The sequence below is a fragment of the Xiphias gladius genome, chromosome 7 (genome assembly GCF_016859285.1).
Source record: "Xiphias gladius isolate SHS-SW01 ecotype Sanya breed wild chromosome 7, ASM1685928v1, whole genome shotgun sequence".
In the NCBI taxonomy this organism is placed as follows: domain Eukaryota; kingdom Metazoa; phylum Chordata; class Actinopteri; order Istiophoriformes; family Xiphiidae; genus Xiphias; species Xiphias gladius.
This window is the reverse complement of record NC_053406.1, coordinates 7,391,893-7,494,920: the sequence shown is the minus strand read 5'-3', so window position 1 is coordinate 7,494,920 and position 103,028 is coordinate 7,391,893. Positions and strand designations below refer to the sequence as shown.

The 103,028-nt window shown below is 41.4% G+C and overlaps 3 protein-coding genes across 8 annotated transcripts; 2 read left to right on the top strand and 1 right to left on the bottom strand.

Annotated features, from left to right (window-relative positions):
• Nucleotides 1-478: 478 nt before the first annotated feature.
• On the top strand, nt 479-33,267 carry ssh2a (slingshot protein phosphatase 2a). Of its 2 annotated transcripts, XM_040131026.1 has the most exons (15): nt 479-658; nt 3,378-3,421; nt 20,838-20,950; nt 21,627-21,691; nt 22,307-22,428; nt 22,753-22,818; nt 23,002-23,067; nt 23,743-23,937; nt 26,618-26,711; nt 26,897-27,025; nt 27,268-27,314; nt 27,931-28,077; nt 28,184-28,384; nt 28,478-29,423; nt 30,222-33,267. In XM_040131026.1, the coding sequence occupies exons 1-15, from the start codon at nt 596-598 to the stop codon at nt 31,887-31,889; spliced, it is 3,966 nt and encodes a 1,321-aa protein (XP_039986960.1). In that variant the 5' UTR covers nt 479-595; the 3' UTR covers nt 31,890-33,267. The 2 variants fall into 2 exon arrangements, with proteins under 2 accessions (XP_039986960.1, XP_039986959.1); XM_040131025.1 differs by lacking the exons at nt 479-658; nt 3,378-3,421 and adding an exon at nt 12,626-13,205 and having other exon boundaries at nt 30,222-33,266.
• Nucleotides 33,268-36,542: 3,275 nt separating this feature from the next.
• On the bottom strand, nt 36,543-78,558 carry ankrd13b (ankyrin repeat domain 13B). Its single transcript, XM_040131033.1, has 16 exons — nt 78,438-78,558; nt 76,757-76,899; nt 59,998-60,133; nt 57,642-57,766; nt 56,509-56,554; nt 55,918-56,061; nt 54,181-54,421; nt 50,787-50,853; nt 49,159-49,240; nt 47,103-47,167; nt 45,668-45,807; nt 44,360-44,517; nt 43,858-44,046; nt 43,060-43,223; nt 39,536-39,612; nt 36,543-36,760 (listed from the first exon to the last, which is right to left on the bottom strand). Exons 2-16 carry the CDS (start codon nt 76,862-76,864, stop codon nt 36,559-36,561), a joined length of 1,944 nt encoding a protein of 647 aa, XP_039986967.1. The 5' UTR covers nt 76,865-76,899; nt 78,438-78,558; the 3' UTR covers nt 36,543-36,558.
• A 117-nt stretch (nt 78,559-78,675) lies between these two features.
• Nucleotides 78,676-102,410, top strand: git1 (G protein-coupled receptor kinase interacting ArfGAP 1). 5 transcript variants are annotated; one of them, XM_040131028.1, is made up of 21 exons: nt 78,676-78,830; nt 84,671-84,804; nt 85,150-85,262; nt 86,429-86,534; nt 87,020-87,106; nt 87,214-87,344; nt 87,499-87,593; nt 87,701-87,743; nt 88,488-88,514; nt 89,303-89,351; nt 89,914-89,986; nt 90,693-90,790; nt 91,841-91,952; nt 92,510-92,634; nt 93,754-93,906; nt 95,030-95,386; nt 96,733-96,813; nt 97,337-97,413; nt 97,546-97,728; nt 98,191-98,254; nt 98,410-102,410. In XM_040131028.1, the coding sequence occupies exons 1-21, from the start codon at nt 78,779-78,781 to the stop codon at nt 98,623-98,625; spliced, it is 2,376 nt and encodes a 791-aa protein (XP_039986962.1). In that variant the 5' UTR covers nt 78,676-78,778; the 3' UTR covers nt 98,626-102,410. The 5 variants fall into 5 exon arrangements, with proteins under 5 accessions (XP_039986962.1, XP_039986966.1, XP_039986965.1 ...); XM_040131029.1 differs by having other exon boundaries at nt 78,728-78,830; nt 97,337-97,425; XM_040131032.1 differs by lacking the exon at nt 95,030-95,386.
• Nucleotides 102,411-103,028: the final 618 nt, after the last annotated feature.

Genomic DNA, 103,028 nt, shown 5'->3' with positions numbered 1-103,028 from the left:
GTGATCCGTATCAATTTCTCAGTTTCATTGGTCGATTGGTAGTGATCTCTGGATGAATGGGAGTGAGAATATTCATCAAGCGGCCAACGAGCCCGTTTGACAGTTGGTCGCCAGAGCGCAAGCGCTCGACTCCGGCAAGGCAGCCCCAGTGCTGTCAAGCCCACCGGAGTTAGGAAAAGCCGAGAGCGGAGCTTCTGAATTTACCTACCAAAATAAAAGCACAGGACTGTCCGCGTTAAACAAGACGGCATGAATGATCGGTTAAGAGGGTCTCCAAACCGACAAAAATACCAGATTAGTTATTGATAACGTTTGTAAATAATCACTGAAATCTAAGCTGTCGAATAGATTTTTTAAATAAGATATTGTTTTAGCTAAATCAACATATCCTGAATGCAATTTGTATTTAAAAAAAAAGTAAAGATCGGATATACTCAATGACTCTGTTTAACTTGACACTAGCAGCGGCCACTAAGCAACGACCAGAGAAATAACCTCAGGAGCCCGGTGTACTGTAGTTTCTGTCTAAAATAATGTCTGGAGTCCCTGCGCTTCGCTCCCCGAGGTGACCGAGGTCTGAGCAGGAACAGCCGGGATGGCGCTGGTCACCGTCCAGCGGTCGCCGACGCCGAGCACTACCTCCAGCCCCTGTGTGTCGGTAAGTGTCCCTGAACTGGTTTGACGTTTAGGTTCAATTTCGTTAAGGCTGTCACAGCCAGACTACCGTTGACGCTAGCCCGGCTCTCACCACTCAGGGCAAATGCCTATGGGGTGGCTAACCTCGCTGCTAGCATCAAACTACATCCTGAGAGTGGCCGCTCACAGTCCGGCAGGGGGGTGCGGGTTGTCTTCCAAGTTGTTCAGCTTGGTGCAAAGTTAGCTGGCTCCGCAACCTAACTCCAATTTAGCTAGATGATGTTAGCCGTTAGAGCTCGTGTTTGCTAACTCAGTAACTCCCCGTGAACCCAGAGTCGCTTCAGAGCAGCCGCCTGACAAACTGAAACATTATTTAAGCCGCTGCTTGAATTGGCAGTAAAAGTCGTTATTGGTCATGTTTATTCTATGGTTATCAAACATGACAGGCTCCCCCCAGTCGTGTTGGCACCGCAACTGCAAACTGACTTCCGTTACCACTGGTCAGTGGAGTGACAGTGCAGGGAGAGAAGCTGCCTGGAAAGCAGGTTAGTGTGACAGGCCTGTCAGACCGTGTTGGTCGCAGTGGGACAGTCCCCTTATCCCCTCCGACACTTTGAGGCTTCCCATGTCAGGTTTCGAGCCCTTGACGCAGGCAGGGGTTGTTGTGGTGGTGGTGGTGGTGGTGGTGGTGATGGTGGCGTGGCTGCCTTAGATAAGACCTATGCTGTAATAATGATTTTTGACTGAAGATCCCGACCTCGGGTTAACAAGGCATGGTGCAGCTCCATCTATCCACAGTGCAGTGACTGACTGTATTCCGGCCATTGCCCTGTCTGATCGAGAATTCACACGAGGAAAGCCATGCAAATTATGGTGAATAGATTAGGAAAATCCCCAGCAGAGAGATGGGCGACAGGCGTCAAACTCATATAATGGCTGGTAGTGGTTGTAGAACTATGCTGGCGGTGGGTAAATTTGAGAAAAACAGAAAGCAGCATGAATGGAGTCATTTACATCACACAAAAACATCCTTACAGGGCCATTATGTTTCTCGATGGCATTACAGCTCAGAGCTCTCATTTGAATTTGGCTTTTGGCCACATTCGAATGCACGTGCATTAAAATCTTGACCAGCACACATTAGTTATGATTTAAGGTGAATTCATAAGTCTGAGACCCAGCAGTGAGGGTTTTGTAGCTTTGAGACACTGAGAGGATCCCATGCTGAGGTTACCAGCTGCTTGTCATGAGACCCATTCCTGATGGGAAGCAGCCATGTGAGCGCTCTTGTGAGATGTCTGGTGCTGGGGGGGGGCAAGGGGCAGAAACCTGGGAAAGGGACAGAAGAACAGAGTGGTATGTGGAGGCAAGAGTTGAGAATGAGATCCTAAAAGAAAGTTCAACAGTCATGAGAGGCAAAGCTGGAATTCCATTGCCACTTGAGAATATCTGTGATAGGCTTTCTCAAGTATGCTGCCTCCTAAGCATTTGATCAGCTCTTTTGCAAATTAAACAGATTAATCGACCCATTGATAAACGCAGCTTCCATTATTTGCCTTCAGCACAGTGGGGAAAAGACACCCTGCAGTCTTAGTGTACAGTAATCTGCTTAGCAGCACACCACATCTCCTGTTCTCATTGGCTATAAAACAAATCCCTACACATCCATACGATGGCATGGTAACCATGGAGATCAGCTTGTACATTACACTCTAACAAAGGATAGGCTTATTATAGTGTGTTGTTTTAATCACATATTGGAAGTGTACGCCACATTGCATCAGTAATGTGTGTGAGTGCTTTGCAGAGGTGTAATTGTATACTGGTATCACACTTGTCTTTGAAATCTGCTGAGCTAGGCATTTTGTCAGGTGTGTGTGTGTGAGTGTGTGTGGGTTTGTGCGCATGCACAGGGAGGGTTTGAGTCCATGCGTGGACTCCTATTTCTTCAGTGTCACCATATTTTGTCTTGAAGGCAGGCTGTTGGGCTGATGATGCAGGGAGTCTCTTTCAGCCAGCTGCCTCTCCAAAGCCTAATCACATCTGTGGTAGCGGGCGCAGGAATAGATGAACTCTATCCTTCCTTCTCAGGCTTCTGCTCCTCCTGACTTACTGCATCCAGCTCTCAGCCTAATCTTCCTCATCCATCATCATCTTATATCAGCATTCATCAGCATTCCTGGCCAATACACACACACACACACACACACACATTGGCCAGGATAGACAGATTGATGCCAAAGAGAAAGTTCCATGAGTTTTGTGAGGGATTACTGAAGCAGGCTGGGATTAAAATTGTCTGTGTGTGAGTGTGTGTGTGGTGAACTGCGCTGGTTGCAGTAGTGGGGGAGGATGATGATTGCATTTTGGAAAAAGAGAGACAGAGAGGGGAAGGCACGGACAGGCAGTCTGTTTCAACCTTATCCCTGGTCCCTGCTCTGAGCCTCAGTTAAAATATCACGCCGGCCCGGCCTTGTGACTGAAGTCGCAGATGAAAGGCTTGATGTAGCCGGCCTAGCTGCCAGCCAATTTAACACTCTTTTAATGCAAGGTTAATTGAGTGTGACTCAGCACGTGGTGCAAATAGACACCCAAGTCTCTTTGGTCAAAGTGATACAGTGTGTTCTTTCTGAAATGCTAGCTGCTGGTACCAAGGCTGATGTGAAGTGATGCAGGTATTGAATATTAATTTCTGCTTTTTGATGATTTTTTTCCCCCCAATCCTCTGTCTGTCGCACTAGGAGTCGGGCAGTGGTGAGGATGACCGCCGCTCCCAACCCAGGAGGTGAGACCACTTCCTGTTTTGTCATACTCTGTCTCCAGTTTCCTGGAATATCTCTGTTCTTTCACACGCTTCAATTGCGTAGCCTAGAAAATGTAAGTTGAGACTCAGGCCACTAGGGGGAGGCTGTACGTCAGATTTTCAGTGTTTCCTCAATTACTGAATACATTAATGTTCTTAAAACTTTAATGCAATTGTTGCATTAATTTTATACAGAGCAGCACAACACATCATTTGATCTGCAAAAGGTCAATTTATGTGTCAAAATAAAAAACTGTTCTCTCAATGCAACCAAAATGAAAATTCTCTTAATCTTCCCTAAACAAGACTGTAACAAGTAAAAGGAATTGTGTCAGTCCACTGAAATTGTGTTTTCCACTAGTAAAGTTAAGTTTCCTTTACAGCTGTGTAATATGCATTAAAACTCCTATCACACAAACAAAGTTGTCAACAAAAAGCCTATATTCAACAGATTATCACTGTCATTTTGTACTGTTTCTACTATGTGTCGTGTTCAACAAGCACCTTACTACAGAAGGAGTGTCAAAGAGAAAATACAAAATGTCAAAGCTATTGTACCCACTGGTGGAATTTAACTACGTACATTTGCTCAACTACTATACTTATATACAAATTTCAGGTACTTTTACTTGACTTGAGTATTTTCCTTTCATGCCACTTTACACTTCTACTCCACTGCATTTCAGAAGGAAATATTGTATTTTTTACTGCATTACATTTATCTGACAGCTGGAGTTACTAGTTACTTTAGAAATGGAGATTTGCAGTAAAATTCACACAGTGTCATCTGAGGATTGTGCCAAAGCAATTTAAAAACTGTTAATAATATTTTTTTTTTGGGAATAGCTTTTCATGCTGTAAACAAATAGTGTCTTTGTAAGTACTTTTGTCAATATTATGCCGGTCCACTGATCTTTATGGCACGGTTCTCCCTGATGGTTGTGGTGAGTAGATGATTTACTTTTGAGAAGTGCATTTGTATCTTCATAAAAGACAAGGACGTCACCACTTATTGTCCTTTTGCTTAGATGACTCAGGTTGCTTTGTCATTGTACTGGATCCTGGGCCAAGACAGAATTTGAATGGATTTCACATACTTTACAGAGGACAAGCTGAACACAGGCTTTATGTTTGTGTGTGTGTGTGTGTGTGTGCGTCTGACTTACTTTATGCCTATAACCAGTTACTATTGAACATGGAAATTATGTCTTCGCTGTGCTGAAGGCTCACACAGAGTCTCTATTACTTTAAATGTTATCCCTAAACTACAGTCTGTCTGTGCAGACAGTAGCACACAATCATTAGATAGGGAGTGGAACATCAAAGCCTGAACAGCCTTTCCATCTTTAATGGACTTTGTAACGGGCTTTTCTTGACTAATCTAAGCTTTGAAGTGCAATCCAAATAGTTGGGCTTTTTCATTTGATTTTCTGTGTTAAGCTTTTAATGTATGTTATTAGTAATAATATTTTTAAGTTACAACTTGTTATTACTGTTGGTACTGTCTAATTCCGAAGGTAATGAGAAACCACAGCAAGACTTGACAGATGCACTCCCACTGTGTTCAGCTGAGCCTAAGACAGTTTGATATCTTTCCCTGTGAGGCCACTGTAGACTGAAGGACTGGCCTGAGTGAATTGTTGCCGTCCTGTTAGGAGGCTGTGGACATCAGATATAGGGTAAAGCTGAATGATTGTGAGGAACCATGAGATATTTGTCAGAAACCCTGTACATAACAATAGATAATGACATATTTCAATCAGAGTCCAGACTCTAAAAGAGCTACCTGCCAGTCTTGTACCAAGGTTGTCTCATCTTTGAATGTTGGTGCTAAGAAGTAGTGCTGAGTTCTTCCCTGTGAAGTTGAGATTGAACTTCTCTACTGTGTCAATTTCCAGGATTGCTCTCAGATTTCGTTCATGCGTGTCATGGACCCCCTCACACTACATGGGGCCAGCGAGATCTTGCCTGGCAAAATCAAACACATCTGAAAAAAAGCTGCTCAGGCTCCTACTGGTTTGCAGTCGTTAGGAGGGTCAAAGTCTGCAGTCCTGAGCTCATTCACACAGCAGGGTATCATGCACTAACTGTCAGGCCCAAGAATTTTTTATTCTGCACACATACATTGGCTTATAAAGCCATAATATTAGCAAGGAGGAAAGGAGATTGCATCTACAACTAATTTTCTACTAAATTTAATTGGTATTCATTTCCACATTTTTTGAGATTTCCTGCTCTCCAAAATGTGGGAAAACTGGGTTGAAAACATGACTTCATTTGCGGCAGTAATAATTGAAAACCTATACAACAATATGATAATAATTTCAGTTTATGATTCCAACTGGTCCAAGATCAGTCAACTGCCTCACGTTGAGCACCTATAGAGCATGAAACTTTTACAGTAAGAAAGTTGAGTGGAACCTGCCAGAAAAGATTTGGGGCTGTGCCACGCACACTGTAATTGATAATTGAAACATGGTGACATCACTCCTGCAAGCCTTTACCACACCCCAATATTGCCTAGAAGGACATGTGGTCCCAATTATCTGTTAGGTAATACAGCAAAGCAACAGCAGCTAGTGGAGTCATGTCCATGGATATATGCGCGTACACACACAAACACACAAACACACACACACACACACACACACACACACACACACACACACACACACACACAGAGCTTATTCCCCATATGCCTAATGTCATTATAGTCCTGTTTTACCATTTGGCTCAGTTACCTAGCTCACCATTTGCTCAAAACCACGCACACTCGCAGAGATGTGCAAGATGCAGCAAAGGGCAGTGCTGTGTGACTTGTAATGTGTGTTACATAAGAGCAGAGGTCCAATTAACTGTGTCCTCCCCACCCTACATATGTATTCAAATAGCAGTACAGGCCAATATATCGTATTGGCTCCTATATCATAGGGGCCACTGAGACTGAAGGGAGCTTTGGTGTTTGCAGCATTGCAGTAATATTTTCACTCTGACTTGATTTTTCGCTCTTCTCCCATGTCAAGTAAACTACTCACTGACTCACACTCTGTATCTGTCTCTTATTCTCTCTCTCTCTGTTAACATCTCTTTCACACAGACACACACAAACAGCTGTCTGTACCCGCTGCACCACACCAATGAAGTATACTGTTACTGCAATGCAATAATGAATCTCTGCCACACACTGCTGCCTCAGGACTGACACTGTCAAGGACAGTTTTAGATAAACTTTTTTTTTTCTGTCCAGGGCTATAAAACCTACATTTCAAGGTTTTATTCTAGTGTAAATCTTAAAATGATTGGGAAAATGGTGAGAGGGGATGATTAGTTTCGTTCTGCTGTGGCTGCTACATAAAAGAGGTGATTCCTACCCCCACTGGTGACTGTCTGCAGGGCTATCAGGTGACATGGTACAGCTGTCAAAGGTAGCAAAATCACAGGAACATACAGTTTGTATGGTCAAATTTGTTTTTATTTTCTGATAATACACCTTTCTTACACTTAATCATGGAATATTTATTCACTTTAAGTCCTCTACACAAGAGTATCTTCCGTTTGGCGATGACATGAAATAGCAAAAACAAAAGGCATAAGATATACTGTAGAACTGAAACATAAAGCAGAAATTAGAAATGAGAAGTTCCTGTGAGAAAGCAAGGCTAAAATGTAGGCCACGAGTTTATGGATCCTTGTGGTCTCTCAGGGTCCACTTTTTGCAATGATGTTCAGCTTGCATGTTTCTCAGATCACTAAACTAGTTTCTATGCAGGAGTTCTCAGTCTTGCACCTGTTACTCAAAGTACAGAGGTGTGGAAAACACCTACTGTTTTAAAAGGTGTTCATGCTGTTAAACAGCATCAGTATTGTTAAAGCACATACTATAATGGCCCATTTGAAATGTCAGTGACAGTACTTGCTTCAGTTATCTTCTCTGTTTGGTTTGCAGTTCATAGAGTGCCCATATGAAGGAAAAATTACTGCTAAGTCGGGCCTGTGTCAGTGTATTGTACCTACTGTAGTCAAACTAGGCCGTGGAGGAGAAAAGGCCGAGAGAACAAAGAAGAGTGGTGTTTAGTTGTTCTCTCTCTGACCGTATCTTTCCATTGTCTACCCTACTGTACAGCATACCTAACAACAGCACGCTAAACGAATACATTCTGACTGTAGATGGGTCAAACTCATTTGCTCTGCAAGTTTCTTTTCACACTGTTTAATATCCATTATACAGTATGGACTCATTCATCATTTGTGACCCAAATCCACACAAACAGAGCAGGTTCGTCAGGCCAAGAACTTAACGGGTGCCGCCATTAGAACAAGAAGGGAAAGTTGCAGTAATGCCCACCAGGCCGAGGGCAAACTGTTTGAGCACCTGCTCTTTATGTGGAGACATGCCTCTCTAGGTTTATAGGCTGTTCCTCTGTCATTTACACCCAGCACTAGATACCACACCTGCCTTCTGTCTTCCCACACCTGCTGTTGAAACATGGAGTACTCCCTGTCTTAGATTAGTGCCTACATGGGTGTATATATCAGTTTCCCACCACTGAAAAGAGAGATTGGATATGGGGTACGAAGTTATACATGCTGCATTTCACACACAAAATGTAGGTTACGGGGCACAAAAGGACATTGTGTGTGCAAAATGTGATGCAGTATTTTTTCCTGCAGAATTCATGAAATGCTCACTAAGTGTATCTCATGTTACAATTTAGAATGGTAAGCATATAATAATTATAATTAATCTACTGTATATTCATTGTCTTTATTCTGTGGTATAAAAAGTGAATTTTGCCATTATGCACCAAATAAGGGACGTGCACATGCTACAGACCACAGAATATTCATTTCAAAATGCAATATATGTCACTCAATAGTATGGAAATAGGATCATCCTACCAAAATCAGCCAACACAAAAATGTATTTTTGCAAAGTATTTGACCCAGGACTGGGAAGATTACTCTATAGGGTCTCTAAACTAGTGCTTCCTAGCTGCAGTGCATGTTTGGTTACTGTACAGAGGCTACTTTTGCTAACAGATCTGTCTTTGTCTTATCTGCCATTTAAGACGGCTCCCTGTTTCTCCAAGGTTAAGTGCTCCTATCGCAGCTGAGTGGGCTGGGTAGTCAGCAAACATTTGAACCTAAGGCATTGTAACCTAGGTTGCTTGTTGCTTTGTTTTCAATCTTGAAAATTATTTTTAAGTTGTTTGTTTGGAGGTTTTGTGGCTAGGTGTTTTTAGCCACTACTTTAACTCCATCACACTTTTTTCCTCAGAAGTGGTTGGCATTTTAGGATGGAAGATGAGTGTTTGTTTTTCAAAGTACAGTAAATTATTATGCAGGTTAGATCTGCTGTGAGTGTGGTAAAAGTAGCCCATTTCGGGGCTCAGTACATGGTAATCATCTGGCTTTATATACTGAGCAAGGACGCGGTCAGATGGTGGGCTCACTCTAGGAGGACTCCCATTCACACACAAACACACACACACTTTTAAATATACTCCGCTCCCTAACAACAGCATCGCTGACCTGCATGTTTCTGCCCATTCCCATCAAGTGGCAGAGAAAGACATGTATTGGGAGAAGATTGTGCAATGTGTCCAGGGCCCAGCTAATCACCACAACAGACTCTCATGTTACCAGCACGCAGAAAAATAAGTTCCTACTGAGTGCCGGTAAATTTGACAACACTAAACAGAACCATGTGACAAGAGCACTGGAGCAGCTGCATGCATGTGGGTTATATGGTTACAGTTGCTGGCAGAGCTCATTGGACAGTTTGCCCTGTGATGCAAAAGTTCTCATTAGGAAGGTGTGATTAAGCAAAGTGTAGTGTGATGGCAGGAGTACAGCTGATGGTGTGCTTGTTTCATATGTGATGTAATTGGCAGAACACATGTGGAGTCTAGTGTTAAACATATGCAGTCACCTGCTGCATGTCCATTGTCTTCTTGAAAATGTCCAGCGAAGAAGGAAAAGCCCCCTGAAATGGTACAACATTAATTATTTAGGAAAATATTTATAGTATATCTTAAAATGTATTTAAAATTTTTAAAGTTTTGTAGAATTGCTAAATAAACTGAAAATATCTGTGTAAGGTTACTGTAGTGTGTAATGTGTTGACTGACTTAAAATGAGTAATGCATGGATTGTTTTTGTTAAGTTGAGACATGTAAACAAATGAAAATAATTATAGTTTCAAGCAGTAATAAGTTCCCCAGGTTCCTGTCTCGCAGTTAAGTCATGAAAAAAACTAATACTAGAGCTAAACTGATATCAGCCTGTATGTATAAAGAAATTCCAGTACTGAAATGCCAAAGTATGTTTGAGGTAATTTAGAAACAGTATCAAGACACTACAGGCAAAAATAACATGACTTATTTCAGACTAGTGAAAATAAAAAAACAGCAGGAACACAAATGTAGGTGTTTATTTCACTACACTTTGTGTTTTTGCATCTGTTGATTTCTCCTAAATTCACCAGAAGTTAGCATTCTAACGCAACATGCGATCGTTCTCTGCGCAATGTAATCACAGGTATCGTTGTAAAGCTCTCTCTCTCTCTCCTGCACAATGTTACCAGATCTAAACATGGTCATTTGCTTTATATCGTCCACAATATCGTTAGATATCGTGTCTGTTTATAGTGGTTTCCGATAAAAATATATGGAATTTTACAATCTTTAAAGGCCATTTTCTCAAAATGAGTTTTTTCTCATACACTGAGGCCGAAATCTCTACTTCAGTAGCACTTGCCTACACCAAACTTTCCAGTTTTATTCTTATCTATATTCTTAAGGTTTATACAGAGGAGTTTTTTCAAATATCATTCATATCTTATATAACATTTATTACTAAAAACATGGCGAAAATTGATTTTAAAAAAAAATTTTTTTTCTTTTTATGGCTGCTGACTGTATTTTCTTATTTATAGAGTGATAAAAGGAGATATCCCCTCTGTCATACTGTATGTCAACAAAAAGGAAACAAGAATTTTGAACCTGGCTTTCTCCAATGTTCAGATTTCTGTTCTGGAAATTCATGCCATTTAGCTAGTTAGATAACGACTTAATTGCGTATTTAATCATCAAATTCCAGAAAAATTGTAATACAAAAAATAATGTAAGAAATCAACTGGGGACGTTTCATGGTGATATCTATCAGATAAAATTTTTACCCTACTCACCTGTAGTGTCTTGCCTAAAATGTCCCATTCAGTAAGTATCAGAGGATTGGACAATATAATAACATTTACTTTATGGAGGCGGCGGAATCCTACAGCTGACCAAAGTGTGTGTCTGTGGGCTGCATACGTAAATATAAAAAGTCTTGTGTAAAACACTATATTTGACATGGTGCGTGCAAATTGGTTAAGATACATTAGCTAGGAATGATTCATCTGATCCATCATACACTCTGGTCAGGCTGGGATCAGTAGCACTCCAGCTTCCTCACAGCCTCACAGCTCAGGAGTGCTCTGAGACCTACAACACAAGCATAATGTGCAGATATCAGTGAATAATAATGGGCTGGAAAGTTTTTGAACTCTTCAAATGTGTGTTGTATAACAGCATATTTAATAGTGCCCTCTTTCTCAGTCATACTCCCTGTTGATAACTGCTCTGCTCTGGAAAACAGCCAAAACATAAAGCAGACCTTACATAAACATTGTTATAAAGCTTAGCTGCACTGCACGGAGGTCATTTTTCTACAGATGTTTTAGTTTAGAATTTGCACTTGCTGGTAGGAATATGATGAGGGGGCTTTTAGTTTTACAGTGTTTTTCAAATTGTTGTCAGCTTACGTAGGGCCCTATATGTTGGCATGCCAGTAGAATATAAAATGTAAAATGTAATAAGCTATAAAAGAGCCAAAACACATCTCCATCCTAGGACTGTAGGCCAAAGTGCATTGAGTGCACTCTACCTGGTGGCCTTATTAGCCTGAATGAATTACAAATAGACATAAAACGCTAGTATTTGCAGCATATTAAATCATTTTAACCTAGTTATTTTATACTGAAATGATAACAATAGACTCAGAGCTGACCACCTGCCCATATTCATATGATTTCTGAAAATAAAACTATATCAACTGTTGATCCCAGCACAAAAACTAGTGAGGGATATACACTCAAAGCCTCAAGCGTTACACAACGAAAGCCGACAGAGCATCCTAACGCAGACATGTTACCCTACCCTTTTTATATGACGTGCCGTGTTGGTTGTTGAGTGTGTCACCCCCCAACCCCCCCCTCGGTTTCATGGGTAGTCTGTCCCTCCACTGCTGAGATAAAGGATTAATCCTGGAAAGCTATTGATGTAGCACTTTGCTCCTTATGACGGTAACACCGGTGACTGTCCGACCAGTGAGAACTTGGTCGGAGGGGAGCATATCGACCAACCAATCGACGAGTGGACCTGAAGACTAACGCCCTAGTGCATCTTACGGCATGGAGTATGTCAGCTGATCCTTGATATCCACTGACTCGCATAATGTGAAGGGTGATCTCTCCTCCAGACCTTCTAGACAAGACAGGCTCCGGTGTATCTCCACTGCCGCAGCACAGTCTGGATATCCTCAGCCTGTTTCTCATTTGCTCTCGCTCCTTATGTAACCCAGCCACAAACTTTGTGGCAGAACAGGGTGGAGAGGAGACAAGTGAAATCTCCTCAGTGACCTGACCGCCAAACCAAAAGCCCATGTGGGTTTCATTGACTGTTACTTTGGCATAATGAGCACATCCCCTGTTGACCTTGTTGAACCAGGACACTCAGTCAGCTGTTGGACAGCAGTTTCTTCTAACAATATAAACAAATTATTAGCATTACTAAAACGTATTATCCTGACCTACAGTGTTACAGTATAATCTGTCATGGATGGGCGACCATGGGCCATGTAGTACCAAGAGTGTGCCGCTTTCAACCAAACACTACAGGCAGCGAGTCTACTGATACGCGCTCCCCCTTATCAGGAGGGACGAATTTACAGGTCTGTTCAGCCGCTGGAGTAAACACCTGTACGGCGCGCGGTCGCCGGCGCTTTGTATACAAACTGTTTTGTTTTCTTTTCTTCAGCGACTGTAGCTGCGGGGTGCTGGCAGTGTGGGCGGTCGTACTCCCCTGTTGTGCTCATTGGCCCCTCGCTTTTCCCAAAAACACGTGTCTCCTCCCTCCTATGACTTTCTTCGGTAGAGACCCGAAGTCATGTGGCTCAGTACTGTACATGGCAAAGGGTACTGTCGCTAGTAGCGGGGATAAATAGCGTTTTGAGAACGGTGCGGAGAGTTGTTGAAAATGCGACTCGCTTTCTCTTTATTAGGACATTCTGGGGAGCCAGGCGTTGCCGTCGGGAGCAGCAACACAATGTGCGAAATTTAGTTGCCCTGCTTAATTAATTGCAACAGAATTCCGGTTTGGAAACTTCTCTTTTTTTTTTTTTTTTTTTTTTTGTTGCGGTCGCTGTCTGGTCATTTTCTACTGTATTACGGCCGTGAAAACCCGAATGAAGACAGCTGTTTGCCTCCTCGCCATGCCGGAGCACATGACTGCGGGAGAGGAGTAAAAGTTCTCTCTCGCACCAAGAACACCTGATACCCTCCTCCTCCTCCTCCTCCCCCCCCCCCCCCGGCCGGCATGACCCTCGGCGCCGTGTCCGGCTCCGACAGCTCGTCGGCGGTCGGCTTCTGCTCCTGCTGCGGGGCCAAGATGGTGCCCTACTTCAGCGACGACGCGGTGGTGTCAAAAAATCAGATCAACCAGCTGTAAGTTTCTAACAGGGCGGCAAGTTGTGGAGGGTAGATGCCCTCTGGAGTACGCGGCGGTTTGAGAACGTTTTATACATTAACGCATAGTAGTCGATGGGAGTGCATGAGACGGAGGTACAGTAAAGGTGCCATGGAGTAAAAGGGTCTCCATTCAGACTAGAGACAACCAGGGCACCTGACGACAACATGAGCACAACTCCGCTGCCAAGCGAGAGATTAAGCTGTGAATTCACCCTCTGTTTTTGAAATTGATTTGCTGTATTATGGATAGTCAAGACTGTAAACGCGTTATTCAAGTGAGGCCCAAACGCTAGTCGACATAGTTGGAGGTGGTAGGAATAACGTGACAAAACTCCCAACATTGTCGGTAACACTGTGAGTAAGCGGACGCACTTGTAACAGTTTTGCAACATCGGTGTCCGTCGTATTTCCTGGTGACGTAGCAGGCTCGTGGTCATGTCGGTGCCGCTTCAGACCGCACTGAGACGTGATGGCTCCGCAGGTAGGGTGAATCATCCGGTCTGTTTCAAAGGTCCAGACGGCAGCCACATCACCACCGATTTCCCTGAGACAAACATGCATCACCTGAGCACCATGTCAAAGAGTTTTTATGAGGCACTTTCGTCCCTCCCTTCTTGTTTGCCCAAGGTTGGGACAGGGTTTGTTTGAACATCCGAGCGTTTGGAGTGATGAAGATAGTCGTTATTAAGTTGGATTAAGAACTTTGAATGAAGTCTTGTATACATACTCAGAAAATATCCTATATAAGCCTGAAGAAGAAGACTGTTTTCAAAACTTTGTATATTTTTGTTTGAAATGTGGTCTTTATCCATAAACTAATAACTCCCACTAATGTCTGAGGTCTCTGACTCATCGCAAGACAATGTTTTTTAGTGACACACAAATTGGCATGCATCCACTTTGTTCCTGACACACAGTTTATGAAACCGAGAAACATGACATTTTTGTTCTATTGCTTAGCGATTACGCCAGTAGATTTCCTTGTAACACGGTACTAGGCTGCACTGGGAATCCTTACGCGATTGGCCACTGATCAGATAGCATTTTGTGATCTGAAAACGCAAGGCATCTGCAGTGAATTTTAGTCCTCTGTCCCACAGGTCGGTCGACTGAACTAATTATTATACATGTTCTGGATTTATTAAGACTAATGGAGATATCGTCCTTGTCGAGATGTAAGGGAGTTGCGGTTAATGTATCTTGCAGAGATCTTATCTGTCGTCCACAGTGTCTGCAGACATCAAGGCAAAGTGAGGCAAAGGCTTCTTTTTGCTTTTGAAATGTGAAATGATTTAGTTCACTTATCCATGTGGTGGAGACAAGTCTGCCCTTCAGGACAGATCAAAGGATGGTCTGTTCCACTGTTTCCAAACTCTCTCATGGAGCTTGCTCAGATAAGCTTAGCAAATGTTGGTGGGGGAAATCAATGCATAAATTACTGTAACTGGATTAGAAAGTGATGAAATCAACATTACCCAATTTTCTACAAAATCAGTTAATTTAGTTCTAGTGTCTGTGTTTGGCTGTTGTTTTGTAACATTTTCATGCAGTCAGTAATTGGTTGTGCCCTGCGTGAGAATTGGCCTTCTGTGGGGTTTTCTGGAAAGTCAAAGACGGCCTATATCTGCAAATTGAACATTTAGTCCTCATTAGGACTGCACCTAGTTTTGAAGGAAATGTTTTTGTTTTGTTTTTTTAAATGTGAGTTTGCACAAGGCACACACACAGTACATACTGGCAGGCGTGTGTGTCTACTAAATAGCAGCAGATGTGGGAATAATCTGGCTTCCTGGTTGCATTGGCCACATTGCATGATGCTTGTTGGTTGTTTTTATTACCACTCCTTTGTAATGCTCAGGATAGACAAGGGCGCTCATCACAACACAGGGGATTTTAGCATTCTTTTATGTATAGCGCCGAGTGTGTACGTGTGTGTCAGCATGTTTGTGTGCATATGTCTGTTTGTTAATAGTGTGAGTTCCTATATTCGCCAAAATGTCAGCAGGACTCTAATGTTTAACCAGGGTTTGAATGAGTAATTACAAGCCTTGAGGCTGTTGATGGAGTTAAGTGTTACTTTGGGTAAATGGCATCTAAGACACCATTGTTATCCTACCAATTTTAGAAATACCGGTAAACCCCTCTCTTCCGCTCGGCTTGTGTGTTTGTGTTGCGTACCTGTTTTCCAAAGAAAACATATAAGACTGAAAAGTGACAAAGTAAAGTGTAGATTTGAGTGTTTGTGTAGGGGAATTCAGCAGCTGAGCAGGGATGTGGGCAGCTGGATATAGGTCAGTCCTTATGCATGTGTGTCCGTGTCTGTGTGCATGTATTGCATCTGAATTCAAATAACCTAAATAACTTGGTGTAATTTTGTATGATAAGCTTCAGTAAAATGAATATCACACCAACTGTAGACCTACCTAGTGTATCACAGCTAGGCCTATTTGTTGCCAGGCATCTGATAGTATTGGTAAATGGATGTGTGTCTTGGAAGTCCCATGTATTATAAAGTACACTGCACAAAAGTTATTCATTTTTTTTTATCACAAGCTTTCAAAGTGGGAATGGAACACCTTATTCAGCCACTGTTGCACTACCAACTGAGCTAAATTTGGCCTCATTTAACCAACTTTTAATAATGTTTTACTGAGCCTCTTCACTTCTCTTTTCTCTGCGTGTATCTTTCTAAACTGTAAATTGAAATTAGGGTTGAACCTGAAGCTTCAGTGAGAATTACCTGCGAATAGTCGAAGCTTCGAGGGGGGAGGGGCACAGTAAGATGAGGACAGAAATCAGTCTTCAACATAATACCTTGTTAATATTCAGGTTGCACTTACATCAGCCATATGCTGTTCATTACAATTTTCAGGTGATTTGCCAAACTCATAGATTTGTGATATGCCAGTTTCCTTTGGCATATCTGGCACTCGAGTTTTAGGGGGTAATCTTTGCAAATTTAGACGTTATTCCAGACGCTTGACTTTTTCAACATCTTTCTCCCGTAGCTGTAACTTGTAAATCTGTCACATGCTACCGTTTCAGAGTCAGCGCTGGTAATGTAAAATGAGATTTGTGACTAACACACAAGATTAAGATTAATTAAATGCCCTTGTCTTGATGTTGATGCATAAAAATGTTGGATTATTATTTCTCACTTCATGGGCTATTTGGGATTTTTGTGGTAAAGCATTTATAATAATAATAATAATAATAATATGATGATGATGATGATAATTAAAATAAAAACGCAGTGTTTGAATACTGATTTTGACAGCAGTTACCATGGCAACGGCAGAAGCTTTGAGGCAATCGTGTCAGCGCTAGTCAAAACGTAACTTGAATCCGTCTCAGAATAACGCTGCATGCCTAAGTCAGGTATGTTTAGTTCACTAAGGTAGCAGTCGCTTGCACCATTGCCTGCACACTGGGTTACCAAGGAAACTGGAACAAGACTGTAGCAAAATTTGAGGTCCTCACTCACACTCATACAAAAGACTGGGCCTTATGTCAACTGCTGTCTGTGCCAGTTGATGAAAGTCTATCTTTAGTGTGACCTGGTACCCCTTTCTCTTTATCTGTCCTGACCCTCTTCTGCTCTGACTGCCCTCATCTGCTCCTTTCTTGTGTCTCCAGCTTTGCCCGACAATCTGTTCTTCAACTTTTTTTTTTTTTTTTTTGTGGAAATTTACCTTTTATTGGACTGATTGACAGTAGAGCGTGACAAGGAGAGAGAGATGACGTGCGACAAAGATCCCCAGCCAGACTCGAATGAGGACATTCTAGATAGAGGTTACTATATGTACCTCCACTGGGCCCTCCTTGACACTCCACGAACTTGACTTTTCTCTGTGCGCATCCATCTGTCAGTATCTTCTGCTTGTGACGCATTTTCCATGTCTGTGCCTCCAAGCTGCAGGGCCAAATGTGCACCTGTGGACCTGTGGACACACACACCACCTAACTCCCTGTCTTTCCCATGGGCTGCATCTGTCTTGGGTACAAACTCATAAGGCCTTAGCAGGGCCTGCCCTGTATAGAGCCAGGCCCTATATTTATCCCACTCTCCTCTTGAGAGTGACTAATATGGGCACAGATTGGGGGAGGGGGTCACCCAGTTATGTGCCCACTGTGTGGAGTGGTCCTTACATAGTGATGATTGTGTCTGTGACTGTTGCCCTAACAAGTACCTACCGCTTCACTTCAGCCTAAAGCCTGGGATGGCTGAATGCCAAAAGATGACCCACCCCACTCTCTGCTGCACACTCTTACTGAGTCTTCTTTCTTTACCACCCATCCTTCATAGCCCACCCCTCATTCACAGACTTTGTAGAGTCAAATTCAGTTGAACTCGATGCCCCCTTTCCATTTTCCCCCTTGCTTTATCCTTCTGAGTGCATACTTTTGCAGTTAAATCAGTTAGTCTGATTGAACTGGCAACTTTCCAGATGTCTTGACAATTTTTTGTAACTTTTCTTGTAAGAACATAAAATTAAGCCCAACATTCATAATGTAGTTAATCTGCGTGCATTTCCAACAGACTGGTTAAGGTTGTCAGTCTCTCATGGTGCATTGCAGCATTACAGATTTATCACTTTAAATCAGTTCAGTTTACAGGCAGCTGTATTACGTAAGTTGACAGTGCTAATACCATGACAGCATCTCACTGATGCTGAGATTTGCAGAATGGGTTCACTAGGTCTGAAAACATAGGGTTTGTGCGTGGAATAGACTGGATAGCAACAATTATTTGCTTTACTGATTAATTTGGCAGTTATTTCCAAGATTAATTGATGAAGCATTTTGTCTGTAAGATGCCAAAAAATAGTTAAAACTGATAGATAACTTGTTTTATCAAACCAATACTCCAAAAACCCAAAGATACTCAGGTTAGTGTCATGTATGGCAAAGAAAAGCATAAAATCCTTACAATTTAGCGGCTGGAATCAGTGAATGTGTGACATTTTAGCATCAAGAATTATTCAAACAAAAATCAATGATCAAAAACCAAATTCTGATGAATTTTCTGACAGTCAACTAATCAATTAATTGACTAATCATTGCAGCTCTAGTGTGGAATCAGGGGGTGGGGTTGTGTGTTTTGTGTGTCAGGGTATGTTTTGTGTCTACTTAGTCATACCCCTATGTATGCCTGTGCTAAACCAGCCTAAAACCAGTCACAGTAAACAGAGCACATGCAGGCCTCAGTATTAAACCTCTGCCCTGAGCTATTCCTGCCATCGCAAAGAGAAGCCCCTATGTACAGTAAGTTGACCGTTCTCTTTTGAATCCAGTCTGTTAATAGCTTAAACTTTTAAAGGACTACTGTATTTTTAGAAACTGTATTTGAGAGTCATTCACAGCCAACCACCTCTCCAACTATCAGGCTTAGATTCCACTTTCTCAGTGTGTGCCTGCGCAAGCGTAAAGGGTCATGTTTGCGTGCATGCACGTGCATGAGTACGAGTGTTATATTACAGATGACATTGTACAGTAGCACTGCTATACATGGCCATTGCCAAGTGCAGTACATTAGTCTGTGTGTGTGAGCTCAGTAGGACATGATACAGCAGGAATTGAGGAGAGTAACAGAAATGAAAACTTGGACGAGAGCCAAAGTTGTGAAAAATGCAGAAAAGAGGAAGCGAGAAAAGGAAGAGTGAGAGGAAACAGCTGGGTCAAGGGTGGGTGGGTTATGGGAAATAAGCTCAGCACAAGGCTGCGCTTTTGTTTTTTTTTTCTCTCTTGTCTCTGTTGTCTGTGTCTCCTCATCCTGTACATCCATGGTCTCAGCAAAATTCAGGAAGGACAGTTGGATGGCTGAGAGGATGGAGAAATAAAGTTACAGAGCCATGAGTTTGTAACTGAAGAACTGTAGAGGTTGGGTTCATTGAGTGTAGAGCTGCAGCCTGCTGCCAAGGGTGAGATAGATTATCTAACACAGTGGTTTACCATCAAAATAAGTACATCCACCAATTGCTTGCATGAAATCAAAAGATATACATTACATAGCTTTGATGTTATCACCTCCCCTTGATTGATCCCACTGATCTTCAGTGTGTGTGTGTTTGTGCAGTTGTCAATTCCTTTTTCTTAGGTTCTGGCCCCAGAGGCTACAAAACCGACCTTATTCAAGTTTGGCAAAACAGGTTGGCCATCCCCCTGGATCAGTGTTACCTATAGTAACACTTTGTATCTGTAATATTTGTTTCATTTTATTGTGGACAAACTGCAGTGAGCTGTAACTTTCACTGACATTTACTGCATTTGACCTTATTAAAAATCATATTAGCTAAAGCCTAATGTTCTCTATAAAGTATTAAACACTAATAAACTACAGCTGGACATATTCAATTCAACAGATAATTAAAAATATAGTGGAACTTCTATAAAAGTAGCAAAAATGTATTTCTCTAGAAATCTAAGACCGGGGTTTAACACCCAGGTTTGGCTTATTGTCAAGGTTGTGGCCGCACATTTTTCTGTTTCTAGTTAGACTAAGTTTCTGCCAGCTTGACTTGTGGTGCCTATTTTGGTAAAACCTGCTGATACACCCAGTATGCTTTTGTTAATATAATGGATTCTGCATGTGCTACTTCAGACTCAATTTTAAACTTTTAAAATGCTTTTCTTTTTTTTTCTCACAGAAGTACTTTTTGTGCTCTTTGCATCCACTAAATACATGCTGGAATGCTGTTGCCAAAGTGCCCGCTGTCCAAGTGGCAGACCTCGTGCCCAGCATCATTAGGGTTATGGTTTACTGGTCCCATGGCTTTCATTTGACACGGTCATAGGCAGCTGCAGCACTATGTCTTCCAACCTGTTTTATTGGCATCTTGTGTGACTTTGGTTAGTGTGTCACTGTGAGAATCTAAACAAAAACCTAGTCATTAACACATGCAAGCACACCAGAGGTGCTCACACACACACACTCGCTGTTTGGTATCCAGTTGAAACACAGTTTATAATGTGTCCGCCTCCTCGATGCAGTGACCTCAGTCACAGATAATAAGATTAAGTGTTCCAGAGAGGAACAGAACCCCATTTAATATGACCTGCTTGTGTGTGCAGTGCTGTGTGCTGGCCAGCTCTTATCTCTGCTCAAAGACTGTGGAGGGGGGGATTCGCTCAGTCTTCCCTGTCGGACCCCCGCTCTCCTCCCAATCCTCCTGTCCCTCCCTACTGGCAGCTGTTAGTGCGAGTAAGTGTGTGTGTGTGTGTGTGTGTGTGTGTGTGTGTGTGTGTGTGTGTGTGTAATCCAGCTGTGTGGAGGAGCAGAGAACATTGTGTTCTGAGTTCACATTGGGGCTTGGATCTTGTTTTGCTTGCATCGGCTGTCAGCTCTGATTTGGGGAGCCTGCAGACCAGAGGCCAGCTGAATGGAGCATTGTGACACTGACATAAGCCCATGACAACACCAGTCTGTTCCTTGCCCCCATCTTGTGCTTATTTTGAGAAGTCGGGGTCAGCGTGGGCAAGAATGTGATTACAAATAAAGTACATTTTTATAATTACATTAGTTACACAAAGGAAATAAATAGGATTAGATAACTTGTTTGAAGCTTCTATTCATGTCTTTTTTTTTTTTTTTTTCCTCCTTCCTCGCAGTATCAGTGAGAGCTTCCTCACAGTAAAAGGTGCAGCCCTGTTCCTTCCCAGGGGTAACAGCCCCACGCCTAATTCTGCACCTCGGATCAGCCAGAGCAGGAACAAGCACACAGGTAAAGACTTGTTCATACTGTACGCACACACATGACAGCTGCATCATCTCCCAGCATTTCCTTCCTCATATTTGACCCTCAGCCCCAGAAATGAATTCCACTGGAGAGCTTGAGATTAAATAGCAGAGAGGGTTTCCATATGGACATTCCTGTACAGCATCATGGCTAGCAGCTGGTGCTAACTTCGCTGAAACTGTTTCACAGCAAGGCAGATAAGTCAGTTTTCTGCTGTATTTAATGTGGTGGACACCTTGTTTGTTGGATATTAAAAAAAAAAAATAAAACCCCAAAACTCCTAAAGCTTAAAATAGCTTGACATTTTTGGATAATGAAAATGAAGTAGGGAAATCATAGATACCAGAATGATCTGTTGCTGCTTGTGGAAAAGGAAGCCTCTGAAGACCCTTGTGTTGTGAAATGGGCTGATTACTATAAAAAGCACCAGCATCTGTGCTTGTTTCACAAAAAGGGCTTCTTTTTTTTTGTGGATTTCTTCAGATTTGAGTTCAGATGTATGCCCAGGTGAAAGTGACTCCCATGTGAATGCACTGGAAACTTGCCACAGGGGAAATGATACACTATCTTGGGTGTTATGTCAACTTTAAATGCCAAGAATGTGATTGTTGTCCAAAATAAACTGAAACTGAATGTGGATGTGGAAATTCTGTCCGTCCAGGTGACCTCCAGAAACATCTTCAGACCATGTTCACTGTGCTGCGGCCAGAGGACACCATCAGACTGGTCAGTAACGCACATACACACACAGAAGCGAGGGTCAGGAACCAAGTGGCATTGTTATTAGGGAGATTATAGGCCAAACAAAGGGGCTGTTTTCACTTCTTTGATAGCAAATGTAAAGGACAGATGCTTGTTGGATTTAAAAAACAAAGGTTGTGTAGTTAAGCATTCCTGCAATTCCCTAAAGGTCCCTGCAGCATCTTTGATAAATGGACACTCCGGCAATTTAATATTGCACTTCTATAAGTCAGAGAACTTGTGAGTAACAGATTTAAAAAGAAGACCGGTCAATGAATCCTTAGTATGGAGCAAGCTCCAAAAAATTTGACCTGCAGTGCGCCTCAGTAGTGTGTTTTATTAGACCCTCCCTTCCCAGTTAACACCCACATATTTCAAACTCAGCCCCATTTTGTAACATCAACTTTGTGTTAAAAATTTGAAGTCTCCGAAAAAAAAATCCCTGATTACATATGAGGAGTTATTTTCTCAGGCTTTAAAAAGCTACTCCAGAGCCAAAGAAGACATTATACAATTGTTTTCACAGTCTGCCTCTCCTCTGTTTGCCCGTTTCTCCTTTTCTCGCCTTCCTTCATCTCTACTTTCTGTCTTTTCTTGCAGGCTGTGCGTCTGGAGAGCGCCTACCCTCAGGTAACCCGCTACATGGTGGTGGTCTCCACAAATGGTAGACAGGACACGGAGGAGAGCATTGTGCTCGGCATGGACTTTGTCTCTTCTGATAGGTCAGTGCCATGGCAATGGTATACTACTCTGTCTTTTAGTGTTATATTAACTCTCATTAAATCCCCCACTTGTGACAACAACTTAGAAGAGATGGCATGTTACCCCTGTTTTTAACTTTGCAGTAGTATTAACATTGTTGTTTTATTCTTGTATTTGCAAGAAAAAATCCATTTTAAGCCTCTAACTGTAACATACTTAGATATCATGATGTAGCCAGCAACTAAATATAAAGTAAGCATGATTGTGTGACTCCTGTACTATTCTGTTTTATTTCAAACCTTGTGTTGTTGTGCTGTTGTTTAACATGTTTATCTTCCTGCCAGCTGCTGTACGGTGGGTCTGGTACTACCTCTGTGGAGTGACACTCTGATCCACTTGGATGGAGATGGGTAAGACACCGTATATACGTCCTGCTTCCTCTTACTGCTCCTAGGGGGAACTGGCTGACTGCTCTGATGCCTAGTTTACATGTTGGTCTTATTTAGCTGTTTTGTTGTTGTTGTAAGACGGCTATAAACTAGTACTGGGCATCCCATTTCTAATCTCTCTCTCCCTTCTCTCTGTCTCCACAGTGGTTTTAGTGTGTCGACAGTGAACAGGGTTCATGTCTTCAAGCCAGTTTCTGTCCAGGCCATGTGGTGAGTATCCTTTTATTTTTTTCCAACAAATGACAGCTACTGTATGTGAAGTTGCATTTGGAATTAGGGTTAGGGTTACAGCCCTAAAAAGACTGTATCCATTGGACTCCCCGTTTGACTTTGACCTCTAGCCTTTCATCTTAGTCAGTGTTCTTATCTTCTCTCTCTCCTGCTTCTTTTCTCATTATCTTTCTGTTTCCAGTCCCTTCTTTATCTCTCCGTGTCTCACATGCCCGTGCTGCCACTTCATTTCTGTACTCATTGTCTTAATTTCCTTTTTTTTTTTTTTTGTCCCTTTGTTACTTTGCTCTTCTTCTGGCCTCCCTCTCCCTTCAACATTCTCTGATACCTTCATTTATCTGCAGTTATATCTCTGCATTATGTCTCTTCTCTGTATTCATGTTCTCCTCTTATCTCTGTTTTTCGCTCATTTTTATCACTAATTATTCCACTAATCTCCTTTATTATATTTCTCATATAAGCTATTACTCATTCCTCTTTTCTCTCTTTGTCACTTTTGTAATTTCTCCATCTCGCGTAATTCCTCCCTTACATATATAAAGAACACAGTTCTGCTCACTCCAAACTTCACTCCATTTTTTTAAAAGAAATTTTTAATACTTTCAAGACAACCTCTCAAGTGTGAATCCTCTTCCCTCTCACTTTCTGCCGCAGGTCAGCCCTCCAGTCACTCCACAAAGCGTGCGAGGTGGCTCGCTGCCATAACTACTACCCAGGCAGCCTGTTTCTGACCTGGATCAGCTACTACCAGAGCAGGATCTCCTCGAGCCAGTTTTGTATCAACGAGTGGAACGCCATGCAGGACGTCGAGTCGCACCGTGCAAACTCACCTGTTCTCTTCACAGACCTGTGAGTAAAGGACAAGGATGGCTATATGAATATACACACACATTACACAAATCCACATTTCTCACTGATGATGGAATATCTGGAATATTGTGTGGTTTGTGGTACATTCCAGACATAGTCATTTTCACAAGTTTTCATTTTGTATGACAGAGCAGCACAGCCCCCGTTGATGTGTGGTGTGAAATTCCTGTGGAGTGAATACACTGCGCTGAATAATTTCAATACAGAGGATAGTTGAATGGTTACCCACAAGAAACCCTATTACCCTGCATGCTGCAACTAGTACGTAGTAATTAAAGTAGTAGTAATGTGTGAAAATTCACAAAATTGTTTGAATCCATTGCAGAGGTTGCTTTCTTGAAAACTTTTGTAAAAAGTAACTAAAAGCCAAGAGGGTTAAGAATTCTTCATACGCACATGTAAAGTATATCATAAGCTAGTGATCTGAGTTGAATGTACTGAAATGATAAACCAAAAAGGAATTTGTTCCTTTGTGCAGATGGAACTGGGGCTAATATTATAATGTAGAGTCTTCGCATGCATATGCATTTCAGCAGGGTGTGACACGGGTTGGGTGTGGGAAAAACATTAATGCAAATGTGATCAAACATGTGTAACCAGAAGTGCACAACAGGGGAGACCTGAACATTTCTTACAGTACTTTCATCACAGATTGGGAGAAAGCCAAAGGCGTTTCTCGGTAGCTGTATTTAGGCAAGAACAGAAATAAGATGTGCTCAGTCGCATCTTAATGGGTGTATTGCCTAACCCCTCTTCACGTGCCGACAGTGTTGCTACATCCCTACAGCAGACCACTGCAGGCCATCAGTCTTCAGAGCCCTGGACTCTGGAACTGGGGTCACATGCTGTCTGTAACTTCTCAGGGTAAAAAAGAAGCAACACGGAGAGGCACAAAAAAAAACAACCCCAAAGGCACACATGCAGGCACGGCCGAACTGTATAGGCATAGGCTCATGATCATTCATACATACAGAACTTTGTAATCTGTGACACAGAGTTGTCAACAGATTCACATGAGAGCATAGAAAGGGAATGACACAGCTGGATTTATGTCTTTACTAATACCAGGGAAATTCCCCTTCCTGTTGCTTAGTCACGTGCCTCTCTCTCTCTCTCTCTCTCTCGCTCTCTTGCACACACACAAACACGGACACAGTTCAGAGATCCTCGTGTGTCCAGAATAGCTGAGGCTTTGGCCGGCTTGATTTACATTTGGAAAAAAACGGAGTCCAGAAAGGCAAATAGGTAGACCAGCACAGGGACGGACAGACGCAGGTGGCAGGCAAAGAGAAGGAGGTAGAAGATAGAGGGGGGGATTAAGCAAGATATTTTGCTGCTGCATGCACCTGATGCCCCTGGATGGAAAAAAATAAAAAGCAAAAGAGAGAGCAAGTTCCACTTTAAACTTGACAGTCAAGAGACACCCCCATTTACTGTCTGCCTGGAAACAGAAATACCTCACACTCTCTCTTTGCAGGAGCTGTGTTTGCCCTCCAATGCACTTATCACCAAGATTACCACCCACACTCTATGAGCTCCAGTACACACATCCAAACACACAGACTGTCGGTCATAAAGTCCGTGTTTGCCTTCCCGTACAGCGTGACTGCCAAAGCTGCATGACCAGCTAGTGTTTGTTGACATGGCAGCTTGTTTCCCTGTATAACCACTGAACAAATGGTTGAGACAGCAGGAAGTTGTTTGATTGTTGGCACGTTTTCGTGTTAGTTAAATTATGGTACTTACTGTGAATTTCGGTAGGCTACTTCTCTATCACACATTCAACTACGTGACAGAATTCCCGTACCTCAGTTAATCATTAGCACCATTCTTCCTGTCGTCATACACTCGTCACATGTGTACTTTTTTTTTGTTTTCTTTTTTTTTTCCTGACCAGCCATCCCTCCGTCAGGCTGTCTGCAGGCAAGTCAAGGCTCATTGGGCGGTTAAAGTGTTACTGGATGTCGGTAACTAACCTGCATTTGTTGGCAAGGGTGAAAAGGTCTCCCTTCTCTTAACTCTGTCTGTCTCAATCTGTTGGGGTCAGTAAGACATTCAACACTGGGATAAACAAGCTGACTGTTTCCATTGTTCCAACAAAGATAAGACACTTTTAAGTCTGCAGTCGCACACCTGTGGCCATCACCCTGCACACTTTGTGACTGCTGGCCCACACTGCTGTGTACTATTACACAGTGAATCAGTTAGAAGCAAAACAAGAGAAAATTGGACAACGTAAGAAGGAGAGGGTTGGAGACAAACTGAGCTCTTCTCTCCTGAGAGGTAATTAGGCCACTCGTTGGTATCATCAGCATGGTGTCCAAAGGCTAAATGCGTCCCCCAGCAGAGTGGTTAGAAACAGAGCCAGGCACAACAACAGGCATATTCTACAGGGGGACTTTGTTGTGGATCGCCGATGGGCCACGCTCTCAGATTTTCTGTTCCCTCTGCAGTTTCTGAGAATCAGACAAAGTGGCAATTCTTTTGTGGAACAAGTAATCTCATTGAGACTAAAGTGAAAATGAATCAATGAACAGAAGGCAACGGTCGTTACTGTGACTGTGAGGGTAGTTCTTTGTGTCCAAACTTGTTTTTTTTAGGCTAAGAGAGAATGTGTTAAAGGTGTTTTTGATAAAGGTGTTTGTGTCTGTATCTACAGGCCCACAGAGAGGGAGCGTACAGAGAGGCTGATCAAGATGCGCCTCCGAGAGATCATGATGCAGAAAGACCTGGAGAACGTCACCTGTAAGGAGGTGAGAGACACATAGATGAATGGAGTGATGTTTACATTTAGGTTTAACATAAATCCTGGTCAGCACTTTATTAGTTTAGATATTCGAGTGCAAATTCTCACCATTGTATTAGTGAAACATTTTTCCTTTCCACTCTGGCATAAACAAGTTGAATTTCTCAGTTCAGACTTGTCCTCCTTTCCCAGATCCGAACAGAACTGGAGATGCAGATGGTGTGTAACCTGAGGGAGTTTAAGGAGTTCATAGACAATGAGATGATAGTCATCCTGGGACAGATGGACAGCCCCACGGAAATCTTTGAACACGTCTATCTGGTAAGAACCAGGAGCCCTGTGGTCTCGTAACCATGGAACTTATTGTTTTCGACTACACTGATAAGAAATAAGATATTAGCAGATCTACATCTCTTGGTCATTAGTCAATGTAGTAATGTACAGTTGGTTGTGTCAAAGTTGAGGTTAAATCACAGTATAGATTTATAACTTGCACTCTGTTGTCTTTCTCTTGAATAAATTTGTGTACACATTGATACTGACTGGACCTGTGTTGCCTCCAGGGCTCTGAGTGGAACGCCTCTAACCTGGAGGAGCTGCAGAACAGTGGGTAAGAGACCAGTTATTACAATACTCCTGTGTCACGTAACTTACCCTACGAACCACACATAGACACATTCATCAATCTCACTATCTGAATTTTAATACATGGAAGGATTACAGTTCATGTATTAAATGTTTTTGTGGAAATGAGAAAAACCATTAATGCTGCATCAAAGCATTATTGTGCAAAAGTTCGTGCCCCGGATTTAATCTCTCAGTAGTCCATGAATTGGTTATTCATGATAAACTATATAGATTTTTGACAAAATAATCTTCGGTCCTCTTGCTTGCTTTTTTGGGAGCTTTCATCACTTTGGGGTGATCTTTAAATTTCTGTTTTACAAGTGTATCAAATCCACAATTAAAATATACATTTTCACAATATCAACAGTAACCGACCTGAGGATAGTTTCTTTTTTTTTTTTTTAAGTTATTTCAAGCCTCCCGTTTGCTTACATTGAATTCCAAAATAATTTACAGCAATGTTCGACCTGTGTTGTATAAGCTAAGCATTCATCATCCGACTAACCTGCATTGAAAATGAATTGATGACAGTTATTTCTGACAAGTATTGACATTAAAAGGTCAGCAAGTCAGCCTGCCTCTTCCTGTGTCTTATGTAGAGTGCGATATATCCTGAATGTGACCAGGGAAATAGACAACTTCTTCCCCGGGATGTTTGAGTACCACAACATCAGAGTGTACGATGAGGAGGCCACCAACCTGCTGGAGTACTGGAACGACACCTACAAATTCATCACCAAAGCCAAGTAGGCTTAAACACACACACACACACACACACACAAAGCTTAAGTTCTCCTTGGGTTCTCAGTGTAGTCCAACACAAGCTCTCTTTTCTGTCTATGTCTCTATTAGGAAAGCCGGTGCTAAGTGTCTGGTTCACTGTAAGATGGGCGTGAGTCGCTCTGCCTCCACAGTGATCGCCTATGCCATGAAGGAGTACGGTTGGGACCTGGACACTGCCTTCGACTACGTGAAAGAGAGACGGGCGGTCACCAAACCAAACCCTTCCTTCATGAAACAGCTGGAGGAGTATCAGGGAATTCTGCTGGCCAGGTGAGCTTTCATAAAGAACCATCTGTAGAGTATACACATTTGTTTGGGTGTATTTAGGTGGTAAAACAGTATTGTTTTTCTTTTCTTCCACAGCAAACAAAGGCATAATAAGCTATGGCGCTCCCACTCTGACAGTGACCTGTCAGATCGCCCAGAGTGGATGTGTAAACCCTCCACGCACTCTCTGAGCCACTCCGACTCTCACAACAACAACAACGCCTCCTCCCCCTCCTTACATCACTTCTTGGGCGTGGCTATACTGCAGGCGCTTGGTGCTCGACCCGAAGACTCTGCCAAGTCAAACACCGCACACAGCTCTGACTCGCACACACACAACAATGGTGTGTGTGACTCACCGGTTCAGGAGGAGGTCGGATCAGATTGTGAAGACCCCCCCCTGCTTCCCCTCCCCAGCCCACGAGCAGCCACTGTAGTCCCAGAGGAAAGACTGGACAATTCAGCGAGCGTGGCTGTCACTGTGCCTGTTGCTGTACCCCACCCGCCACCATCGCTCCACATCCTACCTCCTACTCCTGAACTGCAGCGTGCTCACCAGGGTCCTCCCACACATCTGTCTATTTCAGTGCCCAAAAACAACCCAGCGGAACTGTACCTCAATTTGCCTGAGCGAAGCAGCTCAGAAGAAATCTCTCCTCTCACTCTGGGATCCACGGACTCAGACTTAATAGAACAATCATTATTATCTGATTTAACAAGTGACAAACACAGCCCCCTCAGCCCTGCAAACACCAGCCCTCTCCCACTGGTTCTTCCCCTTGCCCCCAGTGACGACAACAACAATCCCAGCGAGTTACAGATAGGCAGTGCCTTCTACAGCCGCGGCGAGGCCGATGGGTCGTCAAACCACAGCACAGACAGCATCGACTTCTTCAGTGCCAGGGAAAAGTTTCTGGGCCTGGCCCAAGATGGCAGAACTCGGACACTTTCAGAGCAGGCACAACAGAGGACGCCGCTGTCGCACGAGGAAAACGGAGAAACGGAGGCTGACGAGGAAGAGGAGCAGGGGAATGGGAGTCAGGTACAGGCTCATTCTGATTCTGCAATCTGTTCTAACTTTTATGAAAGCAAGCATGAATCATCATCTAACCTGCAGATCATTTTCCCAGATAATTGACTGGTTTATAAAATGTCCCAACATGATGTCATCAAAAGTTTTGCTGTGTCTGATCAGTTCTACAACACCTAAAATATTGTTCATCATAAGACAAAGAAAAGCAATCGTGTGTGTACTAAACAGCATTTATCTGTCTGTTCATATTCTCAACAGAACATAAACTAAGCTAACTAAGTTGACTAGTGCTGTTGGTCACTTTGTGGTGGTCAACGTCAAATTCGGGCCCATTTTTATTGCACTATTTCGTTCACATAGAGTTCTACCAACACATTGGTCTGGGTTCAGTAAGCAGCAGTTAGGTCATGTGTATTAGTGAGGCTGGAAACTGGAATCCGACTGGACCAGAGTTTGCCTACAGGGACTAAAAGGCAGCAAATAGACTTAACTAAAACAGACTACACAGTAAATCTGCATAAATTATAGTGACACCTGCTGGAGAATGAAAGAAGAGTCAAAAGGGTTTAACACTTATTTGCCTCTTCTAATTTTTATAAATTTGTTTCGAGTTTTCCTGGCAGTGGTATTGTATGTAGATTAAGAGGTAATAAATTAATTTATGGTAAAAAATGACAAAACGGTCGTGATGAAATATTAAATCATTGGCTGTATTAAAAGGAAGACTGTCCCTGTTTGGAGGAACAGCATGAGCCTATGACTAATACAGTCTGTGTGTTTCTCTCGCTCTCTGTTTCTTCGTCTCAGGCATCTCCTCAGTGTGAAGACAGTCTTGACAAAGCCAGCCCTGACCGAACTCATCACCCTCACCATGACAACGGAATATCAGTCCGCCATATTGTCACTGAGATCGAAGCCATATGCCACCCTGCGCCTTGCCTTCCTCCTAGCCCCTCCTCTTCGTCGCTCCCTCCTTCCCCCCACAGCCCTCAGCTCGTCCGACCAGAACCTCAGGAGGAGGCAGAGGGTTCTGAAATCACGCACGGGTCTTTAACTCCACCTTCACACCCGCCGTCTCCCTCCATGCTGCCGTGTGACTGGCCGGCGGGCTCAGTGCGGCGGGCGACCGAGCAGCTGGAGCAGAAGCTGAGGCAGGAAATGGAGATGGCGGTGTCTCAGCGATCCCCGCTGCATTCCCCCAGCACTGAAAGCCCTCCCGTCAGACTGCCTCTGTGCTCCCCGAGCGCTGAGCATCCTCCCCTTCGCTCCCCTCATCACTCCACAGAACAACGGATCACTCAGGGAGAGATCACGGCCGTATCTGCTAAGTCCAAAGACAGAGAGAAGCATACAGGGTCACAACACGAGCTTCAAAGACTCAACTCCTCAGGCATGTGCAAACTCCTGGACCCTTCCTGCTCCCCTAACTCAAATATCAGCCAAGTCTCTGGTGCTATACCTGTCACTGTGCACACATCCATCGATAGCCATATGCTGACTTCATCACTGGCCTCTGCTAGTCAGTCAGTAGAATCATCTCTAAATACCTCAGCCCAGTCCCAAGGACACAGCCAGCTCCACAGCCAAAACCAGCAGTGTCAGACCCTGCCCCAGGCCTGTCCAAATCAAATGACTCTCGATGGGGTGACAGTGCAGGAGTCAGACACAGATGAGAGGCTGGAGTCCAGGTCCCAGAGCAGGCGGGGGGGCTGTGGCCCCGGCTGTGATGCCCAGAGCAGGCTGGCTCGTGGCAGCCAGGAGCTGGAGAGGATTCAGCAGACGCTCAGAGAGCTGCAGGCTTTCCTCCACGAGGGCGTCAGCCTGGAGACGACGGACAGTGAAGTACAGGAGCTGGAGCAGACTCGGGGGCTGAGAGATGCTATGGACACAGAGCCAGGACCTTGTAAAAGGGCGAGTTCCGAACAGACCCCTCCAGGCCTGGAAGTAGGGCAGTGGCTCCGAAAGAGACGAGAGGGGAAGAGTTTCCTAGAGCTGACAGGGTGGCACAGAGCCACGGAACTCGAGGCTCGCATCCGCCAGGCAGGCCTCACCCCGCCTTCTCTCATGAAGAGGTCAGCCTCCTTGGCTAAGCTGGATTGTCTGGAGCTGTCCGCCAACGACCTCAGCGACTTGGACCTGAGGCCACACAGCAGGACGACATCAGCACACTCCCAGGACTCTTTCTCCACGTTCCCATCTTATCCTGATGACACCTGGAAGAAGCAAAAAGTGTTGGCTCGAAAGACAGTTTGGTCCCGGGATGACTCCTCTCCACCCCGGTCCCTCGCCCTCTCCCCCACCCCGCACTGTTGTCCGAAAGAAGAGACGGGAGAGAGGGAGGACCCGGATGGCAGCGGGAGCAGCGTGGTCACTACATCACGTCAGCAGGGGAGGGGCCACTCGTCAAGACGTTCTCGCAAAGCGTCCGCGGAGAAAAAGCAGCGAACCCTCGCCGTGCTATACAATACAATGTGACCTCAGTGCAATGGACTGGAACGGACACGACTGGAGCTGTGTACGCGTGAGAGAGGCTGCATGATGTGTATGAATGTGTAGCAGGTAAAACTGACCTCGTGTAACCTCCGATGTATGTACAGTGTGTCAGAGTTGAATGATGAACATATGTTTGCATGTAAACCACTGGATGTGTTGTTTCAACTGGAGTTCAGGTTTGTATTAACAGTAATGAAATATGAATGTCCAAACGAAGACTGAACCTGTGCATACTGTATGCGCTCCACTATGTCCTATGTCTGTCCTTTTTTTTTTTTTTTTTTTTTAAAAAGAAGCATTTGTTTTCAGTGTGTGACCCTCCTTGTCTGTTGAGTTTCTAAAGCAACAGCGAGAGGGGCTTTTTCTCAAAACATGCACTTTACTGTTTAGATGATTTTCTTTTAATTTGAAGTCTGTTTCTTACCCTGGAGGAGGATTTTGTTTGCACTGATCTCAGTAGACTTGTTTCTGTATGAGTGTTTCTGTTTTCAAAGTGGACAGACGTGTCTTTATTCAGATTTTTAATTGAACCAGGACAAAGCTGATATGTTTTTTTATTCAGTGCTTTAGCAGTAAATAAATATAGTGAGTTTGTTTTGACTGCAGTGACATTTTTCTTGTTTTCAGTCTGACTGCTTCCTCTCAGACACGTCCCTGTTTGAGAAGAGGAAAGGAGATGACTGTTACAGACTGAAATGTAACCAAATGTATCGTTGACTTTACTGTCACCTGCGGGCCAGGCTGAGAACTACAGTTTTAAGCGCCTCCTAAGGCAAAAGAGAAGGTTGTTACAAGAGTTATATTCTTGAAAGTAAACCCTTGACTGTGGTCAAATTTGACCACCGTTAATGGGTGAAGGTCAACCCCATAACCTTGAAGTTAATAGAAATACATTCTACTTATCATTTTTAACTAAAAGAAACTGTGTCATTGAACAAGTCCGTTCCGTGTCCTCGGGGAAATGATTTCCATCAGCACTCGGTGCAGCTTATTTCAGGCTGACATTTTACCTACTGTTTCGTGTGGGTAATTAAACAGAGAGATGTAGGCCATCGGGAGCCTGCTGTGACACACACACACACACACACACAAATTACATAGCAGCACTGACCAGGAAAGAATGACAAAGGATTTGACCAGACTTAAAAAAAAACAAAAAAAAACCTAGGCAATTAAAAAAAGACATCAAACTCACAAGCTTCATATTGTCTAATTTTCTGTGTCTGAGTGCAGGTTTTTTCTAGTTTATCAAAAGGAAAGCTAAGATCCCTCGATGATTTCACCAATTAAATCCACTTCAGTAGACAGAGCAGACGGGTTAAAGAAGGACTGTTTTTTTGTTGTTTTTTTTATACACAGCGCGGGTCCCAAATTAAACTGTCATGAAAAGAGAAATAGTTGAAACAGTGAGGAATAAAATCAGTGGAGCAGAGAAGAGAGGGTTAGAGCGAGTGTTTTGTCTGCCTGGGTGAAACGGCTGAGATATGCATCCTTCCTCTTTGCATACTGATGCTCCTCTTCTCTCTCTCTCTCTCTCTCTCTCTGACACACACACACACACATAAACCATGTTTTATGTCTGTGGCTCTTATAGAGATTCCCTTCACACACGCTTGCAGCGTCCTAATGTTATTTTTACAATGTCGGGCTGAGTCAGAGCAAGGGGAGATGTTGCGGCTGCACTCTGCTGATTCACATAGAAAATGATTTCATTTTTGCCTATTCTCTCTCTCACCCACCATGAAATACTGAGTGGTATTTCTTCGAGGGTTGAGAGTCTCTAAGCTGTCTTTTTCCTCCCTGTCAAGCCTAAAATAACTACAGGCAAGAACCCTCTTGGGTCTGACTCAGACACTGGGAATCCATGTCACAGGGAGGGTGATGGAGGTGGAAGCTGCTAAAAACAGACCAGCCCTCTCTGGTGCTAACTGACGCTGCAGCTTTCCATATCTCGTGAGAAATTAATTGCTTTTGTCACCGTCCTTCACTGGAGAGGACCAGTAAAATGAAAGAGTAGAAAGCCGCAGCCCGAACTCAGGGTGGGAGGGGGAGTCAAGTGAATTTAAAGCATGTGAAAGCTGTCTGTAATTTGAAAAAGGATAAAGTTTAAAAAAAGCCCAGTCGAACGTTGCTGCCCCAAAAGATGTTTCTTTATTTTAATCGTCTGTGTTCACTTCCCAGCATACACCATGAAAACATTCGGCCACATCTCTTTTCTGCAACATTTTTTAAAAAGTAAAAAAATTAATATTTTTCTTATCAACCAGGCAAGCCTAACTATGAAATATGGAGGAGAGAGAGGTGGTTCCTCTCAGTTTGTGCTGATACTGGAGTGTCAAAGTTTTACATTTCTTTCAAAGGAATAAAATAAAAAGAAACAAAAAAACAAGCTGGTCCTCTCTTCCCCTGTCTCTTGCAACAAAACGTCTCTCAGTGTTTAGCTAGCCCTGAGCCCTGCAATATTCGAAGTTTCTAACAATGATCAGAGCTAGGATTTGGAACAATCTTTCTAATTTATGATTTTTTTTTTTTTTTTTTTTGGGGGTTGGGGGGGTGGTGGTTTTACATTTTGTGTTTTCAGCATGTTGTGGTGAGGAGCTAAGCTGCTCTTAGGGTGCAATAAAACCTAACATTGCTGCTGATAGCCTCTGCAGTGACACCTCCCGGGTTACGTATTCCCTCAGCGAGCGTCCCGTGATATTGCAGGTCTCCAGCCTGGACTCAAGTCGGACAAAAACGAACCTCGCACGGGTGCAGACCATGCTGAAAAGTCGTACGCACACTGTACTGTGACAACACAGAAAACACAGAAATCATCCGCTCATGAAAGGTGAGAAGATGCAAATATACAGAAAACCACTTTCGGTTACATTTCTACTCCACATTCCACTTACAAACCACAAGCGTTGTCTCTTTATCGTTTGGATTACACACAGGCCTGCCACAAACTCATTCACGGTCACGTACAGTACAGTTGGTACGCCAAGTGCTCATCTGGTAGTATCATCATATCTGTGCTCCGCAGGTCTAACGTCAGGCTCGAACTAGAGCTGGCCTGAGTTTACTTTGTGCTCAAACTCCTCATCTACAATCCCTTAACAGTCATATATGTGATCCAACCAAAAAACGAAGTACAGTACATCTGGATTTTGTGCAAATCAAAAAAAAAAAAAATGTACCAGTCTGTTCTTTTCTTTTTGTTGTTTTTTTTTGTTTTGTATGATTTTTTTTTTTTTTTGGGGGTTGGGGGGGTGGTGGTTTTACATTTTGTGTTTTCAGCATGTTGTGGTGAGGAGCTAAGCTGCTCTTAGGGTGCAATAAAACCTAACATTGCTGCTGATAGCCTCTGCAGTGACACCTCCCGGGTTACGTATTCCCTCAGCGAGCGTCCCGTGATATTGCAGGTCTCCAGCCTGGACTCAAGTCGGACAAAAACGAACCTCGCACGGGTGCAGACCATGCTGAAAAGTCGTACGCACACTGTACTGTGACAACACAGAAAACACAGAAATCATCCGCTCATGAAAGGTGAGAAGATGCAAATATACAGAAAACCACTTTCGGTTACATTTCTACTCCACATTCCACTTACAAACCACAAGCGTTGTCTCTTTATCGTTTGGATTACACACAGGCCTGCCACAAACTCATTCACGGTCACGTACAGTACAGTTGGTACGCCAAGTGCTCATCTGGTAGTATCATCATATCTGTGCTCCCGCAGGTCTAACGTCAGGCTCGAACTAGAGCTGGCCTGAGTTTACTTTGTGCTCAAACTCCTCATCTACAATCCCTTAACAGTCATATATGTGATCCAACCAAAAAACGAAGTACAGTACATCTGGATTTTGTGCAAATCAAAAAAAAAAAAAATGTACCAGTCTGTTCTTTTCTTTTTGTTGTTTTTTTTTGTTTTGTATGTTTTTTTTTTTTTTTTAATGTTTCTCATTAAAAACTGAGGAGGTCAGATGGTTTGTCGACATTCAACTTAACTTGACCAACCTTTAATGAAGAGGGTTACAGTATTACACCACCGGTCCTGACTCGTCGCTGCTCCCCCCACACAATCACAGTTAAGACTGAAAACCACACAGCTCGGTGGCAAAAGGACTCAGTGAGCGCGTGGTGTTAGTGCTGGAGCGGAGAGTTGGCCTATCAAACCATGTTTACAGGACAGGAGGTGACCTGTTGACCGCTGTGCGGTGAGCTGGTTTTGAAACACACACACAGACACACACACACACACACACACACACACACACACCTTCAAACAGACAGAAATCACTCATCCAAGGAGGCATTCTAAACATGTTGTATTGGATGTATTGTTGGTTGTAAACTGGCACTGGTCAAGAAAAGTACCATGTGGCACCAGAGAGAGGAATGCTGGCGTCCCTCTCAGGTTGTCTGAGGCCCGGACTGCCGCCTCACTGTATGGCTTCATGGGAGTGGTCTGGCTAAGGCGATGGGAGAGAAGGGAGAAGGCGATTTCATTGCGTGAAACCACTAAGATGATTATTTCCAGCCACATACAGAGTGTGCTTAAAGTTTTAAAGTAGCCTATACTGCCGATTTCTCCCATGTGTCCTTGGTCCAGACCCCTCCCTTCAGACACCCCCCCCCACTACACCACCGCTGGGCCACTCATCTCTCATTTCTCCATGAGTGACAGCCGGATGATGCGCTGTAGCTCCTCTTCCTCTTGCCGCCGCCGCAGCTCCGCCTCTTCCTGCTCTCGGGCCGAGATCTCCATGGCGATGCGCAGCTGCTCGTCGTAACTGCAGGGGGTTGGCTGCTTCTTGGAGGGGGTGGAGCAGAGGCTGGAGGGGGGGTGGGGCTTGTGCTGGGGGGTCCTGGGGTCGGGAAAAGTGAGGGAGGAAAAAGGAAAGAAGAACACGGGATGAAACACCTGCTCTATGACTGACCATGCAGAGGTCTTAAGTCAGGGTTACAATAGGTACAGTATTTCCATTAGATTCAGTTTTATGATAGCACATTAAAAAATCACACCTCAGAAAGGGTTTATAATTTATAATCAGTGGTTAATAAATCATTTACTATGTGTTTTTTAAATTAATTTACAACTGGAGACTTGGTGGGTTGTTTTTAAACAGCCCTTTAGTAATGATTTATTAATTCATTTGTAGCTGCAGAATTAGTAGCTCACAGAAAGTCAGACCCAAACGCAGTCATAAAAGGCGTCACGGTAACATTGAGGAGGATATATAAGAAAGAGGCAGATAGTGGACACACTTTATAATACAGCCTAGAATTTCGGGTTTAATCTTGTTCCTACTGGTACAGTGGATGAAAACAAGACTATGGGGAACAAGGCAGTGATTTTTGTAAGAACTGGGTACCAACGGGGGAACAAAACTGAAGTTTGGGAGAAACGGTGTTAACAGTCTTTTTCTTCCTCTGTTATTAAAGTATCAAAAGGAGGAGAACAGCCCACATATCTTATTCTTACTGTGTAATTAAGAGATTTAAAATAAAAAATTACTAGGTTCCTTATTAAACATTAAGGATTAACCATGTTTGACTCTCCTACATCTATATGTTACGTTATTACATTATTTTATCATGTTATAGTTTGTCCTCCTTGGCTGTTCGCTTGAGAAAGGGGCGTCCGTTTTCTACTCCACTGTACCTGACACGAGCTGCTGCAGCGCTAGACGAACAAGCCAGGTAGGAGAAAAATTTCAAAAGTATAGTCCCATTCCTCAACTCGTCTTTATTTCAAATCATACAATAAGGCAGAAGCCATAAATATGACCTAAATAAAACTCTGGAGTGCAGCTGTAGCTATCGGCGAAGGTATACTTTTTTATATTGTGTTTTCTCCTACATGTTGCTATAATGTTTATTAATATGTGATACTAAAATCTGTATTTTACATTACACAGTATATATAAGGTATGTGGTCAATATGATGTGTGGCCTTTCTCCCTTTATTACTCTTTAATTACACCATAAGAAAAATGCTGTTAGACCCTCTTTTCCTAAACTTTACCTACACTGCAGGTACCCAGTATTCACAAAGATACTTAAAATTGATTTTATTTCCCCTTGCCGAAAAAAAGCCCAACTGTCACTCCCTTGTTCCCCATAGTCATGTTTATGTTTTCTTCCACTGTACCTACATTTAAGTACCGGACGGAGACAGCCAGTGTTTAATGGTACCTGATTCATACTTTGACAAAAGTTTTGCTTGCAGGCAGCAAAAAAGCCACAACAAGAAACTGGCGTAAAGCTGATCCTCCAGGGAAAGAGCATGGCTCGATATTATTTTGGAAATTTATATTCAGTGGAAAAAGGGACCTGTTTTGTAAAAATTAATAACAAAAAAATGGGAATTTTTAAAAATCTTTTACATTGCATGAGATGCCGAACATGTCACGCAACTGTTTGATTATGGACAAACGTGACATAAGAATGATAAACTATTATTCTGAAGCTATTTTTTGTATTTGTGCTACATTAACATATCGTTATTCCTAATCTGAAAAGCCCAAAAAAATAAAAATAAAAATTAAAGTTTAAAAATTAATAACTTAATAATAAATAAATTATTTATTTAGACCCACTGCCCTTTATTAATACTTAACACCATTCAGATGTTATGCTCACTACAGAGACAAAGCAATGGTCATGCTGGTGGAGAGATTTTTCACAACATCACAAGCCAGAAGTTGGCTATTAGTAACAACTCATAAACCCCTTGTCACTAAGTGGGCAAGTTAAAATAACTTGAGTGAAAAGAGTCAAGGATTGCACCACAGGACGCCACATAAACGATTTCAGTATAATTTTGTATGAGTTTACTACAATTTACTGTCAAAGTAAATGAGCTAGGTTTCCTCTAACATTATAACTTTGGTGTAAGTAAACACTGCAGTGGCAAGATTGTGTCAAAAAAAAAAAAAAACGGAAAAAGACAACAATGTCTGTGTATCCATCCACTCATCTACAAATAGGGACGACAGAGAGAGAAAACACTGTCTGAAGATAACAAGCTAAAGTCAACAGCAGCACTGTCGACTGTGAAAGCAGGAAACTCTCTCATCCTCCAGTCTCCCCCTCTCTCTCTACAAACACACACACACACTCAGTAGTGAGCAGTAGATAGGAGATGAGAGGAGAATGGCAGAATGGGTAAGAGAATAGAGCAGGGTAGGACAGGACAGGAATACAGGATGTGAGTCAGGGATGGAAGGAAAAAACTGCGGGATGGAAAAAAAACAATGGAAGAGTGCAAGACACTGAAGAATAACAATACATAACAGAAGTGAGAGGAAGGCAGAGACAATATGGGTGAAAGAATGGCAGGATATATCTCTTTTGTCCGGACAGTCATGGAGATTTAGGCTTGTTTTGTTTTTGTTTTTTTGAGGATTGCAGGTCTTTTCAAGATAAACGTCCCATTTATCTTAAACAATTGGCTCTTTCATCCAACTTCACCGACAGTCCCTGGTTGATTTACTGGTCACAGAGGGGTTAGTTTTTGGACGGAGGAGGGGGAGATGATGAACGGTTGTATAGTTTACAGAACAGGGCGGATGAAAATGAAACACAGCAGAAGACGACAAGGTGAATGTCATAAAACAAGAAGCTGTTTTAAGTCCAACCTCTCCAGACGACTTGGGTCACAGGACAGGGGGTGCGTTCCTGGCTTGCTGTTGGTCAGTGCCTCCCAGATGGTCACCTAGAACCAAAAAAGGAGACCGCACAGGAAGTCAGAGAGCGAGCACAGGAAGTGGACAGACAGAAGAATAGAAAGAGAGAAATGGTGAGGCATGTAAAACAAGAACATCCTCCCTCCCCACAGGCTTTTTCCTGTTAATGTATGCTAAAGTACAGTGGTTCTCAGGCACACACAGCTCAGAGACAGCCAGCTATGACTGTGAGTTATGAACTGACTGAAAGTTAACTAGATTACGCCTGGCTCTGGTTCTTTATTACACACACCCAGTATGATATTATAAAAACAAGCTTAACATACCTACACTGGTAATGTAATGTAAATTATTAGTGTTAGAACTTTGGTGGTTTTGCATGATTTCACTTAGAATATTACTACGGATCATTTGCATACATTGTGTTTTTAGATTTATTTCCTGCCCAAGACTGGATGATCAACTGGTCAAAGACGGCAACTGCGCAAGGGCCCCAGAACCCTCAGTGGCCCCAGATACACCAGGGTTGTTTGTGTCACAATTACTTTGTGGTAATTTAATTAATTACAAATTTATTTGGTACAATATTGGTACAAGAAATGGTAGGAGCCCTAAGGCAGCTCCTGCATATTTTCCAATCTTGAGCCCCTGTCTGATAATCTAGTTTTAATAAATTTAATATCTTTAATATTCCAGTTAATGTTTTGCTCACATGACGCAAACGCAAACTTCACTGACATACAGCAAACATCAGGCAGGGTAGTATTCCAGTGTAGAAACATTGGTTGGTTTCTGGGACAAAATGGGTTGGGGGAATGTATGTTTGCGTGGCTCAGTTTGAGCCTACAGCTCATTTTTACCCTGGGGCCCCCAAGTGGGTGAATCTGGCCCTGCTCCGCAACTTCTATCCAGTCCTTAGTTATCAGCACCCTATGAAAATCAAGTCAGAGAGACTTGAAGTTTTGTTGAGATAAGGTGACATATCCGGTAATAAAGGAAATAATACCTTTATTACTGGATTACCACGATAATCCGATGCAAACTCAGGCTATGATGAAAGCACACATTTTGGTGCGTTCAAGTGATGGCAGGAACTCCGACATCCAAGTCATGAGAGTGAAACTCAGCAATTACAAGACAACCATTTTGAAACAAGAAATTACTAAAATCGCAAAATCCTTCTAATAAAATGGATGTTTCCTCATTGTCTGTCAAAGAAAACAGAGGGATAAGGGTTGAAATGTGGTCAAATAAAAAAAGAATGATCAAAATTGAAGCGGAGGCTGAGATATTTTCAGAATTTTAGACCCTGCAGAAAACACTGGATCCTCTGTTTCCAAATTTTTCTCCTATTTTGATTCTTCCCCAGGCTTTTATTTTGCAGTAATGACCTACTTTTTTCTTTGGCAAGGCTGCAAAATCAGAGGTCAAAAATTGGCTTTTTCTTACATTTTTCTTACATTTAATTAGCAAGCTAAATCTAACTGCACAACCTATCAAAATAAATGCATTTGCAAGGACCCACACCAGTCTGTCTCATTCTAAACTGAATAGAAAGGTTCATAGATTAAAGAGAGGTGGATACCTGATTATGTTTTCATGGACATTATATGCCTGTTTTCCGTCTCATCAGCAAGAAGAAAGCTTTTTGCCCGGGAATACAATCTCAAGCAGCAATACTCGGGTAAACATGAAGGACAGTAAGGAGGGAGAGGAAGGGCAAAGAATAGCTGTTAAGCTTCAGCGTGTAGAGCTTGAAAAAACACGTACACTGGAGTTTTTTTTCAAGCGGCTTGGTCAAGGAGAGAACAACACGGCCAGTGGGCCTGCGTGTGACCCTTGCACCAGACCCTCTCCGCCTGGTAAACATCCATGTCCTTCAAACTCCACAACTCCAGTCTGTAACGCAGGTTTTTCTACAGCACGTAATTTTTTTGCAATACTCAATGCGTGGACCACCTCTCTGTCTCCTTTGTGTGCTGCTTTTGTCCTCCACCTGTATCAAAGTAGAACACTATCCACCTTCTCTCCTTATTACCAGCAGGTTTTGAATGCAATTTTTTGTGACAGTCGACTATCAAACATTAGATGTCGTCTATCAACGCACAAACAAATGCAAGACCAATGCAAACTTTCATGACACTGCAAGTTAGGTTTTATACATTGTAAAATGAAAGCAGACTACGAATGAAAGGTCAGACATTACAACCAAGAAGTACAACCAAGAATTAGAGCTGTAAATAACAGTGTCATCACCTTTTTCACCCCTGTTTGACGCGGCAGTACAACAGTTCAGGACAGCAGCCTGCTAGGGATGATTGTACAAGCCACGGCACAAATCCTCAGCTGCAACCTTGCCCCTATCTCCGCTACATTCTTCTCCTGTATCCAAGCCAAGAAAACTCAGATGATGTTCTCCGACCTGTCTCACTGAGCCTATTTATACTTCTCTTTCTGTTCCTTTGGAAGAAGGCTAAGGACTATCAGGACCAGGATCTCTGGGACTCCAAAACGGCACCTATCCTGAAGTAGTGCTGAATATAATGGGTCTGGGTTTTACACATCACAGGCAATTTATTCTACCTATTGATTTTACTTCAGAATTAATTGTTTCTATTTTGAAACTGGTCGCTTATTTCCTACTTCACTGTATCTATTTGTCTGGTCTTGCTTGACCTATTGGTAAATTTATTGCTGGAATTTGAACTGGGTATTTCATAGGGGTAATACTGTGCACCTTGTGAATCTTGAATCCTGAAAACTTAAAGTAAATCTTTTGCAATCTGAGCTCATTTAGCACTGTACAAGGAGACACATACGAGCCTATATTCATGTAGAAAGTGCTCGAGCTGAACTACTGCACACAATCAAAGGTGAGATAATTGATTATTGTCAAGATCCCTCCCTGAACAGCCATTTTCCAATCATACTTTGGCAACCGTAACCAAGCGTGGCAAGTCAGGCACTGGATTCCTCCACATGCTGCGCTCCACATGGAGCTGTAGTAAGAGCGATACTCGGCCTTCAAACCTGCAGTAACTATTTTTTTCTCTGAAAAGAGCTGCCTGCTGTGGATGAAAACGATGCCATGAGAGCCTCGAGAGTGAACCAAAATAGTATGTGCTGGACAGCTAAACAATGAGCTGAAAATCACTATGAAACCCTTGTAAAGCTGAGAGGAGCTGCAGATTCAGCTAATGCAGGTTCATCACCACAAGGGGACCACTTTCATTTTGTAACAAAAAAAAACAAAACAAAAATCACTATGGATTTCGAGTGGTAGCCTTACATCTGCCACCATCATCATTGCAGACTAAAATTGTGCCATGTGAGAACGGAGAATTTGACCGGCATAACAACAGTAACTACGGCGGGTGAGGCTTAGTGAACTGTCCATTAAACAAAATCTTGTTTTAAGCTGTCTGACTTGTGTTTCTTTAATTTCAGAGCGGAGGATAATCTCACAGTCAACCCACCTGATCGTATTCGGAGCCTGCCTCCAGCAGACTCTGCTGTATGGCAAACTGCAGCAGGTCCTCCTCCTCCTCCCTCATGCTGTCTCTCTGTTTGCCACCTAGCATGGTGTATCCAGTCGGGGGCTCAAACACACATGGGGGAATCTCTCCGGCTCGACACGACACTACAGCACACCGGGAGAGGGCAAAGGGCAAGAGATGGGTGGGAGTGTTGTCTAACAGTTAAGACTAAAGGAGAAGTGTAGAAAAGGAAAAGGGTAAGAGCAGTTTCTGAGTGAAAGGGAAATCCAAACTAAAATAAGCTGTAATGGGTCCTTTCCCTCCACACTATTGTTGGCATAGTAAATCCACTACTCAGCTCTGTATATAACTCAAGGTAGGGCACTTGTGCACAATAACATCAAGGATTTCTACAGATGTTCCTTCTGAGTGATCACACAGTAAATGATGACTCCACTCCGTATGGCTGCAGATTGAAACAAGTGATAGGAAGATGAAAGTAAGCCATAATCTCACAAAGACAAAGAACATAACCTTGCATTCGAAGCCAGTGATAAATACTCCTCATAGCTCTTATCAAGCATCTGTAAACTCACACTTATCTGAAGTATGCTCGAGGTTATGCAGTAAATGTTAGTGAAGATTTATACAAGAGCTTGTTGGGAAAAAAAAAAAAAATCAACAGACTATAAATTTGTACAACTGAGACTAAAATTCAGCTGAAGAAGAAGATGTAAGAAAAGATGACACTATAATACAACAGGAAACACTGTAGCGTGTAAGGGTGTGTGCTCTCACTGGTGGAGCTGGAGCTGGAGACACTGGAGGAGTCACTGCCGGGAGATGGGGTGTCTGTTCTGGGCGTGTCTCTCTGTCCGTCCCCCTCCACCCCGACGTCACTGTCAGCACGGACGCCCGTCCCCTCCTCACAGCCGTTCAGGTTGCTGAAGGTGATCCTAGCATTTAGGATGTGGTAGAGAGGGATCTCTGCCGAGAGTGGAGAGAAACAGAGGAGGAATATGGCATTTTTATTGCAGTTATCTGTTAACTTTGTCTTTTTTTTTATCAACCCCATCATCCAGTTAACCATGCATGTCCTTATTTTACTTCTTTTATTGTTAGTGATCAAATTTGCAATCTGTTGTGTCCTTTTCACTCCCTTTCTCTGTTTGTCTTAATTTCTTTCCATCCATCTTTGTATCTATGTATTACCCTCACATCATCCCTTTTACTTAACCAGCCATCATTTCAACCTCCCTCCCTTCATCCTTCCATCCATCTCCCTTTTCCCAGTGCTCACCAATCTTAACAGGGAAGCCAGGCGGCAAGCGCAGAGTGATGAAGTCGCGCAGCTTGGCGAACAGGGCGTTCGAGATCGCCATGAGATCGATGATAGGCACCACTTGTTCTGCCAGCGACAGAGGATGGGACTCACACAACCACAACTTAGCTTTAAACCTTGGAACAAACAAACAAACAAACAAGCACACACACACGCACGCACACACACACACACACACACACACACACACACACACACACACACACACACACACACACACACACACACACACACACACACACACACACACACACACTCTCTGTGAACACACTGGTAAGCTGGCTAGTAACACAGGAAGAGTTTGTTGGTGAATATTACCAAATACAATTCTGACTTATATATAATTGAAGCAATGTATTCCCTCATTCAAGCAATTAGTTCCAGGGGTACACAAAGACACTGATTACGTCAGCTAACAAAGACTGTCCGCACGCTGCTGAGTCATGTTCAAATGAAGGTCAAGCAATGCTTGTTTTTGAACTTGTCCGATAATGAACACAGGAATGAGAGGCAGCTCTGCAACCTCAAAGACTTCATTCTCGTGATGTTCTGTCGCTTTTTATTATGTGCCGAAGAACAAGGAAACTGACAACTGAAAATGACAGACAGGCCAATAGTCACTTTGAGGAAAACAGGGCAGATGACTGAACAGCAGGTTGGCAGGTGGAAGAGAGAGATTGTTACTGGCTACGTCCATGAGAGTGAGTCTGAAAATGTGATTAATGGGAACGACATTGAAAGCCAATAGAATTAGCTATATTACAAAAAATAACATTAAAACCAAATGCTTCAATAGATCCTCTCATTCGATTTTAAGAATCCAGGCATTTTCACACGTTTTTTTGCCTTTTCCTGACAGTCTCTAAGGGACACTGCAGTGTTCCTTCATTTTAATTTGTTGTTTTGTGTCTTTTGGTAAAAATCATTAAATAAAAGATGATTTGTCATGAGTCATCAAGCCCGAGCTGTGTGATAGACTGCAGAGACAGACTAAATGTCTGACTCTCCGCCAGCTTTGTAAAAATCTGCTGCTGAATAGTGTGAATATGTGTGTGTGTGTGTGTTTATCGCCCACTCTCAATGACTTTCACCTCAGGATCTAGGTGGTCAGCTGTCATGGACGGCTGATTTTACTCTGCCTGTATGTGTGTGCGTCTGTCTATTCTCTATTCTCAGTTTCTCAGCTCCGTCACTTGGCAGTGAGTTAGGAGGGCAACGTCACTGAATGCATGGCTGCTTGTCTGTTTTCCTGTCAGCCTGTGTCACCTCTGGGTCTTGGTGGTGAGCTGGCACGGGTGGCCGATGTCCCTCTGAGTCGGGGACAAGCTGGGGTTGAAGTATTCCTCGGCCGTCAGTGCTGCGGGGTTGGTCACCGCAGGACTCGACATCTGGGTCACCAGGGCCTGCTGACCGTAAATAATGAATAGAATGAATTTTAAAAATTCCTGATATAGCCGCATGTTGACAAAGACAATAAGGCTTTTCCTCATTCATAATAAAATCCGCAGGGGAAAGGATTGTCAGTACCAGTGACTTAAAGATTACTTTACAAAGTGCAAAAATTTCTGGCTTTTAAAACTCACTTTCTCTGTTATGCTATGCTGTGTAACAAAAAAACTCACCACCTACTGGAATTTCAAGGCTTTCCTATAACCTCCTGACATTTTCAACAGCTCAGTGAAAGAGAAAGCTTTGCTCTCAAGCCCAAACTTGAGAACAAATGACAAAGCAGTTTTTTTTAACTCCATTATACATTTTCCTTCATTACCGTGCATGCATCTGTTGGGTGGCTGTGCTAATTAGTCACTCACTTGTCAACTGTTGAGGGTGACTTTAATAAATCTGTCAAGGGTAGGCCACCATTACTGGAAGAGGTAATGGCTGCCAAAGACTTTTTTTCCTCTGGTTGCGGATAATCATAGTCAATGCCCCTTTAAAATTCAAGGTTTGGCAAATTCAAAACCAAACTACATAACAGCTTTACACTTGCACAAAATATCCGCGGAGCAATCTTCAATCTGCAAAAAGCTTCTGCTGAGCAAACATTGGTGTGGAGCGAGAAGACAGAGACACAGAGAGCTGAAAAGAGCAGAGGCAATGATGAGGGGGAACCGAGTGAAAAGAATACAGAAAGAGGAGTAGGAGGAGGGTATGAGTAATAGATGCTCTCCAGCAGAAACAAATATAAAAACATAATCAATATTTGAGAGCAGGTTGGAGCCCCTGAGTGATTGTTTTACTCTGCAGGCATGCTCTCCTGTTGACACAGTGGACTCAACAGGCAGGATTCATACACTCACTGTCCATCTAAGGAGGGGAGGTGATGGTTAGGATGCCAGTAATGAAGATGATAATTCACCCACAAGAGCAATGCTCATGGTGCTATTTCTGATTACTATCATCACTGTGATGGCTATGCACAAGGTGATTATAATGATATCTACAAATACTGCACCTCTCCAGTCCAATTACAATGTCAGCAGTTTTCAGGTGAAATGCTCGTACCTCCAAAACAGATTAACCACAAGTTGTTATTTTTTGTAATTTATCAAATCAGTTTTTAAATAGTTTTATGACATTGCCTCAGCCCCTGGAAAAAATGCAACCCCTTTAATTTAAAGACAATAGACTGTGTAAAAATCCCCGAAATTGAAATCACAACCATTTCAAGTGATGGCATCTAAATAAACTTTTGACTCACTGCATTGTTAGGCCCCATGTGTTGCTCCGCAATACCGAGGAAGTTCTGCAATGGAGTCTTCCCACCTGCTCAGAGAAACACAGCAGTAAGGAGTTAGACTGAGAGAACGCAGTTACACAACCACAATGTAAAAACTCAGTCCCATTACTATGACTTTTCCAAATCCACGAGTTTAGGTACACTACAGATGACTTAAAACCCAGAAGGTGGGCGCCCATTTATCAAGAGATGATGAGGCATGGGCTCATTTATCTCCACCACAACTGTCTGCTGTGTGATTTTGCTCTACAGTGTTTTGTTCAAGATAACTTATTGCATCATATCAAGCTTTTGTGTTGTGGTCTCATCATTTGCTAAGAAACTAAGCTGAAACAAACAAAGCCACACTGTACTAAACTAAACTGAAATGAACTAAACTCACGGGAATTATGCTTTTATGCAGGAATAACTTGTGAGAAAAGTAAAAATATTTCCTGGTATACATTACATTGTACCTCTGGACTCCATATTTCTCTTGCAACAACTAAAGTTAAAATCCACAGTGTCTGAGTATACACAAAATTAAAAAGCTGAATGTAGGAAAACGGCAAGGTAATGTCACAATTAGACTGTATGTATATGCTTATAATAACCAGAAAGCTCAATGAAAAGCTATAGAGTTCAGGGTTTGTTAAACAAGCAACAACTATGTGACTATTCATGCTCTGAAAATGATCTTTATCAAAGGAACTGATTTTAAAAAAACGTTTATGAAACCCTTAATGTTTTCGGGAGTGTCAAGCTATCTTCTTTGGATCCTAGAGTCCCTGAAAACTTGGCTTGAAATCCTAAGTACTTCTCTATAACATTAAATATTCACATGTAAATAAGCAACGACAACAACAACAACAAAACAAAAAAATCTAGGTATAATTCATTAAGTGTTTAACATCACAAAACTCATCTTATCAGGTTCATCAGGACAGTGTTTGTGTAGTTTGATCAGATTTGATTGACTGTGATCAAATGACCCACAAACAATGACCAGATGCTGATTCCAGTGTCGAATATGAAAATAATAAATTCAAATGGAAAATATTCAGAACTGTTTTAGTTTGGGAGAAAACAGTGTGTTCATGTTCATGTCAGAAGCTGACTGGGGAAAATAGGATTTCAGTATCTATGAAACTACGATGACGGAACCCCATTTCCCATTTTCAAGTGCATGGGAATACCAAAACCTGAGGCTCATTTAGATACGAGAGAAGTGAGCAGCAAAGAAATATGACCAGCTTTTTAGTGTGTGGCTTGTATCTTCAGTGTACTGGCAGCACTGGTGCTGTGGTTGTCCTCACTAATCAAAAACTGAATGAGTTTCAAAAGCAACGCAAAGGTCTATCAATTATTGTTGATGTCAGCGGTGTCGTAGTGTGGTTTATAAAATAAGTGTTAACATTTTGGCCTTTGGCCGGCTAATCTGCTGTTTGACTCAAGATACAGTATGCAAGTGTCTATCCTTGGGTATACAGTATACAACACTTTAAGGTTTTTACAGTGTTGTAAAAATGATGAAAAGTAGCACAAGAGAATGGCAAATGGAGCAAGTCACTCATTCAGGAGTTAGTAGGGCTTCCAAGAACACCTCCCACCTACATATTAGCAGAGTGCAGATGGGGAATTTGACCTAGGAGAGAGGAGCTCTCAGAGGAGCGTGTGATGGTTGATCCTGGCTGACAGCGACAGTCTGGGGAGGGAAGCCTGCTAATCCTGTTTGATTTATGATCTGATGCAGAAAACGAGATGGAGCCACCAGGTGAGCGTTACAGGCTGCTAGCTGGAACCTCAGGGTGGACTCATTGAGTTCAGGTGGGAGGGATTACTCATTAGTGACTCTTTTTTATCAAACGTCGCAGCACTAAGGCTGGAAGTTACAGCAGCACAGAAGTGATAATGGAGAAATTCAGCTGCTGCAGCTTTAACACAACTGCACATAAAGAACATCTTGATGGTCTAAGAGTTAACAATGTCTAGTGCTCCCTTGGCACTGAAGTACAGTTGTTAAAATAAAGCGACTTACCTTTTGTCTTGTTCTTGTTCTGGTCTGACAGATGGTCAGTTCTGGTCCTGGTGATCAGCTCCACATTGGATGCTGCATACACCTGAAAGAGAACCAGGCAAATAACTCTTGTGCTTTGTTGACATTGGCTTTACTTTCTTCCTACAACCTTTTTTTCCCCTTTAAATATTTTTGTTTTCTTCTGATGTATTTAAGACCCAATATGTGGAAAAGTATTAAATCGGTAACCATTCCCCAACTGGGCTTGAGCAAATGCATGAATATGTGCATGAACAAATATATGTTCCTTTTGTTTGCCTAAAAGTCATTCATAGACAAGGAAACGTACAGTATGTTATCCTACAAAGTGATGGAACAGAGAAGTCAAATTCCTTTTTATAACAGTTTGATGATAAGAGGTCTACTCTTATCATCAAACTTTTATAAAAATCAGAAATCCCTATAGACTTATTTGGGATTTGGGGGGGGTAGTGTCTTATAATAAGTACCGTCAACACCAATCACATATACTTAGCAAATTAAAATCCATTGTACAGAACCATGTTTTACAGCCGGGGTCAGCTCTCTAAACCTGGAGAGCCAAAACAGAAGTAATCCGACACTTTCTGGATTGTATTTATAAGTAGTTTCCCAGAAAATTAGGAAAAGTCTCGAAGTATCAAGGTGAAACAACATTGTTGTGTATATTTTTAAGCTGTTAAAGAGGCCCCTAGTGAGACATTTGGATTAAAGACTGATGGTGGCAAAGAAGTGATAAAGTTCCAAAGAATTCATTAGTTGGAGCAATACTGACTCACTGCCTTTAGTTTTCTTGAATACCTATTGAGCACATGTAAATGTTTTTTTGTTTTTTTAACATTTTTAGAGTATCAATTACCAGTGAGCAAAACCGTGACTCTAAAAAAGCGCACCAAACATCAAATTATTCCCCTATCTCCGAGTCTGCAGCATACAGGCCAACAACAGAACACTGGAATTCCTCACTAGTGACCATAAAAAGAAAATACTGATTAAAGTTGAGCAGGATGCTGACTCCAAGTTTTCACTGGACAAGGACAGATAAGAGAAAGGAAGAGGTAAAAAGCATCCGTCTGTTTATGTTTGTAACTCTAAATCACTGATGCAGAAAAGAGATGCTTTTCAGGCAGCAGTATTTTACTGTCTGAAGTGCTTTTAAACCACTGGTGACAGATGGTCCTGACACTTGTCTCCCATCGATCCCTCCAGGGGGTCAAGAAAACAAATAGGGTCAAGGTAATGCATGTGTCTATGATAGATAGACTTTTTTTTTTAACTTGATTTGAGAGGCCACCTGGTGTTGTGTGTGCTGATGAAATTTCCTCATCTGAGGTCAAAGGAGCCATGCTTAATTGATGTATTTAAAGAAAATCTTCTTAAAATGACAGGTTCCCGAAATCCATCTGTCATCATTTAAAAATGTAGAAGGTTACGTCCTTGAACGTCTAAAGCAATGGTTTTTAAAAATAACTCTGGGAATGATTCATTCTGGAAATTAAACTCTTCAAGTGAAGTGGACTTTCAGGAAATATCAAATTGAGCTCTGACAGCAGTGGCTTCCCTGGACAGTGTGAGAGATCAGTGAGCTGTCTGAGCAGCCTTTTCTCTACCTTGGCTTCATATCCGTTCACTGTTTCAGTCTTCTCACTTCTCCAGCCCAGGATACCCGTCCTGTTCCTGCAACACAGATTCATCACATCTCAGATCAGTTCTCCGTGTGCTTGACTCTGTTCCGGTCAACATATGCTGTAATGTAAATCACAGTTGGTCCCAAGCAATGTACCTAAGAGAAAATCATAAACAGTACGTTGGAGAGTAAAATCGATCTCAATCATCTCCCCTTAGATTGCAAGTCACAGGCTCTGGTTCTTCTCTATAATATACAGCCTTAAACATTGCAGCCATTGTCCTTGTTTGTTGTCAGTGAAGGTCAACTGTACAGTGTGCAGTTAGGAAGTCTGCGCAGAAATTGGTGAGGCTTATCCCGTCTTCATGATCTATTCATATCACTGAACTCCATCTGGACAAAACTAAAGACAGTGAACTCACAGTAGCCCTTATGTTTTTGAAGAAATAATATTTTTGAAAAACAATCAAGGTATTTTTATCATATTTCATATATGTGAAAATTTTGGAAGAAAGGACTTTGGGTTTTTTTTTTAGCCATTGGCCCTAGGGCTGGTAATGTCAATCGGTTGGTCAGTCCACCGCTCTGGTCTAGACTAAATTATCTCAACAACTATTGGGAGGATTGCCATGAAATCTTGTACAGAGAGCCACGTCCACCTCGGGATGTTTTGTACTAAGTGGGTAATCCTATGTTTTCATCTTGCACCACCATCAGTTTAAAATTTTAAATTAGTTTAATACTTTGTTTTATGATCAAACACAGTCCCGTAGCCAGAGGAAACCTCTTGAACAGGCATCTGATCAACATGTGGGCGCAAAAGACTTTCATAAAGCTTTGTTCCTAAATACAGCCTCACAGTGCCACTAACAGCTCAATTACAGAGGGTTCAGTAAACATCCTTTAGCCCAACCCTAAAACAGCAAAACTGCAGTGCTGTAGTTTTTGTGCATGGCTGCCTAAAGACCTATTAACTCCAGCGGTGGATGTCCTGTCTGGGTTGCTTGACAAAGTGGTTGGCTCTAAAGCATCATAAATAGATTATTGGCATGTAGAGAGGAGTGCTGACCAAGGAAAATGCAAAGAGGTGACAGCGAGGTGCAACTCTGACAAGGAGATGATTACCCCCCCAGCTAACACCTCTCCTTGCTCACTTCTCTCAGTCAATCTCCTCTCCTCTCCTCATCTTCTTACTCAATCACTTTTTAACTGTTAACATTCACTTCCTGTCTGTGCATCTCTATCCATCACTGGGTCTCCCCGCAGTCTATTTTTCTCCCCTTTTCCTCCTGCCTCCAAAACCACTGACTCCCCCTAGTTTTGGCTTGCGTATAGTGCTTTCTCCCCCATAGTCTTGTGTCAGACTCATCTTTCTCTCCCTGTTTCTCACTGCATTACCTCTCATCTCTCTCTCTCATCCCTTTTCCTCAGAATCTCTTCCTCCATCCTATTTGTTTTATCCCCCTTTCATCCTTCTCTCTACTATTTTCTCCCCTCCATCCCTCTCTGTCCAAAACATCACTTGTTCTGTCATCCTTCTCTCTTTGTCTCTGTCACATCAGTCTTATCTTGCCACCTGACCAGAATAAGATGAGTTTTGTCCTCTATGCCCCTTGCTTGGCTCACCTCTCCTCCCTTCTCAATTCCTTTCCATCCCTGCATCAATGTCACTTTAAGTGAAACTGATATATAAAACTATACCTTTAGCATATAAAAAAGCTCCTAAATTGGCTGCGCACAAGTCACTTGCTCATCCCATTTTCTTTTACTGCTTTTCTCCATTTTCCTCTCGTCAGCTTGTGTCTTGTCTGTCTCTTTCATGTCTTTTTGTTCATCTGAGCCTGTTTCACACAGCCTGAAGCTAATTTGTTCCTTACTACCTCCACATCATGCTTACTCCTGACACTTACTCCTTTTTTTGTTTTTTTGTTTTTTTTTAGCCAACCAGTTCACACGGGACACAAAGATCAAGAGTGAAGTATTTCCAGTCAAATTAAAATGCAATGTCGTCAGGGGAGCTCATGTAACTGTTGCTGAATAGTGGCTAATGTGGCAACAAGAATTGCAGGATAATGATTTATCTTGGTTTTATTTGTTTTTTTTGTCAGGGACCGTGGTTATTCTCTTTTCAACAGACAAGAGAAAAATTGTAAATGAGCAAGAGTTAGTTTAGAAGTCCCTGGGCAGGGGTTGATAAGACAACCAAAAAACTGAAAAAAAATATTAAATGCTAACCGTGCTAAAACATAGTGTAACAGTAGTAAAAGTAGAGACGAGTCAAAAATTCAGCAAATTGACTAAGTAAAGTCTGTCACACAGCAACAGTTACAGTAACTGAACTTTGCTAGCTTTAGCAACAATAGCCATCATGAGCTACTGGTCATACAAGAGTAAATATGTCTGTAGCAGCAAAATCCCCAGAGTGTATTTAACTGAGCAACAGTGTGTTTTATTCCTTATGAATTCAACTTTTCATTTGTAACTAGAAGACTATGTTATTTCTTTTTTCAAAAGTCGTGTAGTTTTTCTTTCAACTACAACAGGACTTTAGAAATGACTCAGTAGTTTCATGTACTTTCATTACAGGGACATTTCCCCAGCTTTGGCTCTGCTGTAGAGACTGTATATCAATAACATGTAATGTTCAATGAACTCTAGCATTTGCTTCTGCATGAGATCTGGTGTCTCCACTTTCCCTTCTACTGCTGCTTCTGTTAGTGTTTTCCTACATTTTGTGAAATGCATTTTGACAGCCACCAGAGATTGTGCCTGAACTTGTTCCACTCAGCCGTGGGTTGAAGTGTAGGAGACAGCAACAGTGAGAGAGTGACAGAAAAATTCAACAGTGATGAGTTACTCTGAAAAAAAAATAAATAAAAGCCAGCACTCAGGGCAGAATATGTCCTGTGGCTTTATTGTTTCGTTTTGCACTGAGGCAAGTGCTGGTGGAGAAAATTATATTTATCTATGACTGTTAAACACAAAATGGTGAGACTAAAAAGAAGCCCTCGCTCTTTTATGAGGGGCGTTATGCCAAATCCTGATGTTTATTCTTGATGTTTTAGATTTTTTTGTTGCAGTTGCATCAGACATTACCACATCGCATCATCTGTGTTTGCGTCATTATTCGCAAAAATAAGAAAAATATGCTGCTAAATATTAAACTTGACCAGAGATGCATGGTACAGCAGAATCAGCGGTATATTCATTTTTATAGTTGGAATTTTCCTTTACTTTTAAATGCATTTAAGTGGTGCTAACCAAGTTTCATGCACAGACAGGACAGATTTCTTGATTTACATCCTAAGTCTTTCTGACAGTGTTTATAAGAACCTATACTGTAAATTAATATGCTGTACATCAGTGTTGTGCCTGACCTCTCGAAGGCGATGTTGCGGGTGTCCAGCTGAGTGGTCACCACAGGGGCAGACAGCCTGGCTGCTACCTGCTCGTCGCTGGGCTGCATCGCCCCCAGAAGACCCAAACCGGTGGCGTTGCTGCTACAGGCACCCCCATTCCCCCGGCCAGGTGAAAGCGCTGTGAGAGACGAGACGCACAGGGTCTCGCAGAACACCAGCTGCCTGTCATGGTCAACCTCCATCACTTCTGCGCTGGAGTCTGGGAGGCAAGACAGTGACAGACAGTAAGACAAAAATGAGGGCAATGTTAGTGAGCAAGAGAGAGGCAGATTAGAAATTAACAGTGGGAAAGTACATCAGTATGTCCAGGAGCCTGGAAGACACAAACATGAAAAAAAGTACATGTAAAAAAAAAAGTCAAAAGAGATGCTGATTAATGTCAAGTGACTACAGATGGCCCAAGAAAAGGAAAGAACAAATTAACAGTCCAAAAAGGCAAGTCCAGAAGAAAGTAACACTGAGAGGGTAGAGAGGGAGGACGTTATGCAGAGACTCAGAAGGGTCCCAGGAAAGGTCAGAAGAGGAAGAATATTTTTAAAGTGGGGAGTGGAAGAAATATTAAAATAAAAGAAGAACTTGGAGAAATAATGCAGAGAGGAGGCAGTTGAGAATCGACTGAGTGGATGGAGCTGTGCTTTCAGGCTAGAAAGAGGCAGGGGGGTAGAGAGAGGATCATCTTGCACGTGCAGTCACGCCTGCACCAGTTTCTGTGAAGATTTGCTCCATATCACATTCACTTCAAATGCAGCCCGTGTGACTCATAAATACACAATAGTTGTCTTGCTGTTTCTGGTGCCCCACCACATCATTGTGAACAATAATATAATACCAGAATAGAAACTGCAACATTGCTTTCATAGACTGTTTGCACTCTATGATCTTTCTACCTGTAAATGTTTCATTATTACAGTATCTATATAAGGACCCATGATATCACATTTTTGGTACTGAAAGTGAGGAAATTTCAGTGCCTGAATAGAAATCCTAAAAAATTGAGGAAAAGTAAGGAGGAAAGGAAGGAAGGGAGAGGAAAAAGGAAAGAAAGAAATACAATGAAAGACAATGTGACACACACACACTTATAATACATTTATAAACCATTGCACAATTTGGCCTCATATCTTTTTTGGGGATATATACATATCGCTTTCTTGCCGAGAGTTAGATGAGAAGATTGATACCACTCTTGCGTCTGTATGGGAAGCTACCACCAGCAGCCTGTTAGCTTAGCTTAGCACAAAGATTCTCAGTGATGAGAATGTCCAAAGATAACACACTCCGCCTACCACCCCCTCTAAAGCTCACTAATTAACAAATTGTATTTCATTATAGGGTTTATGTGCTGCACTGTTTCTTGGCCAGACGCAGTGACTTCCTGAAGTCTTCTCATTTAACTCTGGGCCAGAAAACGAATAAGTGTATTTTCCAAAATGTAAAACTGTTCCTTTAAAATAATGGCCATCTGCTCTCACAATTCCGTCTGTATTATTTTCTTTGTTGGATTGAATACTTATGTCTGGTAGGAGTGCTTTAGAAATAAATGTCCTGACAGGACACTCTCTCTCTCACACACACACACACACACACACACACACACACACACACACACACACACACACACACACACACACACACACACACACACACACACACACACATTCAAACAGTGACCTAGGCTGGATTTTGACCTCTGACCTTGTCCCCTGAAAATGAAGCTCCGGTTTCCTCTCTGCCAGGTCATCTGTTCAAAGCCCATCAGGGTGGTATCAACACGGAGACACTGACCACTCTTCCAAACTCTGTAGGTGTCGCTGGGGCAGATACGAGACACAAGGGGCACTAAGGACAGACACAGACGTACTTTGAGTCAAACTGTGCCATTTCTAATGGATATGTACAGGATTTAATCCAGCAGTTCTTAGTGTTTTCATTTTGCATTGGCAGTTTTCGTGCCCAGTGATCCATTAAATCCATTCTAACAGGCTAATTTCAGTAGCTGTATGTAGCTATAAGAACTACAATATATACTTAAACATACAATACAATTTGTTGCGAGTCCACTATAGAGACTCATACTGAAAATACATCCACTTGTGGATTTGTAAAGTACTTTGGATAAAACGCTGTTTACATTCAGCTGGGCAGGAAGTGTGTGAGCATCAGTGTCCAGTACAACAGGAATAAACGGGCTCTTTCAGCCCCACAGGGAGATGATAACATGATTAGTTCTGACTGGTCGGCACTGGACTGTTTTACTGACTGAAATGACACAACGACTGGACTCACCCCAGCTGGTGAACTCCCATTTCATCTCCACATAGAAGTCCTGGGCCTGGACAGAGAGCAGAGGAGGAGATGGAGAGCGAGGAAGAGAAAAGAGAAGGCGACGAGCATTAACAAAAGAGGAAGACAGAGGTAGAAAGTTGGGGAGGTAGTGATGAATTTGAAGATGGATAGAAAGAGAGAAGAAAAGGAAAAGAGCAAGAATCAAGACAAAAGAGTGAACAAATTAAGTTACGTGGTTTCATTGTCTTAGCGAAAGATGGAGGGACTGGCACAGAGAAGAAGCTGTGTGTGAGTGTGCGTGCAAGTGTGTGTGTGTGGGTTAATAATAGAACTGATGGATGGGGGGATGGAGAGGAGAGTGATGTGTTTGAGAGCACCAGCAGATGAGAAACATTGTGATGTGCCGGATGTTTCCAAGTGCATGTGTGCTTGAGTGTGAGTACTCATTGTTTTTTTCAAAGTGTGAGGGTGCTGTGTCTACCATGTGAGTATCCTAGGGTGTGTGTCTTTGATTATTTGTGTGTGTGTGTGTGTGTGTGTGTGTGTGTGTGTGTGTGTATCAGGGATCCAGCTGGAGCAGATGCACAGGAACACAGACTCTGTGAATGCTGTCCCCTGCATCTTTGCCACTGTTCTCCGCAGCTCTACTGATGCAGCAGCTTCAACAGGATCTACTGCGTCTCGACACTTTCCTTTCAGGATCATAACCAGCTTTCAGTCTCTCCATTCTGAGATTGTCCATTATTGCTATTGTTGCTTTAAGGATGGCACTCCTTACCCCTTTTGGGGATAGTGATGCCTCAGATTACATAGAGACAGAGTTTCACAACACTGAGACATATCTTTTGAGTGGATTTCCCTTGTCAAATAGTAAATGAAGCTATTAATACCTTTAAACAAGCTAAGAATATTTTATCCTAAAAAAAATTAAATATTAAAAGATTCATCTACATTTCAAATGAATGCGTCTCTGCTCACAAATCCCTTTGATGTGCCTTTGTAGTTTGCGTATGTTTGTGTTTTTTTTCATGTATGTAATCTGCATATACTATACGTTTGTGTGTGTTCATGGGAGAGTATCTTTTTCCATGCGTGCATCAAAGTGTTATGCGTGTGTTTGTGTGAAATCCCACTTGACGCAGTCGCTCCAGCAGGACGGGGATGCCCGCCAGTCTCTTGGCAGTCCTCTGGTAGTCACGGTAACGAAGTACGAGGCGCACCAGCTCCGGATCTCTGGTACTCACCGCCTCCTGAAGAACTAACAGAGAGAGAGAGGGAAACTGAGAGGAAAACAGAGCCAATCACTCAGGCCTCATCTAAAATTTATGTACTTGAGCAATTTAAGGGGGCAGTGAGAATTGAAGATAAACTGAAGTAGGCCAAAGGAAAAGCTGGCGCGACCAATTACTGCAGTTTGCCCATCATTCATCAGACCGCCACTTTGCTGTTAATCTTACAGGCTTTTCTACGCTTGGACAATTATAGAACAATTTCCTTTCTTTTTCTTTATTGGCAGACATGGGAGTAAGGGCTAACACACACACACACACACACACACACACACACACACACACACACACACACACACACACACACACACACACACACACACACACACAGTTGAAACAATCCACACGTAGCTGTATTCTAATGATGTGATAACAAATCCGGTGAATGTAATCCATTTAACCTACAGACATGACACAGTAATCAGATTGGGATAAACAAGAGGATTACTTAATAATCCTCTGCAACCACAGACTCAAAATAACAAATATTTCACTGTTATCATACTTAATCCATTACCATCCAGACAAAAAAAGCCTTATTTGCCGAGTTACATAATTAAATTGGGAGTGACAACAAAAACCTGTGGATGAAGGCGGGATATTGGACTCCAGTAAAGGATATTATAACAGCCAATATAATTTCAAGGTTAAAAAATGTAATTGATTTCATGCTCAGTCTCTCATTGCGAGACCTTATTCCCAACTACACTGCACAGTGCCAGCAGAGACGAGATGTCTGGCAGAGGACACTTTTGTTCTGCGAAAGAGGTGTTGAAGAGAAGCATCACAAGTGGTTTGTTTTTTCAAGAGGCCAGAACTATGCTAAACTCATCAGGGCCCATGTAAAATAGAGCCAGTGGAAAACATTATTGTGGACTATTTTTCAAATATAGTGTATGATATATCATACATTATATATTATTATAGTCCTCTTATGGTGGCCAAAACTACCAAAACTAAAGCATTTCAGGCCATTTGTGATTGGGTTTTTCACTGGGTTACTGCAAATGACAGGCTATGTATGGCATATTAAACTCTTCTGGTCTGCAAACATGCAAGAGCAGAACATAATTTCTTTTTACTTTGAATACTATAACACATCACAGAACAGACCAACCAGGAATACTGCTTAGTAGTCCTTTGTCAACTCGTTATCAGAGGTTTCTGTGGTTGATGTATAGGTGTTTGGTCTGAACACTGCTCATGGCTGTGGCTCATAACATTGAAGAATTTGACGGTATCAACACTTGCTTATCCACATTCACATCCATAGAGTGAGTGTGGAGACCCACACAGCCTGGTGCAGAACAGGGAGATGTTCGTTTTTTCACTTCCAGTTGGTCTTCTCAATTAGACTTGCATTCCTGGGAGAATTCAAAGGTGCTCCAGGTAGCATTTTAACATCAATAAATGGTACCACTATACAATAAAGGTACACAAAAGAGATGAGAAAGGAACAAATCAGGAACTAGTTATTCAGAAACTACAGTTACTTGATACTTATCAGCTTCTGATTTGTTTCTTGGTAACAGGTCAGACTGTGGGAAATCTGTATTTCTGTGTGGAGACTTCTAGTGCATTTAGAGCCAGCTTTAACATTTACCTGCATAAATTCTTAACATTTTTATCCTCCAGAGGAGGTAAAAGAGTTCACAGAAAATGTGTTCATAATTTTTAACCACTACTGTGAGAACTACCATTCATCTCCACCGTGGTCTCATCGTTTACTCTAATTATACCACACTGTCATAATTAGTTTGACAACAATATACTGTATTATTGTATAAAATACAGCATGAAGCTCCTTTATTTGGAAACACACTCAAAACCCCCAACACACAACCCAATAACGCCCTATGTATACTGTACATTACGCACGCTACCACAACTTAACACACACACACACACACACACACACACACACACACACACACACACACACACACACACACACACACACACACACACACACACACTCACTCATTGACATAATGCATTGCCCTTTAACCATCTCAACTGAATGCCTAACCGCAACCCTTCTCAACCCTAACCTAAACCTAGTTCTTACCTGAACCCTAAAACCCTCACACAGCCCTTTTAAGGCTTGTGGATCGGCAAAATTGTCCTCACTCCATAAGATTTTATAGCTCAAACTGGTCCTCACAATCATAGAAGAACAAGTACACACTCACACACTCACCTGTCCATCCATTACGGTTCTCCTTGCTAACGTCAGCTCCATGCTGCAGCAGGACCCTGGTGCACTCCAGGTAGCCCAGTGTGACAGCCAGATGGAGAGGAGTCCGACCACGAGGGTCCAGAGACTCTAAATCAGTCTGGATGGAAGCAGAGGAGAAAAAGGGAAGAGAAATTTTGAGTCATAGAGAGGGGAGAGTATAACGGAGGGGAACAAACAAAAAGGAAAGAAGAGCAGATAGAAAGAAATTAAGTAGGAGGAGAGGAAATCGGGGTTAATTGTGTGCCATTGTAGTACTCTACTTGCTCAGATAGAGGGGGAAGAGGGACAAAAAAATATAATATGAAAACTTTGACAATGACAATAGAGATGGTGAGAGGGACAGTGACATGTGCTAATTGATCTGTCACCACTCCAACATGGCTGGGTGCTGCATTCCTGTATCCCATTATTTCCTTGGCTGGGATGGAATGGGTTTAGCTAAACATAGGCAGCACTGAACCGCTTTTTGAACCAGGTCTCCATACCTAGTGCTTTTGTTATGTAGCCTTCTGTCTGCTAGTCTTTAAAACTTGGAACATACAGTTCGTCTGAGGTTCAGAGAAGGTTGCTAGTCTGAATCCTGCCAGGGAAATGTGAGCAGGTATAGTAAATAAGCAGCACTCTCCTCTACATGCTGTGTCAGCAAAGAATAAAACCTACAGCCTCTGTGTGACATGCATGTTTTTTCCTCTTCTGACCACGTGTAACTGTTTTAGTCTGAAAAGCACTGCTGAACGAAAAAAGCATAATTAATGCTTGAGACGTCACTTCAGCTTTCAGCTCAACTCTGTATTTAGAACCATGTCAACAAGACCTCATTTGACAGCCATATTACATTAGTGTTAATCTTTTATATCAATCATACCCTTGGTCTAATGCCCTGAATTAAAAATAATTATTGCAGTCGGCTTTTAAAACCCTTTCAGACATACCAAAAGATATTTCGAAGACAGCTACAGATCATTTTAGATGCTCAGAATACTAACGTATTGATGTCTCTGGCTTTTGGTGCATCTTTGAAACAAACAAATAAAGGGAAAAAGGGTGTTATTAAGCCATGCCAGGCCAAGTTTTTGAAAAATCGTGTGTGTGAAATTTTGAGCCCTGCAACATGTTTTTTCACGTCAAGAAATTGTTTGTCATCTTTGGAAGAACACTTGTTTGCTTTCTTGAGCAGTGTTTGATGAGTAGATGTCTGTAAGCTAAATATGTAGCTAGGGCCAGCATTTGAATCGGCCATTAGCTTAGCATAAAGACTGAAATCGTGGCGACAGCTATAAGGCTCATAAGGTACTTCTTTGAAATTAGAAAGCGTTACTGGATTGTAGGCATTATGCCAAGGGGAAAACGTCCACTCCAACAAATACATAGCATGCCATGTATCATCTGATTTATATACATCACAGATATGTGAGCCAAATAATGAAACAAGGTTGGAAAGAACTGGTTTATTGAAGGTCTTCACATGTATTTATAGGCATGCCAGTCCAGGTATGTTGAAAAAAATTACTGGATGAGTCACTGGTTATTGGCACCATCTGCCACCCATTCTGCAGTGTCATATAGACAGAGGAACGTGTCTTAATTGATCAGCAAGAATCAGTCGATGCAGCAAGTGTTGCCGTGTCAAACAGCAACGGTGCCCACATTACTTACAACCTGTTTATCACTACATGAGCTATGGAGCTGGTACACATAATGAGATGTCATCTCTCTTTACAAATCATTTGATTAAATCAGCTGCTAGCTATATTGCTCTGCATGAAACTGCACATCCCTCTCTCTGTCTATTCCCCAGGCTGGTCAATCCACCACTGTTTTGTTGCCTCTTTCTCTAGTGTGATCCTTCAAATTCAGCAACTTTTACAACACTGATCTCAGATCTACCATCCACTTAAACAGAGCTGCTGACAGCCACTTACCCAAGGTGTAGGCTGATCCAAGGTCAGTTCTGTCAATCAGTTGCAGGCTTGAATTCTAATTAAGAGGCATGGCTTAGAAACAGCATTATAATAAATACCTTAAGAAGAAGAAATGAGACCGTTTGGAGAACTCTGTGAGTGGTTTAGTTGTTTTTTTTCATAGTGTGTATATAATATCAGCACGAACAATTTATCAGAAATACTGTATAGTTGAGCAAGTGGATACTGGGGGGAAGGTCTGAGCACTTATTGATCCACATAAATCCTTATATCGAAGCAATGGACAGGGAGGAAATTCATTGAAGATTCATTTTTAAGCAAATGAGAATAGACCAAACAAAAAAAAGTGCAACTCAATAAGCAGAAGCTGTCCAGAATGTTCCCCGTGCTCAGAGTAAAATATCATAATAGAAATGAATGGCAGCTACTGTCGAACACAGGTTAACTATTACGCTCTGAAAAACAGAACACAGTCAGAAAGACTTGGCAGTTACATTATCAGTCAGCTACTGCAGCGTTGTGTTTCTCCTATGTGCAAGTGAAATGAGAAAAACCACACAAACACAGAGAAGGGTATGAATGCAAATACAGACACAAAGATACACATAAAAAGCCTCACACACACAAGAACTCTCAACTCTCTGGTTAACAACTCTCTGCTCTGCACAGCGCTTTCAAAAGCAGCCCTGAAGAGAAAGAGTAAGAGGCAGAGACAGACACAAATAATGTGGGTAGAGAAATTTCTATTGTAAGAAACTGCCTGTCAGCAACAACTGTAACATGTTACAAAGATGGAGAGAGAGGGAAAAAGAAAAGAGCGACAGACTGCTGTTGCAAATAACGGCTAAGGGAAACAGAGATACGGGGAGAGGTGAGGAAAGAGAACAGAAAGAGAAAGACATAAGGGAGGAGAGGGGAGCTGAAGGAGACAACAACATGGGGGTGTCCCTCAGGGGCCATGGAGGCTGGGGAACAGAGGTATGGAGTGTCATAGCAACGCAGGGGAAGAAAGCGAGCAGTCAGCTTTCTTTGTGTGCACTACATAGTGAACGGACTCCAGGTATAGGATGAAGTGCTGTGTGGGAATGTGTGTGCATGCAGAAAACGTGTTTAGGCAGCATAAATGAGAAGTCGCAGGAGGAATTTTTAACTCTAAAATAAGGTGTCCATCATTTAAATAACATGAGTCAGAGAGGTAAAACCTACGACTGAATATTAATAGTAAGCCTTGGAAAACGTTTCCCCCAAAATGGGTGTGGTATTTTGGAAAGAAAGCCTTCACATATGTCGTAAGCACTTGAAAGGTAGAAAAAAAGGGAGCAACAGAGAGACTTGAATAAGCTGATGGTAAAGAAGGATGAAGAGACAGAAGGGCCGGAAGAGAAAAAAGAGCCATTGGCTCTCCTTTCATTTTTGTCTTCTGATGGCACTTGTACTGTCTCACAGCTGTCACTTCATCCCATTGCTCCCCCTTTAAGTGGCTGCTTGTAATGTTGGTGATTATCAGTTAAAGCTTATTTTACAGCTGTACTCCATTTCAATTACTCTGAATACAAGAGCTGAGGGTGAGTGGTTGAAATGCGGCAAAAAGATACAAGGGGAGCTGGAGAGGAGAGGGGGAGAATGTTGAAAGAGGGATGCTAAGAAGGGTGAGGATAAACAGAAATACGTGGTGACGTGTGAGGAGACAGAAAGAGAGGGAGGGAAAGTCAAGAAAGGATGGCAGTGGGGTTATTGCAAAGTGAAAGAGAAAGTGGGAAGACAGGTTGGGGAGAGTACAGGATGCAGCCAGAAAACAGTATGTACACTATATAACACAGGAAGACAGGGTGACAACAGAATAATCCACTGAAGTGTAGCTTCAGTTCCCTTCTCCCCAACTTATGTAGCTCCTGTCTTAAAAAAAGCAAGAACAGGAGAATATATTACCTGCCTCCTTGGCTACATTTTTTCCTATAGCACTTCTCTGTGATGCATTATACCACTAGGCACACAGTGTTATTTACTACATCCATTTTCTTGGTCAATGCAAGTCAGTCCAAATAAGTATGACAAATTAAACCCTGAAATGTTATCGAGTGCACACCAGCTTCTTGATGTTTCACTGTTAGCCTTATTCTTTCTTTCTGACATTATTCAAAGTCAGAACTTGTTAAGTGAGAGCATCATAAACCTGCTTCCACACATATATTCTCACCAAGGAGTTTCTCAGCACCTTCACTGTCAGCCCTGGACTTTTTAATGCATTGCTCAAAGGCAAACAGATGTTTCAAGGCGCCAGGCATCTCCAATGTTGATTGATATTTTTAACTCAGCAACCTCTCCATCACCAGTTGTCCTTACTTATGATGGGTAACCAACACTGCAGTACGGCACATACCCCCCTTTCACATTTTCAAATCAACACGGGCCAGTATGTGAGAAATTTGCTGTGATGACACCTTGCAGCGCTATCAGAAAACAGTGACAGTCTCAAACAGCAGCCTCAGTGATTTGCTTCTGTTCATTTGGTCCAATTTGCATCAGAAGTAGCCGGGACAGGGAGAAATTGTATAAGGTGACAGACGGCAGTCGGAGGGAAAAGAGCATGTAGATACTTATAATTTACACTGTGAGCTCTAGATTAAATTCAAAACAGTACGAACTTTATTGATGGACAAAAGGAGGGGATGTGTGGGCAAGCAGCGGTTAATCGAGCATTACGATGTGCTTAATAGCAACACAGTAACATTAGCGGCACACACACACGCTTAACAATGACATAGCAGCACCACTTAAGTCCACTCAGAACTATGTCCTCCCTGCGCTACACAGTGACCTGCAGACATGCTGACATACTTACTCATTCACATGTGAGCAATATTCGGTTGAAAAATAAAGCATGCACTCAAACGCACACACACACACACACACACACACACACACATATTCACTCACACATACACATAAAGCGAGAACTAAATCATGATAAAGAACACTCTGAGTTCTCCTCTCCCATTAGCAAAACAGGAACTCTGGAGGAGATAGTTCTTTAGAGCTAATGGGCCATACACTCTCTCTTGCACACACATACACACACGGGGCAGTCTTATTAGCCTTGTTTGACTTGGCTCGGTAGTTACAGTAGGGACATTATGTCATCCACGTCGCTTGGCTCTCACTCTTCACTGGATAATGAAATCACAGCAGAGGGCATACTGTGGTCACATAAAGTCCCTCCATGGTGGAGGGCGTGACACATGGATGCTAACGCATTATGTGCGGTAGAACATTTCTGGCTAGATGAAGATTTTGAAAAATGTTCGGACAACAACTTTTACCAGTTACTGAAATATGAAACTGGCTAATTGGCTGAAGAATTGGTTTAATGTATTATAACAACTGAATTTTGGCAAAGTTTGATAACAGATGTTTCTTATCTTTACTACAGACAGAGTACATCTAGCAGAGCGCTAAATTAAATTCCTTTCCAAAGCAAACATGAATTTTATTTTTAACATTTTGATGTAAATTGAAGGATGTATTGAATTAATGACAATGTATCTGATAGGCCTTTTCCGCAGCAGACATTTTAACTTGCCATTGTAGGAAAAGCACAGGTGTTAATGGTTATAACTAATGACATTAACGATGGCTCTGTTCTATTCAAGTGTCCAAGTAATACATAACATTGTTACAGTGACCTACCATTTACAATGCCAGCTAAATGGATTTCAGGCATTATTGATTTTATTATTTACACCTCTGCTTTTCCTACTATAAAATGTCAACATGCCTTCAGCAAAAAAAAAGCCAAGTACGACGAAACTAAAAACCTTTTCTCCATTAGGACAAAACTCAATTTTGTTAAAATGGAAAAGAAGTATCTCATGACAATAAAAGTTTTCTCATTATAAGAAGAACACCTGTAACAGTAAAGTAAAGTATCTAATATTTCTAATTGTAAGCAGATAAAACCACACATTATTTCTGATCCTGGACAGTCATATACTCACACAGTATATAACTCATAGGTTTTTTAAGCTGAAGCTATCTTGTAAAATAAAATTCACAATTCACTGGAGAGTTAAAAGAATAGTTAAAACAGTTTGGGAAATTTTGCTTTCTTCCCAAGAATTAGATAAGAAGACTGATACCACTTTCATGCATGTTGCTAAATATACAGCCAGTAGCCAGTTAGCTTAGCTTAGCAAAAAGACTGGAAACAGAGGGAAACAGCTAGCCTGGTTCTGTTTCAAATAAATAAAATTCACCTACCAGTACCTCTCAAGCTCACTTATTAACATGTTATTTCTCGTTTGTTTAAACTACACTACAGCTGCATATTTACAATACAGACATGAGAGTGATATCAATCTTCTTATGTAACTCTTGGATAGAATGCGACTAAGCTTATTTCCCCAAATGCAAAATAATAATATAATCATAATCCATATCAGACGCCGTAATTATATAATAATTAAAATTGTGTTGTTGCTGCTACTGCAGAGATGGGGGAGTGTGGCCATTTCAATTAGCTAATCGACTTCCTTTTAGAACTAGCATCTAACATATTGCTTTTTCTACGGAATACAGATGACATTGTCATTAGTATGCAGAAACTGCAATGCAGTTTGTCCATTCTGTTGTTCAACCACAGAAAGAAAGCTACGTTATAATGTTGCATGATTTCCTCAGTGAGAGTCTGTACTCCTTGTGTGTATGTGTGTGTATATATATATATATATATATACATACATACATATATATATATATATACATACATACATACATACATACATATATATGTATGTGTGTGTCTTTGGGTGGGTGTGTGTGTTTGTGTATATATCTGTGGTATAGATAGATAGATAGATCTATAGATTGTTGCTGATCTGTGTAGTTCCTTGTAGTGAGATGAAAACTTTGAATTTTTAATGAGATGTAAGAATTTCTTTTTTTTAATCAGTGTGGCAGCTCTGCATGTGTTTGCATACAATTTGGACATAATGGAAGCACAGTATTCACATATTCCCTTTTTAGCCTCCATTTATCTTCTCCATTCTTATGTGCCTTCTTCCTTTATTACTCTAAAACTTCTTTAACACCTCCACCACTATTTTTTATTTGACTTTTTCTTACATATCTGTATTTCTGTCCTCTATTTTGCTTTTCTTTGTTACCATCACAATTTATTCTTTTGCACCATTAACTCTTTATTTCATCTCTGTCTCTGTGTTCCCTACCTCTTTCTCTTCTCTGTCTTTCCTTAGCCCATACCCAAGTCTTAAAATCAAACTCTATCCTAGTTATTCTCTCCTTCCATCCCTCCATTTCATAAAATCATTCCCATCTTGCCCTCCCTCAATAGTGAGCTTAGTGGAGGTTGCATTATTGATAGGCATCTCTATCTGAGGTATCTGCCCCCCCCGTCAGTGTATGCCTGGCCTGATGCAGCTTGGCAGGTACTTAGGCCGACATCAATCTTTCATGCAAACACGGTACACACACACACACACACACACACACACACACATATACACAATTGTGCATATACGTATACAGCAGCTTCCCCAAAATGTTTGTGCATTGGGCACACAGGAGCAGAGGTGGCGATGGGAGGGAGGAGTGTAAAAATAACTCCCCCCCCCCTTGCCTCTGTGATTCTCCATCCAGAGGAGACTTTGATAAACACTAGGCTGCCATGAAACTCATGATCCATTTTCATCATGACACTGCTTCAGAAATAAAAGAACAGCACAAAACCTGCATCACATATGATAGAGGGAACAAAACAAATGGTGATGATAACCCTGCAGAAGAATAACATAACCTCTTGCAACGTCTCATACTCATCTTAACGCAGCAAAGATTAATTTCCTCTTCTTTCCACTTAAAGGACTGTGAATTCGAGCAGTGGAAATAAGACCAAATATATCAAATCATCAATTGAAAATGCTGAACTACATTCCAGCATATTTAATGTTTCTCTGTTTCACTGTACTTTGTCTATTTACCATATCCCCAATCCCTACAGATAGATAGGCAGAGACACAGAAAGACACAGGCGGCAATAGAGAAAGCTCAAATGGATGCGATGATGATGGACCTGTCAGAATGGCAACAGCAGCAAAGAGAGAGCTTTCTGATGTTTATCTAAAGGTGCTGGCACCTGTTTGTTGCAGTGAGCTGACAGACCACACCAAAACACCAGGAAAGACATGCATGCAGGCCGACAGAGAGAGAGTGAGCACTTATTCTCACTCCTCACACTAATTAAGATGCAAGCACACTCACAGATGGAGAGAGCGAAATTTTTGTTTGAATGAAGCAAACAGTGAAAATGCTATAAAAGAGAATAATCACATAATGTAGCAGGCGTAACCTATTGGAATTAAACATCACAGTGTGTATGTGTGTGTCTGTGAGCATGTGAATTATGTAGCAATCTCAGATAAACCCAGTGGTCTGGAAAGAAATGGTTGGGCTCAGCCTGAGTGGATAATGAAATCATAGGGTAATTTTCTCTGTCGCATTTAGCATTTCAGTGCCGGAAGATGTGCAGGTCACATTAAACAGATATCACAATGTTTTAAATGTATTTGTTTGCATTATGTCATGTAAGGTATTTGAACTTGGCAAGCTGATAAACTCAAGTGCCTCAGTTATGCTAAAATGGGTTGCTAACATACTTAGCATTTCACCTTGAAACTGAGGGGAAAAGCAGCTGGACAAATCCATACATTTAGAAATGTCAGTGTATTGATTCAGGGTCATTTTCTACATCACATTTGAAAATATATAGACTTGCATAAGCACTATACACTGTAGCCCAGAGGTCTGGAGGTATTTAAAACATCTGTTTGCCTTCAAGTCCACCACCAAAAACTGTTACAATCTAACACAGACAATTTTATGCAACAATCTGAGAAAAAAAAGTATATTCATACATAAATTCAAATATGTACAGGTATGTAATTAATGATTAAAATACAAATGAATTAAGGTGTGAATAATTTTGGCATTTTAATAATATAAAATACTAACCATATATACATGGTCTTCTATTTGCCATTGCTATACTTATAGTGCAAGTTGTTTACAAAAATATAAAAGGACCATACTTAATCTTGGCTATTTTGAAGGGCTACACCTTTAGCTGCAGACAGCTGCCAAGAGCGCAACACACTGCAGCCTGGAAGAGTTGCAGTTACCAAACCACTTCTTCAGTGACAAAAAAACTCTAAACCTTTAGGATAAGGCAAATATCTATCCATTCATCTATCTGCTAGCTACTGGTCCTTTTCAAGGCATATAGGCAATTATAGCAGACTAGTAGTACTTTTACTAGGCAATAGCAGGGAGATCGCAATGGATCTTAGAGAATACATAGCAAATGACCAAAGGTGTGAACTGGGCGGAGAACTGACTGGTTAATTGCAAGCCTCACTTTAAGGCTTAACTCTCTTTTTCCACCCATGGTCCAATCTAGCACCAATATTACTTTAGACTGATGCACAACGGATGTCGCAAGCAGATAAAGTTGAGGAAAATCACCAACTAGACAGTTTTCTTTCCTGCATAAACTTTTTCAAAGGTGGCTTAGAAATATGAATTCCTAATAATTAAATCTGATTCAACAAGCAACCTGTTTCTAAATTCTGGATCACCAACCTCATCAGATAATGTTCCCCTATGTTTGCTATCAAATTGACCTCTACCGAAGTAATGGGATCTGACCCTTTAGACTCTTTATGATAACACGGCTCAGGAGCTGTTCAAGGTATTGACAATGTCCCAGGTTGAGGTCAGGACGTTTGCTGCCATGCTGTGCATAGCCTGGGTGATGTTGACCTCTTCTGAGATGCTGGGTGACCCACAAAACTGCATGGAAGAGTAAAACAGTGCATAAAACAAACAGTCAAATATGGTGGTTAAAATATTCCGATATAGGGATATTTTGCCTATTCTGAGGGCGGGCACTTTCACAGGATCAGTAAAACAGGAATCAAATGTATGATTTCCGAGGAAGAGCAAGGAGTGATGAACAGAATGATTTTGACTCCTGCATCTGCCATTGGTAATCGCATCCTGTCTGTTGCACGGGTCTTTACTTCTGGTTTCTAATCTCGTGTTTCCAATTCCCTATGTATCTGTTTTCCATTCCTCACCACCTTAATTTCTTTCTTACCATTTTTCTCCTGTATTTCATCACCACTAACCCTTTCCTTTGTACCTATTACTGCCAATCTGTGTCTCTGTCTCTTTCTCTGTCAAAAGCTTTCAGCAACTTAACTAATCTGACCCCAAGCCCCCATGGCATCTCCTTGTGGCTTTGCTGTGCTGCAATAAGGACTTGGGTTACATTACACTAAGAGAAAGAGGGTTGAGAGTGGGGTTGATTGATGGATGATTGGAGGTAAAGAATAGCAGATAAGGAAAACTTTATACAGTGGATGGATGTAATATGAGGAGAGAGGGGGAAGAAGGTTGAAAGGACAAGGGGAGCAGGGAAGAGGGAAGACACTTGCACTAGACAGGTGCAGGCAGATAGCAGATGGTTGGCGTAAAGATTCAGGCCTAGAGTGAAGGCAATGAACAGGAGAGCCTTAATTTATGGCTTGGTTCCCTCAAGCCAGCAACCTAGCATAAGATTTTATAATGCTGATTTAACATTAGCACCTTGCCGAAGGCATCATAATCAAGCCACGCACTGAAGGAAACAGAGAGAGCTGTGGTAAGACACAGAGACACAGAGAGGACAGAGAGCAGCAACAGAGAAAGAGAGAGCTTTGTGTCATTTCCTGCCTTTGTCATGAGATAGACCATTACTCCTTACATGGCCCTGTTCTTTTTCAATCACACTGTGCTTTTACGTCTCTGTGCAAACCCAGACGTATTCTGTTCATGGTCAATGTCTGTCATTATTTCCTCCCCACCTCCTCTCCTCTTTTCTTTGCTCTGTTTTCACTCTCGTCATCACCTTGTTTGTGCCCCCCACTCCTTGGTTCAGTCTATCAGTGAATGTTCCCTCCTTGCTCTTCCCATTTCACCTATCTTTACGTACCTGGCTGTCAGTTCTCTCCTTAACATCCACCTTGTTTTATGACTCTGGTGAAAACAGCTAAAAACTGATGAAATCTCATCCCCTCTTTTATCATCCACTGCTTGTTATTCTTCTTATTTCACTAGTCATCCCCATGTGCTTTCTCTGTGGTTAGCAGTGTATCTCTGGCATCTATTCAACCACTCCTCCTGTTACTATGTTCGGTTCCCTCTCTCTGGCTATGCATCGTAACATTGATATCCAATGTACCAATTATTTCACTGTAGCATGTTGTGGCAGCATTTCTGCTCCAATCACTCACTCGAACATGCAATCTGTTACATGCTGCTTATAGAACATTGGGCAAACACTGAGGCCTACAGAGAGTGCCACACTCCCATACCACAGTAAATACTTTCAGCCTCATCTCACGCCAACCTTCCACCGCGCTGTTGTGACGGAAGGAAAGAACAGTGCAATCAGAAACAGTGCCGGATATTTGATGCATGCACGTAGTGAAATGAAATGAGTCTCATCATTTCACCAAAGGGCAGGAGGCTTTATAAAGCTCAGATATGGTGATGGCTTTAAATTACCTTTATTTTACTGTGGCATAATGCAGAGCTCAGATATGTACTGTTCCTACACAGCTGAGCGAAACTGAATTCATCAGAGAACAAACATTATCATGCAATATCTGCACAACACTGCCTTTGTTACTTGGGCTGTAACAGCATGGCCATAATGTGATAACCTAATGCCTATCATGTGATATCATAGAAACTATCTCAATGCACTGTATTGTAATATATTGGTGCAACAAGGATTATGCATATGTCTCTCTAATATTCTTCTTCCTCTGCTCTGCTCCCCCTGTTTTTTCCGTCATGGCTGTTGCTCATAATAGGAATCTGCCTCTGTCTTTGCTCACTCTAGAATTGGATCATGAACTCACTTCAGTTTGACATGTGTTTATGTGGGTAGGATCTTTCTGTCGGCTATCCAATCCAAAAAAAACCCAGCAAAAACAACAACTTGATATTGTTATAATAAACAGTACTAGACAATCAAGGACTACATGAACTGGATTTAATGTGCCAGACCTGCCTCCTAATTTTGGCTTCACTCCTTCAGGGGCTTACTGCCTTACCTGCTGATAGAAGACTGTTTGTACTATAATCAGAAAATAATAGAGTAATGTTCAGTGTTTGTAAAAAGTAACGTTTAAATAATTACGACAAACCTTTGCCCATCATATGTAGACGAAAAACAGGTCAGCTTATGACTAAACTGACACATGTAAGGAATGAGGGATATGAAACCAATACACAATTCACCTCATCCTATATTTATTTTCAGTTGAACTGATATTTGCATAATTAGAATCCCCACCTTCACTGAACTTGCATGTTTTCTTTCATTTTTTTGGCCTATCTGGATATTGTCACTGCAGGTCAGTTAGAAATGTAGGTTGGTAGCCTTGATTTTCATGTTAGCAATAATCCAATTCTGAGCATCCAAATATAAGTCTAGGTCAATCCATGTGATCAGGCAGGCCAACTAGGGCTTGGACATACTTGGCAAGGTAATATTGGTGTCCTGATTTACTAGAGTCAGCAATTTAGAAGCACTAGAAAGATTTACATCTTACATTTAAATAACAGTTAACTTTGTTCTCATTCATGCAGCTTTCAACTTCCATCACTTGCTTGCAGCTAATAAAAAAATCCCTGGGCTGTTGAAATGTGTTGAACCGACCAGAGCCATGTTAGTGCCACAGTTATCCAGAAAGCATCCTGACACCTGTCACCAGCATCACACGTGTATGCGTGTGTTTTCATGTGTTTGTGACTGACAGAAGCTGGAGGTTGAAGCAAGTTGTATGTGTGCTGTCCTAGTTTAAGCAGCACTGCACATATAAAATAGGGCCTCAAGTTTATAATTTAAAGTATGTCATAAATTGAATGTCAAATGAGTTCTGGGATCTGATGCTAATGCAACGCTTATTTTATTAGTTTAGTAGCAGCTAATATATATTCATGTAGGGTGTAAAATGTTTGTCTATGCAAAAAAAAAAAAAAAAAAAAAAAACACTGGCTTATACAACACATGCAAAACCATGATGCTCACTTACATGTGCATACACCCACACACAAACACAAAGACAATAAGCAAGAGAGTAAGAGATCGAGAGGTAGTTTTTAGTTAGAGTTATAGAGGAGGTTGAGCAGGAGTTCTTCAACAATGACATGGGAACGTGAAAAGACAGAAATGAGGCTTTCGTTTCCTGCTTTATTTTACTACCTGTCTCTTCACAACTTGCTCTGATCTGCCATCAAACGGAGTGAGCTGATAACTGCGTTTTCAGGTTAGGAAAGTGAGATGGCATGAAAAGAGCAAGGGACAGTGGTTGTTGTGAAATATAGAAAGAGTCTTATTTTGTGCATTTCTGCCTCTTCTTTGCTCTCTACTTTGTAAGTGCTTAATTTTACAGTGTTAAACAGTTTTAAGCTATATTCCAGTAAAAAGTATGGCACCTATGAAATCCAATATCATCAAGAAGCCAGGGGATTCATTGAAATAGATGGTATAGGTTGGCATAGGTTTGAATTTTGCCTAGATTTAAGGACATGTTTCAGACAGGTTCTACTGTGTTAAACAACATTACAGAATATATCAGCATGACATTTGTTTGCCACGATAGTTGGTCGAGACTGCCGTGTAGATCTACATTGAGAATTATTATAAAAATATGTCCTTATCGAGCACAAGTAAAAGGGAAGTGATTAATTCACCATTACTATGGATAAGCATCAAATCTTTTTTGACTCTGAACACCTTGGTACTTGAGATGCTCAACAGATTTTTGTTTGTTCTCATACAATATAGGAAAAAGAACTACAAGGCAGTCTTTTTGGCGTAGTTTATAAAAACAGCAATACGATATGATATGATATGAAGGTCCTCTGTTCAATAGCACAGCCAGAAGAGCAATCATAAAATATTTATAGATACAAGAATGACTATGGCGTTGACAGGACTAATTTATTGAGTCTATCAGTGTAAAACAAACACAGACAAAAGTTTCAGTTTACAGAACTTGATGTGAAATTTACTTAAAGTTTGCCTAAAGTCCATGTCAATAATTAATATTATATTAACACCTTAGATTGCAGCCCACAAATTACAATTTAATTTTGTTGTACATTTGAGGTACTGAAAACAATAGAGTATTAATAACTGCTAAGAAGAGAGGTCAACAATTCTGCATAAAGGCAGATGTAGAAATAAATTAAACTTTTTTTTTAATTACCAAGAACAGCACCTAAATAACCATGGATTAGCGGGATATCATTACTGGATAAAAAGATGGGGAGTGTATAATTATGTATAAAGGCCTTTTCTATAAAATAGTTATTTATACATGCTTTGAAAGTTATGATATACTTACAAAAAAATGCTACTATAGAGGTGTAGTTTTCATGTTGAAAAATAAGGTAAAAATGTTTATTAAACCCAAAGATGCCCTATAGTAGATACAGATATACAGGACTCAAAGCATAGACTGTTGTTATGAGAAAGAAAATGCCTGAAAAACTGTTGACTGGATACCTCAACCTCGACACATGTCCAACTATTAATTTTCACATTATGAATTTTTTTCACCATGGGAGTTCATTCTTAGAGAAGTTGGTTGTGCCAGAAAAAGTGACACTAACATAGATATATCATCCAAGAAGAGGAAGAACTTCTTTTGGCATATATGCTGTGGGCCAGTTTCATAAAAGGGCGCCACCTTGGAACTCAGGATCCAAATGTAGTAATAGGCCACACCCATCGTTATGGGTGTATGCTGCATCTTCATACAATGCAGCAAAGTAACCTGTGTGCGAGACCAAGCTGACAGATGGTCCAGTAAAACACTGAAGATGAGCTGAGGCAGTTAGGAACTTGGTCGCTAGTGTTAAAGACATCCTGTAATTAGCTAAAGTGTTGGGTCTGTTTAGGATTTTGTCCAGTTGGTGGTCCTGGACGAAATGTCAGGAGACCATCAAGGTCGTTATAGGATTCACCTCCGAGGGACCACGACTGTCTGCTTCGTACCAAATTTCATGGCAATTCATTCAATGGTTGTCAAGAAACTAGTTAATGGCCAAGCAGCTTGTGTAGCCACTGGTTAAAGATGGATCTTTGTGAGGAGTCTACATTGAACCTATACATTTAATATTGAATTCTAAACCAAAGAACCAGGGCGAGGTCATCTGTTCTTTTGATTGTAGTGATGAGCCAGAAGGGTATGAAAACGGGTATTCAACAATGGCAAAGCTACAAGGGTTTGAAAAGGATTTGTTGGCTCCTCTGCCTCTGGAGCATTCATGGTTCATTTCCAGCTCCACTTTCTATGAAATAGAGTACGTTACCTCCGGCCGTGACTTGAACACCAGAGATCTTAGTTGGTTCTTAGAGCCTCTTCACTGTGAGGTGTGATCAGTTGAGAATTATGGTCAAGGGGTTAAATGGTAAATGACCCTACCACACTCCCTTACTGTAAATGTATAGATTGTGTTGAACCAATTGCCCTTGGGAGAATTACTGACCATTTTGGTGTAAAAAGAAGGCTTCTTTGGTTATGATTGTATAACTACAAGAAAGTAAGGGCGTGCATGTACAAGCAAGTGTGCATAAATATGCGTGGGCAAGTGTGTGTACATGTGTGTGGAACTGTGATGTTTTGAGACCACTGCATGATGCATACACTCAAAAATCTGTTTAGTTGCTTCCCTGCAGAGCGTCTCTTATATAATGGCAAAGTGCTTCAGTACAATTGCAAAAAAGAAAAAAAAAAGAAAAAAAACACTGAATTCACAAGCATACGTGCTCTTGCATAGTCACTCTCTTTCTTACACACACAATAGTGTAATTCTTATCATATTATCGAGTCCATCACCCTAAGCTGAAGTACTCCAATTTTACCAGTGGGTGAAAATAATTGTCCATGCTTTTGATTATGACAAACATCTCCTCTGGAAACCTAATACAATACCTTAATGGTTCCATTACTGTATTTACTGTGGTGGTTAGCAACTGTTCACCCACATGCTTAGCATCTGCTTTGTCTTACCCACTCACAAATGGTTTAGGTGCAGGTGGGAAGGTGGAGAGCCTACAGTTTTGAGTATATCACGCAATAGTGCTGCTTACACACAGGCATAAAGCATCCCTGACTCTGACAAACACACACACACACACACACACACACACACACACACACACACACACACACACACACACACACACACACACACACACACACAGACACACACTCATATATCTTCACGCCACAACACAATCAGACTCAGCAATTACAGTGATTTGCACTTGGATATTTTCCAGGAATGAACTCCTGATACAACTTCCCGTGCATATTGAAAATTACTGAGATGATGAATATTTCAAGCCCCAGTGCAGTAAATAACACGGATCCTTGAGATGTAAAGTCTGTTATGTCAGCCTGTGATTTAAAAATGAATGACAATACGAAAATAGTCTAAATTCGAGTCTCATTACATGGTCTACAAGTGTCTCCCTCCACCCTTCAGATAATAATTAACTGCACTATTCCCATTTATTGACCAGGCTCCTATATGATGTGGTCCATGGATGATATCTATACCACCACCTATTAAATCTATGGAACCACACGCCTGTATAATCGCCTATAATAAAGACACGGGCCTACATCTATGTGTTTGATCGCTCTTCTCTGTCTCACCTGCTCGTTCGTTGCAAGCTCTTTCTCCAGCTGTCGGTGTTTGTTGTGCCACACCAAATAGTGGATAGGATAACGACTCTTCTCCGGAGTTTTCTTGGCAGAAATCATCCTCGGATCATACTTTGTCTCCTCCTCTTTCTTCACTGTGGAATGTAAGGATACTTTGTTATTAATTTATGCTATATAATCAAGCCTCTCATCCTTTATCGGCGGTGATGACCAAAAGGCGTAAGGGGCAGCCTTACGCGTCAGGAACAGTGGATGATTCCTTAATCACTCTGCTTAGAATAAACGGCTAAGCCCAGTGAAAATCATTTGTGGAAAGAATCCCCTCGGCTGATTGTCTCCGTGGATTAGGCTACACCTTTATTTCTTAACCTACCGCTCCTCCACCTCTTGCCTCCCCCTCTCTTTCTTCCCTGCCCACTCTAACACTCCTATCCTCCTCCTCTCCTCCCATCCGGTGGTGACTGAGAAAGATGCGTTGACAAGCTGCAATGAAATGTGCGCACACTCCGCCAATCATGAAAGCAGACTCCGCAGCCTCATGGAAGAGCACTGCAGAAATCATATCCAAATGTTTAGAGGGAAACTACATAGCATGACCGTCTGCGAGAATCCTATAGTAGTGATATGCTGTGGCAAAATTAAAAGCATTAATAAATTAAAGTTCAAAACCTTTAGTACTTTATGTTATACGTCCTGACTCGAATTTTATTCATAACACCTTGACTAAATAAATAAGCAAATAATAAATAGCGCATAACACGTGCTATTTATAATTTGTTATATTTGATTTGATTTAAATCTAAACTTTGTCTTCGATTGTCTTTGTCTCTCTATGTCAGCCCTGTGATAGGTCGACCTGTCCAGGGTGTACCCCGCCTCTCGCCCAATGTCAGCTGGGACTGGCTCCAGCTCCCGGTCGACCGACCAAAAAAAAAAAAGAAAGGATAAGATGGATATCCAGGTTCCCATGTGGAATTCAATCCGTGTTTTGAAGTTTTGTGGTTTTCTTTTTTTTTCCGGTCAATATTTGGAATCGTGTGTTGCTATGTATACGACATAAACAAATAAAAGAAAGCAACAATACTAAAAATTACAATAACAACAACAATAATAATAATAATAATAAAGGAAATGACAGCCACAGAAAATGTTACATTTATTTCTGTGTTTAATATCTTTATCTGATATCTCCCAAGGCTCATAATGAACCTAACCCTTCTGTAAACAAATAAGTACATAAATAGCTTTTTGTTAAATGAATGTGCCCTTAAGTATGTTCATAATGAGGTCAAAAAGGGACCATATGAGACTCGCATCTGTGACTAATTTGCTAGTTAACTGACAAGGGCTGACTTCACAGATGCAAAATATCTGCTTTAAACGTTAATATTAAACCAATTCTGTTTCAAGGAGATAATGATAGTAGGTATAGGTCAATAGGATGAATTACATTTAAGACATGCTTATAAATGTCTGACAACATTTTGGTCAGTGGATATTAAACGTGTTGGTGAATTGACTTTTCTGTACTTAGGATTCTCCGTTTTGATCTCACTGCGACATCCATCTCACCTTTTAAAGAATGACAGGATTATTTTCTGATTTTTTTGCCCCCTCCCTGCCCCTCCATAGGTAGGCTGCAGAGATGTTGGGTGTGTGTGCGGAAACTCACAGGTAGAAAGCTGCCGTCTCTCGGTGAGTTGCAGGCAATGCGGCGAACAGATTTAGTAAATATTCCTTTACGTGGGCTCATACAGACAGTCAGATTAACTATGTCCACAAAACTTGTCACTAGACTCGGAGTTCAGTAGTGAACGTGGGCGAAGAGACCGCAGGAACAAACGGGAAATTCAACTGTCAGCTGGCCGGGAAAGCCGATCACACCACCCGGCTTCCGGGGATTCAGGGGCCGCATCGGTTGACGGCAGACGTCGGTCGGTAGCTCGGGGGGAAAAAGGGCGAGCAACCACACCATCGCCGACATCCACCTCTAGATTACAGTCACTTTTCGAGATGTCAAGAAAGCTGCAAAGGACAGAGGTCTGCGCCGACTGCAGTGCGCCAGGTAGGCAGGGGGAAAATACATCAAAATAGACCAGTGTAGTGAAACAATACGTCGAGAGGGCGATTTGGTGGGACCACGGGGCCGAGGCTGCTGTCCCTGTCAGCGGGTCCGCAAAGCAGGAAAACGGCCAGGGCCTCCAAGCGTCGCTTAGGCCCAAAATAAACAGTGAAAATAGGCGTTATCATAGCGGGGAATATCCTTAGCCAGTAGCGGCTAAATGTCAATGTACCCAGCTGAGCTGCTAGATATGTATAGTTATTTGACCGAGACCATATGTGAGGGCGACCAGTTTGTTTGCTGCAGTGGAAGATGTGAGTGTCAGATTTATGTCGCCTCACCACTTGGAGAGACGTTTGTTTTGATTTTCTTGACCGGGACAGACTTCTTAACACGTTAGCTTAGCCTGGCTAACGAGCTGGCGATTTTGACTCAGTGTACGGCTGGCTATTAAGAAACATTTAGCTTAAACCTAATGAACAAACATAAAGTTTCATTGTTATATTTCAAAATCGTTGTTTTATTGTAACAACATGACTGCGGCATTTTTAGTTTGAGTGCTGGCTAACGTTGCTAGCCTAGCGACGACGTTAGCTACTCTAGCTAACTTTTGCTAAACGGCAAGTTGTTGCTAAACTGATTCAGCTAAAGCGTCAGCTACCAGCCAGACGTTTTAATATTACCTGATATTAATTTTTGATAATTCACGTATATTTATTATTTAAAAAAAAACTTTTACAGAATCTAATTTCTTGGGTGAACCACACTCTTTTAAACAGTAATTTTAGTATCCTTCACAGTTTTCAAATGATATAGTCACTAACGCTCACGGAATTTACCGGAGCGAATTAATTTGAACATCGTAAAGTGGAATATTTAACCTGATTCAACGTGAAGTTGAAAAGAAGAAATATGTTCAAGTTCACCTGCCAGATAAGAGTATGCATATCGTTGTGTATGACATAGATATGACTACTGCAATGAACATCCATATTTTTTTAGGTTATGTTCACCTCTTTTCCCAGTCTGTTTTTGTCGGAAAGGGAGGTAAGGGGGTGCTGCCAAAACAACCTTGGTATCCCCCTCCCTTGCCCCTGCCTTGCATATGTAGCCTCACATGCCCCCATGTTTAGTTTGAAGGACTTGTTTACTTGGTTATTAGTGCCCCTTTGTGTGTGTGTGTGTGTGTGTTTGTTTTTGTGTATGCGTGCTCTTTGCATTCATTCATGTGTACATGCATTACAACAGCTGCTCTCTTCACAGCTGCTCCCCCTGATATCAGTGTGTGTGTGTGTGCGTTGTGTGTGTGTGTGTATTCATGCATGCATCAAGTGCATGTAAGTGTGCATATATTTGCTTTGATATTGCAGACTGTGTTAGTTGTGAGCCGTCATCACATCAGGGTCCTGAGGGCATAAACATGACCCAGACTCTGTGACGAGCCTGCTAGTGTCAGTAGACTGACATTGGCCTTAGCTGCTTCCCCTTCCCATCCTCATCTCATTCACACTCATTGATTCCTATTTAACTAGTATGTTTCTTGGTGTGTTTATATGTGTAACAGCATACAGAGCATATGTGTAAGAGCATTTGGAAAAGTGTACAGACCCTTTACCTTTTTTACATTTTGTTATGTTGCAGAATTATAATAAAATAAAATAAAAATAAAATAAAAATAAAATAAAAATAAAATAAAAATAAAATAAAAATAAAATAAAAATAAAATAAAAATAAAATAAAAATAAAATAAAAATAAAATAAAAATAAAATAAAAATAAAATAAAAATAAAATAAAAATAAAATAAAAATAAAATAAAAATAAAATAAAAATAAAATAAAAATAAAATAAAAATAAAATAAAAATAAAATAAAAATAAAATAAAAATAAAATAAAAATAAAATAAAAATAAAATAAAAATAAAATAAAAATAAAATAAAAATAAAATAAAAATAAAATAAAAATAAAATAAAAATAAAATAAAAATAAAATAAAAATAAAATAAAAATAAAATAAAAATAAAATAAAAATAAAATAAAAATAAAATAAAAATAAAATAAAAATAAAATAAAAATAAAATAAAAATAAAATAAAAATAAAATAAAAATAAAATAAAAATAAAATAAAAATAAAATAAAAATAAAATAAAAATAAAATAAAAATAAAATAAAAATAAAATAAAAATAAAATAAAAATAAAATAAAAATAAAATAAAAATAAAATAAAAATAAAATAAAAATAAAATAAAAATAAAATAAAAATAAAATAAAAATAAAATAAAAATAAAATAAAAATAAAATAAAAATAAAATAAAAATAAAATAAAAATAAAATAAAAATAAAATAAAAATAAAATAAAAATAAAATAAAAATAAAATAAAAATAAAATAAAAATAAAATAAAAATAAAATAAAAATAAAATAAAAATAAAATAAAAATAAAATAAAAATAAAATAAAAATAAAATAAAAATAAAATAAAAATAAAATAAAATAAAATCGTATCAATCTATATTTAACACCCCAGTATGACAAAGCAAAAACAGAATTTTATTAATTTTTGCACATTTATTGAAGGAAAAACTTGAAATATGACATTGACACTTAAGTACACCTATATGTTTCTTTTGGATATTAAAATGGTTATTTATGAATCAGACTTTTATAAATGTCAGTGTAGAAACTTACCAGTTACCAGTCAAATGTAAATGCATGTAGCATTTACAGTTTTAAAGTTTTCCAGACTTTAAATGATATAATTCACCATTTATACTCAATATAATATAAGTTTTTATGCAGGCTTAAGTGACAGTTATAAAAACAAATGTCAATGCCGTATTGACGAATTAGGCCAACTTTAGGCTAAATTATGTCATGCTGCAGAATTGGCCAATACACTGCTGCCAATAGTTTATCCAGGTCTAATAGCTTAATGGTGTAACCTCATATTGATCCAGTGAGCCAACCAGATAGCATAGCCTGTGGGAGTTTTTATATTTATTACACAGATTAAGGAATTAAATTGCTGCAGTCCAGCCTTTAAAGCCTACGGGCTACTGTTCTAAACTAGGCTATAGCTCTTATCAGAACCGCTTTGCATCTGCTGTTACGTTTTCTGCAGGAAAAATAAGTTACAACATGTCAGTTCATCTGATGATGGACTGTTTTAGCTCCATTAATACCCTAAGCCCAGACAGTTTTATCCCAGCCTGAGAGTGGCTACTGCAGATAGTAGATGTGTGTGTGTGTGTGTATTCATGCATGCATCAAGTGCATGTAAGTGTGCATATATTTGCTTTGATATTGCAGACTGTGTTAGTTGTGAGCCGTCATCACATCAGGGTCCTGAGGGCATAAACATGACCCAGACTCTGTGACGAGCCTGCTAGTGTCAGTAGACTGACATTGGCCTTAGCTGCTTCCCTTCCCATCCTCATCTCATTCACACTCATTGATTCCTATTTAACTAGTATGTTTCTTGGTGTGTTTATATGTGTAACAGCATACAGAGCATATGTGTAAGAGCATTTGGAAAAGTGTACAGACCCCTTTACCTTTTTTACATTTTGTTATGTTGCAGAATTATAATAAAATAAAATAAAAATAAAAAATCGTATCAATCTATATTTAACACCCCAGTATGACAAAGCAAAAACAGAATTTTATTAATTTTTGCACATTTATTGAAGAGGAAAAACTGAAATATGACATTGACATAAGTAGTCAGACCGTTTGCTATGACGCTTGAAATCTGGCTCAGATGCCTCCCATTTCTGTTGATCATCGTTGGGATGTTTCTGTACCTCGATTGGACTCCACCTGTGGTAAATTCAGTTGGTTGGGCATGATTGGAAAGGCACACAGTGGTCTATATAACTCAGTCTATATCTCGCAGATGACAATGCATATCAGAGCAAAAACCAGGCCATGAGGTCAAAGGAACTGCCTGCAGAGCTCAGAGACAGGATTGTGTCGAGGCACAGATCTGTGGAAGGCTGCAAAAAAAAAATCTGCTGCATTAAAGGTTCCCGAGAGCACATTGGTCTTCACAGTTCTTACATGGAAGAAGTTTGGAACAACCAGGACTCTTCCTAGAGCTGGCCGCCTGGCCAAACTGAGCAATCGGGGGAGAAGGGCCATGGTAGGAGAGGTGACAAAGAACCTGATGGTCACTCTGTCTGAGCTCCAGAGATCCTGTGTGGAGATGGGAGAAACTTCCAGAAGGACAACCATCAGACAGATAGTACCCTCTCCTCGGTGAAAGATGCATGAAAGCCACTTTGAGTTTGCAAAAAAGCACCGAAAGGACTCTCAGACTGTGAGAAACAAGAATCTCTGGTCTGATGAAACCAGAATTCAACAATTTGGCCTCAGTTCTCAACGTCATGCCTTGAGGAAACCAGGCACTGCTCATTATCTGCTCCATCCAACCTGACAGAGCTTGAGAGGATCTGCTGAAAAGAATGGCAGAAAACCCCCAAGTCCAGGTTTGCAAAGCTTGTCACATCATACCCAAGAAGACTCGATGCTGTAATCGCTGCGAAAGGTGCTTCAACTTAGTACTGAGTAAAGGGTCTGAATAAGCATGGTAATGTAATATTTCAGTTTTTCCTTTAATAAAGTTGCAAAAATTTCTAAAATCCCGATTTTGTATTGTCATTATGGGGTACTGAATGTAGATTGATGAGGGGAAAAATAATCTTTTGTGATTTTTAGCATAAAAGACTGCAACAACAAAAAGTGAAGGGGTCTGAATAGTACTGAATGCACTGTACACATTTTAGGGATCTATCCTTTATCAGAGATAGAAATGTCTTGAATCTTCAGATGTTTAATTTTTCTCATTTTTAAATACGTTATTGGTGTAATATTTAGTAAAACTTGGACTTCTGTTGCCTTGGCTTTGACCTTCAATTGAGCTTGCCATTGGTGGCATATTATCAAATGCTCTGTGCATGCATTCTTTGATTAGTGAGTAACAGTTCACAAAGGCCTGAGATATGGGGAATTATAGGACAACCCAGCATGTAGACTATACAGTTTGTGTATGATCAGCTTTAGCCAGGTATTTGTTATATAGCATCTTCCAAGTGTGGGTAAAGCAATTCCCAAAAGATGGCTGATAATTCATGTATTTTCTCTTCGTATAACTGTATAGTAACAAAATACCTATATTAAAAATATTACTGTTGAGATTTAAATACTGTATATGATTGTAAGAAAAATGAACTATTATTGCAAAATTCAGTTTGTTGTAATTGCCCGTACCTTTCATTAACTCAATATTTTCTTCAGAAATTCAGTTAATTACAAAACTGTTTTGCTAACACAGCTATTTGACTTATTATAAAGACGCATATCCCATAAAATGCAAGCCTGCTTTGCTGTTAATGTGCATTGTACTGTACAATTCTACACCTCTGTGAATTCTAAAAGACATATACATCTGTTTGGAATCTTTAGTGATAGAGGATCATTGTACTTTACTCTTTATGCTGTTTTTCATCTTTATGCCTGTCGCTCTGTGTGTATAGATATCCACATATTTCATTAAACATTTTTACTGCAGGGAACATATGTTTGACGTAACCTTGAATTAAGACCGGGCAGGGTGGAACCGTAGCTAGAGCACATATCTTTCTGGGAGAAATTGCACCATAGAGTCTGGTTTTAGTAATCTGTAATTTAGGCCGCACATTAGACTGCTAGGATGTTGTGGTGTTTATTGTATGATGAAGAGAGTTTTTCATGCAGCCCCAACAAAAGTGAATGTTGTGATGAAGGACGTAAGATTCTTGCTGAACCTTTTTACAAAGATTGTGCTACCATCCATCTGTTTGTCTGTCAGATCCGGGCTGGACCAGTATCAACCGAGGAGTCTTGATATGTGATGAATGCTGTTCGGTCCATCGCAGTTTAGGGCGCCATATCTCCATAGTCAAGCACCTGAGGCACAGCGGATGGCCTCCTGCACTACTGCAGGTAAGGTTGAGAAATGAAAATGAAATACAACTAGCTAAGGGCTGGAAAAAGTAAAGGAAATGCAGTATCTGAGGCCCAAAATACTGCCGCAGAGGGTGAGGACTACTACAGAAATCTGACTCAGCACAGGATGCTAATTCATCTCACTTTTTCTATCTGTTAAATTCAGTGCCAAACCCTGTTTGTGCATATTTCTTTTTAGCTTTTTGGTCATTCTAAAAGCAATAAATTCAGAACCTAGAGTTTTACAGTAGGGCTGCAAAGTGACAATATTCTTGTGATGGCATTAATTTTCTTGTACGTGGTGTACCATCACTGAGTCACGACTGTGTGTGTGTGTTTCAGATGGTTCAGACCTTAGCCAGTAATGGAGCCAACTCCATATGGGAACACAGTCTCCTGGACCCTGCTCAGGTGCAGAGTGGTCGTAGGAAACCCAACCCCCAGGACAAAGTCCAGTAAGTATACTCGCTTTGGGCTCAAGAGACACAGAACTATCACGCTATGACACATCCCCTCCCCTGTCACCTTTGTAGGGGAACATTTTTGTGTCTGATGCACAGGAATGTTACAAAACCTTTCCAAACATTTATTGGTATTTTCACTACTAAAGAGGAGGTTGCATTCAGTTTTTCCTTAATTCCTCTAAACAGTTTTCTCTTACTCATGATCACAGTCCTAATTGATCTTGTTCTGCTCTAATAGGGCATTGTGTATAACTAAATGCAGGATAGGTTTCGCCAGCATAGCGTTGTAGTGCTTTTTGGTTGAAATATGGCTATGGGAGGGTCATGAGATCGAGAATTGGAACTGTAGGAAAAAATCAGCTCATTTCAATTAAGTTACCAAATGTCTTAAAAGTAACTGTATTGTAGACTGTGCAGGAATCCAGTAATAACCTGTCAATTCTGGCTCATTCTGGAGATCAACTACCTCCACCATCGGGAGGGAATTCCTATATTTTTCAACAATGTCTATAATTAGCAAGTAAAATGTGAAGGGACTATGCTTGTGACTTGCTGAGAAAGAGCAATCCTGTTGGTATCTAGCCCTTTACTCAAGACATTTTTATGATAAGAGGTCAGGTGGGCTTTTTTGTGGTTTTCACCTAGCACAAAGAATCAAAAGGATAAGGATAAATCAAAGAACAAACTGGTTTTCAGTTCAAATACAAATCACTTGTTTGAAAATAGTTCACAACTCATGCAAAATTCATACATTTTCATACCATTCCGTGTCATTTTTCCCCATGGTATTTCACTTGGAACATGGAAGATGGTGTCATACTTGTCTAATCAAATGGAAAATAGAATGGTACCTTCTTTAGGTTATGAAAGGACAAACCATAGTACAAAGGCGCAAACCTTACCTTGTGTCAGGTTTCAAATCCCACAGGGACCTGTGCTAACACAGGTTTTGTGTACATTTTTATACACTCATGTTGCTGAGGGACATTTGCAAAAAGAGGAATCCAAAGTGGCTATCAGAAGAAAATTTAATGCATAGCATAACTTAATTTTTAAACTGACAGGAATTGTGGTAACACATTTTATCGTTAGATTAACCTGTTTTTCCCTTGAGGTCTGGATTTGTGTTAACCATCTTACCTTCTCCTCCTGTGCAGTCCCACTAAGTCAGAGTTCATTAGAGCCAAATACCAGATGCTGGCCTTTGTGCACAAGCTGCCCTGCCGCGATGATGATGGTGTCACCACCAAGGACCTCAGTAAGGTGAGGGCTCAGTCTTTCACAGCTGAGGGGCAAGACATTATGAGTTCATGTTAATTAGCCTATACAGACATAGCCATAATGTAGAACAGCATGTGTAAGCACAAAGGATGTTTCTTTTATAGATGTCAGTGGAGGCCTTATACATAAACACGCATGCTCATGTACTTGTGTGTGTGTGTGTGTGTGTGTGTGTGTGTGTGTGTGTGTGTGTGTGTGTGTGTACTCATGCACTTGCTCACACAAACACACGCACATGCACACTCACTGGTAACAACCCCTGGCAGGGAGTTTTTTGAATGACACAGCAGGATGTAATAATGATCTCTGACGCTCTGGAGCTCCACTGGGCTAATAAGGGGATTCTGCCTGTTTTTGTCTCTCCACGAAGTTTAATATTTCCACCACCATCTCTCTATTTCTCTATTTCTCTATTTCTCTCTTTCTCTCTTTCTCCTTTATCCCTGTCCTCTTTGTTTCTCTGTTAGCAACTTCACTCAAGTGTGCGGACAGGGAGTTTAGAGACATGTCTTCGGCTCCTGTCCCTCGGTGCTCAGGCCAACTTCTTCCACCCGGTCAGGAAAAATGACTCACTTCATCTAGCAATTCGCCATGCTGTTCAGTTGTTCTCTTTATGCCAGGTCTTTTGTCCTGATTCTATGTGTGCACCTGACCCCTCCAGGAAAAAGGCACTACCCCGCTCCATGTGGCAGCCAAGGCAGGCCAGATCTTGCAGGCTGAGCTGCTAGTGGTGTATGGTGCAGACCCCGGGGCACCTGACATTAATGGACGTACGCCTATGGATTATGCAAGGTACAAGACAATGGAAACACATTTCTTTAATAACACAGTTGCCATTCAAATGGAATCTCACATCAAACTTACTATGTGAGAATGTAAAAGAAAAAGAGTTCAGTAAGGTAAAAACAATAAGAAAGTAGTATAATCTGTGTTTTGTGTGCTCCAGGCAGGCAGGCCATATAGACTTAGCAGAGCGGCTTGTGGAGTGTCAGTATGAGCTGACAGACAGGCTAGCCTTCTACCTGTGTGGACGGCGTCCAGGTAACTCACTGCACCGGTTCACATGCAGCTCACATGCCCTTAAATATGGGAGTTAATCTCTCCTCTCCTCTCCTCTCCTCTCCTCTCCTCTCCTCTCCTCTCCTCAGATCACAAGAATGGCCATTATATCATTCCTCAAATGGCAGACAGGTATGGGCCTTCAGGTTATTGTTTTGTGTGGTTGGTGTGGTTTGATTGCATGAAATATCTTTGTTAGTATCCTTGAACTTTGCAGCTACCTGACTTTTTATACTTCTGTGAATGCTTCTTTTCACTGCATCTCCCTGGCATCGATTAATTGATACTGATACAGTTTAGTGTTCTGACCAGAGGGTGGCACTATAGTATATGTAACCCCACCCAAAAAAGGAGTTAGATAAAGGAGGTCTTTGGCATCTCTATCAAAGCTGGCTGTTTGATTTAAATGCTGATCTAAGCTATTACAGGTACCTTTGATGATTTACATACTTGTGGTGTGCTTGTTTTATTAATCCTAAACTGCAGGTTTGATTTGGGAGGAGCAGAAGTGCACAGTCAGGCCATGATAAATCAAGTTCAGTATTATTTTGCTTAGCCTCTTTCAAACATTTGATCAGTGCTGGGTTTTCTGAGCTGAGGCAAAGAATTAGTTTAAAAATGTGTGCAATTAAAAAATGTACATGTAATTCAGCTAAACCAGGCACACCTCAAAATGTATTTGTTACTTAAATGGGTCTCGCTTCTGAGCTGCCATCTAACTCCACTTGCATCTGTTCTGTTCTGGTGAATGGTTCCTCTTGACAGTAACAATTAAAGCTGTTTTGATGTGGCTTCTCTACCCCTCTTTCTGTCTGTTTCTTCCTTTTTCTCACTCGTTTTCTGTTCTCTCCATTTCGCTGCGCTTGGTGGAGCCAGAGCTCGTCCTAAGTGCCCGACACAGAGGTATCTTTACTTTCCTTGTTCCTTTTGTTTCCCAAAATCTCTTCCTTCATTTCAATCCTCTCTCTGCTACCCCGTCTTTTGTATGTTTCCCTGTTGTTTACTGGAACAAGACAACCTCCTCTTCAACAGTTAGTTCTGAGGGAAAAATTTGAGATGACTAGTGGCTGTTAGGCAATAGAAGTTCAGAGGGCTCCTTTAGTAAACAAGGTGATGCTGTGCTCAGTAGAATCACACCAGAAGTTTCCATATATTCAAATTGGGTATTAGCATATATCCTTATTAAGCATTTCTGGCCACAAAAAACAAGAAATAAATTAAGTCTACCTCAAATAAAATTTAAAATAAAATAATGCAGTAAAGCTTTTGACATGTAACTCTTTTATATTCGTGTAATCAAATTTCATTAACACACAACGGCAGCATATAGTAAGAAAGTTCAATTTTGACTGACATAAAAATATGCTGATATTTTACAATTTTTAGTTATCTAGGTGTGGCTTGCAAAATCACAAATGTACCCTGTCCATGGGACTGTACAAGTGATTATTTTTAGGTTAATGTGGTAGTCGCCGTTGTATTAAGCCCTTTCGGTCTGACACTCAACACATCCCACCCCAAATGTACCCTCCGTCTCCCTGTCCCCCCTCGCTAGCGAAAAACACCCTTCCTAATCCTCACCTTTTTGCTCCTCTTTAATCTCCACATCTTCCTCCCTGCCTCCCCCTCCGTATCTTTATTCCTCTGTATCTTTCTGATGCCTGTCTGATTGTCATCATTTGTGTTTTTAGCCTGGACCTCTCAGAACTGGCCAAGGCCGCCAAGAAGAAACTCCAAGCGGTGAGTTGGGTTGAAGTGTTAGATTAAAATCATGGCTCATTGTATATATACATTACGATTCTACTGACAGGTGTGTGGTCAAATTTACAATTTTTAGACAATGGATTTTGCCAGTTTTTCTTGTGTCCTTTAAGGTAAAGTAAAAAAGTGCATGATAAAATAGACAAAATGGGACAAAATAGGAGGTTGGTGTAATTGCCAGATTTTCTTTTCCACGCTAAAATAATGTGTGTCCTCTCCAGGGCCATATGTTTAGCCTCACAGAAAGCTAATAATCCAAAAAAGGAGACCTGATAGTCAGTTATCAACATTTGAAGAACTTTAGTCAGAGACCATGACACAGAAGGTTTCGGAAAAATGTGATGGATGACTGAAAATAACACGACATGCCAAGTACAATCTTAAAAATTGCAGCCCAGATGACTGTACATCAGGTTGATTTCATGTCTGTTTTCTTCTGCTCTCTCTTGTTTTTCACGCTTGTGTTTATTACAGTAGCCATGTACAATTATAAATACATACATGTTGATATATCTGGGGTCAATTTGCTTGTGTGTGACAGCTAAATAATCGCCTGTTTGAGGAGCTAGCGATGGATGTCTACGATGAGGTGGATCGAAGAGAAAATGATGCAGGTGAGCCTCGTTTCCTCCCTCCTTACTTCCCTGTGTTGTCCTCTATAAGGGAGAAATATCTATATCTATAAATATATAAAACCTCCACAAGTCATTGTTCACATGAACTTTGAGAAGAAAAAGGTGGGAGAGAATAAGAGAGAAATTCACAGAGAAAATAGATGTTGAGAGGACAGAGAGTGAATTTGAAGGACACTGTGGAGAAAAGGAAAATGACTATTGAAGTGGAAGGCCAAATGGAGTGAGTGAGGGAGGGAGGAGGAGAGTTGGAGTGAGGAAGTGCTTCAGAAATTCTTGAGTCTCTCTCCTCCTCCTCTGCTCTTTCTCGCTCTGTCTTTTTCTCTTTTTTCCTTCTCTTCTTTCCCTTTTCTTCAGTAGCAGTAGGAGTCAAATTGTGCTTTCTGACAGAAGCACTGCAGGTAAGTGGCGAGGATACACACACTCAGCCGCACATAGTGGGCTCAGAACACAACAGTGCGTTATAGGGGCTAGAATCCAGTTTTTAAATCTACTGAATTTTACTGTACTTTGTTTATGTCTCTATGAATCTGTGGGCGGATGGACTGGGTGTTTGGCTGCCCACGCCAAGACAACCTTGTGGCTTAAAGACACACACACACACACACACACACACACACACACACACACACACACACACACACACACACACACAGGCTTATTTTTTGCTTCATGTTTTTGTCTCCAGTGTGGCTTACGACCCAGAACCACAGCACTCTGGTAACAGAACGCAGTGCAGTGCCCTTCCTACCAGTCAATCCTGAATACTCTGCCACACGAAACCAGGTAAACAGTCACACTCTCTTACATGCACAATCATTCAATGAAAATAACGACAGGTGGCATGCATATACTGATACAAATACATACATACACACATACTTAGGAAATTTTAGACATTTTTAACCTGAAGACAGTGACAATACTGAAAAAAAGAAGAGACCAAGGTGAAAGAACTTGCAAGCACAAAAAATAGAACCTTGTGATATCTTAGACAGTGAGTTTTTTTGGGGGGAAAGCCAAGAATGAGTGTGAAATTGACAGGGGATGTTCTTCAGCTGTGTGAAAGGGGGAAAGATGTTGTCCATCTGTGTGTGTCTCTATCTCCTCTCTCCCTCTCTCCCTCTCCTCCCTCTTTCCTTCACTCTCTGTATGAGAGAGAAATCCGATATGTCCTTTGACATAGTTTCTCCTCATCTGTGTGGCTCATTAGTGTAAACATTGACTTTTAACACGAGTATACACGCAGAAAAAACACCCACATTGCCACGTTTGCTCAGCCCTGATTGGTTAGGAACTAGTTTATTTATGGTGGGAAACACGTTTAAAATTAAACTTTTTATCTTTGTTTGTCTTCTAAGGGTTGTGTCATGAATAGCACATTGCTTTGTGAAATAATTCCAGTCTAGCACTTAAGTGGAAACTGACCTTTTTATTCTCATACATGGATGCCAGCATGCTAGTGTAATTGCATGGTTTATGTTTCATTGCTAATGTTTGTGAATGTATGAAAACACTTGAGATGGAGGTTATTTGTGTGTGTGTGTGTGTGTGTGTGTGTGTGTGTGTGTGTGTGTGTGCGCGCGCATGTATGTGCGCGCGCGCTTGTGTGTTGCAACTGCTCAGTGTGACTGTGTTTTTCCACGGCACATGGAAGTTGACCACAGCAGTCACACTGGCAGTGAAGCACTGACTGTAGGCTGGATTATTTTTGCATACTGCACAACTTTAGATAGAAGTTTAGAATTTTTTACTGAATTTTAGACGGTCAAGCCAATGTGTGCATGTGTTGAGATGATAATCCAAGTCCTAAATCCTGACTCATTCTTCTCTCAGGGCCGTCAGAAGCTGGCCCGTTTCAACGCTCGAGAGTTTGCCACGCTCATCATCGATATCCTGAGTGATGCCAAAAGGAGACAGCAGGGAAAAGGTCTCAGCAGCCCTACTGGTGAGACACTGGGAGGAAAGGACAGACAGATTAGGACTGAGGTCTGAAGGGAATTATAAAGCTTTCTCAAGAATAGCAAAAAACAAGGACATTTTACTGGAACTTAACCTAGTTACAAAAATGGATAGATACAAGTCAGTTTATTGACTTTTCCAATATCTTTCATAGCTATAAAGTGTATTAAAAACATTTTAGAAGCTACTGTAATTATAGCTGCAAGCAGCAACATGATGAACAGGTCCAGTTCAGCAGTTTAGTGAAGAAGTGAAAGAGGATTTTTAGAATTTATTGTTACAGTTAAATCTGTGCCAGACCAAGTGGTATGTTTTTGTCTGTACAGACATTTGACTTACATCCTCTGCATCAACAACTGGTTCTAATTTGAAACCAGCATGGAGACCCCAACTGAAATAAGTAGAGAAGAAAGCTGGCCAAAATCAGTCAGCAGTCTTATCTGTTTGAGCAGTCCCAAGAGAAAGATGAAAGGAAAGAGAAGGGCTGATATACTCTGTTATTGAAAGAACTGTGATAAATGAGCACATTCTTACCTTTGCCAGACCCACTGGACCTGGGCATTGATGATGACCAGCATGACTATGACAGTGTAGCATCTGATGAAGACACAGACAGTGAGCTGACCACCCAGAACAATAACAACACTCAACGCAGCAACCGTGCAAAGGTATAGTTCTTGACTGCTACTACTCCTGTAGCTTTAATAATACGCAGCACCCTTTTTCAAGGTAAAGCCTACCAATACACGACTCTACACATGTTGACATACTCACAGTTTTACTCAACGATTCAGTCCCATTCCTCTCATATAATGTATGATAATATTAGCTAGGAAAGCTTTTCCATGGTTTCCTCTTTAAGACTGCTTGTCCCAGCATGCTTTGCAGGGAGTGGCCACAGTCAGGGCTGCCACATAGCTCCTGAGTGACATCATCAGCTATTCAGGGTCCCCGTCAGAGAGGCATTGTTCATACAGAGAGACTGTGTGTAGAGGGATGGAAGAGGAGACAGCGAAAGAGAAGAGAAATTGTGCAGGAGTGGGAGTGGTAGAAATGACAGAGTAAACAACAGCTAAACCAGTAACTATCTCTTTTTCCTGTGCACTTATTTAGCTCAGTGGGCAAAATACTGACAAACCACAAGTCAGAGGCTCCACTTCCATCTCCCCACTTGAATATGTGCATTCATTATTTTGTTGTGCTTGTAAGATTGAAGAATGGCATGGTATTGTATGTCACTGTATATATGTATTAAATGGGACATGAGAGTAAAATAGACATAGTTTGGGTAGGAGGTGGATGAATTGTAAACAAGGAGCTTTGAAGAATAGTGTATGAAAGATCTTAAAGGTTCAGTGTTAGGGAGTGGTATAGGACTGAGTTTGAGCATGCTCCACGGTCACAGTATGTCGGGGCAGATAGTGTGTTGAGACTAAAACTAAGGCTCTACTGTATAAATATCTGTGATCAGCTGTAGTACTATCCTGCAGGCTGCGACCAGCACTCTTCTCTCACACAGTAGTAAGCTCTGTTTTTACCCAGCTAAAAGGGCATTGGATCATACTGCATATCCCCATGTTACGTCTGCAAAAAAACTGCAAACATTAGATATACAGTATGAGGGAAATTAAGGCTTAAGAAATTGGATTTTTATCCTCTAATAGCTTTGCAAATTCACTTTCACTTTCCACCTGTCTGTGTCCACTTTTTTTTTAATTTTTAAATTTTTTTAATCTTTTTTTTTTTTTTTTTTTCTCTCCACCTGCCTGTATGTCCCAACAATCAAGAGTATGGACTCGTCGGACTTGTCAGATGGTCCCATTACCCTGCAGGAGTACCTGGAGGTGAAGAAGGCCCTGGCCTCCTCAGAAGCCAAGGTGCAGCAGCTCATGAAGGTCAACAACAACCTGAGCGAGGAGCTCCGGCGGCTCCAAAAAGAGGTAGGTAGCACGGGGAGGGAAAGAAAGAATGGTTAGGGATAAATCAGGCGGAAAAGATCAGAGGATCAACATATGCAGAACCTCAACCAATGTTTCGAATTTTGAGAAATACCGAGCAGGAGAGGCACTTAAAACACTTTACAATTTATTTACGTTTTAAAATCTTATTTAATAATAGTGGAGAGCAAAAGGGGGAAAATGAAGAGAGATGGAATGATGCAAGAAAGGTTGGCAAAAATTGTTTCTTAGAAACACTGGAATAAAATCAGATAGGAGATGACGCCTAGATGACGGGGTTTATAAAAGTGATTCAGACAGAACAAGGGTAGGATGATGGAGAGACAAGTCACTATTTTAATATCTTTGCAAGGTGATGTATTTTTCCTGACAGGGTGTCAATATCCTCCACTGTTGTCTCTGTAAGATGACTTTCAGTGTTATCTAGAAACTAAAGCAGCTGTCATTCTCATGTGGGAGCTAGGGTGCTACAAATACTCGTTCTCATTTTAGTTATCATTTTTTTACTTTAGCTTTGCTAGTGCTCATCTGCTGTTCATCATTGCTTCATTTGGATTCTTAATGTATTAATGTATTCATTAGTGGCTGCCAGTGTCAGCTTTTGTGATCCATGATTCATTCATGTATTCTTGTTGTCCCTTGGCTGAGGATTTAGTGAAGAGTTGAGGCAAGCAAAGTGTAGTACAAGCAATTACTTGAGCACACACTGCAAATAACAAATAATACTGTCAAATGAGATGGTAGTCAACAGTGCATCAGTGCAGGCGAACCCACAATTACCACTTTATGATCCCTCTAAAGCAAACTATATGTGTATACACAGGTATTAAGCCTTCCTTCCACCCCTTCCCTCAAACCCCAATCCCTGCCCCGTCATGTAACTTACTGAAGTGTCTTTACCACACATACCCTCCCTCCCCAGTACTGATGTGTGTTAATATATGAAGTCCTGTATGAGCCTTTTATTGTACATGCGATTGTGGATGCTTGTTTTTGACCATTCAGTTGACACCCCCCTCCCTTCCCTTTAACCTCCCCATGTCCCTCCCTCCATCCCACCCTACATCCTCTCATCCCTCCCCGCTCCCTTCCTCCTCTCCTGTAGATCACACGGATGCAGACAGAGAACAGTGCCCTGCGGGGGGGCCAGCAGGCTGGGGGGGCAGCCGGCCATGGGGTAGGGGGGCCTGGTGGAGGAGGAGGGGGGGGAGGAGGAGGCCACTGGCAAGGGGTTGTGATGCTAGGAGGTATTGGTGGCGGGGGTCTGGGTGGGTTTGGGCCAGGAGCGGAACCCCCGGGGCTTTCGGTGCCCTCCTCGGTCGCCCCCCACTCCCATCCCCACCGGAGGGACCGCCAGGCCTTCTCAATGTACGAGCCAGGGGCGGCCCCCGGCCCCACGGCCCATGGTCCCCCAGCCCTGGACTCCCTGGCAGCCCGCCTGCAGCCCCTCAACACACCCAGCGTAAGTTAGAACTCAACCCGGCCCCTTCTACTCCCCAGCCTCCTTTTGGTGGCCCTGATTAGCTCTCTTTGGCCTGAGTGATGGGTGACAGTCCAAACCTGATCTCTGTATTTTCCCTGCAACTTTGTCTTTCCCTGCATCTCAGTTCACAGTACTTTGAAAGGTCCAGTTGTGTATTATCCCCATTTAAATGTGAAAGTGTAGCACTGGTTTGTCTAAGGACAATCAGACCTCAATTTATGCTTTTTAGCACCATAAAGGGGGAAGTGCACAAGTGTGACCTGATGGAGAAAGATGGAAGAAAAAGGGATTCTCTTATCTGTTTGGTTTCCTGGCAGCACCTCTGATGTCCCGCTCTCTAGCCTGCTTTCCCCCCCTGACCTTTACATTTTCAACCCTTTTTGGCCTTCCACTGCTGGACAGCTACTTAATGTGGAGTTGCTCACACACACACACACACACACACACACACTCGCGCGCGCGTGCGCACACACACACACACACACACACGCACACACACACACACACACACACACACACACACACACACACACACACACACACACACACACACACACAGAAAAGGACAAAGATGGAAAAGTATGTCCAAACAATGGTTTATATCCTGGTAAAATGTCTAATATGACAGAGCCAGGTGTCAAGTCATAGTATTAGTAGCGTTTAACCTACAGCAACATCTACGAGCATTGGTATGCAAACACACAATCACTCAGAAGTATAGAAAATCTACATGGACAATAAGTCAGTGTCCAGTTCACCATCTCTTCATACAAAGATTTACCTGTCTGTCTGTTTTCTGTCTGTCTGTCTGTCTGTTCACCTGTCTGTCCTTTTGTCACTGCAGTGCAGCCGTGCATCCTCTGGATGTAAGCATTCTGTCTGTCATTGCATTGTTTGTCATTTTGTCTTCAAAAGTAGGATTCTCATACTGTGCACCACTTCTGCTTATTATGCATTCTAATACTGGTCAGCATTAGTTTATAGTATGTATAGTCAATTTTAGGTGCTCTGTGTGATGTGTAGCTGTTCACTGGTTAATTTAGCTGCGTGTTCTTTGAACGTAAGTCTTAGATAACTATAGAGGCATTTTATCTTGATAGGATGATGGGTGAGCTGCCAAGTTGTCAACTAGCTCCTTCATTTCATGTTTCTGCTGTTTATAAAACATCTCTTCTCTCTGTCCCCACACTCACCTTTTCCTTCCTATTTCATCATCCATTTCTTTCTGTGAATCTTTCATTTCCTTCTCCATCTTTTTCTCTTCTCATCTCTATCCGTCCATCTCTCTCTTCCTCTCTCCATCCCTGTCTGCCCCTTTTTCACAGGTAAGGAAGGGTAGTACAGGGGGTCCAACACCATATGGAGGCCAGCATCTGTCTGGATCTACAGAGATGGGCAGATACATGGTAAGTTCTTACAGTTTTACAAGATGGATTTTCCTACTCTCATGATCCTGCACTCAGTCCATTCAGGAAGTTGAGATCATAGACTTGCACTATTTTGTCAGAACCAGTCTCCTGCAAATACTGCAAGGCCTTGGAATATGGACCCTAATCCTGCATTTCTACCACAGAAAATCTCTCACATCCTGTGAGAAAGGAACTACAGATGTTCAGAAACCAAAAATAGAGTCTTCCCCTATACTCAATTTTGCCTACAAATTTAAACATTCCCACATGATTTGCATTTTTTTGAGTAACAACTACAATGAATCAGATTCACAGAAAAACTGCTAATTTAAACAACTTTTAAAATCTCTGCAATTGTGGACTTCACTGGAAACCATCGAATTTAAATGGGAACAAAGGCTTGAACTTTGTTGGAGGATGTATCTGTTAAGCTCTGCAGGAGTGAACAACACAGGGGGTTTGGTGAAGTGTGCGATTACTGTAATGATGGAACATCTTGTTGCTGTGTTACCCTCCCCAGATTTCTAAACCAGAGAAGCACGGCAGCGGCACAGACAGTGACTATGACAACACACAAACATACGACCTCTCGCTAAGGTCAGACTCATGGCAAGTCACTGTACACACAAGGACGAGTGTTTATCAATCTTTATTTGTAGTCTTTTGACTATCAGCTCTTTGCTTTAGTCCAAGGTGTTAATTAGTAAAAGTGTATTTTCTTCTTTTCAGTATGGGCCGCAGCAGTGAGGAGGAAGGTCGCGGGGAGTCTGAGGAGGGAGGAGGTGGGGGCGGGGAGGCGGGGGAGCCAGACCCCACCCTGCCCTGCACAGAGGATGTCATACTGAAGACTGAGCAGGTGACGAAGAACATCCAGGAGCTGCTCAGGGCTGCTCAGGAGTTCAAACACGACAGGTAGGTGATAGACACACACTCAAGAGATGGAAAAAGAGTCATGGAAAACATTTTATCTGCTATAGAATAAGTACTACTCATTATATCCTGGCTGACAAATGTAACCTGATCCTCCTTATTGAATAACACATTGAATTACAGTGATGTGTCGCACCAATGGCTTCCGGATGATGCAAGATGACTATGAGATCACAAGCTAGAAAGAATTACTAAAATGATTATTTAATTATTAATGTCATTGTCAGTTAATTTGATTAATCGACTAATCGTTGCATCTCTAAACTGCACCAAAGTTCGAATAATGGGTTTCACACCAGCCCAAACTAAACTAAACGGGAACACGCACCAGAGTTTGTTTTAACTGAAGTGAACAGATTAGGTGTGAAAGCAACAAGAACAACCTTATTGCCTCAGTCTTTGAGTTGGCTGCCAAGTTAAATAATTAATTTCTCTCTTTCTTAGCTTTGTTCCATGTTCTGAGAAGATCCACTCGGCTGTCACTGAGATGGCGTCACTCTTCCCCAAAGTAAGTTCCCTCTGCTTGTGTTTGAATTCTCCCTTTGTGTGTCTCTTTTTATCCGTCTTCGTCTGTGTGTTGCTCTCTTTATCTTTCTCCATCTGTTTATATCCTGCACCATCCACCATGTGAGTTGAGTTTTCATTCCCTTCATTTCTCTGTAGCGCCCAGCGTTGGATGCAGTCCACAGCTCCCTCCGCCTGTTGGCTTCCAGTGCCTCACGGTTGCAGGTTGAGTGCCGTAAGGCGGCACCCTCGGAGCCCGGGGCCCCTGCAGTGGACTACCAACTCCTCACTCAGCAGGTCATCCAGTGCGCCTACGACATCGCCAAGGCTGCCAAGCAACTGGTCACCATCACCACTCGTGAGAAGAAACAGTGACCCAACAAATGCATGGATGGATGGATGGAGAGGGAAGAGGGAGAGAGAACAGATCAATGCATGGGTGGGCTAAGAGGAATGGGAGGGGCTTCTAAGAGAGGAAGAAAGAAGGATAATATGATAACACTAGAGATGGGAGGCCTTGGGAGGGGGAGTGAGTTTGATGGGCATGATGAGGAAAGGAAAACTAGAGAGAAGTTTGGGAAATGCATGGAAAGGAAATGGATGAAAACACTGATTGTTTAATGGAAACACTACAGAGGACTGAAAACTGAGAAATTTCACAAGTGTGGAAGTGAAAGTAGGGGAGGACGAGTGCGAGGATCCAACATGGTAACTACAGCCAGGAGCGACCTGAATAAACAGTTGGAATCAGATGTGTATAATAAACCGTTAACTGTGATTAAGCATGTGTGAAACACAATGGTGGCGATGCACAGTGAACTGGATCCTGAGATGTTACCGCTTTATTTATTCTCAACTGTCACTTGTCATCCCTCCCTCTCCCTGTTTACTCTAATTGGGGAGGGAGGAAGTGTATGCTGCGAGAGAGGGAAGTAGATCGACCAACCATGACATACTTCGTACCATCTCCATCCCTCCGTCCTGTGAGAAGTCAGGACGTTCCTCCTCTCCTTTCCTCTCTGGCCTGCTCCTTTGCCCCTCTCTCTCTCCAACCAGACACAAGGCCTCTCTGTCTCCTATCCCGTCCCGTACTGGATGAACTCCCAGTGCAGCAAAGGACCCCCTGGGATCCATCTAATGCCACTTCATCCTACTCTACCCCCCCCCCCTTGTTGGTGGTACACAGCATGATCTGGCATGTTTTAATTTCTTTCCTCTCTCTTCTTTTTGTGTTTTTTTTCCTTTTGAATATGCCGATTGGTGTGGTTTGCACCTCTGAGGACAAACATTACTGACTTACAAAAACAAAACACTTACACTGGAATAATTGTGATTTATTGTTATTGTTTATCATGCCTATTGTTCTTTTTGTATTGATATTTTTACTGACTGTCATCTTGATTTAACTGTTTTTGTATGTTTATTTCTTTGTCTCAAATATGATTCTCAATGAGTGGGATAGGGAGACAGGTGGGAGTATGTGCTCAACCTCTTACTGGGATTTAATTAAACATGCACACATACACATATTACACAAAAAAAAAAAAAAAAAAAACCCTGTGAAATGGTCCTCGACATTTCTCAAGCGCTCCGTTTCTGGATGACAGTTGAGGTTTTTTTTTTCTTCATGTTGTAATATGTCCTGCGGCCAAGGGGTTGAACAGTTGCCAAAGGGGGGTGGGCGTTATGGGAGATTTGTTTTTGGTTTTGATTTTCTGTCAGACCGAAAGCCCCTTGGTTATGTCATTATGACAGGACATGGATCAAAATGCTCATGAATGCTTCATGTATCCTCAGCTGTCTATTTGCGCTTGATATATCTTAAAGTTTGCCTCATTTATTAGAACCAGTGGAATCATCTCAGAATCAATCCCATATTCATTTTTGCTGTGCGAAGCAGGATAATAAAATCAAGCGCACCATTTGGTCCAGCTTGTGTATGAGGAGTAACCCCCCTGTCTCGCTTTAAAGCAGTATGTTATTGACATGGCTGGTGTGCACCTGGGTGCTTGTATTACACAGCATCCATTATTTACATGCATGTAAACAAATGTTGAGTCAAATTAAGTTGATACGACATACTGGTATGTTGCAGTTAAGCTTTAAGTAGACCTGTAGGAAACACCAGATCTAGTAACCTGGAGTGTACATATGGTGAGAGATACTCATCACATCTTTCATTTGAAAATGAAAATTTGTGCATTTGAAATTGATTCATCCACCTCAAGTGTGCTTGATTTACTTTGCCATGTATTATTTTCACTTTTTAGACTGTGTGGCAAGCACAATCAAGCCCACAGCCACTGTTTTCCGACTGATTCTCTGTCACGGCCTGCTGATCTGGGCCACGGAAGTTGTCACTTCTAGCTCACTGTCTCGGAACTCTGCTAATGGGAGACAGCATTGGGAACAAAGATGTTTTTTTTTTTTTTTTTCTTTTTTAAAGATAGCGCACTTAGCCTACTGTAGGTTTAAATCTTGTTGTACTGTGCCGAACAAATATGGTCATATCTATAATTAAGGATTCAGATGGGATCTAAAAAGTCTTTGCTAGCTGCCAGGAGGACCGTCCTCTTCTAGTTTAGATACACCTCTAACCTTTCTCGAATGATTCTGCAGCTCATTTCTCAAAGTGTTTGTGGCTCTAATAGTTGGTTGTTCTTGCGATGGCCTATTCTATAATCCTCATTGCTCAGAAGGCTTCTGCACATTAAATTTACTCACCTGAAACAATGACCTCATCCTTCAAACAGCAGTTACAGTACATCTCAATTTTTTTCTTGTATTGCTGCCTTTCAGCAAGAAGCAATTAGACCTAAATTAGCCCCAAACACTTTGAGAGATTGATGCCACCTTCAGCACTTCTCTGTCCACTTTATTCGTGTTTTGTTTTTCACTTTTCCCCCCGATCATCACTTGGGGTGTCTGACTCTCAGTGTTCCTCATTCTCTCATAGAGTTGCACACGTCTTTGTAGGAGGAGGATGGAGTTGTTTCTCTGTTTCATGTCAAAACAATTCATGTCCAGAAGACTCTTGAAATGTATCATTGTTTGATATTGAATGCCTTTGCACATCATCATCATCTCCTGTTTGACTGGCTGAGTTACAGTGATGTTGTACTGACTGCTGAAACGACAGAAATACTTACACACATGCACACACACACACACGCACACGCATGCACACACACAAACACACGGGGGCCAGTAGAAAAGCTTGTCCCTTCTATCATGATCGCCCAAGTTTTAGACTAGAGCCATATATATGAACATATATTTTCATGTTATATTTTATATTAAGCTATATGTTAGGGTTATGTTTGCAAGATGTTTATGTCTCTTTGTTGGCCCAAGTGAGCTTCAGGCCAAATCTTCATTCAGCTCTTAAGTCTTGACACCTGATGTACTTGTAGATACTTTTAAGTCTTGTGAGTTTGGTCATGTTGTGGTATTACCCCCTTATGTAGTCATATTGTACGTATTAATGATCCTATTAGAATCCACAGAAAGTGAAGAGTGAGAACAAGAGTTTGATCCAGGTGTGTTCTTAGTTGCACTATTTTCAAACACCAGCTGGACGAAGTAGGATCTACATTATGTGCTGCACTCTTCCAAAGGTCTTAGTTCAGGTACATGAGGTGCACGAGGCAGGGGTTTAATGCGGGATAGAGCAATTAGAAAAGTCTGAAGCGCACTTCGGCTTAGCACTACAGTCATCTCAAGACAGCGGAAGGAGGGTCTAAAACGCACATGGCCTATTCCTTCCCCAAGTTCGTGGACACTACGTAGGGTGCCTCTAGTGTGAATGTTAAATGCTTCCATCAGTTCATGTCCAAAACACTTTCGACACCTTCATCATGCCCAGAATTCAGCACGTACTTTCCAACATCAAACACACACCCTCAACACTTATCAGTTGGACCAAGCCTTCAACAAGTACAATTAAAATGCAACCAGTGAATTATACACACACACTTCTGATACTCAGCCATTGGCAGTGCACTGTGGCCTGTACTGTTGCTGTCCCTGTGTTTCTTCACAGCTCTACACTTTGGGAGATGGGTGACGGGAGAGTTATCTTTTAACAGAAGACGTTAAAAACTGTATAAAGTAGAGAAAACAATGACTTAAAAAGGTCAATCGTAATGGAAACTCATAAGCTGTACATTTGTAATAAAATAATAAAACAAGTTAATTGTCCTGGGTCTGTCTGCATTAAGTTTCTTATCTCTAATCAGGACAAGTGTGTATTTACATCTCTCTAATGTGTAAGGACTTTTTTGGAAAAGAAAGAACTGCCTCATGCTAAAGCAATTAAATCCTTAATACATCTTGGTAAATTCTCACACACAACACTGGCATTACTTTTACAGTCACTGGAAACTGCATCATTTCACTTAGTTCTGATACCTGAATTACAGTGTTTAATTGGTTCATGTCATTAACCTAATGTCCTTTTTTTTGCATGAATTTGATCTTTGCAGATAATTTTTAAATACTTTACTCTTTCCGTTTTAAATATTCTAGCTATGTTGATATCTCATCCCAGCATCTTGTAAACTAATTCCAAGATGATGATATTAAGCGACACACTTGACACATTTTTGGTGATTTTCTTTACTAATTTTATTAATTAAAAGAATATTTATATCATTTATTATTATTTTTCAAATTTCTACCCTCAAACTTAATTAATTCTTCTGCTTTGTTTAGCTGGTTCTACACTGAGCCTGAGTCTCTAAATAAAGCCATAAAGACATCATAATAAACAGTAAATC

Bases quoted from the DNA above. Each gene is read 5' to 3' on its own strand.
- ssh2a (XM_040131025.1), top strand. From the start codon at position 13,078: ATGACCCTCGGCGCCGTGTCCGGCTCCGACAGCTCGTCGGCGGTCGGC. The intron at 22,819-23,001 runs GTAAGACACCGT...CTGTCTCCACAG, and splicing joins ATCCACTTGGATGGAGATGG to TGGTTTTAGTGTGTCGACAG. The intron at 28,078-28,183 runs GTAGGCTTAAAC...TGTCTCTATTAG, and splicing joins AAATTCATCACCAAAGCCAA to GAAAGCCGGTGCTAAGTGTC.
- ankrd13b (XM_040131033.1), bottom strand. From the start codon at position 76,864: ATGATTTCTGCCAAGAAAACTCCGGAGAAGAGTCGTTATCCTATCCAC. The intron at 56,555-57,641 runs GTGGGATTTCAC...CTCTCTGTCCAG, and splicing joins TGCTGGAGCGACTGCGTCAA to GCCCAGGACTTCTATGTGGA. The intron at 47,168-49,158 runs GTAAGTCGCTTT...TTCTCTGAGCAG, and splicing joins GAACAAGAACAAGACAAAAG to GTGGGAAGACTCCATTGCAG.
- git1 (XM_040131029.1), top strand. From the start codon at position 78,779: ATGTCAAGAAAGCTGCAAAGGACAGAGGTCTGCGCCGACTGCAGTGCG. The intron at 78,831-84,670 runs GTAGGCAGGGGG...TTTGTCTGTCAG, and splicing joins CGCCGACTGCAGTGCGCCAG to ATCCGGGCTGGACCAGTATC. The intron at 91,953-92,509 runs GTGAGACACTGG...TACCTTTGCCAG, and splicing joins AGGTCTCAGCAGCCCTACTG to ACCCACTGGACCTGGGCATT.